The sequence below is a fragment of the Euprymna scolopes genome, chromosome 13, assembly GCF_053919585.1.
Source record: "Euprymna scolopes isolate OS-2025 chromosome 13, ASM5391958v1, whole genome shotgun sequence".
Taxonomy (NCBI): domain Eukaryota; kingdom Metazoa; phylum Mollusca; class Cephalopoda; order Sepiida; family Sepiolidae; genus Euprymna; species Euprymna scolopes.
This window is the reverse complement of record NC_136494.1, coordinates 100250115-100391364: the sequence shown is the minus strand read 5'-3', so window position 1 is coordinate 100391364 and position 141250 is coordinate 100250115. Positions and strand designations below refer to the sequence as shown.

Below are 141250 nucleotides of genomic sequence, written 5' to 3'. Positions count from 1 at the left end.
TCTCTCTCTCTCTCTCTCTCTCTCTCTCCCTCTCTCTCCTTCTCTCTCTTTCTTTCTCTCTCTCTCTCTCTCTTTCTTTCTCTCTCTCTCTCTCTCTCTCTCTCTCTATATATATATATATATATATATACAAGAGATAGAGGGTAGATAGGCTCATATTTTTTTTTCGAATAATGTTATTGAGCTCCTATCGCGGGGTGGAGTGGATGGTCACGGAAATGACATACATCTGGCAACGGAATTCAGTTCTATGTCACAGCTCAATGAAACCTCAGAAATTACTTGTATGTAATTGCAAATAAATCATTTCGAATTCTTCATTAATACTCAGTGTTAACTGCAAAACAGTTCATTAAAATGATAACATTTTACTTAGTTGATTCGTACACTATTTTCTAAAAGTAGGAAGGTTGCTAGTTTTTCTCTATTCTATTGTTATTTCCATGAAAGGTGCTCAACTGAGCCTTATTCTCTGGTTCTTCCTTGTAAGACATTCATGGCAAGAACTCGTCTTCTACGACAATGACAAAAAAAACTTTGCTTTCTTGCTTAGTCTGCCTAGTGTCAGCCGAAGTTTCCATCAACAGAGTTTCTTTGCAATGGGTTTTCCCGTCTGTAAAAACTATTTTCATGGGGCTGCTTCCTTGCAGATTATAACGTGGTCGTCTTCAGAGCTATTGTCAACAAGTTCCTATGTAGAACCGCCCATACAAGTAGACTAATTTGATTCGATCTATCATTTCATCTCATTAACCTTCATACTTGAGTTGCATCTGGCCTGAATAAAAGCTGACTATTAAGTAAAAATAAAAAAGTCCATTCAATTTGCATGTTTATAAATTAAAATGGTGCTTCTACGAGGGACGTTCCAAAAGTAATGACTCCTATTTTTATTTCACCCGAATGAATCTGAGGGGGGGTCAAATTGCAATATTATGATGACTAAAATAAATGCATTTATGAACTGAAAGTTTAATCTCTTTGTTGCAGATGGTGTGCGACTCTAAGAAACAACCCCTGTCATAAACATGCGTCAGAAGCAGAGATGCGTCATTGAAGTCCTACACGCACCAATCAAGATTACCGGCGCCTATAGAACGTATACGAAGCCGATGCAGTTGATATCAGCAGTTAGGAGATGGGTCCGTCGATTTCAGTAGTAAAGCATTTTTTAAACTTTTTACGAGCTTAGCAAAAATTCATTAAGAATGATGGTGACTATGTAGAAAAATAAATTTTAGAGCGTATAAGCTCACACATTCTAATGGTAATACTTCCGTCTTTGCACCTCTTCACCGTTTTAGTTGTTGGCTTAAAAATAGGAGGCATTACTTTTGAAACGACCTTCGTAAGTGAAACGTGACAGATCGATTTATCGATACCGGATGACAGACAAAGTCTGTCTCCGATATGCAAGGACAAATCTAAAACCTATAAACAAACAGGCTAGAATGATTTTGTTTTGTAATAGTTTGGACACAGCAAACACAAATTTAGCGTTTCTGACCGTGACAACAGGCATCTTTATATTTTAAGCAAGAGCAAGTTAGAATTAAAGATTTGTTTCGGACAATTGAAGACCTCGTTTCATATTTATTGATAATTTTTATTCGACATTCCTAAATAAATGCGCAATGTTTTATACGACTGCCACAAAACAACCAATCTTTAGTTTTTCTTAAATCAGAAAAAAAATCCGTTAAATAAAATTTCCAGCATTTAATCATTAATTAATTAATTAATATTAAACTAGCACCACTACCTGGTGTTGCACAGAATATAAAAGCGTTGAAAACATTGACAAGAAAGTTCTTGCGGTTTTTACTTTTAAATTCAAATGAACAAAAATTTATTGATCAAAGTAAGCACCATCAGAATCAACACACTCTTGCCAACGCAAAACAAGTTTATTTATGCCAGTAACGTCACAAAACTTACGTTCTGGTTGCGATAAAGTCGCTGAAACTGTTTTTGATATCGCTTAGGTTTTTGAGGCAGTTCTCACGCAGAACGTTTTCGAGACGCTTGAAAAAATGGTAGTCAATAGGTGGAAAGTCTGGAGAGTATTGCGGATGAGGCAGAGTTTCGCTGTCCAATTCTTTCAACTTTTGCACGGTTGGTTTAGCAAAGTGCGGTCAGATATTGTCGTGGAGGAGAATTGGGTCTTTTCAGTTGACTAATGTCGGGTGTTGTTATCGAAGTTTTTGATGCATTTCATCCATTTCTTCATAGTACTCTACCGCCGTAATGGGTTCGCCTGAATTAAAAAAAAAACTATAAAGAATGAAACCAGTTGTAGACCACAAAACTGTTACGATGACTTTCTTTTGGTGCAACTCTGGCTTCGTTAAGTGTTGTGGAGCTTCGTCAACGTCTAACCACTGAACTGAGTTGTCGCAAAGAGCCCACTTTTCATCGCAAGTCACGAATCGGTCGAGAAATTGGTCGTTCTTGTTGCATGAAAGAAGGGAAGATGACACTTTATAACGGCGTTTCTTTTGGTTGTCGTTCAATTCGCTTTATCAAGTTTTTTTGTCTTTTCAATCTCTCTAAAGTGGTTGGAAATCGTCGTATACGTTACGTCTAATTTAGAAGCAGGTTCTCGAACAGTTATGCGTGGTTTGGCTTCGACTAAGGCTCTTAATTGAACGTTGTTAACATCCGATGACCGACCACTACGTTGATCATCTTTAAGACTCTCGTCGCCGCCACGAAATTTCTTAAACCACCCTTGTGCTGTGCGTTCAGTAGTTGTTCCTGGGCCAAATGTTTCGTTGATATCGCGAGCTGTTTCGGCAACTTTTCGGTTTAGCTTGAATTAAAATAAGAAAATTGTGCAACAGCCACTCACCATAAATTTCTTGTTAACAACGAGCATTGGTTTTTCAGGGATTTAGGTCGCAATAGGCTTCCAAATCTCAGCACTCTCCGCAGTTTTTCAGTGGAAGTCTGGTTAGTGATCTCCTTCCTCCATGCTCCTATCCTCCTTAACTTTTTTACTATTCCGTGTGGTAACAATTGAGGCTGGTGCCATCAGACACACACACACACACACACACACACACACACACACACACATATATATATATATATATATATAATATTTTTAGAGGTAATTAGACCTGAAGTCTAAAGAACAAAGTTTATTTTAATGTATTAGTAAATGTATTAATACTTTTAAAAGAAAGCAATGCTCATTGTACTCTAGATATATAATAAGCTCAATGGGTATATTACCCTAGAGCGATATTAATATTGAGTAAAACGATTCATAATTGTTAATAAAAAATCAGTTTCAAAAGAAAAAAACAAACAAAATCAACTCGAGTGTACGATCGTTTCGGAAACGATGTTCATTTTATTGAAATTGACAATAAATATTGACAATAATTTGACAAAAGTTTTGTCCTTTAAAACATAGTCTCCTCATCAGCAAAAATAGGGGGGGAGAGAAGTTAAAGACACCAAAATAAAACTAGAATTTTAGTCGTGAGTAAGGCAGATATTCCTGGAAATATTTAAAAACAAAATAAAGAAAAATTAAGTTATTAATTTTATGTTGATAAGTAATTTAAAGTTCCTTTAATTTTTCTTTATTTTGTTTTTAAAAATTTCCAGGACTATCGTTTTTTTGTCAATACTTATTGCCAATTTCATTAAAATGAACATCGTTTTCGAAACGATCGTACAATCGAGTTGATTTTGTTTGTTTTTTCTTTTTAAAACTGCTTTTATATATATATATATATATATATATATATATATATATATATATATATATATATATATATATATATGTGTATATATATATATATATGGGGGGGGCAGTTTATGCAAGAAAATCCTATCTATCTATCTATCTATCTATCTATCTATCTGAATAGACAAAAAACTTATGCTTAGGTCGAATTTTAGAGCTTATAAAAACTGATCCTGAATACCGACTTTAATTTGAACGGTTGTTAAATAAATTCTGTTATGTAATTGGTTGCATATACGATCCGGATTTGCTCTGAAAAAAAAACGGTAATACGAGATGCGAGGAACGTGAATACGAATTAATGAATTGACAATTCGCATAAAGAACGCTAACAAGGTTCACGGAAGGAACACTGGTAGAAGAATCGGCCGACTTTGAATAGTTGTTCCGGCCGACGAATTGGAGATATAAGTACGTTGTATTGCATAATATACTCGACATTAGTCATCAATCTTCCGATAATTAGCTCTCTTCCACGGCGAGATGGTGTGATACAAGTTCTCTTCCACGGCGAGATAGTGTGACACAAGTTCTCTTCCACGGCGAGATGGTGTGACACAAGCTCTCTTCCACAGCGAGATGGTGTGCTCGAAGAAAAGCACTCTGGCTTGTAAAACATTGCAGTTCCGTCGGCATTCTCCAGTAGAATTAGCAATAAACTTACCGCATCTCCTAGTGAACTGCGATAGGTCTCCAACTAGAACAGACAATGACGCGATTTGATTTTTTTTAATGGGCGATTTATAAATGGTACCGTAACTTTTATTGAGTAGATTTCTTCCAGTAATTTGTTTGATTTTTTATTTTTAAGTCATTATCGAGACTCTAAATATATAATCCTATTGTGTTAGCCATATTTTGCTTATTCGCACGTTACGCTAAACAATACTTGTTTTTCGAATTGTCTATTGTAAAACAAACCCAACATGCCTAGGATAAAAAAAATTGTTTATTTTTATTATTTCTAAATGTAAATTTTGCCAATTTTCGGGGGGGTTTTAAAGTAAAATTCGTTTCGGTGCAAGAAAATTAACAACAGTGACCGCCAGCGATGAAATCATTGAATGAAGTTTCTATTTTGAAGACTAAAAAAATAACTTGAATTTAGATAAATATAATATAATTTTATTTGACTTTTTCGTATTATTATACATAAATATTTATAAAATCACCATAATAAAATATTTATTATAAAATCATCATAATAAAATATTTATCATAAAATGATTAAATAAAACGTTATAATTATTCTTTGCGGTGCTTCTACAGAATTTGAACATAACTAAACCAACTCGTTCCCTACTAAAGCTAAGGGTGCTTAGCCCTATTTTGACCTGGGAGAATGGAAGCTTAGCCCGCACTTTTCGAACAGGTCTAACTTTCCGTTGTCGAAGTGCCATATTTTCCTATTTATGCACTTTTGTCATTTTTACTGGTGCCATTTTTACCGGTGCCATTTTTACCGGTACTATTGTTACCGTGACATTTTTTCGATACCGTTTTTACCATTGCCATTTTTACCGAGCACCAAAGATAATACCCATGTACGGCAAGATCATGTGTACACACCGGTTCTCGCCAGATCACCGAAGTTAAGCAACGTTGAACCTGCCCAGTATCAGATGGGTGACCATTTGGGAAGACTAGGCGCTGTATGTACCTTCTGAGACAGTTGTGCGTGGGGCCAACACCCTCACCCTGTAAAAAGAACTCCTCGCTACAAAAACATCTACAAAAGTTGTAGATGGCCTATGCTCCTCCAGGGGTCCAAGGGCTATTGAAAGATAATACCTACAAAACATCGGACTAAGAATAAAGTCTGGTTCTTCGATGCTCAAGAAACTACCTATCTTTCCGAACGCAGCGAGGTACTACATTACTCGTTGACATTATCTAGATAGAGTTTGGTTCATTGCCGAGCGACTAAGCCGTTTCTATCGGGGAAAACTATCTCATCCTATGTTATCATTTTTGTACCTGCACTAGGTGCACTTGTGATACTCATGGCCTACTTCATATTACATTCAACCATATCGACCCCGTGTGGAAGTTGGTAAATTCTAGACGCAAGATGAAACGTCAATCGTAGGCTGATGTCATTCTGAAAGTTAATAATGTATTTTTTTGTTTTAAGTGACTGGAGTTTAGACGCACTGATTATCGCATTTATTTGTTCTTAAAACTTTAAATTATTAGTTATAATCCCTAGCTTTTATTGCATATTGAACGAGTATAAATGTTGTTAGATCAGGGTAACCTAGTGTATTTGGGTGTCAGTTACACTGTTTATGTGCCAGAAGCGGACAGACATCATCAGCTATAATAGGGGGTGTTACCGCGCCACTAGATATCTCACTCCTGATGCCATTCTCTACCTATATAAAAGCCAGGTACGGCCAACGATGGAGTACTGCTGCCACATCTGGGCAGGAGCTGCGAGAAGCAACTTATCCCGCATTGACAAAGTTCAAAATAGACTTCGTAGCTTAGTGGGGAATGCCCTTTTCTTTTCTCTGCAACATCTTTCTTGCAGAAGAGAAGTTGCGAGCCCATCTCTGCTTTATCGTTATTTTCATGGCAAATGCTCAGCTGAGCTTCAATCTATGGCCCCCCCTCGCCAAACTTTAACAAAAAACACTCGTCTAGCCAAAACCACTATCAATAATTTCCCACACTCTTTATCTGTGCCTAAACCTATAACTAGATTGCATGAACAACGCTTCTCTCTTAGAACTATACGCCTGTGGAACTCATTTCCGATTGCCTGCTTTCCAGCTGACTACAATCTGATTGTCTTCAAGTCCAACGTAAACAAGTACTTGATGGACCGTCCCTTAAGTAATCCAATTTACAAAATTCCCACTACTTGTGTTTATTACGTTATAATAACATTGACTAATGTATACCCATTAACCCTTATCCTCAAGTGGCCTCCAGGCCTTGATAAGTGCTGATTCGTGTGTAAAAATATTGGTGTGAATTCTCAGCGGCTACCGAATGAGTAGCGATGACTTAGGACTGACGATGAATGGAAAGGCCAAATGTCCGTAGCTAAGTATGCCCCAGTCCACCGCTAGCAAAAGGGAAGGCAACGCTAACATCTTAATAAAAAAATCCTTTCTTCAAATTGATTATTTCTTCGTTTCTTTGTGCTGTTGCGAAACATTCATTGGGGCCACTATGGTCGCGGAGGAGTAGTGCACATGAGGCGATATAGGACTGTGAACTAATTGTGATTTCTATGTTTATGAAACACATGTGTTTTAATTGATCAGAGGGTAGGACATGTAATGTAAAAGAGCGCATATGAGAGCGTATAAAAATATCAACAGTAGCCGAACAATGGATGGTAAACGATTGTATTAGCAGCAGCCGAACAATGCACATATGCAAATTAGTAAAGGTGCGCGAGCTTTTGTTGTGAAAAAAATGAACACCACGTGGTAGCAAAAAGAAGAAAAAAATGAACACCACGTGGTAGCAAAAAGAAAAAAATGAACACCGCGTGGTAGCAAAAAAAAAGAAAAAAATGAACACCACGTGGTAGCAAAAAGAAGAAAAAAATGAACACCACGTGGTAGCAAAAAGAAAAAAATGAACACCGCGTGGTCGCAAAAAGAAAAAAATGAACACCACGTGGTAGCAAAAAAAAGAAAAAAATGAACACCACGTGGTAGAAAAAAGAAGAAAAAAATGAACACCACGTGGTAGCAAAAAGAAAAAAATGAACACCACGTGGTAGCAAAAAGAAAAAAATGAACACCACGTGGCCGCAAAAAGAAAAAAAATGAACACCGCGTGGTCGCAAAAAGAAAAAAAAACGACGCCAAAGGTGACAGACGTGTAAAGTGAAGGCGAGAATGTGTCGACTGTGGTCCACGTGTGGTTGGAAGAAAGAGAAACACAAACCAGGGTAGATGAACATAAGTCAGCGAGAGACTTTCTAAGCGGTGTTCAGACAGGAGAGTAATGGTAATAAATTCTTTTGTTAAAAATGAAAAAAAATCTCGACCCAGATTTTTCTTTCTTTTATTTGTTTGTAACTGCGTCTTTATAGTAATATGTATTCTTCTTACTTTATTCGAAATTGTATCTAATTCGATATTTTTGTTATTTTAACTAAACTAATATGTTTCAATCTATGTTACAGGAAAATTTAACAATCGAATATTTTTTCTAGTTATCCAAACGTCAAACCATCATAATTCATACAATAATAGTTATTTTTCAAATACATCAAATATGCATTCAAATTTTCACGTACATAACTGAGATCATTGGACTAAAATCAAGCTATAATATCCGTCGTGTTCTAAGTCAGTGGAGAAGAAAACGTAGACTGAGACAATTTTTATTTCTGTTCCAATAAAGAGTGCCCTTTTTGTTTATTTCCTTTTTTTTACTCTTGTTCACCCATTACAAAGCATATCATCACTCGGACGTAAGGGGCTACTATTTGGGTTCATGTCTAGAAAAGATTAACAAGATATTTGTTTATGTTACATTTAAACTTCTGCATATCAGTACAGCCAGAGAAGCAGGCAGCAGTAAGGGAATTCCAAAGTCTAGCTGTTGGAGGGAAGAAACTATTAGAATAGAAAGCTTTCTTGTGTTTAGGGACAACAACAGTGAAGGGGTGAGATCTTATTGCTAAACGGGTTTGTCGGGGATATGTACGTCGAGGGGGTACAAGTGAAACAAGTTCGTCAGAACACATTCCATTAAAATGTTTGTAGGGAACACTGCGGCGATGAGACAGGAGCTGGAGCTTAGTTGATAAAATGGGACCGATTAGATGGATAACTTTTTTTAAAATAAGATGAACACTAAACTTGTGGAAAAGGCTCTGCAATCCAGAGTCAACATTGCATGAAAAAAAATGTTAATTCCTTGGGATATCGAGTCATCTATGTTTTAAGGAAAGATCTCACCCATTTGTTATTTCAGCATTCATGACGTAATAAATGGTCTTTTTCGAGTGTCATCACCCTATTTCTATGGATGACGTCATGCCTTTCTGGCGTCTACCTTTTTGTGGCGTTATTATAGATTTGTCGGTGTCTTCCATCTAATTTTGCGGATGACGTCATCTCTTGTGGCGTTATATTACACGGGAACAAACAAACAAGCACACAAGCAACACACGCTTTTAGTAAATTTTGGTAAATAAACTTACCTTCCTCCCACCGTGTAAAGATGTGACACAAGGTCGGAAGGTGGGTATTGAAAACCCAACACGTAAGGAGCAAAGCACTCTGGACTACAAAACATGTCTGAGAAGCATTTCTTGGTACGGTGATCTCAACTGATTAGAAATAAAGGAACCACTTATCAAAGAGAAATTGTAAAACCTGGAACAGTGAACCTCCTAAGACTGCGGCGAATAATACCTCAGCCCGAAACAAAAAATGCCACCTATCTCAAATGAGCAAGAATATATCGGACTGATTTTCGAGAAATTATCCTTGGTATGAAAAACTTTAGATGGATGGGTAGATATTAAATAGCTAAATATTAATCAAAAGATATTGTGTGTGTGTGTGTGTGTGTGTGTGTGTGTGTGTGTGTGTGTGTGTGTGTGTGTGTGTGTGTGTGTGTGTGTGTGTGTGACTGACGATAATACATGTATATTCTAAACCAAATCCATCCATAATGCATGCAGGCATCGGGTACAAATTTATTGAATTCCATATGGCCCTAAATACAGCACACGACGACTCCATTAAGTTCGACCACAAACAATCAATACTATTGACGATATTTATTTTACGTACGCATCTACGTTGATAAAAACAGAAAATTACAAATAACCCTAATCAATAAAATGACTAACGCACACAATTATTTATGCTTAACATTTTTTTTAAGACGCCAACACAAAAAAGTTGCTTATAAACATTTACACTATACAAAAACTAATCAAACGCAAAATATTTGAAACAACAGTTAATAAAAAGCTACTATAAAGACCACATCATTAGTTCATTGCCTTTCGTCCAGTCTTCAGAAACAATGGATACTACCTCTGAAAGGGTTGCTACGCGTATAATTGTGAAGCAAAGGTTCCGCAATATCTAACTACGCGTCTCCTGAATCGAATTGTACGTTTTCTGGATCGATGCTGCTTGATTCCAGCGGCAATGGGGAAATCCAAAACGAATGGAAACAATGCTGAGATAATCGGAGAGCAAATATGACACCAAGTATTGCCAAATTGTCACCAGTTTAAGTATTGATCAGGTTCAACCTCGTTTTACTTCATGCATTTTCCCATGATTATGCCGTTTATTCCTTAATAAGGACAAAAAATAAAAATAAAACAATTCTTTCTAAAAATAAAAACAAAAAAAAAAAGAAAACACTTTAAAATTAAAAATAAAGCAACACACATTTAGGATTCCAATTCGGGGTGAATTTTTCGAAACAGCGACTTAAAGGGAGACATTTGTAGTGAAAAGTGTTTTTAAGGTTATATTATAATGCGAGAGAGTGAAATGAAAGTTAAATCATAAACACACGTAAAATAATGAAATAAAGAGCATAAATTTACAAATGGGATACTTTTAATATATGTTTAAGACGAATGTTTAGATATATATGAAAACTCTTGTGATAGGATCCATCTAATTAGCATACGTGGAGTGTCAACCATATAAATATGGTTGGTACCGTAAAGACGGGGGCGACCCAACCAGAGACAACGTGATCGAGAATCAACGACTACCCAGCCGACACCTTCTTCTATGACTATACCAATGGACTCTATGTAAATATTGTGTATACTTTCTTGCTCTCAATATATCTGTTCTATTTTACTTTGGTGTTGTAGTTATTTATTTCCATGTGTTCAGTCGAGTTTAAAAAGAAACATACATTGTTAATATTTTTAGACTGCTTGTAAAAAAGAAGAGATTCTTTAGCTGAGATATCGAAGAATTCAGAGTCGATAATTTAAGGACCGGGGATTACCGACATGTCTGAAAAATCGTAATCAAAACTTCCCCATACAATTATACAAATGATATGCGATTAAAAATTATTAATAAAACTCAATGTATTGAAATTATTAAGAAATCACTAACGGGACGCCCTGTGATTGGATGAAAAAACAACCAATCACAGACCTCCCTTTTTAGATTCCTCCTAACCCCTTGAAAGCGGTTATTTCGAATTCTCTTTCTCTTTTGCTAGTTGAAGCCTAGAAGACAACACGTGTTTTTCAGTCTTCTCTGCCATTCATACCGGACACGAGGGAGAAGTTTCAACAGCAATCGCAACACCAATTCTAGGCTTTCCTTTTTTTTTAACCTCAACCCGGCCAAACTCTACAACAAACAAATAACGTTAAAAGGACGAACAATAGATAAGTTCCGCAAAGCGACTGCTTTTGCAAAGAAACATTCTTTCTTCCTTCTCTTTCCTATTAAAACAAGTTTTCTTATAACAACTTCACTTGTGTTGTGTTTCTTCCTTCTTGTCGACGTCACATTATTTTTGTTACCGTCTATAGTTTGGAAAATCCCAATAAATGTTCATTTGTTTCCATTACAGAATGAAACTTCAATGAGAAAGGTTACAAGCATTTAAAATGAATAAGTTTATACATTTGCTGTGGATGAGAAAACGATAATGAGAAATGTTAATAAAATGTGTTCGTTAATGCCTGTGTGCTAATCCTTATGATTATGCGAATGCGTGAGTTAAGATAGTAACCTCAAACCCGATAGAGGGGGAGGCTAAAGTAAGCTCTGTGTTGGATTTTAGCTCAAGCGTTTATTTAAGAAAAAACTCTGGTCGTATATGGGGTCGAAGTGTACCAAAAAGTGTTATTTCGAATAAATTCAGAAAATAATTTGATTATTTCAAATATTGTTACTTGTTTTTAGCAATTCATGCTGATGCATGCACGACTTCGATTGCGCACAAACGAGTTTAAGCATTTTTATTTTGGACGTCGAAGAGTAATCTTCGCTAGCTACAATACATCTTAAACGAAACATAAAATCTTTGAGGATCCGTTTTACGTTTATATTTACAGATGCATCTATACAACATTATACACTCTATCCTTGGCCTTTTGATCAAGATCAAAGTGTAGTATCTGTTCCGGCAGATGCTGCACTTAAGATAATTTGTACCAGTCAGTGGAGGGGAACCCCTCTATACTGGGACAATTATTATTTTTGGTAACCAGAGTGCCCCCTTTTTGCCTACTTTTAGGGGAGCTGGTTTTTACCTCACATTAAAAACGGCCTTGTGCCTAATTTGCTCAGTGGGGGAGCAAATAAATACCATCTGTTCCGGCAGATACTGCAAGCAAAGACCATATGTGTGGGCAACCTCACATATAAGACCTTGGTCAATGTAGGGGCAACCCTTCATACCAATTGTCATTATCCAACTCCCCTACTCCCCGGGGAGTTGGTCCCCATTTCCCCTTCACTCCTCACATTAAAAATCGGCCTTGTGCCTAATTTGCTCAGTGGGGGAGCAAATAAATACCATCTGTTCCGGCAGATGCTGCAAGCTATGACTAGCAAAGACCAGATGTGGGGGCAACCCCACATGCCTGACCTATAACCAGCTCCCATTTCCCACCTCTCGGGAGCTGGTCCCCTTTTTCCCTTCCCCCTCCCTTCACTCCTCACATTAAAAATCGGCCTTGTGCCTAATTTGCTCGGTGGGGGAGCAAATAAATACCATCTGTTCTCCAGATGCTGCACTTCTATTTCTTGTTCTCTTTCAGTGGAGGAGAAATCCTTCACGACTGAGACAATTTTTATTTTTGCACCTTTTCTCTACGTTAAAAAACGACCCTGGTGTCTAACTCTGTCCCGTGGGGAGGCATAGTAAATAGGTACAACATTATACACCCATGTTGTCGTCGAACCCAACTTCTTGGTGGCGGAGGATAAAAATCACTCGGACACCGATGTTTAGTTTTTAAATAAATATTTAGCTTTTAAATGTGGCTAGTTAATAAGGAAGAAATTGTGAATGCATAACGTAATTTGGTAGAGTAAGTTGTATCTGGTTGCATCTGACTGAAATAGAACATTGAACAAAAAGAAGTGGTCATCATCTCCCATAACTAAGCAGTTATACACTTTTATTCAAGAGAAATTTAGACAACGAGAATTTTCAATACGCTGGCTTTGTCGATAAACGAATGCTGTAACCTAGGAGTTCCATTCTAGCCATCGACTCGTAATGAAACGGCTAGCATAGAATAAAATCCTATCAAGAGCTGATCAAAACGAGAACGGATTTGAATTGTCGATTTATGCAAATATAAGTCTACGTGTATTAATCCTGCTTCGGCGTAGATTTATCATAACACCCACACATGCTCGAGTGCGCGAGGGCGAACCTAAGCCAGAACGCAATATAATGCATAATACTTCGCGTATATTTACACAAAATAAGGCTCTCATATAACTACTACAAAGAGAATAACAGTTATGAAAAACATCAGATACCGTTCACTTTCTTATGCGCGAGAGAGAAAGAACGTTAGACAGATAGACGGATATGCCTAGTTACATTGTGTGACTCAACCCACCCTATTCGGGACCGCCCTAGGCACCTCTTCCCTCCTTGAAATGCCGCTAGTAAAAAGATAGGAAAATCTTCATCTGGATGTCACGTGGTTTCATCAATTTCCGTTTTAATGTAAATCCTGTTAAAATCTCACTCAAACTTTTCCATCCGAACATGACTCTTTATGTAACATCCTATTAGCATATCGTGAATCGGAAGTAAATTGTTGGTGATATTCAAATGTAAGACGACAAAGTAACACATAATTAATAAAAGAGTGGAAAGAATTCCACGAAGACTATTTAAAACATTTGTTTTTTACTCAGTTCACCCCAAACCAGACATATTAACAAGAATTTAATATTTGGGACTATGTCTACTGGAGGATGCACGATATGTCTGTTCACATTAAATCTAAACTATGCATGTTTGTACAATCAAAAAACCAGGAAACATGGAGAGAATTCAAAAGTCTGATAGTCCGAGAGATGACGCTATTAAAGTAGAAGGCTTTCCGGCATCTAGGGACTTTTGGTGAAGGGAGAGATTTTGCTGCTAGACAGGTTAGTCGCGTGTATGTACGTCGAGGGGGTAAAAGTGTTCGTCAGAACAAATTCCATAAAACAAGCACATGGATGCAACTATTAAATTAGAGACTCTTTTTCGGATCTTGTCTAAAAGGGAGAGACTATTAGTAGATGCACCAAGCTAGATATGGCAACAATACTCCATGAAAAGGCGAATGGTGGCTTTGTAAAGATACGTGATACTCTAAGGCGTTAATAATTTTCTAGCACGATAAAGGGAAATTGCCTTCTTTGCAGCAGCTTGGCAATATTTCCAATGTATTTGTTCTAATTCATGTTACCTGTGAATGATAAGCCGATAAGTTTGAACGAGGAGCCGTTAGTTACGAGTATCAGTTTTTGAGGTTTTTTGTAGTTGGTAAAGGAAAGAAGCTTAGTTTTAGTAGAATTAAATGTTACCATCCATTTTTTATCCCATTCCACTACAGACTGGAGTTTGTATTCTACGGGTTCTGCCATCGCTTTAAGTATGTGTACAGTAATCAAATTCTTATTACACGGTCCTCGTAAATAATCTAACCATACCAAATTACCACTACAAAGTATTATTGCACAACAGACCAAATAACTGCCACATACACATTAACACATCCTCAAGTGGTCTCCGGGTCTTGATATGTGTTAATCCCTTTGTAAAAAAAAAGAAAAGAAAAGAAACAATACTAGCAGGCGTGAAAGGTTTTTCTAACTTGGTAGAACATAGATCAGCTGCTTTGCGACTTGATACGCGGCAAAACCAAACATTTATAAACGAAAGTAAAAATATTCTTAGAAAATAACTTCAGTCGAGTAATGTCTATTTTCACCCTAGCAATTCGTTTCTGATTACTTTGAAGTTTTCTAGTGTCCGACCTTTCGCATTCATCAATCAGCCTAATGTTGAATTAGTAATATGAACTTGTCTTGGAACGCCTATTTCAGCCAGTATGTGTGTGTGGGGGGGACGAAGAGAAAGAAAGCACGTTCCATATATATATATATATATATATATATATATATATATATATATATATATATATATACACGCGAGAGACAGAGAGAAGGAGGGCAAAAAGGGAGAACTGTTGATGCAGTGTCGTATCGTAATATGCGGACAAAGTCACTCCAATCGCGGATCAATTTCGACCACTAACACTTATGACTGGCACTTACTTTATCGATCTCTGGTCAAACAATTATGCCAGGTCTCGACAGGCGCTACTTCAGTGCACAGAAGGCAGCCACTTGGCTAATTTCGTCTCCAATTCCTCCTCGTGAAGAAAATGAACATCGATGAAGGTGAGTGCCGGGAGGAAATTCAGATATGAAATGACATAGCTAAAGACTGAAAGAGTGAGAGAGATACAAAAAGAGGAAGGAAAAAAGGGAACGAGAGAACGAGAAGATAAAAAGGAAGGGAGAGATAAAGAGCGAGAGATATTAGGATTTAATGTTAATATATATATATATATATATATATATATATATATATATATATATATATATATATATATATACTAGCATCTCAGCCCGGCGATGCCGGGGTGTTTGAAGGTGTATGTTGAGCACAAAAAAAGCAGTCAAATTTTTTTACCTTTGACCCCTATTATGACCCCTTCAAATTTATTGTTTTGGGCTCAAATCAAGTTATTAAGTTAGATCTATGTCCACGGACCCTATATCTAAAATTTCAACTGTTTAGACGCAGAATTGGAAGAAGGAGTTTGGTAGAGTTCTCAAAGGTCAAATCGTTGAACTTCGACCTCTTAACAGCCAAATTTCTGGCCGTAAACCGATCACATAGATTTTTCCAAATCACAGCACCCTGTATATCAAATTTCGAGTCTGTAGACTTAAAATTGACAGAGTTATTGCGTAGGGAAATGTACACACACAGACACACACAGACACACACAGACACACACAGACACATTAACTGTTATAGATATATAGATAGATAAACTTTTAACAAGATGAACTCGGTTAAAAAGAAAATGAAATCGGCAAGGAAAAGGGCGATAAAGAAAAGGGTTGAGAAAACATTGTGTAAGAAATAGACGTAGACAGATCTAGCAAAGTAAAGACAGTACGAGAGAAAGAAGAATAAGTTGGTTGTTGGTTCCTACGGCATATCAACCGACTTCATTTTATGCTGAAATCATATCCACGGTGGATTTCTCCATTTATCTGTATTATTTAATGTGAATAATAATACTTCTCTTTAAATAATAAATGTCCGTTCTCAAAATTCGTGAAAACTGAAAATTTACAGAATTTCAGAAAACGTATTCAAATTTGGTAAATTAGTTACATACGTAAAAAAATGATTTCATTAAACACTAGCAGTTCAGCCGGCTTTGCTCGGGCCCTATGTACTGTTCATAATTTGATGTGCATATGTATATATATATTAAAATTTTGACTCATGTCCAGGTAATCTACATCTAAAATTTCAAGTGTTTAGACTCAAAATTGGAAGAGAAGATTGGTAGAGTCTTAAAAGGTCAACTCTTTCAATTTTGACCTCTTGGCAGCCATATTTTAGCCCAAAATCTGATTAAAAGGCTTGCTGCATGTCTGAATACGTTTTATGTAAAATTTAAAATGTTTAGACCCAAAATTAGCGAAGTAATTTGGTAGAGACCACAGGGGGAATTTTTTTTAATTTGAACCCCAATTTGGACTTCTTAACATTTACTCTTTCGGGCTCAAATCAAATTAAAAATCTTGATCCATGTCCAAGTAATCTACACCTAAAATTTCAAGTTTTTAAACCCAAAATTTCCGGAGGACTTTGGTAGAGTTTTCAAAAGTTAAATCGTTGAACTTTATCCCCTTGACAGCCAAATTTTTGGCCAAAAACCGATTTAAAAGATTTTTCTTAATCACAAAACTCCTTATGCCAAATCTCGAGTCTGTCGACCAAAAATTGACATAGTGTGGTAGGGAAATGTACACACACTGACACACAAACAATTTCACTTTATATATATATATATATATATATATATATATATATATATATATATATATATATATATATATATTACTAAATCATTAGTATGGTTCTGTGAGACGAAGTATGGGTGAATTTTTTTTTTTGTTGTTACATGGAGTTCACCACTTATCAAGGCCCAATGGCCACTCAGGGATAAGGGTTATTGTGTGTACAGTAATCAAAGGGAGAGTGTAGCAATAGTATTGGAGAATTGGTAAGGTGTCATTACTTAGGAGGGGCGGTTCATCAGGAATGTGTTTGTGTTGGACTTGAAGACATCCAGGTTGAAGTCGGGAGGGAAACAGGCAAGCGGAACAGAGTTCCACAGGCGTGCAGTTTAAAGAAAGAAGCTTTGTTCATGGTATCTACGTTTTGATTTAGGCACAGATAGGGAGTGGGGAAAATTATTGGCAGTGGTTTCAGTTAGTCGGGTGTATTTTTAGAAAGATTGGCGAGGGGGAAGGCAGAGAATGGAGCTCAGACGAGCACCTGCCATGGAAATAACGATAGAATAATGACAGGCTCGCTACGTCTCTTCTGTGGGAAAGAGGTTGCAGGGTAGAGAAAAGGGCATCCCCCACCAAGCCACGGAGTCTATTTTGTACTCTGTCAAGACAGGATAGGCTGTTTTTAGCAGCCCCCGCCCAGATGTGGCAGCAGTACTCCATCCTTGGACGTACTTGGCTTTTATACAGATAGAGAATTGCATCAGTAGTGAGATATCTTCTGGAGCGGTAGAAGGATCCCACCATTTTCCCAGCGACCTTGGCCACAGACTTTATGTATGTGTTCCATTTAAGATCAGGTGTAAAGGTCAAACCCAGGAGCTTATCAAAGCCTGGGGCATCCCTTAGACGAGTGCCATCCATTTCAATTGATGCCAGATGTGGATCAGAGCGTTGATGATGTAGAGATAGGAGTTTGGTCTTAGATACATTAACGGTAACCAGCCACGTCTTTCCCCACTGTACCACACGCTCAAGATCAGAGGAGAGAGAATCAAAGAGAACATCATCATTTACGGCCTTTGATGTGTTGCCATAGATGGTCGTGTCATCAGCATAGATGTCGACGAAAGATTTTAGTATGTGTTTTGGGAGATCATTGATGTAGATCAGGAAGAGAGTTGGGCCCAGTATGGACCCCTGAGGGACTCCAGCATTAATATTGTGGGCCTCTGATTTCTGCCCATCAACAACTACTCTTATGAGCCTATCTGAGAGAAATTACTTAATGATAGAGAAAACATTTCCAGTTATACCGTAGCTGGAAATCTTGTGTAGTAGGCCTTTATGCCAAACCTTATCCAAGGCCTTTGATATGTCGAGAGCAATTGCCCTAGAAATGAAGCCTTTGTCAAGAGATTCGCTAATCCTATGAGATATAACCATTAGCACATCTGCTGTAGATCTAGCAGAGCGAAAACCATATTGCGTGTTGCTAAGAAGGTTATTTCTGCTGAGGTGGTTGACTACTTCTCTATTTATTGTGGATTCCAGCTACTTACTCATGACACACAGGAGACTTATTGGTCTGTACTGAGAGGGGGATGACTTATCACCTGAATTCTTAAATACAGGGGATACTGATGAGGTTTTCCAGGGTGTTGGGAAGCACTTCTCCTTAAGGCAATGCTTAAACAGTTTGGAAAGTATGGGGGCAAGTTTTGGTTGTAATATTTTTAACACTATCATTGGAATACCGTCGGGACCAGTTGCTTTACTGGAGTCAAAGTTCTTGATTAGCTTGGCGACCCCACGCACAGATATTTGTATGTTGCATAGCATGTTGTCTGTTATAGGAGGGAATATGGGGAGTTGATGGCCTTCGTCACACAGGGTAGAATTAGCCGCAAAGTTTTTGGCAAATAGTTTTGCCTTGTCGGATGCTGTCGAGATGACCTCTGGTCCATTCATAATAGTTGGGATAGAACGCACGTTTCTGTTCAAGATCCTATTTGCTATATGCCAGCACTGGTGGGAACCAAGCCGCTGCTCAGCTACTTTGGACTTAACGGATTGCGCATATAGTTCTCTTGCATTTTTTATTACTCTTTTACAGTGGTTGCTGGCAGTTCTGAAAGCAGCTTTAGTTTCAGTGCATCTATTACGTTGGTAGCTATGGAAAAAGTGATTTCTGTGTGCGATGGTAGCAGGACATTCTGGGGAGAACCATGGCTGGCTGTTAGGTTTTTGTTGGAATTTTTTTGATGGTATGAATTGGTCTATGCCTACAAGTAACCATTCGGTCAGGTCTGATACTATAGAGGACAGAGAATAAAACAGAGATGATGGAAAATAGGGAATTAGGAGTAATCCGAAAGAGATGATATATATATATATATATATATATATATACTAGCAAAAGAACACGTCGTTGGCTGGGTTCAAAAACAGCCTACGTAAAATGGACTCTGATTTATGAAAGTATGATAGGTTATGAAAAGGAAAGGTTGTAAATTTGGGTTGAATTTGGGGGTATCAAAACCAAAGCAAAATATGATGAAAGTAAAACTAAAATAGATAAACCCCATAATTTATTATACCATACCTGTTCACAGTGAAAAACTTATCACAATATTCTGTGGATCTATATTAAAAATCCTTGTTAAACTTTGTGACATATTTCCATTCTATGGAGGTCAGGCGCGAACGAACACCCCATAATTTTATTATACCATATTTCTTCAAACTGAAACATAATTATCAAAGTATACTTACGCAGATAGATATGAAAAGTCTTTGTTAAATTCGTGCCTATTTCCATTCTATGGAGGCCAGGCGCGAACGCAGACCCCACAATTTTATTATACCACCCCTATTTAAGTTGAAACATACTTATCAAAGTATTCTTACGTACATCTATATAAAAAAACACTTGTAAACGTTTTTTTTTTAATTTTTTACTTCTATACTTTGTAGACCAGGCGCAGACGCCACAATTGTAATGAACCACCGTTCTGCAGGATCAAACATACCCATTCCTGTGTCTCCATACATCTTCTATCATTATATATAATCAGTTTTTTTTTAATAGTCAACCATATAGGAGCTTATTCGTGACCAGACACACACACACACACAGACATTCAGCTTTAAATATATATATATATATATATATATATATATATATATATATATATATATATATAGGGTGTCCACAAAGTCTGGCTACATTATGTAGCCAGACTTTGTGGAAGCATCCTGTAGATTATGTAGCCAGACTTTGTGGGCACGCTGTATATATTTATATGGGGGCCAGGTGCGTACGCAGACCCCGCAATTTTTATGAACCACCGTTCTGCCAGATCAAATATACCCATTCCTGTGTCTCGATACATCTATCATTATATGAAAAAACATTAACCCTGGAGGAATCCTCCGTGAAAAAAAGCCCATTCAAAAATTAATATATCACATAATTTTCGTATCCTTATTTAAAAACCAAGTCATAAGATGTTTCCAGAAAAAACCGGTAGCCATTTAAAAAAATTTTATATATCCCATTCATTGAATTCCTGAATTAGATTTCTATATTTCTTTATTTCACATAATTAATTTTTCTTTAAAAGAGTTTTTTTTTAATTTTATTTCTATGTTTATAATACGGACAATAACAACCTTGTAATAACGTTACGGTTAATTAATGAGCGAATACGAAACTTAAAATTAGCCGTAACGTTAAGGTTGCTAGCAACAAGGTTGCTTTTGGACATATTATAAATATAGAAATAAAACTTAAAAAACTCTTTTAAAAAAATTAATTATGTGAAATAAAGAAATATAGAAATCTAATTAAGGAATTCAATGAATTGGATATATTAAAAAAAATTAAATGGCTACCGGTTTTTTGTGGAAACTTCTTATGACTTGGTTTTTAAATAAGGATACGAAAATTAGGTGATATATTAATATTTGAATGGGCTTTTTTTTCACGGAGGATGTCTCCAGAGTAAATGATTTTTTCACATACTTCTTTTCCGTTAAGGGAATTTTCTTTAAACAATGTTCTATTGTCAAGAGTGTTTTTATTCAAGACGTCTGAAGAAATGTTGGTTGTGAAAATTTTCAAACGCCATAATGCTTAAAATTGTCGAACTGGTATGGAAACAATTTTAACTTAAAATGAAATACACTTTCTGTTGCTATCAGCACCTTTTTTGAAGTCTTGGTTTTGTTTATACAGTATATATATATATATATATATATATATATATATATATATATATATATATATCAAACCATCCGAAATGCATGAAGAAAGCACTGATCCCCAAAATTTCTAAAAGAGTCTTCCAAATCTAACATGCGAATATGGCTTCCTATCTTCTTTACCGGGCAAGAAATACAAATAAAATATATAGCCCATCTAAGAGTGTATTTTTTTTCTCCATAACAGCAACTATCCTTGTATTCAGTCGTAGTAGTATTAACGGTAAAATTAGTAACACCCTCTTCAAATCAATAAAACAACTCAGCAATTAATCTAGCTATTATTAAAAATTAAATTAGCAACTTTGGGGGCTGTTAATTCATTTAAATATTAATTCAATTGATTTTGTCGTCTGACACCCTAGGTTGGTAGAATTCATGCTTACTTATTCTCCTACTTCACTCCATTGTCTAAGTGTTTTTCACCCATAAATGCAGGAGTAGACATCTTCCCACCGGAGTAAAACACACTTGGAGCCGTAGGTGTTTTTTTTTTTAAGAATAGTAATTAGAGGACATACAACCCAAGAACACAACGCACCAACTATATGACAGGAGCAGCACAAGTGATTAATAACAGATGCGGGCTAAACACATCCCATTCCTTTAGATCAAAAACATAATTTATATACTTAATTGTTAAACAAGCCATTGTAGCACGTTCTGGACCCATCTGATTAAATTAATTATTAAATCATAGTCGCCTTCGAGTAATCAACGAACCGAAAGCACAAACGGCCTGAATTACCTCCGTTTAACCATTATAAGAAACAAAATCGACCCAGTTTCAAACAGAATTAACTAGCAATACTTAACAACTTAATTGGATTACCTCCCTTCAAATCATCCTAAGCAACTACACAAAAACATTTTTCAAGTAGAATAACTATGGATTTTCAGACAGTAAATTGATTAGAACACTTCACCCGAAATGTCCTACAAGGTTTATATATATTTAATACACATATATTACTTTATTCTCATATTCAATCAAATTCTAAACCTGAAATGGTCTTAAACCAATGTACCAATAAAACGATAATCTATAAACATTACTTGCCACTAATATGAAACTAAAACTAACCGTAACATCCTTACAAGGGTGCTACGAACATAATATAAATATAGATACCAAATTTTAAAACATTATTCTTACAAAAAATCAATCATCGTGAAATAAAGGAATTTAGGAACCCAACAAATGGGATATATATATATTTTCTTTTTAATTTTCTTTTTTAAATGGCTTAGGGCTCCCCGTAGAAACTTCACATAACTCTGTTCTTAAATAAGGATACGAAAAATTAGGCGATACATTAATATTTAAATGGCCTTTTCCGTAATCACAACCAAGGTAAATGTTTCTCGCATGTTTTTCCCGTTAGGAATCCTCCCCTCTTTTTTCTTTCTATTCAAAAAATGCTACATTGCCAAAAGTGTGTTTATTCATAAAGTCTGAAGAAATGCTGGTTTTTGAAAATTTTCAAACGATATAATGCTTGAAATTGTCGAACTGGACATTGAAACAAGTGTAACATAAAATGAAATACACTTTTCGTTGTCATCAACACCTTGTCTTGAAGTCTTGATTTTGCACACACACAGTATATTAATGCTCAATTATGAAATGTGATAATTTTGTAGCTTAATCCTTAAGTCAATCATTTTAGGCTTAAAACCTATTGGTATATGAAAATTTACTGAATTACACGAACTCAGTATATTACATATAAGTCTATATATATATATATATATATATATATATATATATATATATATACGTATACATATATATATACGTATACATATATATATATACGTATACAAATATATATACGTATACAAATATATATATATATATATATATATATATATATATATATATATATATATATATATATATATATATATAAGAAATTAGTTTTAATGAACACGGTAATTAATTAGCGTTTTTATCATTGTCGCAAACCCGCGCATTTGCGAAACAAATAAAAATTCATCATAGGAATCTGTTTGCCACGACGCCAACTTATTGGGGTTAACACAAACTATTCACTCTGCTCTCCGTCTGGTGTGGACGACTGAGTCATAAGAAATGATGGCGGAACCGAAATAGTTGTTGTTATTGTTGTTGCTGTTGTTGTTGTTGTTGTTGTTGTTGTTGTTGTTGTTCTTCTTCTTCTTCTTCTTCTTCTTCTTCTTCTTCTTCTTGTCCAAGGCAAATGTGCCTCAATGGTTGAAAGGTCTGGGCAAGTTTAACTTTAACAGTCACTGTTCACGCTTTTAGAGCCTATGGCCCTTTAAAATTATGCCTTTGTTTCTTTGATAAACTTTTGTCCAGGTCGACGTATGTGTGAACCTAATTCAGATGACTGGCCTGAACAACCAAGAACTACGATGATAAAAGATACGCGCATTTTTTTTTTAATTTTATTTTTTAGCGTTTTGTTTTAGCTGGAGATGGAGCAAGTTACCGTATACCAGAAATTCAGTCGCTATCTCAGACAGTCTAACCAAGAGACATTTTAAAAATTCTAACTATCTATTTAAGTGCAATTGTGTGTATCTTCCCAGCACTTGGTTCGCAGGGTATATTTGCTTTTTTTAATTGTTTTCTTGAGTCCGATTGCTCTTATAAGTACAGGAATAATGGAGATGTTGCTAAGATTTCGGTTTCTTTTCATGTCGTACATAGGACGTTGGTATTTCGTTATCTTTTCTCTTTTAGCTTTGTCTAACCAAGCATGCAGCACAATGTGTTCAACAGAAGCACATAAATAGGTTAATGTGTACCAAAAGAGGCCAACCAAACGAAATTTCCAAGTCATACACTTGTGTCTTGTTGGACGCGTTCTTATATTTATTGCAGTCGTTTAATTTCAATTTTTCATCATACTTTTACTGTTTATTAATCAGGAAATAATCTGAAATGTACTTGAATCCTGAATATTAAAATGACTTTTGAAATGTAATTGTCATTTAAGATGAGATTGTTAATAACTCTGTTCATCACGCTTCATTTTTTAATTAACGTTTTCATCGTTAGCAGATTGAATGGACGCATCGTTTTTTAGTCCAAACATCTTACTAGAGGCTCTGTCGATCGGTCGCTTTTAAAAAAAGATTCTACCTAAAAAGACAATTACGTTTTTGTTTGTTGAAGTAAGTAAAATGCTGAAATAAAACATAGAGAAGATTTAAAAAAAAAAAATGCATTAAACTACAATGCAGGAAGAATCTATTACAAAACTAGTTGCATTTTACGGTTTGATTAACAGACCAGCTCTAACATGTAAACATTTTACCTTGGCATAGACGATTCTCGTTAATTCATCTGTTTTAAAATAGATTGTTTCTTACGACGTTGATGTTGACCGAATCTAAAGAGAGCGTACAAAATATTATTGCATCCTATAAGTCACAATTAAGCGTGCGTTTATTGGTTGGTAAAAAGAGAATTGTCTTACCCAACCTAAATGTGTATTTTAAAATTCAAGGAAGCTAATTCAGCGTTATAATGGACAAAAAGATCATGATATAAAAGATGAGAAGCATTGTTATGTTGTGTCACGACATGCTTAAATCTGAAATCGTTTTTTGTTTTTTTTAATCCGTCACACATTTTTTGAAAACGCTGTTTCTTTTGTGATGCACGATCAATTTGTAAGAAACATTATTTTCGCATTTAAGTATTACCCAGTATTTTGGATGAGTAACATTTAAGTTTCAAATAGTATTTTTCTCGGTCGGAGACGTAAAATTGTAGAAACCAAATTTTAATCAAGCTATACTGGTTAAGATATGAATACAATTTCTATTAGTATGTCAGACATAAGTTTAATATAGCATTTACATTGGTCTGCAATGCTTAAATCTAAGATAGCATTTTCATTGGTCTGTTACGGTTCAATCCAAGCATTTTATTGGTCTGTAACGGTACAATCTAAAATAGCATTTTCATTGGTCTGTAACGCTTCGATCTAAGATAGCATTTTCTGTTGTCTGTAACGTTTCAATTTAAGATAGAATTTTTATTAGTCTGTAACGTTTCAATCTAAGTCAGCGCTTTTATTGATATTTAACGCTTCAATTCAAGATAGCATTTTCATCGGTCTGTAACGCTTAAATCTAAAGATAGCAGTTTCATTCCTCTGTAACGTTTCAATCTAAGATAGTATTTTCATTGGTCTGTAACGCTCCAATCTAAGATAGCAGTTTTATTGGTTTGCAACGTTTCAATCTAAGATAGCATTTTTATTGGTCTGTAGCGTTTAATTTAAGATAGGATTTTTGTTAGTGTGTCACGCTTAATGATAAGAATAGCATATACGAAAATCTTCCGCGCATATCTTGGAAATAGGCTTTTTGTTAGATAACACGCAGATTAAATTGACGTATCTTAAGAACATTCGTTGTTGTTGTTGTTGTTGTTGTTGTTGTTGTTGTTGTTGTTCGATTCAGATATACGATTAATCGGATCGCCATTTTCCAAAATGGCGACTTTATTTTCGTGTGGATAAAATTAGAATACCGCCAGGAAATGAAAACGTTTTAAGAAGATACGATTGATCATTTAAAATGAATTCGTTTTTATTTCTTGGAAAGTTTAATCGAAAATAAATTCCAAACATTTCTCGTAATTGATTTATATCTAATTTAAAATCTACATGAACTTTGAAATACGATCCGAAGATCAATTTCAGTACATCGCATTATATCTCACAAGAGTTTTACTCTTTAACAGCAATGGGGAAATAATTTTGCCATCTATTAGGTTTGTGCAAAACATATGTTACTTTAATATATGACTGGCGAGGGTAATGGTGACAAGAACCTCGAAGATGAAGATGGTCGCGACCGGCTGACTGCGGTTGATAACGAACATTTGGAAGCCTTAATTGAAGCCGATCCTCGCAAAACCATGCGAGAAGTTTCTGTTGAACTCGAGGTCAACCACTTAACAGTCGTTCGTTATTTAAAGCAAATAGGGAATTAAAAAAAGTTGGATTAATGGGTGCCGCATGAATTGAACGATAAAAAAAAACGTCGTTTTGAGGTGTCTTCTACGCTCCTTCTGCGCAACAAAAACGACCCATTTCTCGAGCGGATTGTGACGTGTGATGAGAAGTGGATCCTCTATGGCAACCGGCGATGCTCGGCACAGTGGTTGGATGACGGAGAAACTCCACAACACTTCCCGAAATCAAAAATTCACAAAAAAAGGGTTATGATGACTGTTTGGTGATCTGCGGCTGGTCTCATCCATCACAGATTCTTGAATGCGGGCGAAACAATTACGGCAGCGAAGTACTACAGACAAATTGACGAAATGCACCAGAAACGCCAACATATATCCTCGGGATTGGTCAATATGAAGGGACCAATTCTCTTCCATGACAACGTTCGCCCACATGTTGCTTAACTGACCCTGCAGAAGCTGAACAAATTGGGCTACGAGACTCATCCGCCATATTCACCGGACCTTTCGCCCACCGATCATTACTTTTCAAGCATCTCAACAACTTCCTGCGCAAAAATGCTTCAAAAGCCAAGGCGAAGTCAAATCGGCCTTCACTGACTTCATCGCTTGCAGAACTCCGGATTTCTATGCTAATGAGATAAACTTGTTTCTTGTTGGCAAAAATGTGTCGATTCTAATTGTTTTTATTTCGATTAATAAAGTTTATTATGAAAGGAGTTATGATCTTTTGAAGTTGAACGTCAAAAGAAAACAACATTATTTTTGCACCAACCTAATAATAAGGGGTTGCAAATAGTCTTCAACTAGACGTTTTAGTTGTTAAAAATTGACAAAAGGTATAGCACATTGACTTAGAATCAATGTTTTATACTAAATTGATGGTTGAATATGGATAAATTTGAGCCCATTTTTACATTAAATATCAATCCATGTGTAACACAGCGTGGATGCGTGTACGCAAATGTAAGCGAAATAGTGTCACCGGTAACGAAAAATAAAGACTTTAAAAAGGATATCACTTTAGAGATGCAAATAATGTTCGAGATCACGTTAGAGGCGTGAATGATGCCCGATAAGACGATTATATGAGGGTCGTTAGAGTGGTAACGAGAGAATGAGGAAATAAATGTCGTTCTACTACAAAATAGCGAGTTAAAGTTCTTTTCTGTTCTCTGCCCGCTTTGCGGTTGGTTCCGGACAAGGTTAGAAATGTTCATCTTTATTTACCCCTATCTGCGAATAGAACGGATACCAAACTACTTAGTTTACTTAACTTTGCATAACAAAGGCGCATAGAAAATTTTAATCAAATCGGTCCAGAAGTTTTCGAGAAAACATCTAATGTAAATGTGGTATTGTGATCTCTAATCAATATCAATCACTATTAACTCCTAACTCTGCATAGAACGGATACCATAATATTTAGTCCGCTGCACCTTATCATAAAAGAGGTTCATTCAAAATTTAATTGTGACGGAAAAACAAACTAACAAAGCCTACTAGAAAAATGCTTAGACACATTTAAAATAAATTACGCCCAACCAGTTCTACATGTTTTGTGATAACGTGTTGCTTTCAATTTTAAGCTAAACAAACAAACAGAAAGGCCTTTTCAACTCTAAGCGTTTCAGAACATCCAACAAACAGACATGCCAACTTATTTCATATTCTTGAGCGCATCTAAATTAAAATACGTTCATTTAATTTGCGCCTTTAATATTTGTATGGAAATCGCATGTAACAAATGTGCAGCCACTTGATGCAAGAAGCTGACAAAAATGAAAGATGATTTTCACAAAGACAGAAGATGCTTACTGGCCTTAGTCTTGTAAATGTTATAGGTAGGGGGAAACAGTCAGCAGGAACAGATATCCCTAAGCCTGCAATTGTCTGAAATAAACTACTGGAATAGAATGCTGCATTACAAAGATGTATAGAAACAGTGAATTAATGGAGACCACTAAACCAACGAGTCACTCGAGCTGGAAGAAAAGAAGCAGAGAATAGATCTGACAATTCTGACGAACACATGTCATAATAGTATTTATAGAAAAGACTGACAAAATCACATCTATAAGAGAGGGGGTGCAGGGAATAAGAAAGGGCTGGGCTAATCAAATCACGAATACGTTTCTGCACCTTATCACGAACTTTCAAATAGAATAGAGATTTAGCAGCTCAAATATGACAACAATACTGTATACAAGATCTAATAGTAGATTTGCAGGAACAGAAAATAGCCTCAAACAGTGTTTAGAGCAACTATTCTCAACCTTTTCTTCGCCATTAACCACTACTTCTATAGAAAAAATTCATAGTCATCATAAAGTGACAGAAAAACAAGAAGGTCAAAAGAACATTTTTATTGTTTAGGACTTTAAGTTTTGTATAAAAATAATAATATACATTCGGATCACAAAAATAAAGAAAATCAAAACGTTGTCTAAATAGAAAATTATGAATGGCCAGTAACACTAGGAGCATTATCAGTGCGAACATTGCTGATTCATTAAGTGAATCAATTTGTTTATGCAAGGAGTTGATTTTGACAACGTTACTCTTATCATCGATTTTCAGGCATTTTCTAGTCCTTGTCGTTATTGTTAATCTTGAGAACCTTGATTCACATGAGTATTTTTAAATTATCATATACTGCAATTATTTACTCCCGATTATATAATTTTTTTTTTACCTCGGTAAGAGATAAATTTACCCATGGTTGAGAACCTCTGGTTTAGAGCAATAATGAAAACATTGCTGCAAACTAAAGCGTGACAGACCAATAAGCGATCTGACCAACGAACAATACCTGTTCATGAGATGGGCGTTTTTCTGACCAATTTACACCATAATTTTATGCTAAGTTGATTCAAAAGTCAGAAAATAATATTTATTTAAAAATAAGATTTTTTAATGTTAACAGTTCAAAATTGTAATTTATTCTATCGCTATATATACCAATTCACATTCAGTTGAGCCTTTAATGGCTTCATTAATAGCTTTATTTGTAAACTAGTAAAAATATCAAGTGTGAGTGAAATGACTTTTTACTTTTCTGCAGACTTTTCTATATTCAATAAATTTTGACAAAATTATGTCAATATTTTTAATTTAAAACGTTTGCATATCTATTGCATCAAAAAGCCTCGCTCTTATTATACACAATATAACAACATATTCTTTTAAAATATAGTATGCAAGATATCACCACCCTAAACACAGTTATTAGTATGCCTAATTTGGATAATTATATTTAAACAGTTGTTAATAAATTAGTATTTGATACTTAATTTCCTTGTCCTGTTTTTCTATCTATCTATCAATCTATTATATATATATATATATATATATATATATATATATATATATATATATATATATATATATATAGCCAGTAGAGTTTAGCTTCCTAGAAGTACATCCAATGAAACAACATGTGTCTACCAAAGAGTGCTCAATGAGTAAACAGAGCAGGTATATGAAATTTATTTATACAAACATTGATGGCTACATATGTTCTCGACGATAATTCTTGGCCTAAAAACGTAATCCCTTAACGCGGGTGATTACAGAAACATGTATGCACATATGTAGCCATCAATGTTTGTATAAATAAATTTCATATATATATACATATATATATATATATATATATAATATATCATATGTAGCCATCAATGTTTGTATAAATAAATTTCATATATATATATATATATATATATATATATATATATATAATATTCTTCTTTTTCTTCTTTATTTAGTTCGTGCCTTACGCTTTGAAGGGTAACATATTTCAAAAAAGCCAAATTCGTAACAATTTGGCAACCCTGAACAAGAATATAAAAGTCACCACCATTTAATGTAGCCTCGTTTTCGAATATCATTCTTATAATGTATGATCATTGCTGTGAAGGTGTGAGAAAGGAACTCATGGTAATTTTGACATGCAGTGGTTATTCACCAAAGAAAGAAGTCAGCGAAGCGTTATGTAAAAAAAGGGAGCATTCGAAAGAAACAGGATAAAAAAAGAACATGGTCTGTCAAGGGGTGCTTGACTGAAAGCGCAAATCAGAAATTATTCTTTTGCAATATGATTTTATTATTTGCATGAACTATGTAGCACAATATTACTTTCTGAGTATTTATTAGTACTTATTGATTTATTTATTTGGGTCAGTTCTATATTTAAAATACAATGGTAACTATTTTCATAGTAAATGTTAATAAACTCATATAAAATATATTTGTTGAAATAATGTTTTTCATTCCGTGAATATTTAACAAGTTCTGCTAGTAGATAATGATACAACATATTCGTTTGAAATAGTGCGCGCACACACACACACACACACACACACATATATATATATATATATATATATATATATATATATATAGAGAGAGAGAGAGAGAGAGAGAGAGAGAGATCTACCAGCAATCACTGCAAAAGAGTAATAAAGAATGCGAGAGAGTCGTATAGACAGTTCATTAACTCTGGCGTAGCTGAGCAGAGGTTTGATTATCACGAGTTTTGGTGAATAACAAACAGGGTTCTCAACCATCATCAATAAATCTGAGATAATTTTTTTTTTTTTTACATAGAGGTCACCACTTATCAAGGCTCGGAAGCCACTCGGGGATAAGGTTTATTGCATGTACAGTAACCAATGGGATAGTATCGTAGTAATCGTTAGTATTGGCGATTTGATAAAGTGCCTTACTTAAGGGGGCGGTTTGTTAGGAATTTGTTTATGTTGGACTTGAAGACATCCAAGTTGTAGTCAGGTGAGAAACAGGCAAACGGAAGAGAGTTTCACAGTCGTTCACTTCTAAGAAAGAAGCTCTGCTCATGGAATCTATGCTTGGATTTAGGCACAGATAAAGAATTTCTACAGCATCTAACAATGCCAAACGTTTTTCTTAGAACTTTCCAGCAAATTCTACTCTTTGCGATCGAAGGCCACCTCCTCCCGTATTTTGAGAATTTTGTCCAGTGCAAGCTACAACAAGATCTGCGTCATCTGTACAATGCAACTCACAAATTATAGCAGGGAAGGTTTTTAAATTTTTACTCAAAAACCGAAGATTGAATAGTTTTCTAGCAGTTCAAAAACGCAAAGATACCCTAACATCAGTGTCTTTAAAGGCATAAGCAAGTATTGTGGCAAAGTAAATTGAAAAAAAAGCATGGATATTGATATATCACCCTGCTTAATTCTATTGTCTATTGGTATTCGTTTAGATAATGTTCACTTGGGAATTCGTGTGCTGGTGCAACTTTTTCAACATTTCCACAAAACAGAAGGACATCCAAGTTTGCCTAAAATAATCCAGAATGCATCATGATCGATGATGTCAAAATCTTTAGTAAGGCTAACAAAACTTGATATGACGATATCTGTTGCTCCTTACATGTTTCCATTAATTGGTGAGTAAAGAAAATCATGCCAATTGTCCCATGGCCTTTTCTGGACCCAGACTGACTTTCAGGAACGATGCAGGGGAAAATATGCATAAGCAATCTGTTCAACAGAATCTTTGCCAGCTTTAAGTAGTGTGATCCCTCTATAGTCATCACATTCCTTTGTAAAGTAAGAGCATCGTTGTATCTACCCAATCTTGAGCGACATTATTATCATGCCACACGACAAGAATTAGACTATACACTGATCTAGAATTGTTTTCACCGTCAAAGAGCAACAGCTCTACTGGTATTTCATCCAAAACTGGTGCTTTTCTAATATCAATTTCCTTAATGGTGCATTTCATCACGGGTGGGGTCCACCATCATTTCCTCAATAATATTGTGTGAGGTAAACTTGAAATTACTGCTTCATCTATAAGAGAAGGATTATTAAATAGGTTTGTTAACTCCTCCTTTCATTGTGCCATGCTATTGTCTGTATCCTTGATCAAAACAGAGCTATCTTTAGATCTTATAGGAATTATAGATGAACATTGTGCTCCATATAGTTGCTTAATTTTTCTATAGAAATTTTTTGCATCTTTACAATCAAAATCCTTTTGCATTTTAGCGGATAACTCAGCTCACCATTTATTCTTCATTTGACAAAGCTTGCACTGCAGTTCTCTATTTTTTTGCTTCCTTGAAAGCGTCCTCTACTTTTCTTGTGGGTGAGCCAGAAGAACTTTAAAGTTTATCGTGGGTTCTTTCCTTCTCTTCAATAAGATTGGAGATAATAACATCATTTTCATCAAACCCTACTTTTCGTTTATTTTCCTAAAGATCCAAGCATTCAACTCCAGTGTTCTGTCAAATATGGTGTCATCGAATAAGCTCTTTAGATTCTCACACAATTCCAAACATTTCAGCTTCAAGACATTTTGCCACTTTAACACCACTGAACCTTTTCTCCTGGTTCGCATGAACAAATTTGTGTTCAGTACCACACTCTGTGTCTTGCATAACTCTAACTGTACACACATCTTGAAGATCACGTCTCCATGTGATATAGTCTAGAATGTATCCATGTTTGAACCTAGGATGTATCCATATTACTTTGTGAATATAAGCTTTTGTCAGTGGAAGGTGTTACATATTGCTAGTCCAAACTCTATGCACAGCTGGGGGAGAAGAATACCATTATCATTGGCTTTACAAAGTCTATACCTCCTTAAGGCATCCCAGGTTTCATAATCACATATAACTCATGTATTGAAGTCACCGAGAAAAAAACTGATACGAGTCAGTATAGTATTTAATTCTACCGATATATAATATATGCTATAAATTATTTGCGTTTATGTTTTGTTTACAAGTTGTCGACTGTTAACTTTTACCGAGAAATCTATTCTCTACAGAAGATTAGTATGTTTGCGCTAAGCAGTAATCGTTATTTCTACTGAAGTTAAAATACATTATATGATTTTTGGGTGCTAATCCATACCCCCCCTAAAAAACAAAAATTTTAAATATATACGATGTACGTATCCGTGATAGAAAAAAATATCGTACACTAAAAATCACAAACATTGATCAATAATATATCATTTTCATTGGAATCCTTTGAGTTGAGTAATGTGTGTATTTAATCACCTGAAGAAGACCAGATGATGAATTGGCCGAGACGCGGTAAAACAACTATGACGATGAGGATAACAATCCGCAGATAAGAATAAATATTAATCAAGTAGTCTTATATTTTTATAAAGAAAATCATTTTTAAGCGATTAATGGGAATTCGTAGACATTACGATGCAGCATAAGGCTAATTTTAAGCTCTATTTTTAGGAGTGTTTTAAGAGAGAGTTAACCAGTGATCAATTTGAGTTTTTCCAATATAAACAATGGCTTTTTAAAATTTCGACCGTTTGAATTATCTCCCTTGTCCTTCAAACTATTTGCAAGATGGCATCAAAAGATTGTCAATCATCGTTTAACCATAAAATTTGATATTCTATTCTTCTTTTAAAGAAAAGTATGTGATCAATTTACGTGATTTTTGGTACACAATATTTTCTTTCCGTCATAGACCATAAACACCATAAATATTTTTCTTTATTTTTGTATTTTGTTATGGGGCATAGACTTGCATTTTTTATTATTTTAATGAAACAATTCACTTGATCACAAATCTTACGATATTAGTAACCTAGAGGAGTCTATTCTATTTACGAGGTAAAAGTACAAAATAGTCAACACTTGAGTACTCGTAAAGTACTTCACCCAATAACCACGGAAATCGTCTAGTTTTAACGGTGTGGGGCGATTCGTAAGATTTTTAAATGATAGAAAAACTTATAAATCATTTCTACAGATTTAAAATGTTTTTATCATTATTATGCGTTGTATATGAATTGTTTGTCTTTTTGTTGTTGTTGTTGTTGTTGTTGTTGTTGTTGTTGTTTGTTTGTTTGTTTGTTTGTTTGTTTGTTTGTTTGTTTATTTGTTTGTTTTGGGGGGTGCGGAGTTCGGGTGCTAACCATGCTGTACTTTTAATAACTATGTATAATATAATCAGCAGTACTGCCGTAATACCTTTAAAGCACATACGTGCGTCACGGTTTCCAGATTATAAAGTATTCGATCAGGAGATCCTATTTATTAAAAAGGAGGATAGAAGGTGATAACATACTACGGACATTAAATTATTTGTATATAGATACGCTAATTTAATGTTCGTAATTTGTTATCGCCGGATTAAAAAAATGCTGTCGCTTTTGGGCCGTACGTGAAATTAAAATATACCTTGTTGATCGTCTGGCTAGGATCCAAGAGTAGTACTGGTTTGTCTAAAGATGGTATAATGATATTGTGGGGGTCCATTCGCGCCGGGCGTCCATATACAACGAAAATATATCACAGACTCCTATAATGATATTGGAGATAAACCGTGATAACCAAATATATTCTGACACTACATTAACTAGATTACTTAGATAAATACTTTTGTTATGTAATAAGTCGAACACAAGAAAGCGTCGATCTATCTATTTAGTTATCTATTTCTGTATCTATCCATCTCGGTCTATCTATCTATCTTACTGGAGAGATGGACGGGAGATGAATATGAAGAATATTTATAAAATCTGTCAAAATATGGTAAAATCATCTCACAGACACGTTTACCGGAAGGTCAGCTGATCAGATTTACGTGTGAGTCACGTGAGGAGGTTAGCTGGAGATCATCGGAGAGTTGGAATTTGGACGTTGAGCACAGCGGGCGGTTTAACAGGTCGTCCCCCCCCACTTCACTGGGGAGGGAGATGACGTGTGTGAAAATGGATACCTACAAGCAAACCACGCAAGCAAAGATATTCACTTTCCATTCTTCTGCGATCGACACCTGGAAAATGAATAAAAACTATATAAAACTAATCATCGTCTTGGAGTCAATATGTTTCGTCCAAACAGGTTCCACCCTCCTCTCCAAGAACAACATGAATTCCAGGTGGACAAGATCAATGACGCATGAAGTTAAGGTATGTCTAAAATACATGTATCACACACACACACACACACACACACACACATGCGCGCGAACAATTAGATATGAATATATCATAAATAGACAGCAACAACATAAGCTAGGGTTCAAACAGTGAAGAATCACCAACGGCAGACATTTAGTGGCACGTATACACATCAGGATGAACCCTTCGTCCCATTTAGACGATTGTACAACATACACTGTTTTGGTGCCTTTTTGGTACACGATAATATAGCACTTTAACAGTTTTATCAAAAGGGATACAATAATATCGCGGGGACCTCATTCACGCTGAACGTCTACAAAATGCCCAGCAGCAATATGTTACACATGAAAGATTCCACTGTAGAATTTCCACAGGTTTCGCTAGTTTATAAGAAAACTTAAATCACCAATAAACGATGCGACCTCTATTCCAAAGTCATGCCAAACGCTGAATAACACCAATGAGTTTTCCGTCCATTCCTTTGTCATTCATTTAAAAACTGGAACAAATCAGATTAGCAAATAATTCCTTTAAGAATCGTTGTTATCGTCGGAATTTTAAATTTAATAACATCAACTTGCTATGGTTAATGGCGGCAGACAAGAAAGAAACGATAGTTTGCATCTTAAAAAAAAAGTCTTTAGTCTTTCAAGAGAATTAATTACCCTCTCCCCACACCCTCGTACGAATTTAGTTTATCTGATAAATTTCACTTGGAAAATGAAATTACAGGTGGTTTGGAGGAAATCAATAACAGATGAGAAAATTGACTCAGACAGAATATTAAATATTCATGGAAAAAAAACAGTTTATCTTTAAATTTGTTTTCATTCTTGACGAAATGTGTATTTTCTGAAAATTAAAAATCTTACATGCGCGGCTTTGGGTGGCGGGCGCTGATAATAGGTTTAATTCAGTTAATGCGCTTTTTATTACTAATTTGCATGTTTTAACATATTCTAATAAGATGGCCATCAGTTTAGAATAGATTACTATTATAATTACTTCTACTCCTAAGCACTTATTATATGTGGTGCGTTATTTAATTCCAGAGAGTAAGTCAGGCCGTTACATTTACTGCTGTCTCAAGCTACAGAAATGGTAATAGAAACATGAATTTGTTGCGACATTTTCCTACATAGACATGACTCGTCACTCTTCAAAGTAAGTTGTACAATATTATTAATCGTATCTAATGTTGCTGGTCGCTTATAAAAAAAAATAGGAATTATACTTTGTGTTTACACAGGGTGAATGATCAACATGTATTTAACTAATTCATTTCAACTATTACGGATTTATCTAAAATTTCTAGACTTTTCAGAATAACCATTTTACTCTTATATCTATACTTCAAGTAAAAAGTATAAATTTCAATATAGGCATTCTTTTAACTATAATCCCAAGTTCCCTAATATTTAACGTAACGTCTTTGCCAAAGATTTTTGAGTTTAAATATAATTTACAGGGTTTTGTTCTACTTCTGCAGAAGAACGTTTTTTTTTTTTTTTTTTTTTTTTTTTTTTTTTTTTTGTAACTTTTACATTTTAGTAAAAACACTAAAAACCTACCAGGTTAGTAACTGTTCTTGCTTTGGGTAACATATCCAAAGATTTAGAATCTCTGGTTTGTTTTACAAACCCTTCTACTTAAATCAAATAGGTTTTAAATTCTTTGCAAAAGCTGCCTTTTCAAGTTTTTCCTAAACATTTGTGACTGTTCAGGTCTTCGCGTTCCTATTCGTGAATGTCTACGTGTCCTGTATCAATGTTTTAAACCTTTGCTTACGCTAGTCAGTACTACTACGGACATAAATTGTAGTGAACCCATAATGACCAGAATGTTTCCGATTTCGATTTATGGAACAAATTTAATTGCGGAACCGCTTACTGTTTAAAATCGAAGAAATGGAAAAAAAAAAAGGATACTGGGGTAATCCTTATTACCGATAAACTTAAAATGGACATGCAGAATCTTTCGGACTACACTTATTCTGGTTTTATTCTTACTGTTTTAGTGCACAAAGAAATAAGTTTTGAAGCTTCGCCTAAATACCGATTGAGTAATGCGGCCATATTTACATTACGGACTAACATAAAATACAAGTAAAGCAAACTAAATCCCTTCTAATTTCCATGGTATTTCCTTAAAGCTAATTCGTCCATAATACTAATAATACTTGGTGTCGTCTGCCTTTATTTTCTTCGGGTTCTAAGTAGACTTTCATAAATCTTACTCTGAAACATTTGGGTTAATCTTCGCTTCTCACTTTTACTAATGCAAAAAAAACAAAAAACCTACAAGTACCTTTTTGAAATCGAAAACTTTAGAGTTGGATAGGGTTAATTTATAGGTGGGATGTATTCCTCGCAAAATTTTCTTAGTTTATGACTGCATAACTGCCACAATTTAAATCCTCCCTTTCGGTTTAATCGCTTGAAATTCTTGACCGGCAGTAATTTAAGGTTCAATCTGTACCAGTATCTTTACCTAGATTAACTCCTCCCCTATCAAACTTACTCATGGTGTTTTGATCATTTCAAATTGCTAAATTTGATACCACTCTAATTTCAACAAATATTTTACGAAAATACCCCGAGTTTTAGTATTCACAGAAAACCGAGAATCGCAACTTCGTTTGTTTTTTTATTTTCTAATCAAAATCGAATTCATATAAATTCGATATCAAATTTTCGTATTGAATAAAAATTTTAAAAGCCATCCAAAACTTAGTTAAGTGAAAATTTGCTGTTTAAATCTAAATAACAGATGTGCATGTACATATTTAACAGGTAAACTCTTATGCTAGTCACCTAACACTGAAATTAACAGGAAATAGTAATTATACACCAAGGATGATTTATAACGAGGAAAATCTTTTTGAATACGTAGACATATCGGCAAATTGCAATGCGAAAAGTTGATTTCAACTGGCCGACCTGTTTTTACTTTCCACGCATGCTCATATAAAATGCATTTCAAGTCTTTTATATTTAGACTTTGCGGTTAACCATGAGTGATTATGCAAATTAAGGCGCTGTTTGGTTGTCTATATTGGCTAAATAAAACTGGGCGTAATCTTGCTCCAATTTCGTCTTGGATGCAACGTTCGCATGTTTTGGGCTGGTGTATCCTTAGTGAGAGGAATGTTACTTATGCGAGGCGTCAACGGTTGCCATGAAATCCGGTTCGAATTTGTTTCGACGTGACTGAAGTTGGAATTTCAGTGACGTAAATGAAAATCTTTAGATAATTTCATATCTAAAACAATTTTACTGATGTCTTCGTATTTATACTACCAGCTGACGTCATTGAGTGTAAAGACGCTGATTGCTATATATAAAAGCCCAGTCACTTATCCTTTGGTAATTTGAATTCTTTATTGCGAAGGTACTGGGAAGATATAGCTTGCCAGTCGCCCAAAGAAATTGCGTGGCAACATGCATCGTGTGTGGAGTTAAACGGGTCCAGTCGACGATTCGATCACGCGCCTCAGGGTAGCAGTTGAAGACTGTCGTAGAATAAACTGCACTTGTATTGTTCACACTTGAAATCTCCAATTGACATTTCGCTGAACGATATGCAATTTGCATGCGCGTGATAGCAAGAGACTGAACCAGCTTTATTATGTCTACGGCAAACTGCGTATATATGTTGCATAGATTTTTTTTCTACAGCGAAAGAACAGTGGGAATGAAAGCATCCATTGACTGCGAGTCGCATTGTGCTTTAAAATGTGACAGCCGTGCCGAATTTTCATTGTTTTAACGCTTTTATACGAAAAAGTGCGTTTCTTACAAATTACACAGCCAAAGACTTTATGTATCGAAAAATAAACCTGTAACAAAAAACTGGGGAAATATCCAAATTAATCGTCACACTTACCATGTATCTATCGGCTCCCTATTTGGAGCAGCAACTTTGCAGAGCTATGATAGTTGGTATGGAAAATCGTTCCCTTAGATTTAGAAGCGACGCCATGTGTTTGTATTTTTATTTGTCTTGATATGCAATACTCGATGACAGCTGTGATCTGAGCCAATATAAATTATTAAATGCAATTCGGCACCCTGATCCGAGAATGGATGAAAAAAATCAGCTCGGTTGAACGGAAGAAAAACTTATCTGAAAATTCATACTTGTTTATATACTTCCATTTTTATTGTCATTTTCATAACGCTGAAGATGAGAACAGCAGTCCGAAAATTTTCAAATACAAATAACCAATCCTCGTCTCTAAAATTCAGAATCGTAATGTTTAAAAATTTGCTTCAATTTTTGCCCCTGCGAATTACAATTACATAACGAATGCTAAGTAGTTATTGCTTTCTCTGCCACTCATTTCAAGCTGAAAATCTATACTCTGGTATATATATTTTCTAGGTACTAGTGCACTTATTGATCCGTGCTGAAATGTTAGAAAGCCATTAACTATTATTTCCTTTGTGTGTTTTACTCTCGCATAAGTTTCTGTCAAATTAAAACAAATTTGACATACTCGGCTATGAATTTTTGAGCGACAACAACATTGAATTCACTTGCATATTCCTTTCAAAATTTCTGCATAATTGCGTAGTTTCACCCTAAAATTAGAAACAACTTTAAACTTGAATACTACTAAAAAAATCAATAAGTACGCTAGCACCACATTCTGAATTACAAAACCTGCATTTTTAGATGGTTCATCCGTTAAAAAAAAGAACGTCATATTACCGCTGTGTATCCACTAAACGCTCGTCTTTTAACCGTTCATTTGTAATGGTGTTCGGGTCTGTTTTGAATGAATATCGCACTTGAAATTGTCAAGTAGATTTTTATTAAGACCTTTTTAATGTTTTCTCCAATGGATTTTCAATGGTCGCCATTTTTAGTTCACTTACCGAATGTAAAAATCTAATTCCAATTAGTCGAATGTCTAATCGACAAATCGTCACCGATAGCTATTTTAGCGCTGTATTTTCTCTATATTTTCCAATACCCTTCTTTGAAAGATTACTGCTTTTATCCTAAAAGGAAACTATTATTTCCTTTGTGGGTTTTCTCTCGCATAAGTTTTTCTGTCAAATTAAAACAAATTTGACATACTCGGCTATGAATTTTTGAGCGACAACGTTGAATTCACTTGCATATTCCTTTCAAAATTTCTGCCATAATTTCGTAGTTTTCTAGCACACGAAAATATGTGACTTTGTCGGTGTTAGTCTCTACCGAACTCTACTCTGAATATTTAGTCTAGTTGAAATTTTATGTATAAGGTATTTGATTTTTTTTTTTTTTTTACCCGGCAAAAATTGTTGCTTGGGGGTCAAAACTAAAAACAAAGCGGTTGACTATGACAAGTTAAGTCGAATAAAATATCACTCCTACTTTCGGACATGCGCAAATTAAAACATCTCAAAGCTGTTTAATTAACCTTTCGTACTCATTTGTCGGGAGCTTAGGCATTAATGACGCTCGAGGTAAATCCAGCCTAGGGCTAAACGTTCTAGTTTCTATTTTAGTGGATGGTACTAAAGTCATTTTTCATTATAATAAATTATAACATATTATATATTATATAATTGGCGATGTGTGCGCTCTGCTTATCTCAGCACGTTTCCAGTCGTCCTGTACACTGGTATTTAACAATGTCTCCTCAGGAGAGGTGTGGTTGGAGACTGTGCACCTCTTACCACAAAAACTTCACGCGCAGGCACTCCTTCGTAGACATCCATAGTCTGTTAAGCCTTTTCTTTATATATTAAATAATCAATAAAATTCGCTCTGTATTAAAAATGCTATATGAATTAAAATTTATGCATATTTTACTACGTAGGAACGCCGGGCAATTTGCTAGTTATTTTTATATCTATAAAAGTGTGTGTGCACACACACATTTCTCTACGCAATGCCTCTGTCAATTTAAAGTCTACAGACTCTAAATTTGATATACAGGGTACTGAGATTTGGGAAAATCGATGTGATCGGTTTTCGGCAAGAAATTTGTCGATTAAGGGGTCAAAGCTCAACAATTTGACCATTGAGAAGTCTACCAAACTCCTCCGACAATTTTGGGTTTAAACACTTAAAATTTGAAATATAGATTCATTGGACATGGATTTAACTTAAATTTGAGCCCAAAACAAAGTTTAAGGGTGTCATAATAGGGGTCAAATTTTAGAAAAAATTGACCACCCTTAATATTTTTTTAAATCTCAAAATACATCTCCGAATACCCGAGCAACGCCGGACACCCATGCTAGTATATATATATATATATATATATATATATGAAAGTGTCTGTACATTTTCCTACGCAATAACTGTCAATTTTTAGTCTACAGACTCGACATTTGATATACTGAGATTGGGGAACATCGTTGTAATCGGTTTTCGGCCAGAAATTTGGCTGTTAAGGGGTCAAAGCTCAACAATTTGACCTTTGAGAACTGTACCAAACTCCTCCGACAACATTGAGTATAAACACCCTATATTTTAGATATAGGTTCCTTGGACATGAATATAACTAAATAACTTTTTTTTTTTTTTTTTTTTTTTTTTTTTTTTTTTTTTTTTTTTTTTTTTTAGCCCAAAACAAGTGTTAAGGGGTCATAATAGGGGTACAATTTGAAAAATTGACTATATATATATATATATATATATATATATATATATGAACGTGTCTGTACATTTCCCTACGCAATAACTCTGTCAATTTTTAGTCTACAGACTCGACATTTGAGATGTGGAAAAATCGATGTGATTGGAATTTGGCGATTAAGGGGTCAAAGTTCAACGAATTGACCTTTAACAACTCTACCAAATTCCTTTGACAATTTTGGGTCTGCGCACTTGAAATTTTAGATATAGGTTCCTTGGACATAGCTCTAACTTAATAACTTCATGTGAGCCCAAAACAATAAATGTTAAGTGGTCATAATAGGGGTCAAATTTTTTTTTTTTTTTGTGCTCAACATACACCTCCAAACACCCGGGCAACGCCGTGTGTGAGTTATAAATTTTTTTTCTATATTTGAAAAGAAAATACACCTTAGTTATATGGAGTGTGGAATTTGTATTCATCTGCAAAAGATCTATCTAATTTGCATATTTTAAACTCTTTTTAATATCTTAGTTTTTGTTTTCCAGTTTTCTTATGGGGTGATCATCTTTAGTTAACTATTACATGTAATTATGTTCGTGCAGATATTCTACGTGATTTATACCCGCGTAAAATTTGCGTAAAAAAGTTATAGTAAACAAATTTTTCTATATGTATGTATGCGTATATTTAAATTTTCCTACCAACCTCCTATCGTTCTTTGGTCTACAGACAAAAACTCCGAATGTAGGGTATTCGAACCTATGCGAAACTTCATATTTGGGTTTTAGCCGGGGAAAATCGGTATAAAATTGAGATTAAAAATGGAATTTGCCAGGTGATGGTCGAACGACGGCATTACGAATATGCATGAATAACGTTATAGCTTAGCATTGCATCGAACAGGTCTTCATAACTCTGACTTTAACGTTAAAGGAAAAGGTCAATCGTAAACTAAATGTTTTGGTTTCGATTCGCGGTGGTGGCACATGACTTATTTTAACTGTTTTAAATCGTTACTATATATTGGATCCAATATAAGAAATCTGCATTAATCAAAATATATTAAGCGTATTTTATGACCGGGTAATGCCGGGCGTCCTGCTAGTTATATATAATCTTCATCTCTTAAAACTTTGTAATTTGCATAAACATATATTGGGCCCAACTCCCTTCCTGATATACATTAATGATCTTCCAAATCCAATCCTTACATATACCATTCGTAGACATTTATGCTGATGACACTATCTATGGTAGCACATCTAAGACCGTAAAGGACCAAGCTCTCTCCGATTCTCTCGCCTCTGATCTTTAGCATGTGGTACAATGGGGAAAGAGGTGGCTGGTTACTTTTAATGCATCTAAAACCAAGCTTTTATCTTTGCAGCATCAACGCTCTGATTCCCCCATCTGGCATCAATTGAAATGAATGGTTCTCGTCTTGGAGGCCCCGTGTTTTGATAAGCTTCTGGGCTGGACCTTTACTTCTGATTTGAAATGGAACACTTACATTAAATCCGTTGCCAAAGACGCAGGAAAAATGGTGGGATCGTTCTACCGCTCCAGTAGATATCGCTGCAGATGCAATTTATCTATATCGGAGCCAGGTACTTCCAAGGATGGGGTATAGTTGCCACATCTGGGCAGGAGCTGCTAGAAAGATCTTATCCTTCCTTGATAGTTCAAACTAGACTTCGTAAGGGGATGTCATTTTTCTCGTCCATGCAACGTCTCACAGATGTTGCGAGTGTCTCTGATTTATCGTTATTTTCATGGCACTGGCTCTATTGAACTCCAATCTATGCCCCCCCCTCGTCAAACTTTCACAAGAAACGCTCGTCTAGCTGAATACATTATCAATAATTCCCGACACTATCTGTAACTAACGTAGTTTCCATGAACAAAACTTAGAACTGCACGCCTGTAGAACTCTTCTGCTTTCCAGCTGACAATATGGTTGTCAAGTCCAACGTAAACACGTTCTTGATTAGCCGTTCCACTTTACAAATTTACCGAATTTCCATTACTAACGATTACTATATTGTCCAATCTTACTACTGTACAGCGTTAACCCTTATTCTTGAGTGGCCTCTTGATCTTAAGTGGTGATGCCATATAAAAAAAAAAAATAAGGTGCAAAGTGTGTCGCAAAAACTTTCGACACACACCACGGATCCTCACGAGATCGGTAAAGTTTCCGAAACTCGATCCTTCGGATGACAAATATCAAAAAAATTAGCCAAAAAAGTTCATTCCTTCATCCTTAACTGGGAACTTTTCTGCACGGAAGGGTTGCTTTTTTTTTTTTTTTTTCTTTTCCTCCTTCGCGTTATAGGTTCGCGACTGTCTACTACCACTTTAACACCTCTTCACCCAAACTCCATACTGTTTTGATCCCCACCCCCAGGAAACTCCGGGTACCCCCCGCAAGTACAATATTAAACTAAGAATTTCATGATTTCTGCACAGAAAAATAAACTTAATGTCTAATTCGAAACTCTCAAGCAATCATGACCAGTAAGCATAGCATATCTTTACGTGAGCCAACAAACCAGCTACTAAAGGTAGGAATTTTTTTAGTTGGTGTTTACACATTTTACAGTACTGGTAACTAAAAAGTTTTTTTTATTTTGCTAAAAGCTCATTGCGTTACATTAGGTGAATGCCTTTTTCTTTTGTCACTTAAAACTGGAACAAATCGGATTAACAAGCAATTCTCTTGAAACCTGTTATCGTCGAAATTTTAAATTTAATAAAAATCTAGTTATGGTTAATGGCAGCGAACAGGAAAGAAACGATACTTTTCAACTTTTAAAGTCTTTATTTTTTTTCTTTTAATTACGCACCCTCCCTGTAAGATTTTCGTTTATCTGAAAAATTTCACTTGGAAAACCAGATTACATGTGGTTTTAGGAAATCGATAACTGAGAAAATCTACTTAGAATATTAAATATTCATGAGCACTTGTTTATTTCTAAATTTGTTTTCGTTCTTGGTGAAATCTGCGTTGTCTGAAAATTGTAATTGTGCAGTTTACGGATCATGCTATTATCCTTTTTTAGATGGGATTTTCAGGTTAAATTCAATTTGTACTGTGTATTATAAACTAAATGAAAGCACAGAATAGTTAAAGCTCTCCCTCCCATATGAATGGCGTTCTACATGTTTTAGCACCTTTTACTAAACTGCACAAGTACCAAGAAACTTGCATGTATCGTTTAGTGGGAGGAGAGAGCTAAGTGTTGAGTTTGTGTAATTCAACATTTTTAAATGGAAAACTTATCCTTTATGAATACTTTTTTTTTAACTGCTGTCACTACTTGATATACGTGTTAATTTTTATTTCCCTAAGTTCTTCACATTTTACTCGGGAGTTTCTCCCTCCTTAGAATTTCTACTGAAATGGTCATGAAAAACATGGATATGCATTTTCATACATTGGCAGTACGAGTCACTATTGACAGTTTTAAAATATTGGTTTTAGCCTCTTATATTGCCAGATTATAAAGTTAAGATTCACATTTTTCTTAACCTCAACTTGGGAGTATTGAGTTAAATATTTTGGTTGCCAGCATTTTTCTCTCAAACCGTAAAGAGTGAACGTATACTTTTAACTCTCCACGAGAGATTAACCTCTCTGGTTTAATACCACTAGAGAAATGACGAGAAAAGTCTTTGAAATATATATCTTTTCTTTTTTTTTTTTACTTTGGTACTTATACAGAATAAGAACCTTTTTTGTGGGGGGATTCTTTGATAGGTTAATTCAATTTGTACGACATCTTGGGTGAAAGTACAAAATAGTTTTAAGAACACTTCTCCCATCTTATGTATGCGTTTCTAAACATTTCCGCACGATCCGTATTTTGCATAAGTTCCATATACTTGAAAAATTTTAATGTTAAGACTAAGTTTTCTGTTTTTATTTTCTAGTCTGCAAATATAGTTTAAACTTGCACTTTAATTACACGCTTTAAGCTTTATGAAATTTTAAATCCTCTTAAACTAGAAGTTTACTTGGCCTATATTTTATATACTTGGCCTATATTTTATACACTCTTTCATTTCTCCAAGAATGTATCATGGCTCTGTATCTATATTTAGGTAATATTAAAATGTCCTAAAAATGGCTGCCATTGAACCATTAAACAAAATTATTTTATAACCGTTTAGTTCAACTAACTTAATGACCAAACACTACCGTAATTATAATCCTGTCATTAAGGTATTGTTTGTTTATTCAATTAATGATTTGACATAAATGTTAAAACTTTATAAGCTAATTTGATTATCATTTTAATGACAGCCATTTTAATGCTAAAACTTTAATATAATCATCCGACGCGTTTCCAGCTCAACACTCTTAAATTTTATGCTACTTAAAATTAAAATAATGGGAAAACTTCAGAAATTATCCATTGTGATGCGGGGGGGGAGTATTGGCTTACACAAACGTCTACGGAAAACAATCCAGTACTTAAAACTAATTTTAATCAAATGCGACAATCACCATGAACTTCAAGGAAAATAATTTGGACTCCTTTATTTTAACTAAGGTAACAAAACTTTAGGATGTACTCATGCGGAGAAGACTCCATGTTTTTATATAGTATTTTTCAACTTGAGTTAAGGGTGTTTTTTTTTTTTTTTTTTTTTTTTTTTTTTTTTTTAATCGAATCTTCTAAATTGGATGAAAGTACAGAATAGCTGCAATACGCGAGTATAAAAGGTTAAACACGCATATTTTTTTTTCTCCGGCTATCGCCTGACAAAACAACCTTGGGGTAGCGAGAAAAGCCAACATGGCTATCGCCGCACACTTTAATACGATACATTAACATACAGAACTCTATACTTATTTTCATGGCAAGTGCTCATCTGAGCTTCAATCTATGCCCCCCCTCCGTCAAATTTGCGAGAAAAACACCAGCTGAAACCACTCAATTTCCCCCCACTTTATTTGTACCTAAACGTGGATTTCATGAAAAAGCTTTCTTAGAACTGCAAACCTGTGAAACTCTGGTCCGTTTACCTGCTTTCCATCTGACTACAATGTGGTCGTCTTCAAGATCAACGTAAACAAGTTCTTGATGAGTCGTCCTTTTAAGTAATCCAATTTACCAAATTTCCACTGCTAACGATTACGATATTGTCTTGACTACCGTACACTAATTAACCCTTATCCTCGAATCGCTTGTGGACCTTGATAAGTGGTGACTCCTTTGTGTTACAAAAACTGTCTAATCCTCTGTCTACGTTCATACCCATTAACTCTCTCAGATACTAACCCTTTCTCAATATTAGAATACTAACGACAATATTTTTGTTTTATAAATGTTAGACTGATTTTTGTCATGGTTTCCACTGTAATTGCAAAAGAACTATCGTTCAAGTTCTGCGTGTTAGCAGAATTTGCTTTTACCAATTGAAAGAAATTGTGGCGATTATAGTTAACAAGATTAAAAACTTGCCAAACCATCAAATTGGTGTTACTGGCCGGTTTTAAACTCTTGGAAAATGTTCAGCTTCATGATAGTCGTTCCAAAAGTAAGTTCTATTGACTCGACTAAAACGTTGAAGACTAGAGCCTCTTGTGTCTCAATTCTTATTCATGGTTATGTTTAATGCATTTGTCAGCCTCTTTTGATGGCTCTATCGTAAAAATTCGAAGCGTGCTTTATCACTAGCATCTCTGTCGCCACTCTGGAATCCGACCGATTTCCTAACTGTGCTCCTATCAACTGCATAGGCTTCAACAGTTGCCGAATGAATGTTAATAGGTTCGATTCTTCTGTAGGAAAGAATTCAATAATGCATCTCTGCTGACATGCGTCTTTGGTAGGGTTACTTAGTTTCACACCGTTAATATCTGCCTAAAAGATGAAACTTTTAGGTCATGAAGTTCAGTCATAAATGTAATCTCCAAATCCACTTAGGAGGAAAAAAATAGAGGCATTACTTCATAACGTCCTTATGTATAAAGAAGTGTTAGTCTTGCTTAACCGAATGGCTATAGATTGTTTTTAAGATGCAAGTTTATATAAAACTTGCCCTTGTCTGAATTAAACCACCATCGGACTTGGTTAGTAGCCTGGTCCCCTCGCCAATCTTTCACATAAACACCCGTCCAGCTGAAACCACTGTCAATAATTTTCCCCACTCTTTATCTGTGCCTAAATCAAAATGCAGATTCCATGAACAAGGCTTCTTTCTTAGAAGTGCACGCCTGTGGAACTCTTCCGTTTGCCTGTTTCCCACCTGACTACAACTTGGATGTCTTCAAATCCAACAAGTAAATTCCTGATGAACTTAAGACACTTTATCAAATCTCCAATACTAACGATTACTACGATACTATCCCATTTATTACTGTAGACGCAATAACCCTTATGCCCGAATGACTTCCGGGCCTTGCTAAATGGTGACCACCATATATAACGTCTATTGAAAAAAAAACTGGTCGCTTAAAATAAGCGACCACCTCTAAGAAATTAGATCGCCATTGTCTTTGACGAAATCGTTTCTCAAAGTAACGAGACTTTTTGAATATTACAAGTCGCCAAATACTTGGAACTAGTAGGTCGATAGAATATTAAATTTTCTATAGTTTAAAGTTTTTACTTTCTTAACTATACTGGCAATTTCTAAAATAGCACTTGTAAGAAATTGGTGTCCAGATTGTAATTACGGAGTCAATCCCGTAAATGACCGACACCGTTCATGATTTGAAAGCCATTTTCTTTAATGGCAATTTTCTTTAATCTAACGTTTCGCAAGCCGATTTAGTTTGCCTTTTTACATTTTCAGGGCCTTCAAATCATAACTAATTTCAGCAATTTCCGGGACTAACTCCGGATTCCTCGCCAATTGACGGAACTGGCTTCGTAAGTAATTCTTTAAATGCCCATTCATTAAAAGTAGGAAAACAAATCGACACTAATTCTGGAGCTCTTCCTATTATAATTTATTTTTCTTGGCTTCTTTACGATTTAAAAAAAAAAAAACTACAATATTTATAGGAGAATGACTTTATCTCGATCTGTAGTTAAAGAATTGTATCAGCAACGCTGAAATTTTGAAAATGCAGTCCTTTGCAGACTGATATTAAAGAACCTGTCTTCTAGTATGTTTCTATACTCAAAACGTTTCATTTTTCATTTATGAATATCTACTTCAAAAACAACTTCAACTTATGTGTACTAAAATACCTTCCTGTAATATTTTGTTGCATCATTATTCATTCGATGTTTAAAAGATCTACATTCACTTTCCAAAATTGAACCTGATCGCTTAGTTTAGATTATCCAACACGAGTATAATCATACTTAACTTTTTTAGATTGACTCCCGTTTTAATTTTACAAATGCTTTCGTTTGCCATGAATTTCATCTAATTTTGAAAGGTATTATCAAATTAGGATTCTAGTTCTGAATTTTTTTTATACTAATTGGATATCTCCGCTAGACAGGCCGATTTTAAATTCCGTTTTTGTGAGGTTTGAATTTAGATCTTGATGTTTTTTCTTAATAGCATGTCTGAAGAAATAACATTATTGGTAGATATTTATACTACCCGTTGCTATTCTAAATAGACTTTCTTGTAACGTGAACAAATATTTGTGCAATTAACTTTAAATATTCCAAATTCAATATGGCCGCCAGACGTAATAAAACTAAATTTTCAGAACTGGCGAATACATTCTAATTACGGTAAGGAAATTGTTACCATTATAGCGACACAAAATATCTATTATAGAGAATTAAAAATTTTTTTTACTTCTGCTCACCATAAACGAGGTACATTGCTACTTGGACATAAAGGCTTTTTCATATGAACCATGATTTGGGGGACTGTAATATGAGCGGTATGTTGGTTTACAGGACTTTTAAACTTCTGCATATCGGAGAAGCAGAAGTGAATTCCAAAGTTTAGTAATCCGAGAGAAGCTATTAGTAAGTTTTGTTAGAGGTATGTACGTCGCAGAGGTACAAGTGCAATGTGTTCATCAAAACTTTTTACATTAAAATGCATCAAAAAGGCACAGGGATAGATAATGGCGATGGACAGAGGTTTAAGCTTCGGTGATAGTGTAGTATGTATTGGATTGAACTTGCAGTTCAGCCTGGCTTTGCTCGGGCCCTATGTACCGTCCATAACTTAATGTACATATATTAAAAATTTGGACTCTTGTCCAGGTAATCTACATCTAAAATTTCCAGTGTTTAGATCTAAAACTGGAGTTTGGTAGTCCGCAAAGGTCAACTTTGACCCCCCTGGCAGCCAAATTTTCGCCCCAAAACTGAAAAAGCTTTCTGCATGTCTGGATACTCTTTCTGTAAAATTTCAAATGTTTAGACCCAAAATTGGCTTAAGTTTGCTAGAAACTGCAAGGGTCAAATCTTTAACTTTGACCCCCTTGGCAGCCACATTTTCGTCCAAAAACGATTAAAAATCATGCCCCATGTCTGAATACCCTTTATGTAAAATTCCAACTGTTTACGTTTTACAGTACTGATAACTAAAAAGTTTTTATTTTGCTAAAAGCTCATTGCGTTACATTAGGTGAATGCCTTTTTCTTTTGTCACTTAAAGCTGGAACAAATCGGATTAACAAGCAATTCTCTTAAAACCTGTTATCGTCAAAATTTTGAATTCAATAAAATCTAGTTATGGTTACTGGAAGCGAGCAGGAAAGAAACGATAGTTTGCAACTTGAAAGTCTTTAAAAAAAACTTGACCTCTCAGCCAAATTAAACTTTGACGCCCCCCCCCCCCCTCCCGTGCATTTGTGGTGGGCTCAAATCAAGTTGAGTTTAATCCATGTCCAAGGAATCTACATCTTGAATTTCAAATGTTTGGACCCAAAATTGGTAGTTTTCAAAGGTCAAATCGTTGAACTTTGACCGCCTTGACAGGCAAATTTCTGGCTGAAAATCGATTATTTTCCCAAATCTTATTATTATTACTCTTTGTCAAATCTCTAGTCTGTAGACTATTTGGTAGGGAAATGAACAATTTCACTTTTAATTTTTATTTCGGACTATTAGTCTCATCTTTATTAGTTGTTGTTATTGATCTTTTTATTGGTACACAACGTTTCGGCCAACTTCCTCTGGCCTTCGTCAGGTGGTAACCGCGACGGATAGGAACTTCGAATCTCCTAACTGCATTCTCAGCCATCACTGCCATCCGTAGTTGTCGTCTCACCACATTTTTTATCAATTAACCTGGCACGCTTTGGGTGGGATTGAAACCGCTATCTTCAGACAATGTTCATCTGGAACCGTAGAGATTCAACGACTCTATCAACTGCACCATTTAATAGTTCAAAATAAAAATAAAAATTAACATATAATGCTCATCTCAAATGAATTCCAACTAAGGAATAATATATATATATATATACCAATCGGTACGGACCCGACTATGAAAGATCAGATAATAAACGTGGATTTATAAGATCAAAGAATCCAACCTTGATCGCCCTTCGGGGCCCGTGGCGCAGTTGATAAACGTTGAATCTCTACGGTTCCAGATGAACATTGTCTGAAGATAGCGGTTTCAATCCCACCCAAAGCGTGCCAGAGGTTAATTGGTCAAAAATGTGAGACAACTCCGGATGGCAGTGATGGCTGAGAATGCAGTTAGGAGATTCGAAGTTCCTATCCGTCGCGGTTACCACCTGACGAAGGCCAGAGGAAGTTGGCCGAAACGTTGTGTACCAATAAAAAGATCAAAAACAACTAATAAAGATGAGACTAATAGTCCGAAATAAAAATTAACATAATGCTCATCTCAAAAAATGAATTCCAATTAAGGAATAATACATATAAATTTCACTTATTTATTTTTATTTATATATATTGCATTTTCACCTCAAACAAGGCACAGTGACCCATTGTAGGAGCTACTATCAGGGACGTACTTTGCAGGGATACTATGTAGGGAGTTTAGCAGCAAGGTCTGTTCACATTATATTTCAACTTCATGGTCGATACAGTTGGAAGCAGGAACTCTGAAATGAATTCCAAAGTATAGCAGTTCTGCGGAGAAACTTAGGTTTTCTTATATCTAGGAATCTCTATTGGTTAGGGGTGGGCCTTGGTTTGTCGGAAATTACATCGAGGTAACACGAAGACTTGTAGTTCGTCAGAGCCTCCATTATTAAAATACTTGTAAAACAGGCAGAGGCCAGCAGCAGATGCACCAGCCCAAATATGACAATACTCCATACATGGGCGAATGTTGGCCTTGTAGAGGTACAGAATACTTTCAGGCATAAGTAATTTTCTAGCACCCTTGGCAATGCTCTTGATGTATCTGTTCCAACTCGTGTTCCCTGTGAACATTAAGCCGAGGAGTTTGAGCAAAGTACTTTCAGGTAAGTTATTTTCAGACAGCTATTTGTGGTCGAGAAGGCTTTTTGTAATTAAAGGAAACGTGCTTAATCTTGGCAGAACGTTACCATCCATTTTTGACCCCATTCCACTAGACTGGAGGTCTTCCTCTAGGGGTTTTTCCATCACTTTGGAAATGTGTTCATTCGTTTTCCCCTCGTGCCTGTTATAGAGCATAGTGTCATCGGTAAATATACCCATCTCGGTCCATTTTTATCGGGAGGTCCTTTATAAATATCGAATAAAGGATCGACCCTGAGGTACACCTGCATCTATCACAGATGTACAACCATCGAGGACAACCTGGATCCTTATTTAAGGATTTAATTATATTGAGTATTCTAGTAATGATCTGATTTTCAGAAGACCATCGTGCTATATCCTGCCAAAAGCCTTAGATTTATCTAGGGTTACTGCCCTACTCTCTCCTGCCTCATCCTGTGCATGGTATATGCATTCAGATTAGTTTTATCTGCAGTAGCTTGCCTAAATCCATGTTGGTGGTCAGACAGAAGTTTAGCAACTGTAAGGTGGTGGTCTAGAGCTTAATTATGGACTCAAATGTTTTGGCAAAAAGAGTGAGGCTAATGGGGGCGATAATTTAATGGCGGTTTTCCAGCAGTCGGGAAAGCAAGATTCGTTAAGGCATTTGAGTTTGGAGAGAACTGGAGCAACCTCAGCAGAGCATTTGTTTTAGTACAGCCGAGATTAGATCAGGTCTACATGCTTTTGAGGTGTCTAGGTTTTTATATCATGTACTTGAAGGGGTGGTTTTCAGATCATCTAGCATAGTTTGTCAAAGGATAATCGGGAATGGTCAGCTGGATCCAAAGTAGTTTGAGCCAAACTGACGAGCATGTTAGCTTTGATTTTTTTTTTTTTTTTTTTTTTTTTTTTTTTTTTTCCTTTCCCCCTTATCTATTACTTTATTACACTGTTGTAGATTTTCCAGAAATCATAAATTCCCAATTTCTGTGCTTCAATGCGTTTTCTGGATTCGGTATATTCTCCTTGCTGTTGCAACTTTCTTAAAATTACTTCTAGCTTCTATAAACATTTGTCTGTGGTATGCATGTTGCCTTTGAACAATGACAGCTGCACAAGATTGGGAACAGTGGAGTTTATTATAGAACTTGTGTGTGAGAACATGCGCTTCTGTTGCTTTGAACCATTCAGTGGTCTCATTTGTGCACGGTTCCATAGGAAGAACAAAGATATTTCCCCATGGAGCATCTCTGATCTCTAATGGCATCCCAGTCAGCCTTATTGTAATACCTTGTCTTAAATAATGGCTCTTCAACTTGAGGATAAGCATTTTACTGCATGATCCGCATTTCTAGGTAATGGGCATTTGTTACACAATCCTCAGAAATTGTTAGAAATAGATCCAGAAGTGAGGCTTTTTAGTCCTGACGATTTGGGAGATGGATCAGGAACGTTACTGTCTGTCAAGGAATATAGAAAAGTGATGTGATTTATTAGTCTTGGGTCGAGGGAGAGCAATACTTTAAGTATAAGTAGCTAACTAATGTTGAAAAATTAGTCTAAAGCCTGGTCATCTGATTCTAGTTTAGATTTCTTCATGGGGAGGGTGTTATGAATGCACTCCAAGTCCATACATGTCTGTCAGTCCTTACGACAGTGGAAGATAACCAGACACGCAAGAGAGGATGAAAGAGTGCACGTTACTTTCACAAAGTGCTAAGATATTTGGAGTTTGCTAGAAGTGATTCTATATCTAAGTTAGTTCTAAATCCATGGATATTTGTAAATGCTTGCTTCAAGGGAGGAGGCGAATCGTTCAAGTGTCTGGTTTGATCATTATTTTGGATTGAGCTGTCATTTAATTTTATTTCTTAATTTTAGTTTAAGATGAGGTGTGCATAGCTACCATCATGCAACACAAGTAGATCAGCCAACTCCTCCACAGAAATGTGGCCTCAGAAATGCCCCTCCCAGAGGTGAGTGCAGGGTACCTTTTCATATGCAACATGACACTACAAACCTGATATTATACAACTGATGATAGAGCAGCCGCTCTAAGCGCTACCAAAGATTTGGGGCTCCTGTACTGTCAGTTGGAAATAGCAGCCAGCAACTGTCAACCCGGTACTCTAAAACCTGTCGGACAAGTGGCTCTGTCTAATCATGTTAGCACACATGGTAAACAAGCATCTCCAAAATGCCCAGCTTCAGGGGAAGGGAATGAGGCGGATGCGGGGGGGGGGCTGCATTCATTACCCTTGTCAGGAAACGAGGCTAGACACTGAGTGTCTGTGTCCGTGGTTGCACCTCTGCTCCTGACTAATAGGCAAAGGAGTATGGAAGCCAGGCGATAGAGGAGCCGATCTCCTTAAGCAGTTTAGGTTTGCAAACAGCTGATTTGATAGTAACCAGCTCATAGGTTGTCGACCAGGACTGAGGCCTCCCTCCCCCATTTGTATGAGGTCAGTGGCACAGGTTTACATATTTTTTCCTTCCTAGATCGATGACCTGACCAGATCTATGGGCCCCTTAGCACAGAAAGGGTTATCCCTGTGCCTGGTTTCAAAACCAGGTATTTCTATGCCCCACCCCCGCATGGGTAGATAGGATTAATTCTAATCAAAGATAATTAGTATCTGATTTGAAGTTACATTCCTCAAAATAGAATTAAGATTGGAAGGTGTGGATTATTTTCGGGTGGATGTGAACATGGGGTGCACATTTAAGATTAATATCTACTAGGATTCAGCAAAGATTAAATGATTTGGAATAATACACTGGAAAATTATAGTATAGTTAGGGTATGATTCGAAATATGCTTTAGGTGTTATGTAAAGACACTCACCAGTACTTTCATCCATCTAAAGGAAAGATAGTTGCTACTTATAGATCACTTTAAATCTAAGTATGAACTATAGATAATAAGTATCTATTTTCTAGATAAGCTATAGAACATATAGGTTAAGCTAATGCATGCCTTGGCAATAGAAATCTATAGATGTTTAGTATTTATCGATCTTCAAGGTCAGTCTTCTGAAGTTAAGGACCGGGAGCTACACACCCTCTCCCAAGGTACGTGTGAAGTATGTGACTTTATAGCAGCTGGGGGAGAGGAGCAATTGATTATTTGTCCAATTCGAACAGGAAAGATAACTTACAAGAATACCTAATATGCATTAGGGTGTACAGGGATTTGGGTATTGTTTAATAGCATAAGGATTCGGAATACTGCTTGCCTCCAAGACGACTGTTTTGTATGATAAAGTAACTAGCCCTTTTAACTCTACATTTAGAAAATTTATGCCAGTTACTTTATCATTGAAGTAACCATATACTACTAATATATGCCTTATATTTAGATATGCACCTCGTCAAGGAATAATTCATGATCAAGACTGGAGTACCAGTAATTAAGATCAGGAAAGCAAGTTTAGGTGAATAAGCAATAACTTTACAATACTTAGTAATTAAAAAGTAAGACTTTTTTTCATGAAAGTTGACTAAACATTATGTTAAGCTAGATTTCTATTTTCAACCTGTGGTCAGTACTTCATGAGTTTTTTTTTGTGGATTTTTGGAAACTTCTATTTAAATCTTATCTGAGCAGGAAATAACGATGGGAGATTAAATTTACGCACATTATGCTACAACTTTACAATAATGGTCTAAACCAATCAGGTGGACATAGCTAGCAAGGCCGTTTGCTCTGTTTGAGAGAAATATTTAAGAAATGGGAAGTTGTGGTTCATTGTCATACTCGGGAATCGAGTCCAGGCACAGTGTCTCAAGCGAATCCCTCAACTGTAGCAGCACCTGGCTAATAAAGGACAAGTATTGAAGTTGGGCGAGCCTACCTACTCTAACGTAATTTTTTATCAAGAATAGGCGCTCTATTTTGTGTCTTTTAGATTTGAAAAAGCCGTTTGAAACTGGTTAAAAAAGGAATAAAAATGCAATATTAATGCATTAAAATACAAAGGCTAAGGTTAAGGATACATTTAAACTAGTTAATAATGTATACTGCAGAAGAAAGTTAGCGTTTTTTTGTTTTTTTTTCCCCCCTCCCCCCCAAGTTTCCCGTTTTGATGGATGACTGTTTTAATTAGATATTCAAAACACAGAAACAGGACTGGCTTTTTTAGTGTTTGGAATTTAAATCAAAATGAAATAAGATTGCAATGCACAACTGTTTGCGATATTAAACACTAGTGGATTTCAAGAATTAAATAAGTAGAAAATGGCTTATCTTGTCTCAGAATAAAAAAAAAAAAAAATTCCATGCTTCTCTGGTCGTAGCGCAAAAGAAAGGAATTACTCTAAAAGGGAGACTAGTGGAGGCACTATCCCAGATGTGTCAACAATACTCGATGCATAGGCGAATGGTGGCTTTGTAGTGATACAGGATACTCGGGTGTTAGTAATTCCTAGCAGAGTAGATCGAACTCCTTATTTGCATCAGCCTTTGCAATGTCCTCAATGTACTTGTATTCGTCAAGTAATACTGTATGACTGAATATTTATTCAATAAAAAAATTTCTAAATAATGCAAATAAAATGTCTACAAACTGAAGGCAGTCACTGTAGGATAAAGACTTCCAGCATGTACACCCCTCTAGAAATAAGCCTCTTTAATTCAAGGAGTTTCCAAGAATTGCTGTACAAGGTAAACCTTAATTTCAGACCCCCACGCCTGTAATTTTGTGGCAATTAGGAGTCTTAATTCGATTCTACTTCGTGTAGAACAAGTTAATCCTTGAACTGGAACCTATTGATGCTTAAGTCAGTCTGAAATGTTTTGAAATTATTTGTAAACATTAACTTTATTACACAAGTCAAGTTTTATCTATGTAAATGTCAATCTGTAAATTTTTGCATCATGCCGCATACTATATAAGTTGACATTGTGTTACTAATATGCCAAATAAGGGCATGCAGACTGCAGAACTGAAAAAAATATTTTCCTTATACAATTAATATAGATTCCATGAACAAAGTTTTCTAGAAACTGCACGCCTGTGAACTCCGTTTCACTGCTTTCCAGCTGACTACAATATGGTCGTCTTCAAATACAACGTAAACAAGTCCTTGATGAGCCGTCCCCTAAAGTAATCCAATTTACTAAATTTCCATTACTATATTATCCTATAGACTGCCATACTCATTAACTCTTATCCTCGAATGACCTCCGGGCCTTAATAAGTGACTCCTTTGTTAAAAAAACTTATTTACAGCTAGAAATCTTCCACATGCTTTAATTTTACTTTCCTATATTGAATAGCCTAAAAAATGGTCCATGCACCCATTTTCCTAGATTCACAGAATCAATATCTCCTATATTCATGAAATTAAATCCACACACACCCATCTCCAGTCGGACACAAGACTAAAAACAGCCGCCATACAGTTCCGATACTGTTATGCTTGTAAATACCTGATGCATATTTTCGGAAATTATTAGTATGTTTAATTCATCTGTATTTTCTATCTTTTGTTTGGTCTAAAAGATCTAACAATCCTAAGATAAGTAGTACATTCCACTCTGTCGAAACCATCTATTAATACTCTTTCCCGCCATTCACCAGGAAATCTTTGTTGGAACCACGTCTCAAAACAAAAGCGTTTCATTTACTGATGTTATCACCCGTCATTACTCGCTTTCTCATGTAAATAATCATTGCTCTCTTCTGATTTCATAAGCGATTTAGTTGCATATCTCTGGATAAATGATTACACTTGCTAAAGTTTACAAAATCAATTTGCTCCCCCCCCCAAAAAAAAATGGCATCCGTTCGTACAACATAGCAAACTGCATTACATATAAAAACTTGTATGAATTGGTTTCTTCATATTTTGCTTATTTGATTGTCAAACATTTAATAGCAAGTTGCATGAAAATCCAGGTGGTAATTGCCAAATTGCTTTCATATGCGTGCATACATTTTTATTTTTTATTTATATTATTTAGTCTTATGTTCGTTTGATTAATTTGTAAATAACCTCGTTAAACGCATTGTTCGAATGGAGGCATCTTGTGAATTTGTTTTTAATAAGACTTTCACACGCAATCATTTTCTGTATTGAAATTTCGTACTTATTTTTCTTTCATACTTTTTCATATTCTATGGCAACAAATTAAAATTTAATGCTTTTCCTTGCGCTGCCAGCAAGATGCAAATTATCTTTGTACATTTTTCCCTTCTAAATTAACCCTCACCTTTCCAGCTGCATTTGAGAAAATCATTTTTTTCTGTTAAGTTCCGTTTCCCTTCTCTTACCGAGGGTTGAAAGATCAAGCCGTGCAATCAAATCCAAGTAGCAGGGGCGTCCAGCATTGCCCAGTTATAAAACGTGCTTAAATATATCTACAGTTATGCAGGTTTCGTATTAGTCAACAAGCATTATTATCCGGCCTTGCTCGAGGGTTGCTTTGCCTTTATGCTTATTTTGATCTGCATCTTTTGGGAATTCCAAAATTTTTTGTAATAAATTATTTTAGTAAATTTCGGTTATATTGACACCTTACTGATCAACGTAACCCCCCACACACACAGTGGATGCAACGTGCCAGCAGCAATCCAATTTCTGATCCCCTCCACCCCCTAGCTATTCTTCCAGCTAAAAACCAACTACTTCCAAGGTTTTGGAGGCCATGATGCCTTGAACTGTATATGAAAGAAATCACAGGATCAACATAGATTATCTATTAGTAAGAATTTGGTTGTTGCTGTATAGTTCTACAACTAGTCAACTCTCGAAAAATTCCTTATCTTATGTTACCGGGCATACTACTTGTGCTTAGTTGTTGGGGGCCCTGTTTTATTAAACCGACATAAACCTCTAAATCCCATTTTCACTAAATGTGTAGACTTTTGCCTGATCTTCAGGATCAGTTGCTTGTTCAATAGACGTTCAAAAATGTACTTTTGCACTGTTAAAAAAACAAATTTTCAAGTCTTATAAAATGCTTTGCAGTTAATGAAGAAAATTAAATTTACACGAGTTTAAACCTACAGACCACGTCATGCAAAAAAAAACAAAAAAAAAAAAACGCTATCAACCTACACACAGTATAAATTTTCACGGTCCGTTCTATCATTGTTGCTAAGTAACGACAGGGAAAAAATGGCTTTACCAATAAATTAGCGGTTTCAATTATCGGGGGTATTCTGAGACAAATCTTAACTAGGATCTCTCCCAGACTAATACACTAATTTTCTGTAAATTTTAAAGAAAATCTCTTCGGCCGTTTCGGAGTCTATAAGGAACTTTTTTCCTTCTCGATTTTATATAATTGTAGATATTTCCTATTGTAACCGATAGTCCTTTCAAAAGTAAAAAACGAGTAGTGCCATCAGTTAATATCGAAACCAAAATTTTAAATGAGAACATTTAAAAAAAAAAAAAAAAATGGGTTATTAAAAAAAAAAAACAGAACAAATAAAAAGGAAGGGGTAAAGAGCAGATAAGAAATACGGAGACCTTTTTATAAATATATAAAAAGGTTATATATGCGTGTCATGGTTTATATTATAAAAATAACTTTTTAACTGCCCTCGTGGGGAGGCAAATAGACATAAGGTTGGTTTCTTATGTGGAGGGAAAACCAGCTCCCAAGAAAGGGCACTCTGGGTCTTAACAAAAATAAAATGTATGAATCTTGGATTTTTTTTTCTCCATTAACCGAATTCAAACAAAATGTCCGGACAGTAGTTAATTTTTCTAATTTTATAGATACTTATTAAGCATGAAGGAGAATTGATAATTTTGTCAGTTCTGATTGTGATTCATGTTCAATTAGGCAGTGAAAAAGCTTTTAATAGGATCTATTAGGTCCTAACGGTTGATGTGTAGGCAAAATGTTGCATACATTGGACTATGAAAGTTTGTATGAATCTGCATTATACAACTTTGTGGGTCTGCTAGATTCTGTTGCCCTTCTTGCAGGAGGGTCAACAGGAAAGAATGAAAACATCCCTAAGTGAAAATGGTCTTATGAAATCGACTGGACTCTTACTTGGTGCGCACACACAGGTCGTCAGTCTTTGATCGTCAGTACTGATCAATTGAAAACTGACACTATTTAAATGAATTGCATGTTTTTTCTTTGCTTGCATTATGCTAGATGTAAAGAATTTGGAATATAATCATCTGATAATTTTAGAGAATCAATTAAAGTGTAATATAGTATAATCGTGTTGACACACCATTTTATCTTGCTGAAGATCATTTGAGAATACCAGACGCTGTATGTAGAAAAACTATGCAAAAGTTCTTATGAATGAGTTATGCATGCGACTGGGGAACCTGCTTGTGAATTTAATACCTAAGAAACTTTCAAAGTTTTTTACGCTATCAAGGAAAAATTCCACGCTAGGCATCAAAGTGAAATTAGTTCTGTCATTACTTCTACAAATTCTATTTAAGTTGCATTTTTCAAATGCATAATTTTTCTAGTAAGTCACGTAGTACACTGCAAATGTTCCCTATTAAAAAAGGTACAAATAGGGTTTCAAAAGTATCAGAAAGGTGCCAATGAAACTCTAAAAAAAAACGCATGTCTAAGCAAAATATCCCCACCTACCCTTTATTAATGATAGGTCTTTATTTGGTAAATACTGTTATACTTGCTTTTTGAATTTTATTAAATTTTAAGTTCTATTGTATATTTTCAACATAGGGAGATCTTATTCGTTGATTTGCATGCCTGTGTTTTTGTTTGTTTTTTGTTTGTTTGTTTTTTTACTTAAATCGTGTATTAGTAAATATGTTTGGAAATAATGTCAACTTTTGCTTTAATAAACACCCTTCAACAAGTAGCATCAGATTTAGGGCTTTCACAAAACGAGTGACACCAATCTGCTTTCTTAGGATTTGTTTTTCTTTTGCCTAGCGTAAGGCAAGCTTTTTTATGGACAAAGCTCTATTGTTTTTGCAAGACAACTTATTCACTAAGTTTCAAATCCAATGTAAACAGATTTGTAACTCCACAAGTAATGGAACTCTATCCATTCCATTAATCAATCTATCCTATCATGAGGTTCTTTAACTAGTTAATAATCCATCTTAAGTCTTGATGTTTCCTTTCAGTAAAAGGAAGTTTCCCTTTCGAATAGTTCTACCTTAAACTATTAAAAGTGATTAGTCTGCAGCTTCAACTCTGATTACTAAGTGCACTTTAAGTGTGACCGTCATGCTGAGTTCGGCTTGTGATAGTTAAACTGATCATGATAGATCAAAAAGATTTAACAGTAATGGCTATTGTCAATCAAAACAAACAGTTTTTAGTTTCTTTGATTTGGAATTAAGATCATATTCTTGATATTAGTTCTCCGATATCTTTAAAATTCTTTATAGAAAGGTATAAGATACTTACATGAGGGACCACCTAAAGATTGTCGGCATCCTAAGTGTGGCACTAACTATATTTGAAATCTGACTTGCTACATTGAACTTTGACACCCAAATTTCTGGCCGAAAACTGATTTCAAGATTTTCAAATCTTGATACTTATGTCAAATTTCGAGTCTGTAAACTGAAAATTGACAGTTTGGTAGGGAAATATGTACTCACAAATTTCACTTTTATAGATATAATACTCTGCTGGTTTCTTTTCTGGTCGTCCATATGTTAAAAAAAAAAAAAAAAAAGGCCAAATCAATTTCTGAAGGCCAAGCTGCTAAAGAGCAAACTCGCAAAATTTGACTTTTAAAAAGAGGCAACCTTGACAGAATGACCTCCCTTTGTAGCCTCATTTTAAAAGTATGATTGTAATTGTGAGAAAGGAATTCTTAGTAATTTTGGTATGCAGTTCGTAAGTTGGCAGAACCCCACATGAAAAGGAAACCTTAAAAAAAAAAAACGAACAGAAAATGATCTGCAAAGAGGTGCTGGACTGAAGGAGTAAATTAAAGATTTAATTTGTATTGAACTATATAGCATGTTACTTTCTGAGTATTTATTAGTACAGTAATTATTTGCATCAGTTGTAAATTTAAAATACACTTTTTCAGAAATTTTTACTTATTTGCAGGCTTTTTGGAAAAAATTTGCCCTATCCAGAAAAAATATACATTCTCATAAGTTCTGCTAGCTTAGATTATTTGCACTACTTTCCCCATCTTGGATGTTAAATCTTCTACTGATATAACATTTAAGTGAATCTTGTGGAACTTTGTCAAACTCCAATCCATATAGATTCCAAAGTTCGATACAATGGGTTTACATTACATTGGCCAAAAGAGTATAAAAAAAACATTAAAACATGCAACTTTTAAACTTCCAGTAGATATAATATTTTAATATATATCCAAGAATATACGAACATGAAACCCTTAAATAGTGTGAACCTTTAAGTGATTAGTTTCTGGATTAGGGTATGACCTTAAAATGCATTCTGTGGGAGGCTTCAATTTGAGTTTGTGAAATGGGAGTCGCCTTAATTGTCATTACTGATCGGTGAGCAACGGATGCAAATAAATGACTGTCAGGATCCCATGTAAGAGCTGAATAGAATTATTTATCAAATGTACTGAATATTTGAAAATAACGTATTTTTGCATTAAAAAAAAATAGCCAATGTTTTACAATAGCACAAAACTTTATAAAATAAAAACTTGAAACCCTACATGTCCAGAAACTAAATTTAGTTTGGGTTTCTAAATGTAAACAAAGGTTGTAATATTGAGTTTCAGGTGTGTAGTTGTAATAATTTACAACTATCAGGAATTTCTGAAATTGACTGAGAAACCCATGATTTTTCTGCCTGCTATGAAGCATAAAATCTCCATATTGTCGGTCTGGACTGAGCAAACAGCTGTTGCTGGGGTCACTGTACAAAATACATTGTCTCCTTGACATCAGTCCATGCAGTCAGTTTATCTTGAAGGAGATTTAACTTTGTGAAAGCAAACTGGCCTAGCCTTATAATAAGGCCTTAAAAGGATTGGCAATCTTTCAGTGGACTCTAAAACTGACAGTTTCTCGTTTGTGTGCTAAGCAGCCTGGAAGAACATCCAAAAAGTTGACTGAAGTCTGCTAATCTTAAAACTTGTCTCACTAGCATTACACAAGCAGATATGAGACTTGGACGAGTAAAGACCACGAGCTACCAGTGAACATCTTCATGGACATGAACTAACAGAAGAATAACATGTCTGTTTCCTGTCATCTCTCTTAACCTCTTGGGATGGGAGGGAAACCAAACTACATCTGATCTCAGCTAGAGAATGAGTTTACTCCTAATTAGATGGAAACCCTTTCTTCCGGGGTCATCCTACTCTGGACTCTGAAGCACCTTGCCTCCAGTGGAAAACTCGAATTCTTAAAGGGAATGGGGTCGATCAAAAGTTCCTATGTCTAGATTGGCCTACAAAACTCTTCCAAATATTAATGGAGACGATCATGATGGAACTCTTCCTTGCCTTTCCTATATTTCCCAAGTGGTGCAAAAATTCAAAATACTGTGTCGGAATGGATTTTGTCATGACCACATACTTCAAACACTCGAACCATTTGAATTTTCAACTTTTAAATGAAAGTGTTTATTGCATATACAGACCTAGCAAAGTATATTTTCGTCAAAGTATACTCGTGTAACTACTCTAGGTCATGTAGTTTGAGAATGAGTATTGGAATCCCTCCTAAATCTAGAAGTTCATGAATGAACACTGATTTCATGTATAGATTAACTGGTATTAGTGGTTATATAACTATAATATATAACCACTAGACGATGGTTGCCATGGTATAACAAGCCTTGCCTGTATTTAGCAAGGTGACAATTTGGGAATACCATATTCAATGAGTTTAAATGTGGCTGTAAAGGTTTATAACCCCTCTTGAAAATGGGTGAATCTATCTTCATAGTTTGGTTACTGATTTTATATCAAGGTCACCGACTACCAAGATTACAAGTCCCTTAAGGATGTTCCTTAAGGGAACAGGGATAACACTAGAAAAAACATTATGGAAATATATATATATATATATTTATTTATTTTTTATTTATTTATTTATTTATTTATTTTTTTTTTTTTTTTTTTTTTTTTTTTGATAAATGCTATGAACTGTTTGATTTACTTCTGCATTTGACACTAGTTTCGCTGAACAATCTGCAAGGTAGCAGCCCTGTGGTGAGTTTCTTGCAAAAAAATTGCCCATGGAAATTCTACCCGATGCCAGTCACATGGAAATCTTTTCGTTTTAGTAACCCATTCTTGCTGTGAATATATTACAAGGAAGAACTAATGATTGGACTTTGGTCGAGCACCTATTATGAAAATAACGATAGTAACGATGCTAGCAACGTCTTTTAGAAAACTATTGTAGAAACTAGAAGAGATGACCCCCCCCTTCAAAATCTGTTTCATGCTGTGGTATATACCTAGATGTGGCATAAACTTGATTCATTTAAGACGACTCCTCCCAAAAGAAAGTTTGAAGCCCTCCACTTAAATCCGTATTGCTTCTAATTGTTTTGGATTTCTCCTTGACACTGAACTTAAGGAATTCCAGGTCAGAAGTGCAGTTGCTGATTATTTATCCCTTACTTTACCGGAAATTCATCTCTGGCAAATCTTTCAGTGTATGCATCATGTCTCCTGATGGGAGAGCCACCATCGCATATTACAAGATACTTTTTCTTCTAGATTGAAGAAACCTTTTCTTCCATTTAAAAGTGACCAATTTTGTATTGACATCAAAAAACGGATCTTCTGATCCAGAACTAAAATTTTGCTCCCCCCTTTTCATCCATGATTATTAAGTGACTCCGCCCCCCCCCCTCCCCGCCAGAAATGTTGACTTGGTGACTAGAACTCTAAAAGTACACCTTGCAATCTTTAAGCAGAAAAACGATGGCTGTGATGAATCCATTCAGTGTCTTTAACAATAAGAGCTAGGTGGCAAACTATAGTTAAGGGCGACCCAATGGTTCCATTCTAATTAGATGCTATACCGAGGTGTGGGGAGGGCCCAACTCTATTCTTAGGATTACTTCATTTGCTCTTGATCCTTCCCCTTATAATTTTGAGTGTTTAGCAATGGAGCAGTAAGATAAAACTTTGGTCTCCTGGTTCATTAGTGAACGCATTATGCCAAATGGGTCGTAAATGTTTTTTCAAAGTTAATTGATTTTCAATAAATCGTTCATCTTGAAGCACCCTGCTTTGATACCCTTCTGGGAGTGACCTTCACTCCTGGCGTAAAAGTGGAAGACTTGTTGTACTAGATCCATTGCCAAATTTGCTGGAAAAATGGATCCTTCTACCGCTCCAGAAAGTATTTCTCTCCCAACGCAATCCTTTACATGTACAAGAGCTAAATACGTCATAAGATAGAGTACCATTGTCGTATCTGGAGAGGAGCTGTTAAGAGTACCCTTTCTTCCGTTGAAAGGGTAAAAAAAATAACTCTTCGAAATCTAGTGGACAAAGATATTTTCGCATCCTTTCTTTCTCAGAACACATTGCAAGTCTGTCTGCTCTATCGTTATTTTTACAGAAGGTACTCGGTTCGCCCCTCTACAGAACATTCTCCCAACAATACTTGTCTACAACTGTTAACAAATTCCTCTGCTGCTCTATCTAAAAAATTTCTCTTAGCAAATTTCCTAGAACTGTCTGGAAAATACTGAAGCTCTCTCTAACTCCAAACTCCTTGTTTTTGAAGTCTATGTAAACAAGTTATTGGAACTTGCTTAAGTTTAATTAAGACTGTCCATTATCTATTGGTGTTTCTGTCTACCTAACACTTATTAATCCTTATCCTCGAGTGGCCTTTGGATCTTGATAAACGGTGACTCGACCCTTAGTAAAACAAAAAAATCCTATGCAATCTAAAATAAGATACATTTATTAAACTTGATTATGTAACCATAAAAATCTTATCGTACACTGAAGGGTGACATTGACCGAACGTTGAACAAAGTATTGAAGATGCAGTTTTGTGTTGACACTTTCCAAGGTGGTGAATTGGTCAACTCTTACGATAGCATTTGATTGCTAATAAAACGCTTCGTTATTAAACGGGAAAGCATGTTTTGCCTGTTTAAGATTGGCCATCGACGCATGAAACTAAGTTTCTCCTTTAAAATATGATCTGAAGTAATGAATAAATAAAACAAATTCTGTAGTGGTGGTTGGCGGAACAAATGTAAAGAAATATAAAAAATTGACAGCTGTTTGATTTACAGCGCGTTCCTCCTTTTGGACTTGAAACGTTTGCGAGAACGCAAAATCAACCCATTTTTCATTTTAGTATCTTGAAAATAAGTAAGGAGGAAAGTTGTTGCTTTTTTTTTTTTTTTTTTTTGTCAATTTGGTGTTGCTTCACGCATGCGCGTCCAACTCATGGAAGCATGCTATGCCAAATTCGATTCCGTTTTCTTCGAATAACTCTCGCTTGTCAACACGGAAGCACGTCATCCCAAGCATATAGTTCTAAAACCTTCATTTAGGAAAAGAGATCTAAATATTCTATTTTTTTTTCCTCTCCATCTCTATTGTTACCTTTGGAAATTATTGCTACACGTGTGCATGTAGCAAATAATTGCTTAAAACATACGTTATATAAACAAATGGACGCTTTTGTAACTTGTGCTTTTTCTTACATTTTTTTTTTTTTTTTTTTTTTTTTTTTTTTTTTTTTTTTTTTTTTTTGCAGTTAAGACAGGAAAAAGTGGTAAAAATGTATAGCATGTTACCAAATGTAGGATAAGTTATTCTATCTACCTGGATATTTCAAATAATTTTTTTACTTTTAAAACAAGTGTAAAATGTTAATGAAACGAAAGTGACCTTACGAGGGGTGTGCAATAAGTAATGCCCCTGACCCACTTCCCATAAAAGTAGAGCAACGAAACTTGGCACAGTTATTAGTCTTTCTCTACATAGGAACCACCCCAGAATTATGCATCATGCTGCTCTGGAGACCGTTTTTGTAGAACACCCCAGGTTGGTCCTCCAGCCACGTGATTTCAGAAATCAAGGCTGCATCATCTGGGGAAACCCTTTCCTTTCAAAAACTTCATGGCTGGGAAGAGGTGAAAGTCAGGGTGTAAGGTCAGGAGAGTAGGGAAGATTTCATAACCACATGCCCATTCTTCTGATCTGGCAACATGCGAGTTGTGGACCGGAGTGTTGTCCTGCAGAAGGAGGGTACCATGGCTGATCTTACCCAGTCTCTTGATTTTGATAGCTTCCCTTAATTTCCTCAAGTGAAGCATAATAGGCTCCTGTAATTGTGGTACCCTTTGCCAGGAAATCTGTCATCACTACTCCGTCCTGGTCCCAGAAGACTGAGCATGATCTTGCAAGCGGAGGGCTGCACCTTTGCGTTCTTTGGAGGTGGTAAGTCCAAGTGCTTCCACTGTATTGACTGGGCTTTGGTCTCTGGATTATAGTGATGGACTCTGGTTTCCGCCTGTATATAATAAGTCTTTTGAAAAACTTCATCTTGGCACATCTCCAAATTCATCCTCAAGCACTCGGTGCATTCTCGCTTCTGGAATGGTGTGAGCAACCTGGGAATCCATCTAGCAGACACCTTATGCATATGCAAATGGTCATGAATGAGTTCCCATAGACCCTGTACTAATCTTGACATCTTGGGCTATTTGGCAAATAGTAATGTGCCGATCTTCCAAAATGGCAGCCTCAACTTGACGGACAGATGCCTCATCAATGGCAGATCTGGGAGCTGTTTCCACAGACTTCCGGCCATGTTTGAATTTGCGATGCCAGCGTTTTACAAGGTCATATGATAGGGCATTATCACCATAAGTTTCTTTCGTTTCCTCAAGTCTCCTGTGGTGTGCGTCCTTTCAAATACAAAAAATGGATCACTGCCTGACATTCAACAGGCTCCATTTAACACCTGACTCGGTTCAAACACCTGTAAAACAGAAACCACAATTAGTTCAGAGCTGTAATTTGCCACATAACCCGTAGAGATATAAATCATTGCACATGCAAAATTTCAGCTAGATCAGACAACTGGAAGTGGGTCATGGGCATTACTTATTGCACGCCTCTCGTAGATGATCTGGGGTGTCTCGATAATCCCCAAACATTGACAATTAGAAAATACGAGTAGAACACTAAATTTTCATGCCATTGACATTTGGTGGGTATCTACTAGTATTTAATTTTGGAGCGATTATTGCAGGTGCAGATAGCTGTAATGAAACCGCCCTTTTGTTTCATTCCGAGTCAAACTTAATACTACATAAATAGAAGCATTGAAGTAAGATAAGTTATCTATGTAGATAGAATATGGTATAAAATAACGTTTTGTTTGACCACTTTTCATTTTGTTGTCTTAACTGAAGTGACCCGCTTTTTATCAAATTTCCCAGAGATCTAAAAGATCCAGGAATCTTCAAAGTTCATACATTGATTCATCATAATATTCTACTCGCGTAAATCTGTACCAGAAGCTTTAAATGTTTTATATTTATTAACGGGGAGGCCCGACGTTATCCGGGGATTGTATGAGGCTCAGTGTGTTATGCATACTTTTGTCATTGAAATCGCCCATTTTATTTTTTTTTTCTCTATAAAATCGATAGCCTACTCTTTAGGAACCCAGTATAGTGGCAAGAAGCTTCACATGCCCCCCCGCACTTAGTCCACAATACATTGTAGTCTACATTGCACTGTAGAGAATTTTTATAGTTTTATTAAAGTTTAAAATGCTAAAGTCCGTTAGGTTTCAATTCTGCTGTAAACCTTAATTTCGAACGTGCTCTAGTCATATTGAAGAACCTACTATTAACTTTATTCACCGGGCTAGGGTTTGTGCAATGGAAGATTTTCTAAAGTGATGACACTGCATAAAAAAAGAATATTTGGGTGAAAATCTTTTCCTTAATCAGATTTGTTCAGTTTTCAATACTTATCAAAGACATTGTGATACAAAACCTATGTAGGACACTCCCAGACACAAAGCACATGCCGAGTTTAAAAACACGGCCAAACCACTGAAGTCCATACTCGAACACAATGGTTTGTGTGCGTGTGACCTTGTCTGTGTATGGAACGGTCTCTGACACTGTCAATTTTTTGGTCTACAACTTGACATGTAGATTAGTACCTGTAGAACAAACTTTAGATTTTAGCTGCTAAAAATAGCTGCTAAGCGGTCAATTCTTGAGTTGAAACTTAAGACATAAGTAGACTAAACATTACTTTTGTGTATGTGCAAATATATATCTTAATATTTAAGCTTTTATATGCATGTGAGCTTGGCTTATGTTTACAAGGTTGGAGAGCTACATGTTTTGGTCTTGATTTTAGCTGATGGCACCCAAGTCAAATTTTTTATTACATTTTGAAATCTCTACTATATATTGGGTAAAATATAATCAATAGATTTGCTCTACAATAATGAATACGAAATCTGCATAAATTAAAATATTAAAGCATATTTTACAACCGGGCAATGTCTAGAAGCCTACGAGTGAAATATGTATATTAAACATCTGATATAAACCTCATCTGTCTGTTTAAATGTATGTTTGTATGTCTGCCTAACTCTTTCGACAGAGGCGAGGGATTTTCACAAGATCGGTATCGTTTTGAAGCCCGACCCTTTGTATGACATATCGAAAAATTGGCTAAAAAAAACATTAATTCCTTCACCCTCAACTGGGCCCTTTTCTACAGGGAGGGGTCGCTTTCTTCACTGATATTTTCGAAAGTCCTCCCCTCTTTTCGATTGACTAACCTTAATTTAAACCTTCACCATTTCAGGTTTGGCGATGGGTGCAACAGCAAAGGCGTCACTTTTTTTCACGTCCTTTTCCTCCTTTGTGGTAGAGGTTCGAGCCTGCCTACTACCACTGTTTTTTTTTTTTTTTTTTTTTTTTTAACACACCTCCAAACACCCGGGCAACGCCGGGTACCCAGGCTACTTTAACAATGAATCATGAGACTAGAACTTTGTCTAACAGCATAAAGCTTGGCTAAGGTTATACTTGAACACCAAATATTATCCAAGTGTAATATTACAGGGGTTTTGAAACGTCAGATACATTTGGGTGTATATTGATCTCTAGTGGTTATGTGTATAACCTTTAAGACTGTTTACAAGATATATACAGATGGCAGAGCATAGAGGGCAATAATTTCTCGTTTAATAGGTTCTGTTCAGCTGGTTCTTGGTTCACCTATTTGGACGATCGAACCTGGAATAAAGATCTTTTTCTTCTCTGAAGACCAACACAAATCTTCAAAATATTTATTCTTTTACGTTCTTATTCACATTTCCAGTCTTTTGGATTCGACTCTTTTCCTGATCATCCAGAGAACCTCCTGTCAGCTCTAAACCCCCAACTATATTAACTCCATCTTCACGTATAAGATCCACGCCATCTTATTAGACCTGTGTCTAATTGCTAGAGGTCAAATCTATTTTTAACTTAATCGTTCTAAAACCCATTTTATGCTACTTCTCTAAACATTCTAGTTTATTTCAACTAGAATTTAATTTCAAACAATCAATTTATCCTAGGCTAGCAAGATTATCTGACATCGTCCGACATTGCTTATGCTACGCAGTATTTCTCGAGTTATACTATGGAAACTTATAACTCGAGTACTTGATCAGGCTAGAATTTTGCCTTTTGGCTAGTTATCAACGCATCATATCACTTCAAATTTGTAAACGTCTATAATGAAAAGAACCAGTTATCACCTAAACTTTCACCTTTTCCTTGACTTGGACCATGATCGATATCTTGACCAACCTAGAACGGATTTCATTTTGGGATATCTAACCCTGACTATTGGTCAATGTAAGTATTAGACTGTACACAAACATAACCGAAAACATCTCTGCTGGCAAGGATAACTAACAGTTAACAATTATCGGTGAAATAGATGTAGATATTAGCGTCCTTTTGTGTGGATAACTATTAGAAACTATTGAGCAGGAAAAATGAAGCTTTTAAAACCAACATTTTCCAAAACCGTACATCAAGAACTGGCTTAAGTGCCTACTCACAGACTAGCATATGTATGTTTGGGTTCAAAAGCTATAATAGTTAATGAAATGGAGACAAAATTTCTCACCTATGAATGTTTCTATTTCAAAAATTCAGACTTGTATACGTGTTATGCATTTTAAAACTCTCGGACAAAATTCGATATGGCTCATTTGCGTATGTACTTTGTTTCTAATATGTAATAACGTAGGTATTAAATATAAATAATTTCATAGTACTTGTATTATAATTAATACAATTTTCTTAAAAATGAAAAACCATACTTAACTTTTTAAGCCGGAGCTGCTCAGAGACCCTATCCTGTCTTGTCAAAGTTCGAAACCTAGTGACTCCCTTTTTTCCCTGCAACATTTCCCACAGAAAGCTATCGTTATTTTCATGGCAAGTTCTCGTCTGAGCGTCAATCTATGGTTCTCCTCTTACCGAACTTTCACAAAAACGCTCTAGCTATAAATATCAACTTTTCCTCATTCTATCTGTGCCTAATCTAAACGCAAATTCCATGAATAAAGCTTATTTCTTTGAACTGTCTGCCTCTGGAACTCCCTTTCGTCGGCCTGATTTCTAGCTGACTGCAATATGGTCGGCTTCAAGTTCAATGTAAGCAAGTTATTGTTTAGATGTCCTAAGTCCGTTTCAACCACTACTAGGTCACTGTTTCAGTGACTTTTGTAAAATCAAGTGTCATCGAGTGGTCTTCACCACTTGATAAGTGGTGACCCTCTTGTAAAAAAAAAGGTAAAATAAAAGCGCTTTAAAACGTTTTTGGCCCTTAATTTTTAAGGGAGATTACAGAACTTCCGATTTAATATGGCATTGATCTTGAAAAGGATACTGCATTCTGATCTTGGGCAATATGCCAAGGAGTATATTAATTGGAATTCATTGAGATGAGTATTTATTTTTTATGTATTGCAGACTATTATCTTAGTTCTACAACGTTTTGGCCAACTATTCCTCTGGCCAGGTGGTAACTGTGACGGATAGGAACGCTGAATCTCCTGACTGCATTCATTGCCTTCTGTAATTGTCGTCTCACCACGTTTTTAGCCAAGTAAGCCTCTGGCCAGTTTGAAAGCCAGAGGAATAGTTGGCTGAAACGTTATGAAACGACTACGATGAGGATAATAGTCGGCAATAAATAAAAATTAATGCCAAGGAGTAATAAAAATTATGACTGTCCATTTTTAAATGGATGGAAATTATCTGTAAATTGTGCATAAATATTTACTTGAAATTTATTCGTGCCAATATTGTTGCGTCTGGTTATGCTTTCCCTTTATAAAAAAGGGAAACAAGTTTTACTTTTAATTTATATCAATATTGTGACATGCCCGTTCACTAACTTGTAAAATATTTTTAAAGTGTAAAATTATCTTAATAGTCCATACAAAGTTATAACTATGTAGCTTTTCACTATACATTATACTTAAGAACCTTCAATATATAACCTAGTCCTGGACGCGAAAGTGTCTGGGATTGAATGCGGATCAAATGTGCCATCCTTCCATACTTTTTGTCTTCGAAATCGATTAAATCTACCATATTTACAATCAATCGATTTGATTACATGCTCTAGTAAGGTATACTCCCTCCCCTATCCAGTGTACCGGGAGGATGTCTTACACGCCTCCTCATGGTGACTTGGTTCACAATATCTTGTCTACATTCCACTGTTCAGAATCTATTGTTGACTTTATAAAATTCTGTAAATAATGGCTTCACTTCAAATTTAAAATGCAAACGTCAATTATACTCGTCCAATTGTGTTTTGAAACAAATTCACTTTGAATGTGTCGTTGTCTTATAAAAAAAATCTAGTAAATTTTATAGGCTGGACCGTTCTGCTTGTGCAATGATAAAACTTCTCACGTACACTTTTATACAGTATAACTAGTGTTTTTGTTAGAATCGCATTTCTCTAATCGAGTTTTTTTTTTTTTTTTGTCAGATGGTTTCTCTTACAAAACCTTCGTAAGAACACTGTCATATGGAGTACTTCGTGTAAGAAACAAACCTGGTAGAGCAGTTTCAAGTTCATAGGGAAAGAACTCGCACATCTACTTTTTTATATAATAAAAGTAGATATTAGAATTTGGAACCATGTATGCACACACTATACAGACTGTTCGGAGAGCCTAATCTATATGTCACTTTTCCTGTCGGGCTTCAGTTACAATAGAAAGAAAACCGAACAATTCCTAATGTTTTGCATTAATTTATCTCTACTTGTATATAAAAGGTACTTTGTCTATGTAAGAGCTTGTTCTCCATGGACTCCGAAACGATGGGCTAACTTTATTTTGCACGAATGTACTTATTGGTTTGTTTTGTTTTTTCCAATTGTATCGAAATAACTGAAAGTCAATAATCGAAAAATCCAATAAAAGAAACTTTTTTTTTTTTTTTTTAACGAAAGTTAACTTTTATACAGTTTAACACTAGTTTATTTGAGTTTTATCGCAGCACAAGCAAAAAAGCTACGCATATAAAATCGACAGTCGGTTCTTTAATAGGATTTAATTAATTAGAAATATTTAGATCAATAATTGAACGAAGATACTTGTCTTTTGTATTTTACACTTTAATTCAAGCTTTCTTTTTTTTTCTTAAAAATTTTATAAAAATCAACTTTTCTACAGTGCAATAGTGCAGTGTAGATTACAATCTATTGTAGACTAGAGCAATCAATCGATTTGATTGAAAAAATAAGTGATTCACACATTTTAACAAGTATTTGAAGTCTGGAATATTATGTGATTCTCAATCCATCCCAAGCAACGTTGGATCTCTGCTAGTTTTTGATGAATTGCCTCTAAAATACGTTTCCAAAAAGAGAGCAAGACTTTGTTACCCTCTATCTACTTACGATCCGTGTTCAACTCGTTGACACCGAATCCATCCGTTATAAGATTATTTTGAAACCCTCAAAACCTTTCACTTCATTCTCTTTAACTAAAACATCGTCTAAAACAATTACTCTCAAGACTACGAGAATATTTGTCTACAAAGTTTGATCCTTGCTATTTTGTAAATCTATTTCGGAATATAGAAGTTCTTAAACACTAACAGATCAATTTTTTTTATGCTTTCTGACTGAATTCTGATTTTTCTATAAATTTTTCGTCCTATCTGTATTAATATTTTCAACACTCGCTTTAACGCAATTAACAACTTTACTGACTTGATAGAGCAATTGCTTTTGACATATCAAAGACTTTTCATAGGGTTTGGCACAAGTTTTTCATAAGATTCTCAGTTGCAGAATGCATAGAAATGTCCTTGCCTATTAAATTCTTTCTCTAAGTTTATGGGCAGAAGTCCAAACCTCATTGTATCAATGCTGGCGCGCCTTGGGGGATCCACCTTGGGTTTAACTCTTTTCCTGATCTTTTAATAATCTCGCATATCGCATTAAATCATTCGTAGACATTTATGCAACGACACTGCCATCTATAGAGACCCTTCAATGACCAAGATATTTGATACTGTTGTGAATTTTAGCACGTGGTGCTATAGGGGGAAAGAAAGTACCTGGTTAATTCCAAAACCAAGCTTTTCATCAACGCTCTGACCTCCACTTGGCCTTGCTCCTGGATATGACCTTAAACTATATTGGATAGTGAGGCCCCAGTTTGCGGGTTTTAAAGAGTGTGGAGCCACTCTTTAATTGCCATTCTCCTAGGTTCACTCTGACCCGGAGTGGTAGTACCTGTTAGGGTCCCAAGTATGGTTAACTAGAAACACTTGAAAAACAAATATATTTCAGAAAAAAATTTCTGAATCGTTGGATTCGGCATTAAATGACCTGAAAAGGGTTGATATGCCGTAAAACAAAAACAACCAATCATTCACTTGGCTTTAAATTGAATGGCTCTAGTCTTGAATCACCCTACTTTGAGTCTTCTGTGACTTATTTAAAATCCTGATCGGAAATGGAAAACTTGCATCAAATCCGTTGCCAAGATAATTCTACCGCTCCAGAAAGGATCTCTTTCCCAATGCAATTCCCTACCTGTACGAGAGTCAAAGGAGTCTTAAGATATAGTACTGTTGCCATATCTAGGGACTTCCCAGAATATTCTTTGCTGCCTGGACAGGGTACAAAACGCTTCGAAAATCTAGAGAATGAAGTTCTTTTATCTTCCCCAGTCTCTTCTCACAGAGACGCGAGTTTCTATCGTTTCCTTAGCAGGTGCTCGACTGATCTTCAGTGTAAGGCACTTGCAGAAAACGCCCGCCTAGCTACAATTACTCTCAGTAATTTCCATCGCTCTTTATCTGTATCTAAAACTATGCGAAAATTCCACGAATAGAGCTCCACCCCCATAACTGCTCGTCTATGGCACACAATACTGTGGAGATGCATTCATCCTTTTGAAGTAAACAAGTTCTCAATGAGCCGTCCTCTTAAATTCCTACCAAATTTCCATCACTAATTACGGTGTTGTCTCGCTTGACACAGTAACCCTTATCCTCGAGTGGTATCCGAGCCTTGATAAGCGATGACCTATATAAAAATTGTTTTGAATGGATTCCATAATGTAAATCGTTATGTAGCTTTGCCAATTAACTTTTTTTTCCACTTATGAAGTCGCATCACACTAAAAATTTTCCCTTTGTTTCTTAATGTGTCATTTGAATTCATTTATTTCCTTATGGAATTTTTTTTTTTTTACGTAAAACGTTCTCCTCTCACAATTTCACATTCGATCGAATTGTTACAAACTAATTGAATTACAAAATAAAATGGATCATTATCGGGTCACATTTTCGTTAAAATATCCGAAAAACGACAAATGCAACCTTTTACTCCCAGAGTAAATAAGACATTGGTCCGGAAATAGAATCCTTTTACATTCCAGTTATATACAAAACTGATCCTTTTATATTTTAAAATCGTTTTTCTTTCTAGAGTTATGTTCTCGCATAGTCATCTACAAAACTGACAATGTACTTGGAGGGGGCGTCAAATAATCGTGTTGGGGGGGATGATCATCTGGGCCACTTTTTAGAAGGGACTTTTTTTTTTTTTCTTTTTCTTTTTCTTTCTTTTTCGCGTCTCTATTCTTACAACTCATGCACGAGTATCAAAGTAAAACTAACTTAAAAAGCTTATTTTGCAACCTCGTGACGTCATAAGCACTCGTGATCGTGTGGGCAAACACGTTTGCTCGTAACTTTTTGCCTTCTTCGCCTCTTGCGTTTCACGTTCGAACTCTGACACCGCAGGGTTTTTATCCGCGCTTTAATTTTTGAAATTGTTGAGGCAGGGATAACGATGGAATTGAAATATAATGAAAACTGCTCAATATCCTTAAACAAGTGTCCAAACGGAACTTGATGTCCCCACGAGCAGCATTGGGTTTCCATGCTAGTTGTCTTATAAAACACTTTCAATCTGCTTATCCTTTTTACCTTCCATCGTAAATCAAGTGATGGTTATAAGTAGAACACGGTCCACCTGGTCGCTGGTGTGTGACCGACCCATGTGTTACACTAAATGTCCTGGAAACAGTCCAAGCATGAAGATCTGTCGATTAGAGCTCTTTTGTCAGAGGTAAAACCAAAGACATACTTGAAATGTTGGGTGTGGCCATCTCCCTCACTCAGAGCTGCATTCCCCTCTGGTGTCATTCTCTTAGATCTTCGTCTTCAAGCCGTTTTCTCTGACCTTAAGCAGACATTCAATACAGCACAAACAACGCACAACACAATTGTGTGTATATTATATACTATGTTGTATTTTTAGAACGGTACCAAATATTTATATATGTTATACTTAGAGGACTGATGTTATTTGTTCATATTTGTGAGATTAGTCTTAGGAGTGTTCATGTGTCATGATCATGTGTTGTAAGACGGAGACAAACAGGTATATATAAAGACTGTTCTGTGTGTGTGTGTGTGTGTGTGTGTGTATATATAATAGACAGGTACATGTTACTACAAGAGAACCAATTCGATGAGATTTATGAATATCTTGATAGACCGAGATAGTGTTTGACATTTTTGCATATAATATAAACACGTTACCTTTCTCGTTGTAATGATGAATACAGAGGACGCAGATACAAAGATGATGACGTCCTTTATTCATGACCGGTCCATGACTTCGTGTGAGGAATTCAGTTTCTTTACATGATTATTTCTAAAACCCTCCTCGCTTCCAGGGGGTGCGGAGAATCTGAATCTCTCTGCTCTCACTTCCCCTAACTAACTTCAAACTCTTTTCCTATATTGAGAACTCGTCACGTCATCGCATGATTAAACATGTGCTCATAAAGCACGTTGCATGACCTGCATCACGTTGGCCAACTTGACATGACCCAGAGTTGAGTAACCTATTTTTCAAATAACATTTACAAAATGTTCACAATTCCAACTGACGATTAAATTCCTTACTAAAATTTTCAGAAACAAATTTCATTACATTCCTTTTCCATATACAGATATGTAAGCTAAACAATTGCGATTCCTTATTTCAATAACATTCTGTATTTTAAATTTTCAATTCTAAATCTAGTTTCGCATGTTCGAATCCTTGAATATCCTATTTCATATTTACATTTAACTAATTCCCTATTTTTTCCCTTACATGAAAAGGGGCCAACCCTTTATCGTGTTGTGTGTGTATGTAATATATATATATATATATATATATATATATATATATATATTATATATCTATATATTTATTTATATATAAATCTATATATATTATATATATATTTAGCGTCTGCTACGGGTGAGGCTATAGAGGTGTCACAAAATCTCCCTACCCCCCACGAAAATTTTCAGCCAGGCTAAGGTGCAGAAATGTTTCTAACGCCCACTTTTCTTCATAACAATTCATCCATTTACTCGTGACAAGTTACTCGTCATAATATACACTGGTGTTGTATTACAATCTGTCATTGTTCTGAGACAACTTTATTTTACTAAGAGATTCGTTCATTTTTTATCCCATAATTTAGGACTCTAATAATGCTGTCAGTAAGTTTTCACGAGTGGTTTACAAAAACCATTTGTTCGCTTTTTTTTTGTTTTTTTTTTGTTTAAGGTGGGTATTCAATTATAGAACTTGTGAAGCATTTTAATAGGTGCTTCTGCAGTTTAATTATTCGTATTCTGTAAGTAACGCACCGACGTTCTTCAGAACCGTTTAATATTTCACAAAAATTCTGTTTACATGGTGGTGGCGCCCCTTAGCATACTGAAGTGGGAGTCATTGGTGTTACATTTGAGTGGACCGCCCCGGGTTACGTTTACTCTAGCTATGCTACTGCATTTAACATAGGATTTTATTCCTACTTTTAAAAAATACTAGGTGGTGGCTGAAGATTCTTTAACAAACTTTACCATTGTTAAATTTTAAGTCTTCTACAAGTAGTGCCTCATACATTTCTGAATTTTCTAAAATGTTCTCACTTTCACTGAAATTTTTGACAGCAATATATTCGTTGAAAATTCTACCTAATATATTGATCTTGCCGAATTTTATTTGGCATTAAATAAGATTATGGTTGATATGCCGTAAGCCAAAATTGTTTTTGTTTTAGCACACCACCCCCACTCGCTGGAATGTTCCATTATTTTTCTTTATAGTAAAAACATTCTTAGAACTCTATTTGCTTTTAAAATATATTATCGCTTAACTTTATCAAATTCCGACCGTACTTTTAATTGCTTCCTTATTGAACATTACTTTAGCATCTAATATTTACTAGAGAATTTACTTCTGGAATTTTATTTTCGTGTCCCTAGAATTTTTTTTTTTTTTTTTTTTTTTTTTTTTTTTCTGTTCATGCAACTCTGAAAATGGTTTTGAAGTCGCATCGAGGCAGAAATTACCAAAAAAATAAAATCTTACATTCCAATTCATTTGTGGGTATAGACAACTGATATTAAATTTGTCAGCTTCTTCTGACATATTTAAGATATCCCAGATGATTGGCAATTTCATTCAGACTTATAATTAAGACTCGTATTTGCAGACAAGTTTGTCAATACCCATGTTTATCACTTTGGGTATTTTCTGTCATGTGGGAAAATTCCGGAACTAAGTTGCCCTGATCGCAAAGGGTGGAAGGCGGAGCAACTTTGTAGATTTTTTTTTTTTTTTTTTTTTTTTTTTTTTTTTTTTTTTAGCTGAATCTGCTTAAATATTAATTTTGACATGGTATTTCATGCCTGTTTCAAGAATTAGCGCCCCTCATGTAGTATGGCAACTATGTTAGACTTCATAAGACAAGTTAGTAAACTTAGATCTATAAATCTTAGTAAAGTTTCTCCATAAGTAACTCTCCGATAAAACCTTAAGCTCTGCAAAATCTGTCATTTATGGATGGAAAGTTTTGTCTAAGATGAAACGATCGATAATCTTAGGCTTGTAGAAAATGTGTAAGGAAATTCCTTTAAAATTACTGCGCCCTATGTAAATGTTGCAGCAACGTAAAGCAATTCAATAACCAGTAAACACCGGTTCTGCACGGAATCCAACGAGCAAGGTACCTAGACGGACGCGAACGGTTACTCAGAACGGACCCAACAATCGGTTACTCAGAACGGTCCCAACAACGGTAAGATATGCTCACACGGCACGAGAAGCAACAGCAACACGATTCCCGACCAAGTCAATCATCGCTCTCCCAACGTCTTTCAATCACCCGTTTTTATGGCCGTTGCAGGCCGGCTAAATTTGCATATTGCGAGAATTCATGTGACTTTGCGAGATATCCTCCTTTACAAAAGACGGCGGCCGCCATCTTGATCTTTCTTTCTCTATTTTTGGTCGGCGACGCCGAGCCGGCCCCGAGGTAAGTCTTTCCTTTTCGATCGTCTCTCTTACGCACCCACACAAACACGCAGGCGCTTGTCTCCTGGATGCACATTACACATATTCGAGAGAATAGAAAACAAGGGCGTCTGAGCACGTGCATAAAGTCAATTTGGTTCTTGATCGCTTGTGGATGAAACACATGTGCGATCTCTCGTTGATGAAACCGTAACAGTTGAGTAAGATGAAGGAATTGGATGTTGGTAGAAAGTGAATCACATGTTCTTGAAATCCATTGAAACCTTTTCTAAAATGGTTTGTTCTACAATGGGTTCAAGTTTACTTTTTTTACCTAAAACGAATGTGCAATTTGCGAGTTTGGAAACTTTCAATTTGTCGAATTCTCTCTTCGTACCTTTTCGATAGTATTGTCGGTTTTTTCCCAATATTACGTTTGATTCATTCGAATTTTATAAAATTCGTGCTCTATTTGCAATTCTCAGTCAGTACAATGACTGAAAATTTATTTTGAATAATTATATTTATTAGATTTAATTGTTGAAAGGTCTTGTTCATTGATTGGTTCTTGTTCGGTCAGATTCATATCCCCAAACTAGAACTGAGGTTATCTTTATCACAATCCAGATTTATTTCAATGACAGATGAAGTGTTGTAATATTTCTTTCCTATACAAAAAGGCTTGTTGTATTAGGATTATCATAGCATTGAAACCTTATCTCATTAGTATATTAGAATGATCACCTAATTTTCTAGTGGATTCTTCAGAAAAACGTGCATTTTGAAAGGCCTGCATCTTTGGCGTGGCAAGCTTTGGCACGTAAACGCCGTAAATAGCATTATCATATTAAAAGGTGAACTAAGTGGGTCAGATAATAACTTATGTACCGTATCCAAGTTATAGAACAAAAACAATCCTTAAAATCCCATTTCGTTTCAAAGAGTTAAATCTTTGACGACATTAGTCTTTTTTTTTTTTTTTTTTTTTTTTTTTTTTTTTTTTTTTTTTTTTTTGTAGTTGCCAAACTTATTGTCACTCCAATGTTCATACTAGATGATTTGGTTACATCAATTTTAGCTGTCTCTTGAATTACTTCAGCCTCTTGAAGAATCACGGTAGGTCGAAGAACCTTGAAAGCAATGAGTAGACTTCGTCTGTCCACTGGACGCTCAAAAATAGTTGTTTTTGCCTGAAGATAAGTGCGAACAGGCCTTTGACAGCCTGAAAAACGTTTTTCCTTTCTCCACTTGGACATTATCCACCTTTCCTACACCTGTATCGATGTATCGAACGATGTTGGTAATCTAATAAATGCTTTCGTTTTTATGAAAGTTTATTTTATTTTGTGCAATGATTTTTTTTTTTTCATTATATACTGTATCCTTTCTATGCCAGCACTTTCTACTTATTTTTTCAGTTTCAATTAAAATTTACTTTTCTACATTTTTAATTCTTTTTCAGCTCGTACGTGAAAACTGGAACGCACTGGAGAAACGGATTCATCAAATTGCGACTCTAATACTGGAACACTTATTCGGGGATGGTGCCCAATTGCTCTTTTGCCATGATGAAATCTCTTCAGCATACAAATCATGGGAGTTTTCAATTTGCTTGCACAACAGCTGTACCATACTACGGTAAAAGGTCATCAATTCTTCTGATTTAATGCAAAGTATACAACTGTTCAAAGCAGATTTGGTAAATGAGATGGAAAAGTTACTATTGATTTAAACGCTCAACAAGTCAGCAAATCAATTTGATTGCTTTCAGTACTAATCTTAATTATCGCAATTATGAAAGAAAGCTTTTTTTTTTTTTTTTTTTTTTTTTTTGTCTAAAATTAACATACAAGTCGGCCAACAGGTTTCGCCCTCACTTAACGAGAACTATCGAATTTTTACGCTGTATATAATTCCGATATACAGTATAATCACGTTGATACACGACTGGTTCCCATTAGATTAGTAAAGTTAAGCAACATTGAGCATGGTCAATATTAAAATGGTGACTATTTGGTGATACCAGGTTCTGTGTCTCCTGGAGAGGAATGAGCACAGCTAGACTATTAGACTATTCTTGCCATTTTATCCATCCATATATAATTCCCAGTGTAAGATTCTTGATAAAAGATCTATGCATACACGGACACCACACGTCACTTCCGTTGAAGTATTCATGTACAAGTTTTAAATATTCCTAAGCAAATTTATAAATCCATTACGGATCTGTTTAAATATCAACGCACAGTGCATAATTCATGTCCAACGTATCCCTTTCTCTTCAGAAGGGACAATGAAATGTCGGCAAAACTTTCGATTAAACCGGATCAACAAAATATAAATCGCTAAATGAAAATCGAATATTCAACTAAAACTTGACATTTTAGAACTTATGGGTTCCGATTTTGTTTACATGACTGCAATTGAATGGACACAAATGCGATTAATGTCGTCACTAAAGTGGTTAATGCTGAGGTTACAGTTCCTACAAATGTCGCTCATCGTTTAAGCCTTTGTCAAAAGTAGTTCGTAAGCACAATTGCTTCTATTTGTATACTAGTAGGGCTACCATGCATTGTTTGGAGTTTACCTTTATCAATAACAATTGTCATCTGCGAGGTACATATTTCTGTAAAATCTGAAACTAATCATGGTAAAACTAAGGAAATATATCTAGATTAAATCTCAACGAACATGCACAAGAGTAAAACTATAGAAACATACAAATTTTCTGAATTTGTATGTAAAGCATGTATGCCCATTGTTTTTTCTTAGGCTTGATAATTTCTATTTCGGTTATTCACACTACTTAGATTTTTTTTTTTCTGCAACGGTTCGGCTGATGTGATCTTTGACTTTTCTCAGATGCATCTATTTGCACTCTTGAATCTAGTTTAACTCCAGAACCAAAGATGCCCCAGAAGCTCTGCAGATCTCGCGGGCGACATGTAAATACAATCTACAATATTAGAATAGTAGTTTGACTAGTTTAGATACGAAATCTTTTAAATAAACATAGTTCTTCCATGACTGGCCTGTATACATTGCCTAATTTGGTCAGCTACTAATTTCAACTTGTTTTTTAGGAGTTTGTTTCCCGAGTGATCCCCCCCTTTTTTTTTTAACGAAAAAAATATATAATCAATGATGTAATGTTAGTCTCAAAAGGGCTTCATACGGATATTGAAGTATATGAATAGCCATTTTTGTAAATGAGTATAATTTTTTTTATTACATCGTTTGCACGTGAATTTTTGATTCGTGTATGAAAAATGTCACCTAAAGGACTTTCATTTCAACTTAACAAGTCTCTAAGGCAAAGTGAATAATGAACTGTGAAAGGGTACTTAAAATTGTCATATTCACAAATATCATGCAACTGAAGTTCTGGGCATAAGAACGTGAATTTTATAAAATTCTTCCATAATCTTAAAGAATCTAATTGATCTTATGCAAGATAACTTATTTAAATCTGTTATATAATGCCTATATATATATATATATATATATATATATTAAAAGAAATATAAGGAAACTATGCAGATAGGAGTCAAGTTCAAGATCTAATAACCTAAAATTAGTTAACGAACACGTACAATTTGCATCTCATGCAAATATCTAGAATTCTTGTACAATATCTCGTGCAAATCTTTAGACTCGTACTAGAGTTCTAATGCAGGAATACATGTAGATGTATACTTTTTTTACATACAAACGGATTTATCTGGCATGTCAGATCTAAATATCTACACAAATATATTTAGATGCTTGCGAAGGTTGCGGAATAATTTGATTTAAACGTATATAGTATTTCAATTTAAAATAATTATCTTTGGGAAGTCCAACGCACCTTTCCATTTTTCCTACTATGCGCATGGGCACGAAATAGTTTCTTCTGTGAAGCAGAATAGTTGTCATGGCGGCTTTAAAAGGAACGGCTAATTCTGGTAAATTTAGCTTCAGTATGGCGATGTTCTTGGCCATAAACTGTTTATACAAAGCCATATGATCAAGTGCATTGCCATGGTGAAACTGCCAGGTTTCCTGCAAAGCCTTTTTCTAAAAGTAACATACTACTTAAAAATCAATCTAGCCAACGACTGTGCAATTCTTCCTCCTTTGTCAGAAACATCGTTCACAGAATGTGAGGAATAAGGGAAGCGAGTTGCGAAGTTGTTGAAAGTAAACCAAGATCTAATTTCTAATCTCGTGCACTAAATCATTGATTCCTTTGGACGATGTTCCTCATCGGAAAATGTGAGCAACATGACTATCTTGAAAGAATTTCACTAACTACTCCAATGCTTGTTTTTTTTTTTTTTTTTTTTTTTTTTGTTTTTTTTTTTTTTTTTTGGTTTTTGTCATATTCAAGTCTTCATTTTAAGATCCTTAAGCATCTTATGGACGTTCTCCATATTTCATGAGGAAAGCCGCAAGGTTTTGTCGTCCACATACGGAGGTCTTTTGACGTCTCCATTCAAAGTATATAAGGTGATCTGTTTGGCATAGCGATAGATTTTCTTTGAACTTTTCAAAATCTAATTCCTAATCTTCTACACTACAGCACCTAAAGAATCTTTTTGACTTATTGATTTCTTTGGCTTCTGAGGGAAGTGTTCTTTGGGCGATATTTCTCATCAAAAAAACGTGAGCAACATGACTATCTTAAAAGAATTTCACCAACTACTCCAGTGCTTGGTTTTTTGGTCATATTCAAGTCTGCCTTCATTTTAAGATCCTTAAGCATTTTATGCAACAAGATGCTTCTGATTTCTTTAGTCATCTTGGAACCATCTTTCTGTAGAATTCTCAAATGCTAAAATCATTAATTGGCAGTAAGATGTGCAACACTAAGACCTGCGATGATAACGAATCCTTTTATCCCTCCTTTCCAATTTCGGAAGGATTTCCGAAAACGCATTATCCAGACAGACCTCAAACGTCCAAATAGATGTTCGTTGCAAGTAATCAATATTTCATGGGGAAGGCCGCAAGGCTTTGTCCTCCATATACGATCTTTCGCCGTCCCAGTTCTCCATCCAAAGTATATAAGGTGATCTTTCTGGCATAGCGATAGATTTTCTTCAACGAACTTTTCACATGTGATGTCCTCGGCATTTGATGATCCGTTGAAGGATGTTCTAATAGAAATTAACTTCATAGCAAACCCCTTTAAACTGATCACTTTGTCTTACGATCTATTATTAACATTTGTAATGTCTTTCTAGAAATTTCAAGTCTTGATAAATCCACAAATAGACTTTTATTGGTCACAAGGTGAGAACGCGTCCGGTCTCGTTCAAGAAACTCTTTAACGTCAATGATCTTCCGAAATTTAAATCTGACCGAACCTTTGGTAGAAGGGGAGGCGTAATTCGGTACCTCATTGATCCATATGGAAATAGGGGTTTTAGTTTATTGGCAGGATGTCATCGCTGCGATCCAAAAATGGCACAACATATTAAAGTTGCTATAAAAATGGTGAGCAATAACAAAAATAGATAATGTAACGATAGTAATAAGTGCAAAGACAGCAAATATTAAAACCACCCGACATTAATACCTATTGTAGGGTATGCTAGATTTGGGCAATTATATTTAGACAGTGATGAGCACAAACCAATCGGGTACCGGAATCGCTATAATATCGCTACAATATACTAATCCTCTTAGGATTTTTAGTCATAGCTTTTCGTTTTATCGTGAGTAAAAATGTTTTGCTGACCGTGACTAGATTAATACTACCATTCTTTACCTGGAATTCTTTAAAATCCAAAGCTTCTCTGACTAGATTGATGCAGCTAATTTTTGCTTGGGTCAACTATATTGAATATTCGTGATTAGATAATTTTCTTTTCTCTGATATTTCTTTTACCATCGTTTTGGAAATGTTTTTTCTATTCAAAGATCTTATGACGCTTTCCCAATTAGTCAGAATTTGTATATTTCATGTCGTGCATTTTTGTCTGACTAGGGTTCAATATTGAAATCGCCACAAACTATTGATCTTGGTCATCATAAACGGACTTTAAGATATGGATTTTGAGCTCCAAGTCGTTGGTTCGAATACATTGGGAACACATAGTAATGCTATTGACAATGCAATTATAGTTGAGAACAGGTTAGTAGATTGGATCAAATTGCAAATCCTACACTGTATTAGCTCTCATTGAATAAACTTTTTTTTTTAAAGCGTTACTCTGCAGAAAGGTAGTCAGTCTTAATTGTAGAAAATGTATTTCAACCGTGGCAACGTAAATTCAACTACATTGGTACTTATAGGAAGGGCATCTAAAATATTGTCTTTTTCGTTTTTCTTCATCTTTGTTACTTTTCTATGCAGAAATATTTTTAAGATGAAAACAAAAGTTAATTTTGTTGCGACTTTGCCTTTTTCCCGAATGTGCAAAACAAGAAAAATCCTTGTCTTTCATTTTGACAAATTAAAAACTCAGATCTATGTAATGTTACAACTTTACCCAAGATTTGCTGTAAAATTTTGTTTAATGATAAATTTCGACTATCATTGAGTAATTCAATTAAATTTGAAGTGTTAATCTGAATAGTGAGAAAAAAATTATGAACAGGAATTGAATCTTTTTCAAATGTGTTGCGATGTTTTATGCTTAACTCTTATCATTTTAAAGACCTGGTTTCCTCACCTAAAATGCACCAAACATGTAGTTCATTTTTATTTTTGTAAAACTATCAGAAAATTCCAAATCAATTTTCTAAAATTTAAACAAGTTGAAGATATAAAAACTTGAGGAATAAACTTTCCCAAAAAATTGAATTTGGTATTAAATAACCTGAAAGGACTGATATGCTGTAAAACAACTGTACCTAACATTTCGTTTAAACTGAGAATTATGTAAGTTCGGTTAGTCGGTGTTGCTTTATAAGCTATTAATCGCATAAAACGTATTTAATGTCTGGCTTGTCTCCTTCCAACCAATGGAAATAAACGAACATACCCCCCACCTCCAACCGTTTTTTCTATGAATTAAAGAAGCGCAGAATTTATTTACGAGATGAATTTAATAGCAGGTATTTCTCTTGTTTCAATGAAAAACGTAGAAAAACGTCTTTTGTCTTCTGGCTAGAAGCAAAGTTTATAATCTGTTATTACACTTCATTTTTTTTATGTCCTCTGCTTGTTAAAACTGAAGCAATTTTTGTTACCAGCCTTGGTGCTCTTTGAGGATCTGGATTTTCTTTGCATTAAGAACCGATCTTGTCTCATCTTATGTACCCATAAGATATTCAACCCTACCAACCTCAACTATGTATGGTCTATCGTTTCAACACGATTCTTAAAGTTCAAGTAACATGTTTACCTTAAAACAGTCTTTTACAATTCTTCATAAAATTTTTTACAGAAAAAGTATACTCTATTGCGCACTTTCTGTAGTCAGAATAACTATTCTGAATCTTGTGTCGTATAAAATACGATCAGTTCCTTCCCTTTACGAAGAAATGAAAAATATTGACTTTAGGATACTTCCAAGTTCATTTTGTACTTGATGCTAATCTAATTAGAAGTAAATCCAGTTAATCGTACTGGACCTTTTGGCCAAAAGCAGTGATCTGTTCTGATACTGCACTTCAGCTTTTTTGTTCTCTGGCAGTGGAAGAGAAATCCTTCATGACTAAGACCATTTTTATTTTTGTTCCTATCCAGAGTGCCCCTTTTGAAGAGCTGAATTTTTCCAGATTAAAAACCGACCTTGTGTCTAACTGTCCTCTCGGGGGGGGGGGGCAAGTAAATAGAAACAAATGTGCAATGCCTATAAAGATAATCGTTCGCATAAAAACATGCGATATGTAATATATATTTAAAGAACTCTGAAGTAAACATTATTGCACACTGAAACTTCACTTTTTAATCTGTTTTCGAAAGTTTGTTTTCTTAGCCGAAATATTTTCAAGTTTTGCAAGATAAAATATATTCGTACCAATATTACAGCCGAAGAAAGTTAGTCCGAATGCAGTATCGATATGTCAGACTGATTACTATTTGGATCAGACTTAAACACTTTGTTTATAATGACATTAAATTAAATGGTTATTCAATTTACAGTATATTCAGCTTGTACCGAGTATCATTTGCACATCTGATATAATAGGGGTGTAAATGCTTGCATAGAGGGGTGAACAAAAATCGGGGCCTTCTCGGAAAGTCTGAATGAAATTCTAATATTTTCAATAGTAAGTGGAGACCTGATGGAAACTGATTAGCATCTATACTGGGGATTTTTATAGAAGACATGGGGGTGAATCGCTTTAATTTCCAATTTTTATGAAAAATTGGAATTTTTTATCACCTTTGTTCATGAAGCTATTCCGGTCAATGAAATAAACTCTTGCTCTACACTTTATAGTAGACACATTTCCAAATAGTTTCATTCTAATTTCTTATTGGTTGATAAGAAATATTTCTCAAACATGGCTTCTGTTCGAACGAGTTTTAGTTTTTCTAAATTTGAGATGATTATTCATATTTGGATTTTTCTTTTTTTTTTAACTCTTATTCTCATTTTGAGTGTTATTTTCTCAACATTTCGGTCGATTCAACCTTCTCCAGGTGTATCTTGTTGAATTCTGGAATCTGCACGAAAGTTCAAACGGATCTGTTTACTTAATCCATGGGGTTAGCATGCTTTTGTTCCGTAAACTTGCTACCCTACTAAATAAAAAGGTTTTATTTGAAATTCCATGCAGATTCCAAAGTTAGACAAAATACACTTGAAGGTCGGACATCGACCAAACCGTAAAAAATAACACTCAAGGTGAGTTGTAGTCTGAAGAATCCAAGTAAGAGTTCTAGTTTAGGAATATTCCAGTTGTCGGTGTTATTGGTTCGATTATCTGACATTGTATTAACATCTTCTTGAAATTTTAAATTAAAAAAAAACAATTAGTTTGTTTTTCGTTCCTTCAAAACTTGTAGATTTTGCGAATACATTATTTGATCTCTTCATAGTGGAATCAAAATTAAATCTTGGAGCAAAATGAAAGTTTAATAAATTCGAATTTTCTATGTTCTATTTATTTTTTCTTTTTCTGTTCAGCAGAACCACTGTCTCCAGGTTTCACTCTGTACGGTCTTGTCTAAATACAGTCACGAGAAACAGATGTTTTTTAAGAAAAAAAAAAAAAACTCTGCGAATATTTCAATTTTATAATGTACATAAAAACATTTACTAAACTATGCCATTATGGAATATTTAGAAGCGAAAAATTGACAAATGATGGCTATTTTCACAAGCACAAATTTGAAGCCGCTTTTTTTTTTTTAAAGTTAGCCTCTACTTTCACTAAAGTTTCACATTTTTTATATTTTTGTAACGTTCTGAAACCTCCGTTTCCCGTGACTCGCCCTGTACTTGTTTCATCTCTTTTTGGCCGGCCAACCTTAAGATAGTCAGGCTTCTGCAACAGTTTATCCATTAGTGTGAACGCCTCGCATGACCATACCAGTGTAATAAAGTCTTTAAGACTACCTTTATGTGGAACAAATGTAGTTCTTTCAGCAAATCCTCTGACCGCTATGACATTGGAGATATAATCATGAACGCTGCAGTCAGGCTGAATGAGTATTCAGTCCTATATAACGTCACGTTTCTAACGAATCTGCTACCCTGGATATAGAAAGAGATAACGTACTATGCTATAGGGAAACTGCTCACAATTTCCACAATTATACTTGTTTGTAAAATCCCAAATGGTTTAGTCAGAATCTTTGTACCCTGAAAATTTCGCCCAGGAGAAACGATCAATAACATTCGTAGTATGCATATTACAAATAAGCAGAATAATCTAAATTTGTTAAATTCAACGTTTCGTCTATGTTAAAGACTTCTTCAGGATTGACTTGAAGAAAGTAAATTAAAAATAAGTGCATGTGACGTGAAGTGTTTTTGTTCTCCCTTTTTGACAGGACATGGCCTTCAGAATTGAATGCAGTGTGGAGTTTTTTTTTTAACCCGACACATAGTTGCTCGCATTCAAAAATGTGGCGTGATAAAATTTAGTGCATATATAGGGAGCGCTTTTTGGGCAAGACATTTAAGTGATGTTGGTTCAGTACTCGAGTATGTCACTTTTCATCTTGGCTTTTTACCATTTTTTTTTTAACTGATATTCATAAAAATGTCTACAGCTTTGGACTAAATATGCCTTAGTGTTTTCTTAACTTAGTTTTTAAATAAAATCTTTCAAAGCTCAAACAATTCAGTTCGAACAAATGCTGACAATGCTTTTTTTATATTGTAAAAACCAATCCTTAAGTAATTGTTTTATAACGTTATTTTTTTAACTTCTAAAACTTGTATCTTAAATCCTTTAAACTTGCGTTTGATTTAAACTCTGGTATTGACATTGTAAAAATTACCTTAGTAAAGTGTACTACGCCTATTCCTTTTTGTCAACCAATCTTATTTCTATTTGTGACAACCCATTTCACCTACCTCCACCCCAAAATACTATCATTTTTTGATTGTCGATAACCATCTTTATATACTATGTATATTTAGATTTTTTTTTTTTTTTTTTAGCTGTTCAATTTTCCGGACGAGTTTAACTTCAGGTGGAAACTGCATATTTATATTTCTAAGGGCCATGATTAATATTGAGTCCTTTCTTTTTCTTTATGTTGTCCGCTGTTTGAAATCTTTCAGACTAAAGACTCCTGAAATTCTTGGCCGCACACGTTCTGGGTTTTACTTGTAGATTGTTCTCCTTTCTAAATATTTAATTTGTGGTGGCGTCTTGGATATGATCTTAAAGTGAAATCTATAATGAAGATCCACTTTGATGTTCTATGGAGTAATCGCCCTTAGTTAGAATTACTCAGATTTAAACAATATGAAATGGTAGTACCCTTCAGGTTTGCATCTACACGTAAAACACTATGCTTTTTAGCATTTTTGTTCGCTATAATCATATTTACTACTCATACTCCCAATCTTCCTTTTCCATATTGCCCTCCTAACAAATCCTATAAATTACTCCAGCTCTATGATCAACTGTCCTGGGTACCACAGAACTTAGTAATTGTAATACTGTATTACACACACTTGCTCAATCTAGTGTATTGAACTATTTTGAAAAGCATATACAACTTGAAAGTTTAATACTATATAATTACTATTGCTCTCGGACGATAGTTGCTTATCTCAGAATCTGAAGAGAAATAATGTTGGTAAGGAAAATAGTCTGAAGAAAAATGCTAACTTTTCCTGGTATAATTAGTCTGTGTATTCCTGGGCAATGCCCAATTACATATCTTATACACTATATAATATATACACTATATAATATAATGAAACTTCTATTGAATTCCTGGGCAATGCTGAGTTTCTTCCTCTTTTTAGTACATTGCTTACTAAATGTAATATTACTATTTCTCCTGAGCAGTGCAGTTTTTCTACTCCCCTCCCCTTACAATAATTTGAGAAATGTTTAAATATTCCAAACAAATGCTAATTCATCGGATATTAACTATCCTCAAATTCTTAAATAAATAAGAATATACGAGCACTTTCAGAATTCTTTTAGAGGCGTCTATAGTTTCGGCTGATGCTATTCTGGTTTGTATATATCATTCATCTCTGCTAAATCCTGATTCTGTAAAATAGAATTGGATTAAAGAGTCAGCACCCCAACTCTCAAAGAACATAAACTGGACTTGGAAAGAGCAAAAGGTCGATTGGCTTTTAACACGTTTAATTTTGGGATAAACGGGCCAAGGACTGCACGTGTTTAAACACCAGTTATTGCGATGAAAAGGAAGGCAAACTTATAGAGGAAATCAACTAGAGCCACAAGTTAGTTATATACAAGCATATTTTACCTATTCAATTAATTCAGCAACTAACACAAAATCGCATTTAGTCGGGAAAACAAACTATTTTGAATAGACACTGCTACTTTGTTTCCAATGTCTATGAAATAGCCATTGTCCACCGGATATAACAGCAAGTTGATAGTGCTTTGATTAGTGTGGATGGCTATTATCTTGAACAGGAACTGTTGAATAAGACAAGGCAATGCTAGACATTTTCTGATGCACCATTTTCATTGCTCCCTCAAGGAGTTCTGAAATGATACAAAAATAGCAGTGAATAGAATTCTCGACATCCCCTTCTAAGGCAAGACTCTAAACAATTCTCCTGTAAGTGGTAATGCCTAGGAGGATAGCCTCATTTGACCAAATCAAACGATAGCTCAATTTCTTTGGCATGGCATGTCAGATCACATAATACAGCATTGTTTTCTGACTGTAATAGTTGTAATCCTCTTATAATGCCATTTCCGGCCACTGTAAGGTTACATTAGAACCTTAAATACAATAGTGTTGCTTGAGGGGCCGTTTTTTGCTTCTTCCCTTTGAGACGACCTTGCTCAAGGTGGCGACTTCTATCTCCTCTTTTGCCTTTCCTTCCACCTCCACTTTCTTCTTGGGCTACTCTTCCGTCTTCTCGGGCTCCTTCTTCAGAGGACAAAACCTTGAAATATGACAGGACTTCTAGCAGTGCTGTCTCCTTCCCTCCATGATTACTGCCCTCACAGTTCAGTTGTGTGGGGATTTGATTGAACTCCTTGCGATCCACTCATTTGGATTTTAAAATCACCCGTCATGGTACAGTCCTGGTTAAAATCATAAGACCACTTAAGAAAGTAAGCGTTTACGCATATTATCGAATTTTTAATCAAACAAATGGTTGAAACAATTGCCAAAAGGGAAAATATGATGGAAAAAAAAAAGTGAAATCAGCTTCATTCGAAACCTTAACCCTGATCTAATAATTAAAAAACATTTTCACCTGATTAAAATAAGACCACTGATAATTTATCTAACAAAAGGCAATTATATATTACTAAAAAGGGTCTCGGTATTTAGTATAGCCTCCATTATTACGAATTACTTCAAATATTCTCTTCGGCATGCTTGCGACTAAGTTTTTTATCAGTTGCGAAGGAATTTTATCCCATGCACTGAAAACTGAATCAAAGTTCCTTTATCGAATCATACTGGGTTCCATCCTTGAACACTTCTCTTGCCATCTATCCGCAAAGATTTTCAATGGGATTGAGGTCTGGAGAACATGCTAAATCTTCAAATTCTATATTATTTGAAGAAAAGTATTCTCGTGCTTGTCGAAGTGTGTATCGCAGCGTTGTCTTACTGGAAAATTCAATTTCTTCCACACGGACGTGGACCTTCAGTCCTGATAGAAGCGGTCTCAAGCATTGAAATGTACTTCAATGATATTTGCCGGTCTTTGCAACCTTAGGATCCCAGCTGACGAGAAAGCACCCCCAGATTATTAAAGACCCTCCTCCACTATGCAGAGTTGAAAAAGTCTCTTTGGGCAAATTTTTATCATGCCAAGTGTTGAAATCCATCTGGACCATCTAGATTAAACTTTCTCTCATTAGAGAAAATTACATTTTCTCACTTCTCTCCATCCCAAGTCTAGTATTTGGCGGCTTATTTAAGTCGGTTAGTTTTGTGCTGTTCAAGAAGACATGATTTCTGCAGTCGCTTCATTTTCAGATGCCTTCTGATAGTTTTAGGACTACATTCTGCTGTTTGGCTTTTCAATCGACTTGAGCTCATACTGGAGTTTAAACTTCTGATACGGCGATCCAGTGATTTTTTTTTTTTTTTTTTTTTTTTTTTTTTTTTTTTTTTTTTTTTTTTTTTTTTTTTTTTTTTTCCCCCCCATATTGATCTGGATTTCTTAAATTTCATTACCGTTTAGCTACAATTCACTTCGTTTGCAATGGATCTATGGGAGAGTCCACCCCTATTAAGCTCAAAGATCCTTCCTCTCTCAAACTATGATAATGGTTTCCCTTTTGCCATTTATAATTTAGTAAGATGTTTTTTATTCACTAACAAGTTGCTTTCAGTAACATAGAAAGCTTTTCGTATTCATTTTTTTTTTTTTTTTTTTTTTTTTTTTAAACTAGCCGCATTTATTAAAGTGGTCTTATCATTTTGACCAGGTGAAAATGTGTTTTTTTTTTTTTGTTTTTTTTTTTTTTTTGTTTTTTTTTTTTTTTGTTTTTTTTTTTTCAGAATAATTTGATCAGGGTTAAGGTTTCGAATGAAGCAGATTTCATTTTTTTCCATCATATTTTCCCTTTTGCCAATGGTTTAAACCATTTGTTTGATTAAAAATTCGATATGCGTAAACGCTTACTTAAGTGGTCTTATGATTTTGACCAAGACTGTATTCCGGGAGCCCTTTCGAGGGTTCAACCCTCGACTTCTCCAAACTGGGACAACGTGGCTACTAACTGATTCTTCCCCAATAAAGCATGGGACTCCAAGCACAGTGACCAGCGTTCTCCTCATCGACTGATACTCTGGTTTTAGGCACAGATTCTTCCACATGAGGTTCCCCTTTGCCACCCTCTCAGCTTCCTCCTTCGTTGCCAAAAGGAGATCCCACTGGTTTGGTCACGGTATGCCCGTCCAGCAATGTGTCACGAGCGATGTGCCTATCAGCCGCTTGCCTAAACTCCTCTGCATGCAGTTTAGTGGCCACGTTTGTTGCTTCCTGGGGCATTCTTTTTAACCTAGCCTTAATTATATTAATGCTAGCGCTATCCCCCTCCTCCACGCCATATCTTATCTAGACTCTAGTGTCACTTTAGCTGCCTTTAGTGGATTATAGTGTTACTTTAGCTGCCCTAGAATCTAGGTTGAGTCTTTTGCTAAAGTTGGCATAAAAGGACCTAATGTCTTCATTAATTTTTACCCACCACTTATTCCTAATGATGCCCCCCCCGCGCGTCAGTTCCCGCTGTAGGGTTAGTAATAGCCTGTCACGGAAGCCCTCCTGGTGAGCTTCCAATAACTGGCTAATCTAGGCTTAGGTCTAAGCTTACCCGTACACAAACAAGTCGTGATCCGAGTAAACTATATTGTGGAAACTTGGACAGTTCAATACTCCTGTTGACTCGCCTAACTAAGAATCAATTGATATAGTTCAAGAGCTATACTGGACTAGAGCTGCGTCTACCTGTCCAAGTCCACAATGAGTCACGGGGCTTTTCATTTTGGAATTTGTCGATAAAATCAAACTTATCCACAAATTTACGAAATAAAACGGCATCCCGATCCATTAGTTCCCCTAGAAGGTAACTCAAATCGATCTAATTCGGGATCCAGGACCGTGTCCAGTCTCCTGCTAAGATAACCGTTCTAGAAGTAACCATGAACTGCAAAGAGATAAAAATGGGCGACAGCCTCAAATACACCTCGTAGGAAGACTATCAATCCCAGGAGTCCTGTCTAGCCTGACTTGTTTCAAGGACTTCTTCCTCTTTTATGCTACCTTCACACCTAGCCGCTTTGGTCGCCTCAAGGCGAGAAAAGTCTGCTAAATAGGTGTCTGACTATTCAATAGTCAGACCAGGCTCCTTGGTAAAAAGTTCCTGAAAATGAGTCCGAAAACCCTCAAATTCTGTCGTTAGATGTTGCTGTTCATCCGCCCGGCAATGTGACACTGACGATGTGTCGATCAGTAGAACGTTGAAACTCCTCTGCACGCAGTGATGCGGCCATATTTGTTGCCTCGTTTGGCGCTCTTTTTAATCTAGCCCTAACTAGTAATCCCTGGTCCTCCCTGTTGTCCAAGGAGTCCAGTTCAGCCTTAACTATAGTATAACTAGCACTATCCCTGTCCTCCACCGTCCTTTCTAATCTATCTTCTAATGTCGCTTTTGCTGCTCTAGAACTAAGGTTGAGCCGGCGACTAAAATCAGCAGCAAAGGACCTAATAACTTTTAAGGTTACCCCACCACTTATTCCCAATAATAGTCCCCGTCAATTCCCTCTGTATAGTTAGCTGTTCCCGGAAGTCCTTCACATCAAACGACATGTTGAACTTCCAGTAACTAGCTATCCTAGGTTTAACACTAAGTTTACTGAAACCTGGACAAGCCTATGGTCCGAATAAACTATATCATGAAAACTTGGACAGTCTAAATGCCCTAGGTCGACTCTCCTAACTAAGAACTAATCAATGTAACTCAAAAGTTGCACTGGATCGGAGCCGTGTTCATACTAAATCCCCGTGTTTTTCATTTCAAAATTTATTGACAAGATCAAACTTGTTGATAAAATCTCAAAACGCCTTAGCATCCCAGTTCTGGTTAGTAGCCCTTGTGGTATTAACCCCACGATCTAACTCGGGGACCCAGGACCATGTTCCAGTCTCCCGCTAAAACTAACCGACAAGACGAATTCATGAAAGGCTCGATCTGCCATAAAAAAAAGGAAACTAGCTCAGTACGGTTATTGGGCGCATAAACCCCAATAAAACGAAATCCCGCAGCCTTTAACATCCAGCATGTGCAATCTTCCTTCTGGATCTGCAAATACAGGATCACACAATGCATCAAGAGTGCACTTAACTAGCCAAGTAACCCGCCTTGCGTGGGTTTCAAAATGTGCTGCGTAGAGCTGTAAGTCTCTAAGGAGCACATCCTGGTAATCACTTGGAATAAAGTGAGTTTCCTGTAAACAACATATATCCATACCGAGGCGTTGGAGGTCGTGTGCAACTCGAAGTTTACGAGAGGCGTCCCTCAACCCTCGGACATTCAAGCTAGCTAATCTTAAGGCCGTCTTGGTTTACTTAGGGTTGGGAATCTTGACCAAACATAGACGGTGTCAAGACACCGACAGCTGTCACCATAGATCCAGTGGTCATCTCATTGGTGATTGACCCGTCAGGGGACAGACCGCCGATGTCCAGAGGGAAAGTTAATTTAATTGCCCTATATAGTGATGGGTGCACCTTAATAGAAAGAAAAAATGTGTTGGACACTTTTTTTTTTTTTTTTTTTTTCTGAAATTTTTGTCGAATTTTGGATTCAATTAGTTCGCCATTGGCTATGTCACGAACCGCATTTGATTCTTTGCCGTCATTTTTGTTACTGGCAATTACTTCACACTCCATATCGGGACTGCACTCATTCTTGACCGCTATCTTTGTTCAACATAATGTCTCAACACTAAACACTTGCAGATTTTCACAAGGTTAGCTGTTGCATGGTTCTAGTATAGTTTTTTTCTAAGGAAAAATTTGTAGCGTCACTTATAAGTTATTTACTCTAATCAATCTTGAATGCAACGCATGCAAGTCCGTTTTTGCTTTTGTATATCTGCACATGATTCTGTTACTGATATAATGTAAGGGAGCCGCTTTGCATTCGCAACTGTAGACCAGTTCTGCCTAATACTGTTTACAAGCCAACTCCATGTTCTTGATCCACTCGATCAATGACACTAAATTCTTGAATCGACTGAATATCTAAGGCATTTCTATCCATCTTGGTGAAGATAAGCTTGAAACTTTATGCAATAAAATACAATAGGAAAAACGTATACACTAAGTATCTGTGTGCCAACCGATCTTCTCTGTCCAAAATAAAATAAATAAAAACTGCCTTACGTTTTGTTTTTATAAGTTTGACAGAAATAAGCAGTCCAAGCTTGCTGAACATGGTGGCACACGGATTTAAGTTTTCATTAAGCAGAAACCATGTTTGGCTAAATCCAAATACACGTGTACGCTATTGCCCAGGCAGCAATCTCTTACAAGCCAAGCCGGGCAATGGAAGTCTGCCGAGAAATCGTCTCTTTTAGAAAATTTTATGATAAACTGATCACTTAAATGCATCTGTGTATGCAGTAGTCAATTTGCTCTTGTTTATCCTATGTATCATACTGTTATTGATACAATGCAATGGAACAATTTTGTATTCACAGCACTAGCTCTTCGTCTACGGCTCAGTTTGCAAACCAGCTTATCCACTGAACGATTGCCATATTTAGCAATGGCCCTAAATTTTTAGATCCGTCATATATCAATAGCAAAGCCGTCTATCTTGGCAAAATGTTGAAATAGCTTGAAGGTTGTATGCAGCCAAAGTCTTCATTAAAATATCGCTGTATGCCCGCTGATCTTAACAGTCCAAACAATAAAAACTGCCTGCCGCCAATAATGCAATATTTTATAAGTTTGACAATCTCTCACAACGAATATTTTCTATGTTTGATTCGGTCTGGATCAGTGCACATTTTATTTTTGTACCAAGGTTACCTGTTGCAATATTTCCAGTATAATTATCAGTTGCATGTTTTTTTCTTCCTAGCCCTTTGATCTGAATTAATCCTGAGTGTCAAAGTAATATCTACCTGCTGAATCTGAAACTATACTACAGTGGTTGCTAGAAAAGAGAAATTTGTCACTAATTTTTTAAGTGGAAATTTTTTTACTTGTTCGTCCCCCCTCCCCCAAGTTGGATTTTCACTTCTGAACAGAATTGCCTGCCTTTAAAAGTTTGCCTCTGGCCATAATGTGGTTATCTCCCAATTACAGGGTGTGACACAAGGGGCGAAAAGTGGGATGCGAAAATCCAGCTCCCTAGAGGAGTATTCTGGTCTGGAAAAAATGCCTGAGCAGACTTGTCGGTATTCCCTGAAGTAGAGCGTCAGGCGATTAACAATTCACCCTTCTCAAATTAAGGTGAAGCTTGAAAGGGTGAGCCTCCTAGAACTGTACAAGACCAAAGCCATACCGTTATGGTGTCTACCATTTCTAAATTTTGAATAATTTTGATATGCATAGTGCTGTAAAAAGCTTTTCCTGGGCATGGCATTATGCCAATAGACCACCTAATACAGTGTTGTTTTATGACTGCAATGATTAATGTTGCTATAATCCCATTTCATGTTATATTCGGCTACTGCAAGGTTGCATTAGAACCTTAAATATACCTCCCAACTACTCCATTTACAATGGAAAACAGTATCTACTCAGTCAATGGGCCCTGTTCGTATAAAGAAACTTAACTCCAATTTATACTGAATTGTTGCTGATGCAGTTCCTGTCAATATCTGAAGATACTCCTTAGAAAATGGTCACTCTTTTAATGGCGTGTGTCCTTAGCAATCTGTTACTCTCCACGGTTTTTCTTTCATTCGATGCATTCGTCCTAGCAAGCTTTGACCATCAGAACAGATACTACACTTTGTTTCTAGCTAAATAAAATTGAAACAAACAATTTAAGCCTTCAAATTTTTCATTTTCTGGCGACTATCCGTATTACTATCTTTTAATGCTCAATTAAGGGAATATTGAAATCTAGTAATACGGATAGAAAGAAAAATCTGTTTAAACATTTAAAATAGTTTTTATTTTTGTTACTAAATGAATCCTTTCCAGTTAAAAATCCAGTATTTATTCATCTAAAATTGAAGAGCAGACTTGAAAAATTAACATTATATAAAGAAGCCGAACAAAAGTCACTGAATTTGAACTGATGTGACTTCGCTTATTCCCATAATGTTGAATCTTTTCAAGTGATTTTGTTTCTGAAGTTTAGATGCATAATACTAACTAGACTTTTAATAGAAATGATATATGCAGTATTTTATAGCAAAATTATTTTAATCTCCCCCCCCCCCTCAGTTCTTTCATGATTACACTCTTCATACCTTATCTGTAGCTTTTGTGGCGGGTGAAATATGAGGTAGTTAGTTTCTGAAAATTGAGAAACTAAATTGCAGTTATTTCACAAAAAAATTTCATGGACATAATTTTAAACTCAAAAATTGAATTACGTGTTAATTTTTATTTTGTTTTACATTACGTTTGAATCGCTTATCGGCCACCTTCAGATGTTTTTAACATTTAAGGAAATGAGTTACTAAAAACAAATCTAAATAAAATCAAACGAATCGATGATAGAAATGAACTTTCAGCTGAAGTCTGCATTGCAGAAAACTTATTTCAGGTAGAAGACTTCAGGAACTAATTTCTTATTCTTTGCTAATTTAGAAGTCCATTTTAATCAATTTTTCTGCTTTTAACAAGTGCACGATTTTAATGTGGTTGCTTAACTGTGCGACTTCGTTTCATCTTAATTTATTCCACCAATATCGTTTAGTGTGCATTAATTACAGTGAATAATGACTTTTAAATTGGTGCGAAATAATGAATCTATTTCTGAGCATGAATCCTAATTAAATTGTTGCAAATAATTTGAAGAGAACCCAAATATCTTGGAATGCAACAAATCCAAATAAAATGTTTTTTAAACGGTGTCAATTCAAATAGGTCGGTTTAAAATGTTGGTTAGAAAACTTTGAAATGGAGCGGGGTACTTGGAGTGTGAAAATTCATTTCCTAGTTTTCTGAGGTTGTCACCTCTTTAAAAGAATTTGTAGAATTTTTTTTTTCTAAATAGGTTCATATCGAGACGAATATGAAACCAAATTCTAGAAAATCAAATCTTCCTGTTTTAATGAAAAAGGATTTCACTGCCATAGTAAAATAACTGTAGAAATCCTAAGTTTGTTTATTGTAGTTGGTTATTATCCTCAGTTGTAAATAAGATTATACTATACTAATACAATATTGTTAGTGTACCTTCTGCTACCTGTTCACGTGAATTACTCAACGTATTATGCTATTATCGAACGGGTCTATTGTGTATCTAGACTGACATGATGCGTTTTTTTTTTTTTTTTTTTTTTTTTCTAGAGTAAATATTTTAAACTGCTTTCGCTCGTTTCTTTCTCTTCATATCCTTTTACTCTAAACATCTGGAGCTGTTTAGAGTACCGGTTCATTGAATATGATATCCAGAAGTTCCTACTCTGAAAGGCTGTTCTCTTAAACCTTCAAATCCCGGTTTTAATGCTCATGTATAAATTTGTCCTTTGACCAGTTAAACTATATCCCCTTTTTTTTTTTTTTCTCAACGGTACCTATTTTCCAACATGTTCTAGTACATGTTACCTTTCCCATCCAGTCTCGAGCACTCTGGTTATTCTGCCCTTTTCATCTCGTTATTCCTATTCATTAAAAGCAACTCGCAAAGCTTAATCTGGTAAAATCTTTGGCTTGCAAGACACTATGGTGTTGCAGGGTGCCCTCGTGGTGAAATGCATACTTCCAACTCTAGTTGCACCGAATTCATAATTTTGTTTCAGATAAAATGTTTCCATTTCTCTCGTTGCTTCCACGCGATGGTGCTCCAAACTTGAGGCTTTGAAGGTAAGAAAGTTCACATATGCATAAATCCTTGTTTATACGGTTGACTCATTTCACAAATCATTTATCGTGTTTAGTTCACTGTCGGACATTGTAGGGTTTTTGTCACTTTTTCTCAATGATGCAAACTGCAGGGGACTTTTCACCTTGTCTCTAACTTTCAGAAGTGAGAATTTTTTGTCTTTGCAAGCAAGTGTCCTACCTGAAAAGAGTAAAGTTGATTGGCTGATATCGATCATCTGACTTTCTTACAAAGGATCCACTTGCTTACATGAGTGGATTCAGGCAATGGCAGCGTCTGATAGTAAAATGATCTGGTGATACCTGGTACTAATAACGTCATACATGCGATAAGAACTTCTCCAAGTTCATAATTTTTACTTGATATCCAAAACTTAGATAATGTTTTAGTTTGAACACCAACCTTTACTTTCTAGTAAACATTACCTTGCAGGCATATCTGGAGAATCTTTATTTGGATGACCCTATAAATTGCAAAAATCGTATAGCTTTGTTTGTAGCCTTTCTTTATCACTTTTAGATGTTACGAAACTCTTTGCCTTACTCTTACCTGATGGATTTGGGACGATTATGACAGTTACAGTAAAAAAAATCTTCAAATTTTGAGTATGAATTGTTCTTATTGAACAAAATGCAGTCAGCTTCATCTGAGACTATGGAGAGGATTAGTTTTCTACACCATTTATATGCTGTCTTTTTCACTTCAAAATCTGACCCTTTAAAACAAACTATCCACTATAAAGCAATAATAGCCATAAAGCAGATCAACGATTCCTATAAAGTTTAAAACATGGTTGGTCAGTTGTGGGTCAAGGACTAAAATTTATCTGCAGTGCTTTTAATTTTTACAGGATTTTATCAAGTTCTCCATCCTTGTTCAATTGTGCCCAATGTAATAAATGTAATAGAACTCGTTTACCAAACATCAATATTGTACATTTTATTTCTTCATATTTTCAGAATTTTCTTTCTGATACTTTTCATAGCATTGCATATTTTTACCTCTACTTCACCCAGTAACGAGGTAATATTTTTGTTTTTATTTTGAACTCTACCTTCATAATTCATCGGTATGACTTAATATTGCTAATGGAAATTACATTTTGATTAAGAGAAATAACCCATTTTCCATATGAGCTAGAACTGCAAACTGAAGTAGATTGATAGTCAATTGTTTTAGTTTATTATAGCACTAACAGTTGATTATTTTTTAGTATAGACTACAAGACGATTAACAGTCTTCTGTAGGTGCACAATTTGTCCCAGATGTCCAAAGGCAAGTTTGCCTTGCCTATTGTAAAGTGGCCTTCCCACATACAGGTAAAATACGGTGGATGTAGGGTGGATTGCTGGTGGACGCAACGGGGGAAAATTCAATCTTTTAAGAAATTTTTAAATAAATCCAGGGAAAGATACAATGATGGAACACTTCCTAGGCGAAGGCATTGGAGCCTGGTCTTAAACTTGCCATTACCTTGAGATATTCAGCAACAGGAAGCAGCTACCAGAGTATGATTGTATGGTTTCAGACTGGCTCACAACACCATTTCCAAGTTTATTCCGGAGGTCTGGGAGGCTATCATTGACGCCTATGCTTGGGTGCTTATCAATAACATGGCAGGTGGCAAAACAGTTTGAGGCCTGCTAGAACTTCCCTCGCATCAGTTTCCTTAAGTCCATCTCCATTTATTATTACTAAGGCTTCTACCCCATAGTGCTGATGGCTGTAGTGGATGTAGACTACATCTACATGAATGCAGGAGCAAATAAAGCGATGGAGTGTTTGTGGAGACTGACTTCTGGGAAAGGTTGAAAAGTGATACTCTGGGCCTAACCCCCCCCTTGCAGAACCACTTCCTGAAGAGTGCCTGTGATGTACTTCCTATTGGATGACGCTTTTCCTATTCACAGCGGGTTGGAGCCATTGCTTCTATGCAACATGACCATGGAGCAGTGCATCTACAACTACAGATGCTCCAGAGCCAGACGTGTGGTAGAGAATGCCTTTGGCATCCTGGCAGTCAGATTTTGTCTCTTGACAACTATGCCATACCAATCAAAGACACGTCCATCATCCTGGCCTGCTGCAAATCTAGTTCCCTGTCCAGACCTACAAGGTAGATGGAACCACCATCCTCCCAGGTACTTGGGATGTTGGAAAACTGCAAGATGCAGCACCAGAACCCAGAGGCAATTATGGGACAACACAAACCAAGAGACACTGTACCTGGTAGAGTAATTCAATTTTGAAGCTGACAGTGTTGTAACTTAGTCTAGTCTTTGCAACTGGATGTTGCTTTGTATATTTGTATTGTCATGCCTATAACTAAAAGTAGAAATTTCTAAATGTACTATATGGGTATTACTAGTAAAATTTTACATTACTTGTGTGTTAAAACTTGTACATATTATTGCTGCCATGTGCTTCTCATTATTACCATTTTAAAAAGTAGACGCTTACACTTGTGAAGCCCTCCAAAAGAGTGCTTTTGTCATGGCCCAAAATACTAAAAAAATAAAATTCGGTAATATTAGTGCTGTTTTGGGGGGTTTGAAAATGGAATGAAAGCTGTTAACATGAGGAGGTTGGGTATCTATTCCAAAAGCCATCCTTAACATAAGATTGGGGGTGTCTATTACATGTTTAAAAAGGATGTGTCCTCTATAGTATCAGACCTGACCCAATGGTTAATTATAGGCATAGACCGATTCATACCATCTAAAAAATTCCAACAAAAACCTAACAGCCAGCCATGGTTCTCCCCTGAAGGTGCTGCTGCCATCGTGCACAGAAATCACTTTTTCCATAGCTACCAACGTAATAGATGTACTGAGACTAAAGCTGCTTTCAAGACTGTAAAAGAGTAATAAAATATGCAAGAGAGCTTTTTGCTCAGTCTGTTAAATCCAAAGTAGCTGAGCAGCGGCTTGGTTCCCACCAGTTCTGGCAAATAGCAAACAGGATCTTGAACAGAAGTGTGCGTTCTATCCCAAGTATCATCAATGGACCTATTTGCCAAGAACTTTGCAGCTAATTCTACCCTATGCGACCATGACCAACTCCCTGTATTTCCTCCTATAACAGGCAACATGCTATGCAACATATAAATATCTGCGCGTGAAGTCGCCAAGCTAATCAAGACCCTTGATTCCAGTAAAGCAACTGGCCCTGAGGGCATTCCAGTTATAGTGCTGAAAAAGCTCCAACCAGAACTTGCCCCCATACTTACAAAACTGTTTAAGCATTGCCTTAAGAAGTGCTTTCTATGCCCTGTATTTAAGAATTCAGGTGAAAAGTCATCTCCCTCTCAGTACAGACCAATAAGTCTCTTGTGTGTCATGAGTAAGTTGTTGGAATCCATATTAAAGTAGTCAACCACCTTAACAGAAACAACCTTCTTAGTGACATGCAATATGGTTTCCGCTCTGCAAGATCTACAGCAGATGTGCTAACTGTTATATCACACAGGATTAGTGAATCTCTTGAAAGGTTTCCTTTCCAGGGCAATTACTCTTGACATATCGAAGGCCTTCGATAAGGTATGGCATAAGGGCCTACTTCCGAAGATTTCCAGCTACGGTATAACTGGAAATGTTTTAATCATTAAATCATTTCTCTCCGATAGGTTCAGAAGGTTGATGGGCAGAAATCAGAGGCCCACAGTATTAATGCTGGAGTCCCTCAGGGGTCCATACTGGGTCCAACTCTCTTCCTGATCTACATCAATGATCTCCCAAAACACATACTTAAATCATTCGTTGACATCTATGCTGAGGACAACCATCTATGGCAACACATCAAAGGCCGTAAATGACAAAGTTCTCTCTAATTCTCTCTCTTCTGATCTTGAGCACGTGGTACAATGGGGGAAGAGATGGCTGGTCACTTAATGCACCCAAAACCAAGCTTCTATCTTTACATCATAAACGATCTGATCCCCATCTGGCATCAATTGAAATGGATGGCTCTCGTCTTGGAGAGGCTCTGTTTTGACAAGCTTCTGGGTTTGACCTTCACTCCTGATCTGAAATGGAAAACGTACATCAAATCTGTTGCCAGGGATGCTGGGGAAATCGTGGGATCCTTCTACCGCTCCAGAAGATATCTCACTACTGATGCGATTCTCTTTGTATAAAAGCCAAGTACGTCCAAGGATGGAGTACTGCTGCCACATCTGGGCAGGAGCTGTGAAAAACAGCCTATCCTCCCTTGACAGAGTAAAAAATAGACTTTGTGGTTTAGTGGGGGATGCCCTTTTCTCTTCCCTGCAACCTCTCTCCCACAGAAGAGATGTTGCAAGCCTGTCTTTGTTTTATCGCTATTTCCATGACAGGTGTTCGTCTGAGCTCCAATCCCTTGTCCCCCCCCCTTGCCAATCTTTCACGAGAAACACCCATCTGGCTGAAACTACTGTCAATAATTTTCTCCACTCTTTATCTGTGACTAAATCCAAACGTAGATTCCATGAGCAAAGCTTCTTAGAACTGCACGCCAGTGGAACTCTCTGCCGCTTGTCTGTTTCCCACCTGACTACAACTTGGACATCTTCACTCCAACATAAACAAATTCCTGACAAACCGTCCCCCTTAAGACATTCTATCAAAACCCCCAATACTAATGATTACTACAATACTATCTCATTGATTACTGTACATGCATTAACCCTTATCCCTGAGTGGCCTTCGACCTTGATAAGTGGTGACCCCCCCCAATGTAAAAAAAAAAAAAAAAAAAAAAGCCGTTCTTCATTGTCAGCATACTCGAAAATCTAGGAGTCGACATTTCGAATATGAATGGTGAGTTGGACTTAATGTATTAAAAAAAACTCTAAATTTTACAAGATTGACTTGTTCGTTTAAAAATTATTGATTTTTAAAAAAATTTTTATAAAAAAATCTTATAAAGAAGTAAACAGAATGAAAGTTAAACTTCTGTTCCATTTTCAAAACCCTATAACAATGCTCTAAGTTTTACCTAAACTTATTAGTTTATTCTTTGAGGATTTGGTGACCCTAGAAAGGTCTGGGGCTTCAGTTGAGCAAGACTTGATATTGTAATCCTTCGTAACTGAAGGAGAATGGAATACCTTAAGTCGTGTTGTCTAAAGAGGCCAACAGACTGATGGATGAAGGGTTGGTGTTGGTTGCTGCAGGTCCTAATGTTGCTGTGGCTGAGCTCTCGAGGTCCCTGGCTGTGGTCTCTTGTAAAGTGCAGGAGGCGGCTGCATAGGCATGTCATCCCATAGCCCTGGTGCTGCATCATAATAGGACGCATCATGGTGAGCTGCAGTGGATGCTGGAACTGGTGTTGCTGCTGTTTCCTCTGGCATGCAGTCCTCTTTACTTGGTGCAGCAGGGAGACCACTTGCACTTGGAAGTCTTTGTAGTCATCCTTTTCAAGCTCGATGGCCTTGGTGTAGAAGTACTAGCATCAGTTTTTCACACACGGGCCATGGAGGTCCTTCGTCCTCTGTTCCACAGCTTGGGAGGGAAGCATCGATGAGTCACTGGACCAGAGGAAAATGTCCTGCAGCCTTCCCCTGGAGGTTTTGTCCATAGGCTCCTCAATGAAGGCTACCTCAGGTTCATCTTTGGGACCTGACTCCAACTAGTTGGAGGTCTGTCACTCGGACCAGCCTATCTGCTAGGCACCTTCTTGATGTACTTGCTGAGAAACACAGTTAGGTCACCCAGGACTCTTTCTCCATTGGGTTCTTCACTGTTCTAGAAAGGGCTTGCCAGCTGATGTCTGCATGGAATCCAGCCAGGTCTTCAGGGCAAAGAGAACACAAAGGCAGCTCCTGGGACTTATGGTCAGTGAGTCTTGTCATAGAACATAGCGTGATCCATGAACAAGTCAGCCACCATCTATTCACCTTGGATACAAGTGCAGCTTGCCAGGTCTTCTCCTGGCTGGGTCTTCAGAGCTTCAGTAATAAGGATGATCCATGTCTGGCGGTCTAGCCCAAAACTGGTGGCAGAGGTCCAGGAACCAGAATGGTTGGTTCAATATCCTCAGTTTTTTCATTAGCAGGCATTAAATTGTCTGTTCTGCCAACTTTCTTCTGGACTTCTTGGAACCTCTTGCTCTATGCATTATTGTAGACTGTACATGTCTGTGATTTCATCAAAAGCAGATATAAATGACTTCTCTAAGCCAGTGCGTTATACTAAACTGTAGTGACTGTCGAGTCATAGTGCACTCGTCGGATCATACATGGTATCTGCCAATCAGTCTGCACTATCCATCACATACATACCTCATACCAGGTCACAACCATGAACCCATCAGTGACGCATCTCTACACACTTTGCATGGATCCATGGTGAATCTGACAACTTCATGCGCCACATGTCTGTCACGGCTGTTCACGTATGTGCCAGATAAGCCGCTGGGTGTAGGTGTATGTCTGTGCTATGGGTGTCGGTAAATGTGACTATCAGAATAACCTGGCCGAATCACAGCTAAAAAAATTGTCCACCACACTTAAACACAGAACTGAAACTCAAACTATAGATTTGAAAATACAGAATTTCATGAAAAAAGGCGAAATATATTTTAAAAATGCAATGTAAGTAAGTTATCTACATAAAATAGCACAAGTGAGTGCATTTCTTGGTTAAAACTCAGAAACTACACAAGATACAATTATAAAATGTATGATTCAGTGAACTCTGCCTGGTTATGGAAATATAGTAAACCATATGCTAAATATTCATTATCTTGTGATCACTATGGACAAAAATTTAGAAACTGAGCATTTTTTTTTCTTATATATATATATATATATATATAAAAATTTTTTTTTCTTTGAAGTTTTCATCCCTTGTAACTTTAAAGTGAAGTAGTGTCAAGTCTGGTTAGAACGAAAAGAATCTGTAAATGTAATGTTCTGATCGTATTAAATTTCACTTATACACAATACTTGTCAAGCACTTAAAATGTTGATAATTTTACAGAATTTGAACTGAAGTTTTTTTTTTTTGTTTTTTTTTTGTGTCTGGCCTATTACGAAAAATATTCACTTTTGTTTTATTTCATTTTAGTAAGAAAGATAATGAAATGGAAATTTACTCTTACTAAAATAAGAATGCATCTTTTTTGGTAATAAAAATTTGTTTTAGTTCTGGTTATGTGGTTAAGTTTGGATGTGGCTTTTTTTTTTTTTTTTTTTCTCGGTGATTTTGGCCAGGGTATTTCGTTAGTTATATTTACCAATGCGACTTGCTGCGAGCAAACTCCCGGATATTTTAAACATGTCTGAAATTTTCGCCGTGTGGTTACAGCTTCACTGTATCGCCATGCTTACTAAGGATGGCTGCCCAGGGGTATACTGTGGATCCTGAGGAATATCCCCACGATGAGTAGGGATAGCCATCCACCAGTGATACACCGTTCTATACCTGTATGGGGGGAGGGGCGATTAGATTCCGATTCATTAAAGGATTCTATGAACTGGTACTTGATACAGATAGTAAGAGCACTTAATAATGCATAATATTATAAACTCTGCCAACATGAGCTTTTCAGCTTAAAAATTCAATGTAAACTTGTTTCTAGCCTAATAACGAGCAGGGCCAGTTGAAATTTCACTGAATGAGAAATATAAACCCATGAAAGTTTTGGTATTCTTCTGGATAGCAAAATTTTTTTGTCAAAAAACTTGCCAATGTGAATTATCAACATTTCTGTGACGAGTTCTATTTTAAATATAGAACAGTTAAATGAGATGAATTAATAAGTACTAGTAAATACATAGTTCAATAAAAATAAAATCACTTCGTAAGAGATGATCGTTAATTTAATTCAGTTCAGCACCTTGGCAGATAACTTTTAACCTGCTTCTTTCGAATGTTCCTCTTTTTAAATGACATTTTGCTGACTTTAGAACTGCTGCACGGTGAAATTACAAGTTCCTTCCTCACATTGCAGAAATATTATATTCGAAAACGAGGCTACATAACAGGGAGGTTACTTTTTTTTCTTTTTTTTTTTTATTATAGCCAAATTTGTTTTTTTTCTTTAAGCAGTTTGGCCTTCAAAAATTGTATTTGATCTTCAAGACTTAACCGAGACAAATGAGATAAACTTTCACTTATCTTTTTATCTTAAGATCAGTTTTGGTCTGAGAAATTTCAGTGATGGGTTATGTAACCTTTGAGTATTTTAAAATTTTATTCACTTTGCAATGATAGTCATTTTAACTCCTCTTTTGCATTCGAAATAAAGAGTGCTTACTATTTTCATTTAAATGTGATTTTAAATAAGATTTAACTAAAGCACTTAATAAATATATATAAATACACAATCTACATAACTGGCAAGATTGTGGATTTCTAGTAAATATACAATTTTCATAATTATAAGTCTTTTACTTTTCTTTGGGTATCCTGTCTCAATATGATCCTTTTTCAATTGCCAAATATGAAACCATGCATGGACACATGCAAACATGAGCATACACATTAGATATAATAAATGGCTACACAGATTAATTCTGTAAAGCAACAAAACTGTTAAACTATTGTCTTTAGTGTGAGGAAGATGAAAATCTCTTTACTCTCCTGCACCCATTTTTCTCATTTAGATTTTTTGGAGGTTATATACTGTATTCATTAAATTTGCTCTGCACTTCATGAATATTCAGTTCTCTATTCGGAAGTGGGATTTGCAATAAAATATTAAACAAGAATTTCTGTTAGTATTAAACCTGAAATCAATTTGACTTTTATTTCACTTTCCTCTATATACACATAAAATGAGAACTTTATTACCTACTAGATACTGTTCTCGATTATCTAAGGTCTCTTTGTAGATGGATTAACCAGGACAACTTGGCATGAGAATAGTTTTCCCTACAAGTAAATCCTGACTAAATATTCCAAATCACATGGTATTTGTGCATCAAATATGGTTAACCCACGCTGGCTTTTATGAGGAATGGTGTACCTTCAAATGATATTACCTCAAGTAACAAGACGAAGCTAGATACTTCACTAGACTAGATGAATTCTTGTCTTGGACTCCAGTAAGGCCAAAAGATCACACGGTATACTAGAATATAATAAAATGGTTAATTGGCAGAAAATTGTTCTCCTTCTTTCAAACTCTGTTAAAGAGATAAAGGAGAAAATTGAAATATTCGAATGTCTGTCCTAGATCAAGTTTTAGCCCCAGGAAGACGGGGGCGTGATTTCTGAGAATTTCAACTGAAATAAAATGAAACGTACATAAAATGCATTTCGAGATTATCAAGTGATGCCAAATCACTGGCCATTTCAGGTTTTCCATCGTATTGGTTTACAGCCACTACAATCTGACTTTGAACACACCACGTCGACTCATTGAAAGCATTTAGCTATGTACGTCGACATTGCTTTTTTTTTTTTTTTTTTTTTTTTTTTTTTGAGGGGGGGGGGTGCTTTCAATATTCGACTTGTTTCAGATGCATCATTAAATTAAAACTTTAATTTTTCTATTCATTCGTTTGTATTTGGGTAAGTTTTATCTTTTTAATAGGTTTAAATTACCTCTGACTATGTTTTCTTAAAACAAATCTATTTTAAACAGTTTGTGACAATGTATATTATGAGCTTAATAAACCGTGGCAATTTTAAGATTGCCTTATCGATATTCAATAAGGCAATCTTAAAATTGCAACGGTTTAAGTTAAATCAAAATGGATTTACACTTTCAGAGCATATGTAACTTTAAACATTTTAAAATGACAGAAATATGTACTTAATTCATTCATAATTAAATTATATTGTATAAACAATAGGAATGTGAAGTGTAGGTTCGGGTTTTGTTTTTTAAATTTAAGTTAGTTAAATACAATATTTAATTTTACACCTAAAGTTTGAGAACTATCAAAGAACTGCAAGAACAAAACGTTGATAAATTTTGAGGGTGGCGAAGGGAGAATGAATGATAATTCGATTTCAACCGCGAACGAAAGCTGAAGAAAAATTTTCCGGTGAAAAAAAAACAAACCTATTACACATATATATATATATATATATATAATGCGCATACGTTGTTGGAGATAACACTTCAGACCCAGAAGATATTAGATTTCTTTGCATGAGGGGAATGGCGTCAATAGGTCTTAGTGTCAAATTCACAATGTCTGGCTGAGTATATCACGTGATTAGAAGTGTTTAAATCTCGTTATGTGAGATGCGAAGTTGGACTGCAGCTGACAATGTGAGACTCCTTTCCCTGTGTTTTTCTAAAAAAAAAAAATGCTGGTACTAGGAATTAAACATTTAATACATTCATATCCTAAAATGGTGTTTATACTTGTTATAGCCATAAACTTATCCTTTATATCTTTAAAAAGACTAGTTCTAGTGGTGGCTTCGCTTGACACTGAATATCGTTCTGTAAATAGTTTGTCACAAACTGTTTAAAATACAATGAGCTTGCCTGCTTGTCATATCTAATGATCTTGGCATCAGTTTCTTCACACAATAACAAATTGATGAACCTACATGGCAAGGCTTCCGATATACCCAGCATGCTATTGTAATTATGTAACCTCAATTTTACTTCTATTCGTTTCCTGTGCCACATAGGTTGTTGGAGACGTTACAAAAAGATAACGAATATCTTCTAAAATGTTATCTTCATATGGAGCGGAATCTATAGGTCTTGTAAAAAGTTACTTTTAAATGGTAGATTGAGACCTTTAAAAATGTTCGATATCTAGAGGCACAATCGAGACTGTAATAACTTCCAATAACACTCAGATGTAGATTTAATTTTCGCTGTGTATTCTGCATGATACATGCTGAGTAATACGGTGGTATAGCTGCTGATTGGTCCTGCTGCTGTAATTAGATTCAAATTGATATTAAAAAAATGATAGATAATAGAACTACATCTGTAGTGGAAGTATTTTTGATCATAGATGTACGTACTTGGTGTATCGCAAGAAAATTTCAATGCGCCACATGGTATATTTGCTTAACAAATCTGACTGGCATTATCTAGACTAAAAAGGACATTTGGCTGGACTACCACATTCTATTTAGAGAATTGCTCAATTTATGACTTAATAGCCATGTTAATAACACCGCAAGGATAAAATTTCTCGATGAAAATAGAAATAGCATAAGTTATTAATCAAGCTTGCTGGTTTCACGCAAATGTTCTGTCGGGATGGATCTTGACTGAAAATGCATTGAGGTTTTGAATCACTTAAAAACATGCGGCAATTACTAGAAGCACTGAAGAGCCGTGATATGGCAAAACAATGTGGATAAACTAAATATATCTTTTTGGTTTGATATGTTTGAACAAAATATCATAGGCAAGCTACGAATACTATGTATCATGACAATCATATCCGTTTGCAAGGATTGTTTCCTTTTTACTTGTTGCTATAGCAAGTCGTTAATGCTCCATGTACCATACTAATTAATACATAGTTGTGCACTATATTAGAATTAAAATTTTTAGAGACTATATCACTGCACTTGCAATCGAACCTACTGTGAAATTGTCTTAAAATCTAACAATCAGGCCTTTTATTTAATAGGATATATGCACATGTACATATCATTAGGGGTTTTAAAAAAAAACAAACTTTAATTGTATATTGACTGCTAGATGGAAGAATCCTGAGAAATTAAAATGGGATATACTACATCATAAAACAAATATTAAGCGGATCAAATCCAAATATTACTTGTAAACAATATTACATCAACGTTGCTATTCTTTGCTCTTTAATTAACATCTATATAATTATCCTCTTTTGTAATGTAGGAAGTAAATCTTTGCAGAATGAAGGGAAAGCGATTCTGGTATCAAACTCCCTGAACTGGACCGCATAAAAGCGGTGAGACAAAACTGACACCGAAAGTATCGGTGGATAAATTGAATACATTTTTATACTGTTGACAGAACTTTGACTGATAGCCCAACTGAAGGGATGTTTTAGATAACTTGGAAACTTGGCTGGACCAAAACCGTGTTAATGTTAAACTTTAATGAAGGTTGGAGTATATTTAACATCAGAAAAAGTTGCTTGCCTCATTGAGATGAAGGCTATCAACATATCAATGACAATGGTGTAGGAGTATGCTTAGACTCCTAAAAAAAAAAAATTAAAAAAGTCACTATTCTCTGCCATCGGCCATGCTGATATATTTTCTGACATTTAGTTGTCTGGTCTATAAGCATCAGGAAAAATGCCCTTTCTAAAAGTAAAGGGTGTGTGGTTAATGTACTGTGATAAAGTGTCTCAAGATATTTATGATCTTGAACCGGCTGGACACATTAAAAGTTATTTTGAATTACAATCCAATCGTTATCTATGACGGAAGATGAAAGGATTTAGCTGAAAAGATATAGCAGTCAACCATTTGGCCAGCTGGGGTTTTAAAACCCCTCATAGAATGTCTTATGAATCTTGGATACCTTATTACCGATTCTGCCATGTCTTTCTGCAGAAATTGTTTTTTTTTTTTTGTTTTTTTTGTTTTTGTTTCTTTACTTTGCTATGGGGAAACAAGAATATGGGTCGCTTTTCGACAGAAGCATATTAGTTACCAGAGATAAAATGTATTTCTGACTAATGAGGGTCTTGTTCAGTTGTAAAATGTATTTTAGTTCATGCAGATATTGTATGTATTAGTCAGTTTTCTATTGGATATTGTACCTAATATAAATTAATTTTAAAATTAAAATATTACTTTATTGCCATCAGCTAGAATTAAAACGAAAATGTTTAGCACTCCAGTTTCCTACCGTTTGAGCTATTGAAAGATAAGATTTAAAATTAAACCACTTTGAGCTATAAATGAGTTTATGCATATGCAAAAGTAATAGAAATATGTTGACAAGTTGAACGGAATATTTTCAGTTTGCTGACATTTCTGCAAGTTATTCATCCATCCGAACAAAGTTTTTACTCGCTACAAACCATCCTTGGTGTATGATTACTATTTCCTGTTAATTTCAGCATTTTATTTGATTAGTAATCTAAGCGTTTAGACGTGAATATTTTCACACCGAGAATGTTGTTTATATAGATAAGATTGAACAATGTCTAGATAGTCATTCGTACACAATGGTAATAAACTCTATGCTCTAGCCTCGTCTTTGAATAAATTAAGGCTTTCTAGTTCAGGATTTAAATTAACTTATACATAACTGATTCATATGAATATAAATACCAGTAATATATTAAAATAATTTCACAAAAGTAAACTAAATCCTGATATTCTGGCAAATGTAATACAATAACCTATTTTAAGTTATAGGGAGACAGTTGACTACGATGCAGATATCAATTTGTAGAACATAAATACAGGCAAAAAGATTTTGTCAAAGTAAAATTTGTTGGCATGGAAGTAATTTTGTATAAAATTAGAAAATATATGAAGTTTTTCATAGGAAAAACTAGTTTCCGGTTTGAAAATAGTTGCAAGTCAATAGCCTAAATTATTTTGTCTACTTATGGGCAATGCCTTAATGGTACCAATTTTTTGCAAGATTTGGTCTTAATAGAATTAAATGTTAACTTGCACTTAGGACCCGATTCTACAAGCTAAAGGTTGGTTTTTGCGAAATTCTGCCATTGCCTTGCGAATGTGAGCATTATTATATATATATATTATTTTATTTTATCAACAATTCCTTTCTGTTGCAAGTTTAGAATATAATTGTCTATAATACCAACTCTATCATAATCTCAGCTCAATGAATTTTCAAGAGTTTTCAGAGCATATATACATCAATTGAATAAAATCACAACCTACATGAATAGAAATTCACCTATTTTGGCGTTAAGCTCTTACAGCTGTTTCGTGAAAGGATGGACAATTACCTCTCGTCTATAGAACTGTAAATCTTCCATCTAGTCACTCCTCAGAGACGCTTACGACTATTCCCAACTAGTTTTTCAATCCGTTGTGAAAAAATTATGTACAGATAAAAATAACGTTGTGTTACGTTATGTATGGGAGGATTAGGGAAAGCAATTGAAATACAACATATTACTCGAAGATCCTAGAGACTAATCACTCAAACCTAAGAGGCATTCCTTCTGCTTGCAGAGGGAAGGCTTTCTCAACCGAACGTGAGCAGTCTCCAAGATCTTTGATTGAAATTAGTGAGCACGACTCAAGATTGTAAAAGAATTCCTGCTAAAGTTCGCTGCATAAGACGCTTTTAATTATGAGGTGGCCAGTAATTGAAGACTCGTGTGTATTGGCAATTACGTCTGGTATGTCTTATTTCTGATTTTGGTAGGTACGTGTTATTTGCCTCTTCCATCCGATCTTAATGTTGTTCGACCCACATAGTTGACACTGCAACTACATTAAAAATTGTAAATTACATTATGACTGGGGGAGGGGAGTAGAACCTCTTTTGGAGAGGATGACATTAACGTTCTCGTAGGAATACAACACGTACATTTGAAGCAAAATAACAATTTTGCACTGAACTGATTTGCTTTGCAAATCTCACTTACTGCCCCCAGCCAAGGTAAGCGCAGATATACTGAGCATTTATTCACCGTTTGAATTTTAGTTACAGAGGACTCTTTTCCTCTGTATAACTGACCTCATCACATCCAACGGGTCCCATTTTTGGAGAGGGTTTTAGTAATTTATTTTTAATTCCTCATCCAATTTTAATTTTGAGCAGATCATAAGGACACCATGTGTTAGGGTCCAAATTAAATGTATCTTGTGTTTTCGGGGGCAAAATGAATCCCAACGTGTATACGTTCCCGTGAACAAAGGTTTACGGTATATTGATGTAAGGTAACTGGATGGTGTTTTCGTTACCAATACATCAAGGAAAGCTATGGACGAATTAGACTCTCCTTCATAAGTTTACTGTAGCGTGGGATACATCTTAAGGAGAAAAAATTATTTGCCTCTGTTTGGTTATCGAAGAGGCAAAATGTGTCGTCCATGTAGCTAGTGCAATTGCTCTTCATGGAAACCTACGAAAATATTCGCCATTATCGGGCCCAAACTAAGGCCATCGACACACCTATTTGCCGATGCATTACATCGTTGAAGCTGAATTCAACAGCTGTAATGGCAAATTTTATCAGTTCAACGAATATATTTTCAGAAATGGGAGGCGATATCTGACTACGATATAAAAAATCTGTACGGATATCTAAAGTCTCTGAAATCGGGACGCAAGTAAACAGGTTGCTAATGTCGTAGGAACATAAATTTATTAACAATCTTAGACCTCTGAATAAAGTCTGCAAAATAAAATGAATCTTTCAAACAGTATTTACTGTAACATTTTAATTCTGGTTGCAAAATATTTAAGATTTATTTATTTTATATATGGTATCTTCGGCAAATATACCCATCTCACACACGATTTTATCAGTGGTAGTTTTGTTTAGCATGATTTTTTTTAAAATATGAGAAACCTTTCAAAAGTATATAACAAGAGAATGCTTTTTTTCCAAAAAAGCTTCCTTATAAACTTAGTATGATTTTTAACAATTGTTAGATCCCTCCCCCCTACAAATGAGGGATTGGGCCTACTTTACTCCCTTTGTTTGTTCACACTTTTCTCAACCATTTAACGCCTTGGATTTTAAATTTTGCACAGTCATTCCACCCGGTTCATGCGCTTTGTTGGATCAGTCCCACCATTTTTGTCATTCCATGCCACATCAACTCTTCTTGGTTTGGACACCTGATTTATCTTAATTTTCTGATGGATGTACTTACATCCCATTCTCAACAGTTCCTGTAACTTTTATTCTTAGCCTGCCTTCTGCTGACCATAATTTTTTTTGTCGCTGAATCTTATTTCTTCCATGCCTGTATAAATCTCGTGTCTGCAACTTTGAGGTCTTCAGAATTACAGTATTATTGTAGCCTCTTCTGTGAAAGACCTTGAATCCTTCAACCATTTTATGGGCAGACATATTAGGTTCGTCTTTCTGTACAAGACCGAGTTGCTTGATAATCTTGAAAGCCCATCCATTTTTGAATAGAATTTTACTAAACGCATACCATTTCCATATACATTGATCATAATTTTTTATTGGGTCTGATTGTATGTATCTATTACTCATATTTCATGTGATTGACTGTCTGGAATGCAATAACCACAAATAAGTTAAATGGATCCGATGTATTTTTTCCGAGCTAAAAAAGTTACTTCGTATAATTGCAGGCCCCCAGAATCATACGTCATACGGTACTAAGTGCCACTTAGTCAGAAAACTGATTCAGTTTTGCGCTTTTGTAACACCTGTATCTTAATGGATATTAGTTTTATTTTATTTTTTTATGAAGCTAAGCTATCGTGTCATGTTCATTTCAACAATATTTGTAATTATTGAGAATATTAACAATGAAATATTTTCTGTAAATAAAGTTTAAGAAACCCTAGTCTTACATTGCTTCTTGGCAATTCTGCGCTAGTTATCAGATTCTTCACTGACAGCCGAATTTGCTTGAGTTTTCTATGTCTTGACAAGCTTTTTGTTCAGCTAGAACACCATGGAGATAAGAAGCATATTAAGGGGTACAAAGGTGCTACTTAATCCAGTCACCTTCATAAACATTCTGTATCTCCGACCCGCGCAATGTGTAGAGGAATTTGAATAACACGTTATAGTCAATTCATTTTCCCTATATCTGATGCCTGGTACGGTATGATTCTTGGTCGCCATTGTTTTATCTACCAAATCCTGGCGATAATGAATTGCTATAAGCTACTGTTTGGCAGGTTTTGAATATGCTGAAATTGACTTCTGAATAGATGGTGACTTCTCGATTATCATACATACAGTCGAGGTCAAAATCATAAGACCACTTAAGTAAGCGTTTATGCATATTATCGAATTTTTAATCAAATGGTTGAAACCATTGCCAAAAGGGAAAATATGATGGAAAAAAAAAATGAAATCTGCTTCATTCGAAACCTTAACCCTGATCTAATAATTATTAAAAAACATTTTCACCTGGTCAAAATAAGACCTGATAATTTATCTAACAAAAGGCAATTATAAATTACTAAAAAGGGTCTCTGTATTTAGTATAGCCTCCATTATTACGAATTACTTCAAAAATTCTCTTCGGCATACTTGCGACTAAGTTTTTTTTTTTTTTTATCAGTTGTGAAGGAATTTTATCCCATGCACTGAAAACTGAATCAGAAAGTTCTTTTATCGAATCCTACTGGGTTCCATCCTTGAACACTTCTTTTGCCATGCATCCCCAAAGATTTTCAATGGGATTGAGATCCAGAGAACATGCTGGATGATCTAACAATTCTATATTATTTGAAGAAAAGTATTCTCGTGCTTGTCGAAGTGCGTATCGCAGCGTTGTCTTGTTGGAAAATCCAATTTCTTCCACAGACATGGACCTTCAGTCCTGATAGAAGCATTTTCAAGCATTGAAATGTACTTCAATGATGTTTGCTGGCCTTTCACTACTTGCAACCTTAGGGTCCCAGCTGACGAAAGCACCCCCAGATCATTAAAGACCCCCTCCTCCCCTATGCAGAGTTGAAAAAGTCTCTTTGGGCAAATTTTTATGCCAATAGTGTTGAAATCCATCTGGAAAATTTAGATTACTTTTTCTCATCGGAGAAAATTACATTTTCCCACTTCTCTTCATCCCAAGTCTGGTATTTGGTGGCATATTTAAATCGATTAGTTTTGTGCTGTTCAAGAAGACGTGGTTTCTGCAGTCGCTTTAAATGATTGAAACCCTTCATTTTCAGATACCTTCCAATGGTTTTAGGACTACATTCTGCTGTTTGGCTTTTCAATCGACTCGAGCTCATACTGAAGTTTTTTGTTTTGTTTTTAACTTCTGATACGGCGATCCAGTGATGGGGTTATTTATTTTTGGTCGACCTGGACTCTTTGTGCCCATATTGATCTCGATTTCTTAAAATTTCATGACTGTTTTGCTACGATTCACTTCGTTTGCGATGGATCTATGGGAGAGTCTACCCCTATTAAGCTCAAAGATCCTTCCTCTCTCAAACTCTGATAATGGTTTCCCTTTTGCCATTTATAATTCAGTAAGATGTTTTTTTATCCACTAACAAGTTGCTTTTAGTAACATAGAAAGCTTTTTGTATTCATTTTTTTTTCAAAATTAGCCGATTTTATTAAAGTGGTCTTATTTTGACCAGGTTAAAATGTTTCAGGGTTAAGGTTTCGAATGAAGCAGATTTAATTTCCCATCATATTTTCCCTTTTGGCAATGGTTTCAACCATTTGTTTGATTAAAAATTCGATAATATGCGCAAATGCCTACTTTCTTAAGTGGTCTTATGATCTTGACCAGGACTGTACGTTAATCACGAGATTTCAGTTTCCTTTGTAGCTTTCACCACTCAATGTTAAATAGTAGCTCTGAGAATTGATTGTAAAATGTTTAATGTTTTCGAGGCATTCACATGTCCGGGGCTTTTTCTATCCCTTGAAATAGAATTTTCATCTGTTTTAATTTGCTATTTCAAATATGGTTTCTCAATGGAGGGTATCTTCGAACCGCATGATTTTATAAGGATGTTACAATAAAATCCTGGCTTTAGCGATCTTATCTGCTCCAAAGCGCAAGCTAGTTCAAGATACCCTCTTTTGTTCTGAGGCTCACTTAACAGGTTAAGTAGTTTTTTTAATTCTAGAGCGAAACCAATAGGTACATCCACTTTATTACTATTGCTGGTTTTATGAAGGGTGTGGCTTTGTTTTTTAACTGTGACATACCTACTTAACATTCTACTTTTAGTAGAAAACTCAAATCATGGCACTCTTAAAACTGCACGTCACAAAACTGTCTAATCCAGCAGCCATATTACTTTTCCTCTTGTCTCTACACTTAATACATGCAGATTTAATGGACGCATTTTAATATTTTATTTGTCCATGTGTGGCCGTCTTTGGATGTGTGTTGGCCTGGATGATACCAAAATCTCGTCTAAGGAATCGTTTATAAAATTTAATCTTTTCTGCAATCTAATATTTGGTACAAATAAACTTCATTCTTCGCCTGACTTGTCTTGTCAAACTGTCTTGTGTGTGTGCATCTACATTGTAAAACTCTATATTACTCCTATCTTGATACTGACTGGATTTGGGCTTTGATGTCCTTCAGTTAAAGAATAGGGATTGTCTTACTAGAGATTCTTCTAGATAGATAAATCTAGGTGCTTATGATCTCGTGAGTCTGAAGCTCACGCAGGATCATGATAGAACTCTTAATAAGACTATCATCAAAGTGTCTTCAACCAATCCAGTCATTTCAAATGTGGGAGTTCTCTTACAATTCTTGTATCACATCTGTACAAGGCTGCTAAAACATCAAGCACAACATAGATCAGGATTGATCATTCTCATCTTAAAACAAGGACCAATGATCAGATCTTCAAATATTGCAACTTGTGCAGAGTACTTTGTTTATAAAGGCCAATGAATTCTTTTCTCCTGTTATTCTTAGTCCATATATCCAGATAACAGAAAATGAGTTTCACTAGATAACTAAATATTGTTCAGGAATTCTTAGTTTTCATCAATCTTGTTGCAGCTTTTCCATGATCTTTTGGCAAAATTTGTCTTATTTGTATTCTGTTCAGATAAAAGTTAAGATCCTGCAGCATGATCCATATGGACTCCCAAAGAATGTAGCGTTCTTGGCTTCAATGCTACCACAGACTGAACAAATGAGCTATTGACTGAAAATCTAGTTCTTTGGACGACTAAAATCTTTCCCCTAGCGTTCAAAATTATTGTTCTATACGCACTGAATTTGAACCTACATGAATATTTTTGATCCCCCCCCCCATCGCCTGACAAAGATTAAACATAGTAATTCACTCCCGTTCGTATGTTCGCACTTTTCTCAATAACCATGCCTCTCGTTTAAAAAAATTTTTTGCACAAACATTAGTAATGGTGAGATTAAATTGTTTTCACTCGTGGAGGACCCTTCATGCCCGGACTGTTTTAACTGAATATTTATGACTTAAACATTTTTTTTTTTTTCTTACTGTCTTGTACACTCACCAAAGATTAGATATTTGAACTCCTGAAAACTTGGAACGACTCTACGACTCGTCACCCTTTGTGTTAACGTTGCTACATCGTACACTATTTTATGCACTCGATGCCTTAACCGAGTGCAAGTAAATATTTCAAAAATACATTAGTAGCTTATGAAATATCTTAGCAACACAATTTAAAATCTATGCACAAAATAATGGGAACCATGGAAATTCCAGCTGTATTCATGTTTGCTGCCGGGCTGAAGTGTGTAGTCTATTTCTGCTATACAGACATCCGGAGGGAATGCTGACCCTATGATATTGTACTGCTTTGTTTAAACTGAAACATACTAGATAATGTTGGAATCTGCAGACTATTATTGTACTCCTTGTGCACATGTAAATTTTGAATTTCTTTCCCAGGAGAAAGTACTAGAAATTAATATACCATGAAGTTCTTGACAGACTAGGAGTGTTGTACGGTTGGTGTAGGTTTCACATGGTTCCATGGATAAACCTGCCCTGCACACTAGTTTATTTTCCTTTGGATATTGACAACATTGATATTTTCTCTCTAGGAAAAAAATCTTGCATAAAGTAACTAAATTAAGATTGTCTTAAACTGTTGAAGTATTTTTAAACTACTCTACTTCAATCTTTCTTGCAATTTTTATCTTAATGTAAAAAATATTAAATAATTGCTCAATTAGTAAAGATTTTACAAATTTTTTCATGTATTTGGGGGGGGGTCAGCTGTCAACATTGGTACACTGTTCAATATTTTGTGCATTTCGTGCCCTTAAGTTTGCAGGCAAATCTTTTTAAAGTTAAAAAAAAATAGGGAAAGCTCTGGAAATCACTTCAATTTTTAAAATTGAAGACTTTGAATCTTACGAAGGAAAACAACTTTTCTATACTCTGGATGTGCTACTATCCGAAATTAATAAATTATTTAAAATAGTTTTATTTTTAATAAAATATTTGCATCTTAACACGTTTTCAAAACAGTTTGTTTATTCAATCTTTAGTTTTAAAAGTACATTTACTTGTAGTTTATGCAACACGTCTTACACTTGAAGGAAATTGTATAAATATTTTAATCCTTATTCAAACTAGCAGGGTTACCTTGTGTAGTCTATGGAGTGACTTCAATTTTTAGTGATAACAATTGTTTTTTATCATACAAATTTGTAAATGAAACTTACTTTTGCTACTGAATTAACAAATGTTTTGTCGAAATGTGAAAATTCTTTTTCTACTGGCAGGGCTACTCTGCGTTGTTTGGAACCATAAAAATAGGTTAACTTGTAACTTAATACGTCTCTTTCACCCTATCCTATACCTTTTTTTTTTTTCTCATTCCTCTGTTGAAATTAAAAATGTATAAATCGCATAATTTAGTTTTAAAGTTACTGTTCCCGGGTAACGCCGATATTTTGTCCCTTCAAAAATAAATATGAAACCTATTTGTTTTAATGCATCCCCGGGACACCGGCTTCTTCCCCCCTCCCCTTCTCCATCGAGCATGTACCACATAACAAATATACAATTTTATTACACACCTGCTCCTTCAAGGTTATTAAGTATTATGTGATCCATTTATCATTAAATGTAACACGCCGGCTCTATAATATTAAGCATTTTGTTTCCACGTTTACCATGTTCAGTGTCCTACTGTATGAATTTATTGCATGAGTGACGATTTTGTTAATATACAATACCATAATAAAACAAATTGAAATTCTTTCTGATCCAAAGCAACGTCTTCAATTTTAAGATATTGGGCACTTTCGAATCAATATAACGCTTACCAAATGTAATACTGATCTATTTTCCTTCTAGTATAAAATTATAAGCAAAGATAAGGTCTTCTTTTGGCTCGTAAAATAAAATTGCATGCATAATAATTAAAGCCGGACAGGTACGTTTATTTTTATAAATCGTGGTCAATTTGTTAAACGGAAATATAAACATGTTTGCGCTGGAAGAATGTGTAGTGATTTGAAACGAGGAAACATACGCTTGTGGATTAGATTTTTTATTAGTACTATTTGTATTTTTCAAGGCATTCACTTTGATAATTAAAGCGATTAGTTTTTAAATTTTGAAGTCATTATGTAAGGTTTGTTGGAGTAGATTATTATTAATGTTAAGCTTGTGTGAAAGTAAGAATAAAGTCGTTTTCAAGGTTGTCAGAGTTTTGAATGAAAATAGCCTCGATGTTTCGGCCATATACATTTAGTGATGGGAATCTGAAAAGATTTTCAAGGTTAGTCATATAGTATTCGAAGGTTGGTCCTTATATATATGGAAATGGATGCAATGTAACCTTTTCTATTTCCACATAATCTGGTGATTTCCCCTCATTTTTTCATCACAATGACAAATTTGACATCTGTCTTGTAGCCTGGTCACATGTCCTTGTCAGAGCAATACGGAACGTTCAACATTTTGAAATTAGCGATGTAAATTTTGATGTTTCTGTTAGTGATGGGGCGATTGAGAAATCGGAACTTTTTAGAATCGGTATCGGAAAAATTTGCATATTTGCTGATGCCAAAACGATTCTCTTAATTTTTTTTTTATTCTGTTCAAAACAAAACCTTCCACTGCTTGTTGTAATTATGTTTAAATTACGATAACACTACGACCTCCGGATAACTCGCATCGTTTGAGAAAATATGTGCACGTTTAACATTTTTGCAGTAATCGACGAAAAATTTAACTTTATAGTTAAATATTTATTGATTTCTGAAGAACAAGTATCGGTAATTATATCGGAATCGAAAAGTATTGGAATTGTTCCATCATTAATTTCTATAAACATTCAGATGCAACTCTTTTTCTGTGACTGATTTTTGTCTTGCCGCCACATGGTACAATCTATCCTAATTATGCCTTTGATAGCTAGCGAAAGATTCATTTTAGCGGGACTCTGTTTGATACCGTGTTTGTCTAGATAGCGATTCTTTTTCATCGGCTCTTATTTTGGTGTGACTTTATCTGCCTTTGAAATGAGTCTTTTTTTTTTCTCTTTCATCCCTGACAAATCATCCTTTTGGGTATGCGGATTTGTTGAAATACTGTTAGTTCTATTGCGCTTCATAAAGTTTGTCGGCAGGCTAAAAGGAATTCCTTAAGGAACTATTTTGTTTGTGGCATATTTTCATTATATGGATACCAGGCGTGAACGCAAACCCCAAAATTTTACTATACTATTTCTCTTCAAGATGAAGCGTGCTTATCAATGTATTATGCGCATCTATATAAAGTTTATTTCCATTCTTTCGGGATCGCCCGGGTACAGACCCCACATTTTTAAGCCACAACTGTTCAACCTGTAATATGCTTTTTCTTTTTTTTTTATCCTTGATACCGCTTCTATAATTCAATAACTTGAGTGTTATTTCTTCCGCCCGTCACACCAATAATTTCCTGGGTAAGGTTAACTTTTGTCCAAATTTCCAAACACGTAACGCACCTTCTCTCAACTCCCAACGTACTTCTGCTAATTCAACTTATTTCTTCGAAATCCAACTTCAAAATGAACGACCCTCTAAAAAATCAACCCTCTTTTATCTCCAACCAGGAGCATCTCATTTGCATATCGGGTGGTCACATTGCAGGCATATAAAGAGATAAGGCAGCCATTTTTGTTTCTTCATTCATTTCATTCCACGACCGACCCGTTGAATTATGCACACGTGCTAATTAGGTAAGTCGTACGTTTCCCTACACTCCCCCCTGATCTCATGATCACACACAGGGTAGGGGGGCAGTCGTCTTTGTCGGGTACTTCTTCGAAGAATCGGGAAGCACTTCCTCATTGCCATCTTCCTCATTGCCACCGTTATTGCCACCCGTCTGTTCCATTATCCCCTCTTGTGGTTCCCTATGTGGTGTTTCACAATCAGGGCAAGGGGGCAGTATCTGTCTTGGTCAGGTACTCCTTCGAATAATCGGAGGCATCACTTCCTCAGTATGTTTCATTATTCCCTCTCGTGGTGCTATAGGCGGTGTTTCACAATCACGGCGGGTGGGCAGTATTCGTCTCTCGGGTACTTGGATGAGGAACTGGTGGCATTACTTCATGTCCATCGTTCTCATCACTATTGCCACTAGTATGTTCCATCATTCCCTCATCTGGTTCTGTAGGTAGTTTCTATGCTCACCTGTAGGGGCAGTAGGCGATCAGGATCATCCCTGAACTCTGATCTTCCTCATTATCCTCAGAATCAGAAGGTATAACAGGGGTGGATCTTTTACATGACGTGGTACACCATTAATCAACATGGTCTAAGGACTTATGATTTTGTCTATTTTTCCTCTGTAAAATTTTACAGTGCACCCAGCATTTGGGGGTTTTACCCAAACAGTCTCCCACTTGATATGGTGTATTGACAATGCTAACCACTGGTGTGACATCAATTACTTTTATACGCTGTTCATAGCGGTAAATCCCATTAGCTGGTGCAGTTTGTTGTTGCATCGTCCTTTGGTGTCACATTATACCAGTACACAGCTTCTGGAATAGAACACTGTGTCCTGGCCGCAATTCTTTTAATGGTGCGGTGACATCGCTCCGCTATACCGTTACCTTCTGGAAAATATGCACATCGGTAATGCATTCTAATCCTCCATTCCTGCGTAAATCTCTGAAATTCTTGACGTCGAAATGTAGTGGCATTATCAGTCAGAATTTCCAGCGGGGCACCATGTTCAAAAAGACAGCTCTCAACTGTCGTATAATGCTAGATGCATCCTGTCCTGTCAACAGGCGCCATATCGTGAAACGTGTCGGACCACAATCTGTCAAGGTCAAAAAATGCCTGCCCTCATAATGCGTTACATCCATTCCTACTCGATACCAGTTGTCCTTCACCTCAAGCTTCCCTTTTTGCCATTGGGATGGTGCCGGATCAATTCGCTGACACTCTTCACACGAGCGTATAGCTGCCTTCATTGATGCTCTTGTAGTTGAAAGACACACTCTTCGGACAAAATATGTTATCCTCCGAATTCCGGGATGTCCACTCTGCTGATGTATTGTACGGATCTGGTCAGGTGTTAATTGATCTGCTACGGCCGCGCATGTCTTGTGGAGGATCGGGTCCCTGCCTCATTACATCAATCCACCTCTTTGGTACTCTAGTCAAGCTATCAGCCAAATTCTGCATCGATGAAACTAAGGTAATGTCCACCTGCAAGCGTCAACTATACGCTTTATTATTGCCAGTCTCCTTCGTACTAACATCTCACTTGCAGCTTTAGTCTTAACTCGAGCCTTTCCAGTCAAGGTGTCGGTCAACGAGTGGTAAACACACGAGTCAGTGTGGAGATGCACAACCTTAGCCTGCCATTGCAATGCAAGATTAAGCCCTTTTAACGTGGCATCAAGTTCTGCCAAATTTATATGCTGGGCATCATTTTTCGGATGAAGCCAGCACGCATCTTCCACAACAGCACCCAACTGTTCCAACACGACACCTGTAGCCAGTTAACTTGCGTCAACGCATGCATTCAATTCGTTTCAAGATACTTGCCACTCACCCTGGGCAGGGTGGTTTCTATGTACTCTGGACAACATTTCAGCCATCATTTGCTGGAGAGAATCATCATCCACCATGTCGTTCCATCCTTTGGTTACTGCAGTTACTCGTCTTTTTAACACTCCTGTTGCCGATCGGAGCCATCCAGACAGGTAGATGTCCTACTAATTTACCGCAAATAGAAAACACAATGCGTCTTGTCAATACCCTGGGTAACTCTGGAATTGCGCTTCTTCGCTTCCATCACAAAGTATTGCCCTTCTCATAGACCTCTAGGTTAAATTGTAACTTAATACGTCTTTTTTACTCTCTCCACCTTTTTTCTTATTCCTCTGTTGAAATTAAAAATGTATAAATCGCATAATTTAGTTTTAAAGTTTCTCCCGGGTAACACCGATATTTTGTCCCTTAAAAATATATATGAAAGCTATATTTGTTTTAATGCATTCCTGGGACACAAGCTTCTTGCCCCTCCCCTCCCCTTCTCCATCGAGCATGTACCACATAACAAATATACAATTTTATTACACACCTGCTCCTTCAAGGTTATTAAGTATTATGTGATCCATTTATCATTAAATGTAACACGCCGGCTCTATAATAAGCACTTTGTTTCCACATTTACCATATTCAGTGTCCTACTGTATGAATTTATTGCATATGAGTGACGATTTTGTTAATATACAACACCATAATTGTTGTGCCTGTATCAATAACACGAACGCAGGAAGTAAAGGTAAAACAAATATATTAAGACGAAAATATAATACATATTTACAAAGGTGCAGTTGTACTGCAGTTGGAAGATTGTCCGGCAAAGGGCGTGTTAAAGTCTTTCATGGAGCAACCGGCACATGCGTCTTGCCTATCCGGCGTTCGAACACAGCTCCCCGATCTTGCTGACTTGATACCTTTACCTACATCTTGTTCACCCACGTATGCTAATTAGTGGGCGTCTCCAGAACAATAATAAAACAAATTGAAATTCTTTCTGATCCAAAGCAACGTCTTCAATTTTAAGATATTGAGCACTTTCGAATAAATACAACGCTTACCAAATGTAATACTGATCTATTTTTCTTCTAGTATAAAATTATAAGCAAAGATAAGATCTCCTTTTGGCTCGTAAAATAAAATTGCATGCATAATAAAGCCGGACAGGTACGTTTATTTTTATAAATCGTGGTCAATTTGTTAAACGGAAATATAAACATGTTTGCGCTGGAAGAATGTGTAGTGATTTGAAACGAGGAAACATACGCTTGTGGATTAGATTTTTTATTAGTACTATTTGTATTTTTCAAGGCATTCACTTTGATAATTAAAGCGATTAGTTTTTAAAATTTGAAGTCATTATGTAAGGTTTGTTGGAGTAGATTATTATTAATGTTAAGCTTGTGTGAAAGTAAGAATAAAGTCGTTTTCAAGGTTGTCCGAGTTTTGAATGAAAATAGCCTCGATGTTTCGGCCATATAAATTTAGTGACTGGGATTTGAAAAGCTTTTCAAGGTTAGTCATATAGTATTCGAAGGTTGGTCCTTATATATATGGAAATGGATGCAATGTAACCTTTTCTATTTCCACATAATCTGGTGATTTCCCCTCATTTTTTCATCACAATGACAAATTTGACATCTGTCATTGTAGCCTGGTCACATGTCCTTGTCAGAGCAATACGGAACGTTCAACATTTTGAAATTAGCGATGTAAATTTTGATGTTTCTGTTAGTGATGGGGCGATTGAGAAATCGGAACTTTTTAGAATCGGTATCGGAAAAATTTGCATATTTGCTGATGCCAAAACGATTCTCTTAATTTTTGATTCTGTTCAAAACAAAACCTTCCACTGCTTGCTGTAATTTATGGCCCTGATGTTTTTCTGGTTAGATGAAGAAGGGGTCAAGGAAATGAGGCCATAGAGGTCACAACAAAGAATACATTTAATTGACAACGTTGAAGTATGTAGAATCTGACTCCATGCAATTAACGACAGACGAATATTGAAGGTTGAGAACCGGTTTTATTTATTAATGACAGTTCTAATTAGAAGAGGTAAAGTGTTCGTAGGATGTTTGTAGGTGTGTATGCATTGATAAGGAAAGAACTTTTGTAGGCTTGTATAATTTAACAAAGAATGAATGTTCGTAAGCGTACTTATCTTTTCGGACGATGGGGGTGGTAAGTGGGTGGCCGGTCGTGCTACTGTCGGTGATATGTGTCCTGGCTTTTAACTTGAGAGCGGCGACTTTTTTCCTCAACAGCTAGCAGCACGGCGTCTTCGCCTCCTATGTTTTTCGCCTTTTTTTTTTTTTTTTTCTTTTTTTTTTTTTTGTGTGTGTGTGTGAATTATGCATTGGTTAGAATTGAAGGCGTTTGGCCCATAACATGAGAGCGTAGTCGGCTTCAGTTCACTGGTGCCTTATTTCTTTTTCTTCATCTCTTTAGGTCTGGTGGGAGAATCCGTCCGTGCGTTCACTGACGCAGCAGGGCGAATCCCTCTTCTCTCTCCTTTTTGGTCCCCTCATTTTATAGTCGCAAACCAGCTCCCAGTGACTGTGATATTTTAGGCCTTTATTTTAGGCGCGGAGCTCTGCCATTGGTTGATAATTCTTTTGTGGTTATCTTATTTTTTCTTCCCAAGCGGAAGCGATGCGTGGAGCCATGTGCAAACGACGATTTTTTTTTATTATTTTGTCTCTCATAGTGGATGCGTTAACATCAGATTGGCTGCCAATTCTCGTCATGTTCCCACAAATTTAAACAGAAATAAATATTACGATAACCCTACGACCTCCGGATCACTCGCATCGTTTGAGAAAATATGTGCACGTTTAACGTTTTTGCAGTAATCGACGAAAAATGGTAACTTTATAGTTAAGTATTGATTTCTGAAGAACAAGTATCGGTAATTATATCGGAATCGAAAAGTATTGGAATTGTTCCATCATTAATTTCTATAAACATTCAGATGCAACTCTTTTCCTGTGACTGATTTTTGTCTTGCCGCCACATGGTACAATCTATCCTAATTATGCCTTTGATAGCGAAAGATTCATTTTAGCGGGACTCTGTTTGATACCGTGTTTGTCTAGATAGCGATTCTTTTTCATCGGCTCTTATTTTGGTGTGACTTTATCTGCCTTTGAAATGAGTCTTTTTTTTTTCTCTTTCATCCCTGACAAATCCTTTTGGGCATGCGGATTTGTTGAAATACTGTTAGTTCTATTGCGCTTCATAAAGTTTGTCGGCAAGCTAAAAGGAATTCCTTAAGGAATTATTTTGTTAGTTTGTGGAATATTTTCATTATATGGATACCAGGCGCGAACGCAGACCCCAAAATTTTACTATACTATTTCGCTTCAAGATGAAGCGTGCTTATCAATGTATTATGCACATATATAGAAAGTTTTTTACTTCCATTCTTTGGGGATCGCCCAGGTACAGACCTCACAATTTAAAGCCACAACTGTTCAACCTGTAATATGCTTCTTTTTTTTTCTTTTTTTCTTTTTTTTTTTGCTTTTTTTTTTTTTTAAATCCTTGATACCTCTTCCATCATTGTATGTGATCAGTTTATTATAATAGTAAACCATATAGGAGCCTAATCTTGTATAGACGTTCAGCTTTATATACTAGCATGGGCGCCCGGCGTTGCCCGGGTGTTTGGAGGTGTTGAGCAAAGAAAAGTGGTAGTAGGAAGGCAGGCTCGAACCCGTACCGGAAAAAAACGGGGAAAAACGTGACATCTTTGCTGTTACGATCATCGCCAAACCGGAAGTGACGTAGGTTTAAATTAAGGCTAGACAATCGAAAAGAGGGAATGACTTTCAAAAATATCGGTGAAAAAAGGCGACCCTTCCTGTAGAAAAGTGCCCAGTTGAAGGTGAAATGTTTTTAGCTGATTTGTCGTCTGAAGGGTCAAGCTTCAAAACGATACTGATCTTCTAAAAATCCGTCGCCTCTGTCGAAAGTTTTAGGCAGACATGCAAATATACATACATAGATTTATATAGTGGTAGCTCAAATTTTCGACCCAAACAGATTAAAAAGCTTGCCCAATGTCGAAATACCCTTTATGTAAAATTTCAAATGTTTAGACCAGAAATTGTCCGAGTAATTTGGCAGACCGCAGAGGTCAGTTTTTAAACTTTGACCCCCTTAACATTATTTTGGGCTAAATTAAGTTAGATCTGTCCAAGGAACCTATATGTAAATTTTCAATTGTTTATACCCAAAATTGTCGGAGTTTTGTAGAGTTCTCAAAAGTCAAATCGTTGATCTTTGACCCTCTTAACAGTCAAATTGCTAGCCGAAAACCGATTACAACGGTTTTCCCAAATCTCCATACCCTGTATATCAAATTTCGAGATGGTAGACTGAAAATTGAGTTATAGCGTAGAGAAATGTACTTTCACTTTTATAGATATAGATTGTCCGGAGATATAAAAACGAAATAGAATAATTTAAATAGGGTGTTTAACATTTTTTTTTTATATTAAAAGGAACAAACCTGATACTTAATGTAAATTTATTGATCCTTACGGCGCAGAGTAGAACAAAAGTTCATGCTATAAAGTGGACAATTTCTATTTTACTCAAACCTTGCGGTTTATAAAAGAGCCGATGTTGATAATATTGCGGTCAGTTATATTCTAATATACCCTCCCTGCAGTTGAAATGAAGTCATTTTCTGAATCGCGTTCATAATACCTTGCGTTTGTAACGAACCAGCTTTATTTCCGCTTTTAACGAAAGTGTTATCGACCCGAACAAATTAAAAATATTTAAAATAAAATAAATGGACTAAGCCAAACAATTTTTGTATAGTAACTATTACGTTACTAACACCTAGGATTGACGGAAAGTTAATAGAATATCGTGTGTGTGTGTCACTCTAGTTTAGAACTAAAATTGGCGAAGGAGTTTTGTAGTCTGCAAAGGTCAACTTTCAAATTTGACCTTGGCAGCCAAATTTTCACCAAAAAATTGATTTAAACGCTTGCTGCATCGCTGAATACCCTTTAGGTTAAATTTCAAATGTGTAAACCCAAAATTGGTTGAATAGTTTGCTAAAGACCGAACGTCAAATTTTAACTTTGACCCCTTGGCAGCTAAATTCTCGGCCAAAAGCTGATTAAAGATTGCCCTATGTCTGCATACATTTTATGTAAAATTTCAAATGTTTAAACCAAAAATTGGCCGAGTAATTTGGAAGAACGCAGAGGTCAATTTTTTTAAACTTTGGCCCTAATTTTGACCCCCTTAACATTTGTTTTGAGCTCAAATCAAATTAAAGTTTGATCGGTCCAAATAACCTACATCTAAAATTTCAAGTGTTTAGACCCAAAATTGGCGGAGGAGTTTGGTAATTTTCAAAGGTCAGTTCGTTGAACTTAAAACCCCCTTGACAGGCAAATTTCTGGCTGAAAACAGATGAAAGATTTTAAAAATCAATACCCCTTATGTCAAATCTGGAGATTGACAGAAGCTTGGTAGGGAAATGTACACCCACACAATTTCACTTATATATATTAATACTAGCGGGGGGGGGGGTACCCGGCGATTCCCCGTTTTGGTAAATCAAAACTCGGGGGGGGGGGGGTTATAATAAAAAAGTTTTGGTAGGTGAGTATGAGGATCAAACCCGAACCTTTGAGGTAAAGTTGGAAATTAAAGTGAAAATAAGACGTATGACGTTAACCACTGGCCCACGGAGACATACAAGTGAAATGCGTTTGAATTTATTCAACTATTGACAGGTGGCAGCGATAAAAGTTAACTCTGCTGCTTCTATTTGACCTAATTATTGAGGTCAAATAGAAGTCATGCAGTTAACGTGGGTTTGTTTACCAAACTTTGACTTTTTTTTTTTTTTTTTCTCTAACAGATGTTGGAGGGGGAAAGCAGCTCCCAATTGTCCAGATTGATTAGCAGTTGTCTGATATGAGGAGTTTGTCCCCACATTGATCAAAGCTTCTGGACGTTTCCAGGCGTGATGCCAAGAACGTTGTGATATTTAGCTGTTTCGGCCCCGGTCTTGGCATTACCTACTGCCAAGGCCTCCTTTGGGGTCCGAATCAACTTAGGCACCAGGGCCGGGAAGGGGAGAAGAAAACGGGTCTTTGCTAATTGACTAAGCTAGACTTGCGATGGAAAGCAAGTACTTTATTGAAAAAACCTATACTAGAGTTTCTATCATTCTACTGCTTAACATTATTGCCAGGACCTACTTAAAACACGACTGCTCCCCAGCTTACGGGATGGTGGGCGACATTCACGCTGTAAAGAGAATATTTAGAAAAGAAAAACAAAACTTTTTATTTACAAAATAAGGTGTTTTTTTTTTTGTTTTTTTTTTATAATGGGGGGGGGCAAACTAGAAAACACCCAAAAAGAAAGAAAAAGATAACAAATAAACAAAATGCCTATGGGGGTGGGTTAGTAAGGGGACCCTCCCTCCCTTCCTGTCGGCTAGTCAACATGAAACGCCCACTGTCTTCCGGTCCCTTCCCCGGGGAGAAAAGTGAAAGCAAGCAGGTACTTCCCTAATTGAGATTGGAGGACCTAAAGGGCAGAACTATTTACGTGCAAAAATAACTTTGGGTTGGGATCAACAGGGATGGATGGTGTCTTCTAAGATAAAATGCGTAATGGGAAAAACAGACCGGGGACAAAACAAAACATCTGGACTGGGCATCTTTGGAAGCTCTCCTAGTGCCGACTAACAACAAATATAAAGACTACGGGAACAGGATCGACACGCATACTTACCCTAGTCTAGGCCCTAATAAAGTACAAACTTTCCACTCTTGGTGGTTACTCAGCCTAGCTAATCCCTACACCTACCCATATTACAAGGAAAACCTTGTATTAAACCATAAGGGCTTGGTTCCGAGAAAAAGTAAACCACAGCACCTTAGGACCAATACCACTAGGATGGAACACTATCTCTAACCTAGCGCCTCGTCGGATGCTAGTGTTGTGCACCCACCTATCAGTCTATGCAGTGCAATCTTTTCCAATCGCATCTGATCTTTAAGTTGATGCTTAAAATAAACAACCAGGTCGCAATCCGAAACAGATCGCCCCTCATAGATAATGCCCAGACATGAAACCCACGTCACTAATCTAGCTACAGCTAGGATCGCTAGAAACACCACCCGTTTCTCCCTGGTAAACAGTGGGTCCACATTATTGACAACGTACGCTAAATCGAGTGCCACCAACCGCTCTGGGTCGATGTGAGCCGTTACCTCTCTGACATACTCCCGGAAACTCCACACCCCGCTGCAATGAAAACGCGTGTTTTCTCGTCTCCTCCTCTTCATTGCAGCATGGGCATGGGGGATAATAATATTCACCATCCCTGCAATCCCTGGCTAGTCTGCCAAAGAGTGGCATCGCATCCCGAACTAGCCTTCATGTGATGGAGAATTCCAAATTGTTTAAATAGCTATTGGCAGGCGCCCAACTCCACAGCGAGAGAACTCCCCCCCCCTCGACAGGTGTAGCTGTTCCCACAGTGGATCATTTGTGGTACCCACCACTAACTCCTCATACATTCTCCTCCTAGGTCGCACAAGGTCACTGGACCCTGGCAATGCCCTAAGGGCGGCTTGGCATTTGGTCAGGAAATGCCGTTCCCCCACCTGTCTTCTGCGACATTCAGTGGTGGGGTCGGATATAAGCGGTGGAAAAGCTTGTTCCACGACTGGTACACAGTGCGTTTCCTCCATCAGTGTCTGACTCGGGAACACCAATCTTTCAACATGATTATGGTTTTGTATGTCAAGCATTCCCAAGCCTCCCTTTCTCTGTTTCTGTGTACAGACCTGTCTGCAGATATACGGCTTTCCTCCCATCCAAAGAAGTTTGAACAGGAGTTACTCTAAAGCCTTACAGCGATCCACAGGTAGGGGAAGAACAGACAAGCAGTAAAGGATCAACGGAAACACGTATGTAGCACACGCCTCCACGACCCTTCATGGACAATCTCCTACGAATCCAAGTCCCTACTGACGACTCTACCTTCGTCTGTACTTCCGACCAATTCTTATCCAGCTGGAGGTCCGGCCCGAACCACACTCCGAGGATCTTTACCGGGCCATCAGTCCAGTCGAACTCGCCTGGAAGCGAGTTTACCCCAGTCCAGGCGCCCAACCGCAAGCCAATGGACTTGCTATTGATCATGGCCCCTGTGACAACTTCGTACTTGGCGATCGCCTCTATCACTGCTTTAATATCTATACTTTGTGCAACGAACATGGTGACGTCATCGGCGTATGCAGACACCCTGGCAAATTTGCCGCCAGGTAGAGCTATGCCATGCAGGACTGGTCTCGCCACCTCGTCCCTTAATTTGTGAAGGAAAGGCTCCAACGCCAGGACATATAACAGAAGCGACAGCAGGCAACCCTGCCGCACTGACCGGGAGACCTCAAAGGACTCCGACAACCTATCGTTTACTTGCACCACTGCCACAGGATCACGATACAGAGCAGAGATCCACTTGCGGAAGTCCAGACCAAAGCCGGCGGTTTCCACAACAGATCTCAAGAACCCATGGTCGACCCCATCGAACGCCTTGGACTGATCTGAATTGATCAGCGCGGCTTCTGTGTCGTCTTCTAAACTCTCTATGATCATGCGAACCAAGTGCAAATTGTTCTGAATCGATACACCCTTCACAGCGTAGTTCTGATCCAGTTCGACCAATAACAACCTGCAGTCAGTTCGCAAGAACGCGGGACAAAATCTTGAAATCTGCGTTAAGCAGAGTTATGGGCCTATAATCGTCTAGATTCCCCCCTCCATGTTGATTCCCCCCCTTCTTCAGAAGCGTTACCACTCCTTCGGTTACCTGCCTCGAAATCGGCAAACCAGTGGTTAAACACGCCTGTCAGAAGGGGCACAACCATGGGCGACAGCCTCAAGAACAATTTGTAGGCAAACCATCGAGCCCCAGAGATTTGTTGTGGCCAACCTGCTTCAACGCAGTAATGACCTCACGCTCTAACTATCCCCTCGCAGCTAGCCACTCGGGCCACAGTAAGGCAGGGCGAGCCAGCTAAATAGCTGCCAAACTCGTGGCCATGGAGTCTGGGTAATTGGGTGAAGTGTTCCTCCAAATGTTGCCGAAACCTATTGCAGATCTCCCATGCCGATACGAGAGAGAGCGCCCTTCCAAGTTTTTCACCTCCCGAATGTACCCACCCAAGCCGCATCTTAGGGTGGCTCCACGCTCGACAGCGTCAACATTCACGGCTTCATTGGAGACACTTTTTAACCTAGCTCTAACTACCTGACCTGCATATCGCTCGCTAGCCAAGTGACTCGGGTCCCCCTTAACTAGAGCTATTTCTAGGGAATCCTCCCCTGCCACTGCCCGGGTCAGTCTATCATCTAGGTGCCTTTTAGTCCCTTTTAACTCCCTCTGAATTAGTGATGTCAGCTGCTCCTGAAAGTTGTTCAACTTCCAGTAGTCAGACAACCTAGCCTATTACCTAATTTCAGACAGGTCAACACGAGTTTATGGTCCGAATGATCTAGCCAGTAGAACGTGGGAAAAGACAGGAAATCTGTCGCCCCTTCTAATTAACATTCTGTCCAAGTATGTACTCGTACAGACGGCTGAACTAGACCGCCACGTTCACATCTCCCTCCCGGGGTGATCCAGACGGAACCTGTCGACCAGATCGCACGAGGCCATCAGGTCAGACGGGCTGTTGTCACACCGCCCCGACCCTCTAGCCCCCCCCAACCTTATCTATATTGGGGTCTAGGACAGCATTCCAGTCCCCCGTTAAGACTACCCGCTCCGAACCCAAAGAGAGAAACACCTCCACCCGCCAAAAAAAAAGAAACCTCACCCCCGGCTCTGGAGGCTGCCATATGCTGAGTAAACATCAAACTCGTTTACCAACACATCGCAGTCCCCAGCCCCAACAAAGTGGGTCTCCTGCAGTGCAGCTACATCTACCTCAAGGGCCACGAGATCCATCAGCACACGAGCAGCCTTGCTTTGGGATCTCATGCCCCTCATATTATAACTAGCTAGGTTCAAGCCTGTAGCCATGTTTTCACAGATAGTAGTATTCGTATACTAAAGGTCTGAAATCCTCAGGAGTAAGGACGTCGAAGGCTTGACCAAGACTGCCTGTGAGCAGGTCGGGCGTAAGTCGCCCGTCTCTGGCCGGGCCCCCCCCCACGTCCAAGGGGAACATCAACTTAATCGCCTTATAGGAGGAGTGAACATAAATAAACCCGTCCCTCGCAACGCTTGGCAATTTGAATCAATGATGGGTGCTCCCCGTCCATCAGCCTGAAGCCCGGAAACAGTTTTTCCCGCCTCAACATCCTCCAAAGTGCCTGTGCTCGTCCTCCCCTATTTGGCCTCACAAATGTTATGTTTGGTGCGTCAGCGAAATTCCTCAGGTTGGTGACCTCTTTCCCGTCCACCTCCCTCAGGCCTTCAAGGTTTTTCAGATACTTTCTTTGTGACCCGTTGAAGTCACCAGCCATCATTTCTGCTTTACATAGACGCTCTCCCAGCCAAAAAGGAAACTTTCTGGTCTTTTACACTCTGGGGGGGGGCGCCTTTTCCTCTTTTCTTTCTGCCAACACCGCTTTCTTTTCTGTTGTAACTGGAGCTTCCATCTGTTGCTCCGGAGTGTTGAAAAGGGGAGGGGTAGGCTGAGCGTCTTCCTGGGGGGGGGGGTGATGTTGGAGGCTCAGCGTGCTCGTCTTCCATCTTTGTCTCCGGGAGTCTCTTTGGGAGAAACCAACGCCCCGAAACCCTTCTCGATCTGGAGGTGCCGTCCCGAAAGGCACCCACCCCGAACCCTTCACGGCCACTACACCCGGGGCGTCCCCCCAAGATGGCAGGAGCAGAGGCCTGCTCCATCTAGTTGAAGTCCCAGAGCCCAACTAGTGCCCGCCAATTCGGAAACCAAGGAACCTTTGCCTAAAAAGGCACGTCGGTTACCCTTGACCCTGCTGGTTGCTTAAGCACTAGCTGAACCCTGGACTATCTGAAAGAAAGAAAACCGAAACAGTTAGTTGAAAAGAAAAAGCATGCAATAACAAGTCCTTAATGGCCCAAATCCCCAAAGAAAGTGCTGGTCCTTGCCGGATAAAAATAAAAAATCCTAACCAAGAAGGTTAGGAGCACTTCCTCAGACACTTAGATGCGGATTGCAGTTTTCTGAGAACAGATACTACACTTTCATCTTATATATTTTATTGCAGGTAAAATTACAAATCAAACAATAAAATTGAATAAAAAGTAAAATTAACAAAATTAGGCACAAGGCCCCATAAGAAATTGGAGAGGGGAAGGGTCTTTGATTATTTGATAAGTGTAACAATGAAGACTTTGGAGTTTTACTCTTGACTTGCAACATTTACCACAATACCTCATTCACTCTGTGGATCCTAATCTAATAAATCCCCAAACATATATATACAACTTGCAAAGTAAATATCTGTATGCATTTTTTTTTTTTTTTTTTTTTTTTTTTGTAAGGTGAATGTGTTATATACAAGAGTTCAATTTCATTTGAAAAATAAAAAGTTCCTGAATTAAAAGTAAAAATGTTCGTGAGTGGGGAAAGCTAATCAAAATGTTCTTTTTAAAAAAAAGTATAACACCTGGGTTGTTAGAGTAGTACAGGGGGGGGCAATACTGAGTGACTAGACCCTCCCCCCCCCCTCCCCAAGTTTTCCGGGGGAACTGAAAACAAGCAGGAAGATCTCCATTGGGGTATGGGGAGGAGTCTTAATAGAAGTTTGAGAAAATAAAAGCAACGGATGGAGGGGATTGGAAGGTGACCGGGGATATTAAAAGCAAAAATGTGGTACAAGGGGGTCGGATAGACTCCGGTTATCTAACACAAAAGCAGGAGTGGGATCTCTATTATACCACCAGTCAAGAGTCTTTTAAATATGGACTTATGCTAAACTAAGCGGGATGGGTTCCGAAGGACCCAGCACCACCCGTGCCATGCTCAAGGAGGGAAAACACATTCAAACTTGGCTCCTCGACGGATGCATAAACTAGTGTTGTGCACCCGCCTCTTGTCAAACTCCACTCCAGGCAACCTCCTCCAATCGCATCTGATCTTTACTTTAAGCAGATGTTTAAAGTAAAAGATCAGATCCCAATCTGGAACAGATGTCCCTTCGGAACAACTTGAGGCGCGTGATCCAAATCACCATGCACGCTACTGCTAGGATCGCCAGGAAAACCATTCTTTCCTCCCTGGGGAATGGCGGCTCCATGTTGTACACAAAATATCTTGTGTAGAGATCGAGCGGCCACTCGCCATCGATGCGAGCCGTTACCTCTCCAACGTACTCCAATAGGGCCTGGATCCGGCTGTAACGGAGAAACGCATGCTTGACTGATTCGAGCTTGTGTTCCTCACAGCGCGGACACCAGGCCCTTGTTTGTTCTTTGTACATGCTGAATTCGTCGAAGAGGGGCAGTGCTTTTCAGACCAGTCGCCAGGTCAGGGAGAATTCAGTTTGTCAGAAAATCCCGTCCCGGCGCCCAACTCCATTGAGAGCGGATAACCTCCATCAACTAACCTAACCGCCTACAAAGAGGATCCTTCGCGGTACCCACCACTAGTTCCTGATAAAGTCTCTTTCTAGGCTGATCAAGGACACTAGTCCCCGGCAAAGCTCTAAGAGCGGTCCGGCATTCGGCAAAGAACTTGGACTTCCCCCTCGGTTTACGACGACCTTCTACCAAGGGGTCGGGTTTGAGATTGGTAAACGAGTTCTCAACCGCAGGGACCCAAGGAGCATTCTCCTCTAGCGAACGACCCAGGAAAGCCAATCTCTCAGCGTTTCTGACACAAGAGACTGGGCTGACCCAGGCCTCCCTCGCTCGGACTCTGGACACAGACCTCTCTGCACACATAATGCATACCCTCGTCCCACAGAAGTGAGTTGAGGCGCTTTTGTAAGTGGGTTAGGCGTTGTGCAGGGAGAGGAAGTACAGACAATTGGTAAAAGATGAGCGGAAATACGTATGTAGCACACACCTCCGCCTGATGCTTGGACAATTTCCTTCGAATCCAAGTCTTGACCAACGATTTAACCTTGCCATATACTTCCGACCAATTTTTCTCCAGCTGAAGTCACGGTCCAAACCAGACACTGAGAATGCGGACAGGCCCATCAGTCCAGCTGAAGATACCTGGAAGCAAATTTACCCCGGTCCAAGCCCCCAACTGCAGGCCGACATACTTGCTGCGGTTGAAGACGGCCCCTGTGACTTCTTCGTACTGAGTGAGCACCATTGAACGTCCATGGAGCAAGACACGAACACGGTGACGTCATCAGCAAATGCGGAAACCCTGGCTAGTGTGCCTCCAGATAAAGCAATTCCGCGCAGGACTGGTGTAGCCGCCTCATCCCTTAACTTGCAAAGGAGGGTTTCCAACGCCAGGACATACAAAAGAGGTAACAGCAGACAACCCTGACGCACCGACCGGGAGAGGGGGAATGACTCTAACAGCTTACCGTTGATCTGCACTGCTACCGTCGGCCTATCATACAGGACAAAGATCCACTTGCAGAAGTCCAGATTAAATCTGGTGGCCTCTAGAACAGATCCCAGGAACCGATGGTAGACCCTATCGAACGCCTTGGACTGATCCAAACTGATCAGCGCGGCTTTGTGTTTAGCAGAGTCAAGGACCTAAAATCAAAATTTTCCCCCCACCATGCCGTTGACCTTTCCTCAGCAATGTGATCACCCCCTTGGTTACCTGTCCAGGGATAGAACCCTAAGCAAACCAATGCTTGAACACATCCTTCATAATAGGGACCAACATGGGCGACAGCCTCAAGTAAAACTCATAGGGTAAACAAAGCCCCAGGGACTTGTTGTAGCCGACCTACTTCAACGTAGTAATGACCTCATGTTCAGTAACAAGACCATCACAGCTAGCCGCCCAAGCCGTTGAGGCGGGGCGAGTCGGCCAAATAGCTGCCAAACTCTTCGACCCTGAGTCTGGGTAGTTGGGTGAAACGCTTTGATAGATGCTCCCAAAACCCCTCACAGATCTCCCAAGTCGACATGAGGGCGTATCCTTCCAGGTTATGTACTTTCCGAATGTATCCATCCGAACCATGCCTGAAAGCAACCTGACTCAACAGCGTCACCGGTCACAGCTTCGTTAAAGACTTTCATTAACCTAGCCCTAACTACCTGACCTTCATACCGCTTGCTAGCCAAGCGGCTGAGGTCCTGTTTAGCTAGTGCTATCTCTAGGGGGTCCCCCCCTCTCCACTGCCCGGGGCAGCTTATCCTCTATATGCCTTATCTAATGCGAGGCATTGGCTATATTGGACAGAAGTGTCTAATTTTGGCCTTAAGACTAACCCACCACTTACTCCCTGTAACCGCCCTCCCCCACTAAAGCCTGCTGAATTAATTTGGTAACCTTCAATCGATAGTCCTCCAGCTCCAACAAGGTGCTGTTGAACTTCTAGTATCCGGCTAGTTTAGGCCTAGCACTTGAGTTCAAACGGGCCATAACAAGTTTATGGTCCAAGTGTCCTAACAAGTGGACGTGGGGCACGATAGAAAGTCTACGATGCCTCTTCTAACTAACATCCTATCCAAGTAAGTACTCGGATGGGAAGGCACTGTAGGAGGGGTGGATGTATACAGGGATTCTCCCCTCGCATTTAAAAAATGTTCCTCAGTGAAGGATTCTCCTCATCCACCAGCTGCTTGACCAGGATAGCATCCTTCGCTGGTTGGATCTTCAGTTCTGGAATCCTTGTTGACTCTGATGAAAGTGGTCAAC

At 36.5% G+C, this 141250-nt stretch overlaps 1 long non-coding RNA gene across 1 annotated transcript; it reads left to right on the top strand.

The window, feature by feature from the left end:
- Positions 1–36031: 36031 nt before the first annotated feature.
- Positions 36032–83325, top strand: LOC145292114 (uncharacterized). The gene is made up of 2 exons (XR_013869555.1): positions 36032–36160; positions 81224–83325. It is a non-coding gene; the product is annotated as an uncharacterized LOC145292114 (long non-coding RNA).
- Positions 83326–141250: the final 57925 nt, after the last annotated feature.